Consider the following 144,179-nt stretch of genomic DNA (forward strand, 5'->3'; position numbering starts at 1 on the left):
GGTTTATGATTTGCACTGAGTATGATCCTCAGTGTTGGTGCCACAACTGAAAAGCCCCTGCTTTTTATGGGTTGACTGCCAGGGACGGTTTTGTAAACCATGTGTGCTCATGTGATACACCAGGCATCCCCAAACTGCGGCCCTCCAAATGTTTTGGCCTACAACTCCCATGATCCCTAGCTAGCAGAACCAGTGGTCGGGGAAGATGGGAATTGTAGTCCAAAACATCTGGAGGGCCAAAGTTTGGGGATGCCTGTGAAACACCATCACTGCAAAGGCTCTGGTGCATTACAAAGGTGGTATATTCAAATAAAGTGTCATTAATGTTTAGATGCAGGGAATACAACATTTTCTTTTGGTCTCACACGGTGCTCCTTTTTTTCTGGAACTCTTCAGCTGGCAGCCCCAGCAGGTGAATGAGGAGGAAACAGCAGTGAAGGGGGTGAACGGCAGGGCCCCTGAATCAGAGCACACCTTGACAGATGTCTCAATCATGTTGGTCCTAGGCATCATCCCTGGTTGGCAAGAGAATATGCAGCAGCAACTCAGATGTTGAGTGAAATGCAGGAGTGGGGTGAGGGGAAGATGGAAAGACATAGGAGAGGTGGTGGTCTTTAAGTTGCCCAGGTCCCCGAGCCACTTAGGCCCTTAAAACTAAGAACTAGCACCGGAACTGTTTCCTCCCAAGCTGTACCTGCACTGTTCTGCTCCTGAACCCAATACCTGTAGCTACAACCTGACCATTTCTCTACATCTAACTTTAATAAAAAATGAAAAAATGTGGCATATTCTGGAAACGGTTTCTTCAAGTGTCCCCTGAAAAATCTGGCAAACGCTCTAACATTGCACTTATCTAGAAAGCATGATTTATTAGTAGATTTTATGTTTTGCAAAGTCAAAGAAAATGAACTGGACAAGTTAAGCATTTGGCGCCACTGGGCCCTAGGATGCAAATGAGTTTTATATGCTGCAGATGGTGCACCATCTGTGCTTTGGGCTTAGCCTCGGGATCTGTTCTTAATGCCAGGGCTCTGAGTCCTGGAAAATGTGAAGTAATCCTAATGAAACATGCCTTTGAGCATGTGCAGAGTGTCCCCTGCTCCCCACTGCCAACAAATAACCACAGCCTTTCTCCACATGACTAGGGCTATGGACCGGGGGGGGGGGGCTTCCTTGACCCCAGGCACACCTCTCCTGTTTGAATGTAAGCACTGGTTAGAGAAGGAGGGAAGGAATTAGGCCAGCTAGTTCTATTTGTAGATCCCACTAACGACTCAGCATGTCACCTTGGTGGCAACAAGGAGGAACCAGGTTTTTGCTCCAGTGAATCAATCTATAAAAGATTTTAAAACTGTGTCTGATGCCTGTGCTGTGCTCTCAGACAGGTTTATACCTGAATGGTGCTCCTGTATGTCCAGATCTGCAATTTATTATCAAACAGCCAAAGATCAGAATTTGTTAGAGCCTGGGAGCATCTCCCATGGAAATGTAAGCATCTGCATTAATTCATTGGTGGCACACCCTCAATGTTTATTTTACTGCATTACTAAGGATAAATTTAATCATTGTGGAAGTCAATATTTGTTTTTGAGCACTGTCCCTTCCTAAGGGATGAGTTTAGGAATGATGGAGCGGAAGATACATACTGCTAGGCAAAAGCTTCAAGTGGCTGAGGGACACAGATTTAAGCTCAACCTGTTATTTTGCCCATGATTCTTGTGATTATTTGGGGGGGGGGACTCATACATCATTTGACCTCAATTTCCTCAGGACAATCGGTCCACAGCATGCTGACCTCAATTCCATCCACTGAAGTCATTTGTGTTGACTACAGACAAGCTGGCGACAATTCAGGGCGGGCTTGATTCGAGTTCATCATCTCTGACAGCATAGATGACCTGCGAAGCAAATGGCGAGAGGCACGTTGTGAAGGGAAAGGTGCTGAGAACAGGAAGGATGGTTGCAGTCTGCACAGGACTACCTGTGATTACCGAATGTGTTGATAATACACAGGATGGCTCTCTTTGCTGCCTGGGGAGGGAGGGTGCTGTTCAGTATTGGGACTCCAGCCTGCAGGGAAGAGGCTAACCCTTAACCCCCGGCACACACCCAACAGCTTATTTCTCCTTGTTCAAATAGCAGCTGTGGGTGGGAGGGAAAGCAGTATTCATTAGGACCAATAGCACATAAAAAGAAAGAGGTCTAAGAAGACCCCACCCTAGCCCTGCTTAATCCTGGGGAAGAGGAAGGAGAGATGGTGTCTTTATGTTGATGCACATTTACTTGCATCATATTAGGAGACAAAGCAACATTTTGTGGGGGAACGGAGTTTTGTTGATTATTGGTAATTGTCAAGCAGCTAAATAAATGAATAAAAGCAACAGCTGGGGGAAAAACAACAGCCTAAAACTAATGAAACATTAGCATAAAAGCCACATAGAACAGGGACTGATCTTAGGGGTTAAAACAGGCTTCCTCAACCTTGGCCCTTCAGATGTTTTTGGCCTACAACTCCCATGACCCCTAGCTACGGTAGCAGGACCAGTGGTCAGGGATGATGGGAATTGTACATCTGGAGGGCCGAGGTTGAGGAAACCTGGCTTAAAGTCTGGGCGAATGGATAAGTCTTTGCAGGATGTCTTCAGCACCTGATCCTACTTCACATATGGAGGAGGGAAGGGCATTCCATAATACAGGGGTAATGGCAGAATATGACCGTTTTTCAGGTCGTAGCTGGATAATATTCTGTAGGGGGCAGTGTCACACGTAGAACTTCCCCACAAGTAGAATGTTGGCCGAATGTTCGCAACAGACCATGGAGCTACCTAGCAAGAGGTTGGATGGAGTTGGCTCTAGGGTTGCCAGACTCAGTAGAGGACAGGACTTCTGTGCCTTTAATTGCCCTGCTCTCTTTTGAGTCTGGAAACCTTAAAGAGAAACTAGCAGACCCTTTGCTTGGAAATTAAACATGGTATAAGGCTGCTTATGTATGCAATGAGAGGGAGTGGTGGGGAAATATAACTTGATGTGGATTCTCCTTCCTTGGAGGTTTTTAAGCAGAGGTTGGATGGCCATCGGCCATGTATGATCTGGTTGAGATTGCTGCATGGCAGGGGTTGGACTAGATGACCCTCGGCGTCCCTCTACAATTCTATGATTCTATGTATTTGTTGGGGATGCAGGTGGCGTTGTGGGTTAAACCACAGAGTCTACTGAAGGAATTTTTTTATTTTGTTACACCTGAGTAGACTTGCATAGGATGGGGTCTTGCAAGGGCTGAAAAATACTTAAGTATGGATCATAAATTTAAACACTGCCATTGCAACCCTCTTGGTGGCAAGCAGGATTTACCCCCTAGCCAGGGTGCAAGCAATTTATTATGGTATTATTCTGTAGCTATAGCTTCCCCAAACCTTCTTCACTTAAAATCAAATTTGAAAAAAAACACAACTGCACTACAGTATGTTCTGTCATCTTTTGCAGAGTAAGTAAAATGTCGGGTATTTTTGTAACAGAGGATTCAAACAGTTTTGACCTCAACTTTAAAGCCAAATGCAAAAGCTACATTTTTGCAAAACAGTTTCCATTTCTTTTCTACATTCTACCCCCATACATTCATAGTGTGGCAGGTACTCAAAGGCACATTTGAATTGCACAGATGTAAATACAGTCACCACCCATTGCTAAGGATTTAATCCCTGATGTGCTCTTTTTAGACGTTCTGTGGATCACACTGGACTGCCCATTGGAGTATGTAAACAAATGCTGGCTTTCTTTAGAGGCTGCATTTGGATGTTGTAAACTACGGTTTATTTTGATGGGCTCGCATGCACTGTCCACCATTCTATAGTGCGGCCACAAGGAAGAGACTGGAAAATTTTACTTCCAGATTCAACTAGCCACAGTTTAGTGTGTAATCTCAGAGGGGCAACAAAATTGGGCTTTGTGTGCACCGTTGATGGCCCAAAGACTAGTGTTACAACACTGGAAGGAGCATGTATCTCCACACACCCCGGCCAATTGCTCAGTGGTCAGAAGACATAGCTACTTTTGCGATTTATGAAAAAGCCACCTGAAGCAGGTGCCAAAAAGGGAAGAAACACTCAGATATTGGGGATCCAGACTTGCTTTGCTAGAACCTATTTTTCCTTTTCTCTCCCCCCCCACCCCCCGCCCACCTGCTTCTCCCTTTTGGTTTTGTTCTGATTGTATTTACTTTTACTATAAATCAATAACATTTTTTTAAAAAAAACCCAAAACAAAACAAAAAACAGTTTAACATTCCATCTGAACCCTAAATTGTGGTTTGTCTTAATTGTGTTTTGTTGAAACAGGCCAGCTTCATAACCCATGGTTTGAAGTTGGCTTGTTTCAAACTATCAGTATTTAGATTAATCGCAGTTTGTTAGATTTGAAGAACACTGTAGTTAACAAGACAATGGAAGTGAAAGCTTCCAATCTCCTCCTAGAGAGGAGGAGAGCATTTGACCCCAGGTTTTGTTTCTAGAATGATAAACCATGGTTATTGTGATGCTCAAACAGGAAGACAGACACATTATTATATTTTAATAATGTGTACAACATAGATGCATCACACTGTTATCCCTCAGATTTTAGTGATTCTTTAAAATCCTGCAAAGCTGGTTTGACCAGAGATGAGGGTGACATTTAACTAACTTTTACTCATAGTAGATCCATTGAAATTGATGGACTTAACTTAGTTATGTACTGTATGTTCATTTCCCGAGGTCTACACTGAATAAAACTTTGTTGAATTCTATCCTGAGTATCGCATGGGGAAGAACGCCCGTCTTGTGTTACTTACTTTGACCTCTCAGGAATTATTGTTTGTCTCCAGTCTGAGGAGACATGCTTAGGATCGGATGGTACCCTCACTTTACTTTGAGGAAAGTACGATTGGGAATGTAGTTCTGGTGCAGAGTTAAGAACACTGCGCAAACCAGCAAGTGAAGCTTTTCTCAGCATAGAGATCAACCCAATCACTTGTCAATGCCTACAGATCAAGCTGTTTTTAAAGGCACAGCTACTGTGACTGGCTGAAAAACTGGCAAGCCAATCTCCATGCAGCTTCAAAGGAAGAGAAAGAAAACAATGTTTGCATGCCCAGTCAGATCTAGCATACCAACATCTACTGCAGTGCTCCTTAAGAAAAACAACAGCAATTTGACTTTCTTTCTTTTTTTGAACTGCCAGTAAGTTCTTGATTACTGAAACAACTTTCTGGAAGAAGGGAGGCAGGGGCACTTCAAAAAAAGGGGTGGTGGTGGAGGCTATATACGGTAGAAAGAAGAGGTACCCGGCAACTTTAACTTCAAGAAACTGGCAAATAGACAAGAAAGCAGTCTGAAGCACTAAAGATGACTCATCCAAGCTGATTGACGCCTGTTTCCCCTTGGGGCAAGTTGGGGCATGTGTCTGCTATGGTTTCAACCTGCTCTTACCTGTGGCTTCATTTGGCAGAGATCCCCTGCGAGCATGAAGGCCAGATTATCCATGGTGTAATTGGAGTAATTGCAGCAGGGCCCATGCCTGCAAGGGGTCCTTGCGTCTGAACTTTCATTATATATATATATATATGTCCCTTCCTGGAGGCAAGGTATGAATTAAAATGTGTAACCTGACAGGGGAGCAGGTTTTCCAGAAGTTGGCAAAACACTTCTAGAAGTCTGAAGGACCTTCGACCCTGATTGGCCCTGAAGTCATCGTCTCCCACTCTCATTGCCTTTTGGAGGCAAAAGGTGGCAAATATTCTGTTGCCTAGGAGGGCTTTCGAATTCAGGAGGAAAATGATGACAGAGGTCACTTCCTCCCTCACCAGGGCTTTCCCCCCCCCCAGCTGGAAATCACTGGAACTCAGTTCTGGCACTTCTCAGGTGGGCGCCATTGCCCTCCAAGTGTCCCTATTTTCCAGGGACATCCCTGATTTAGAGAAGCCGTCCCGGTTTCTGATTTGATCCCGGAATGTCCCACTTTTCCTTAGGATGTCCCTATTTTCTTTGGAGAAATGCTGGAGGGTATGGAGTTATCTGACCCCGAGCCATCTGAAGGCAATGAGGGAAGGTATATACCGGTATATATATTTAAGTTTAATATTTTATTCTGTTTTTATATATGTTGGAAGCTTCCCAGAGTGGCTTGCACAACCCAGCAAAATGTGGGGGGCATAAATAGTAAAATTATCATTATGGAATGAGACGTCCTTGTTTTCATCGGAGAAATGTTGGATGGTATGTTATAAGAGAACAAGGGAGGCATTCACAGTGTGTTCCAGAACCTCCTTTTCTAGAAAAATAGCACTTTTCGTCACCCACTCGCTTTTATGTGTTGGTTTTATGTGGCGCTGTGGATTAAACCACAGAGCCTAGGGCTTGCCAATCAGAAGGTCGGTGGCTTGAATCCCCGCGACAGGGTGAGCTCCCATTGCTCGGTCCCAGCTCCTGCCAACCTAGCAGTTTGAAAGCACATTAAAGTGCAAGTAGATAAATAGGTACCGCTACAGCGGGAAGGTAAACGGTGTTTCCGTGTGCTGCTCTGGTTTGCCAGAAGCGACTTTGTCATGCTGGCCACATGACCTGGAAGCTATACGCCGGCTCCCTCGGCCAATAATGCGAGATGAGCGCCACAACCCCATGTGACAAGCTTTGACCTTGACAGGATTGAACTATGTTAACAAAAAGGTATTCGCCTGAGTTCCAGCGGACTGTTTTGACCATCATGTGGGAAGTAAGAATAGGACTATGTCAAGATGAGACACAACAGCAAGAGTTAAAGCAACAATTCCAGATGGTGATGGCGGTATATGAATTCTTAGAGGATGAAGCCACTGAAACTGAGGAGGACGAGTGTGAGAATGACAGTGACAGTGTTTTGGAGGATTTTGACAATGACGGGGACTGTGATTTGGAACGAAAAGATGAAGACGATGACTGTGATAATATAACACAAAATGAACCTCACCACGAAAGAAAAGATGATTTTACTCTACAAAAAGTCAGGTGGAGTGCCCTTCCTTTGAGGGGGGTACGATTGGATTTACTGGAACTCCAGAATGCCCACAGGGAAGAGGAAAAAAATAATCAGAGAAGAGAAGAAACTCAGGGGTGCAGTATGGAGGCCTGGATGGCAAAATACTGTAAAAAGGGGGTGGGGTGAAGGGAGAGTGAGGTTGTGATTAATAGGATGGATTATTAGGATTAAAACTGGACTGCTGACTACGGAACTTGCTGGATTGGGGGGTTGGAGCCGGAAATTGGGGATGAAAGGTTAGATTGGGAATAGTTATAGTTTAAAAGTGAATTGATTTTGGAAAAAGGTGAAAATATGGAGGCTTATAGAGGGGGAAAAATTAGGCACGGGAAGGAAAAAATGGGAGTTTGATTTTTTAGTGAGTTAGATATTTGGTGAAAATGATAATAGTTAAGTTTTAAAGTAGTATAAGGTATAAAGGTAATTATTTTTATAGATTAAGAAACTGTTGAAGAGGATAAAAAAGGGACGAAAACCGGGGAAGGGGGGAGGTCGGCGAAGCCCACAAAATATGGTTTATTAATTATGAATGGAAAAAAGATTATTTTTGTTTTGTTTTGTTTTTCTTTTTTTGTCTTTTTTTCTTCTTCTTTTTTTTACTCTTTTTGGTATGAGAATAGATGGTTGGATGGATGCCTTCCTGCGTACTGCCCTGGTTTCCTGGAGCTCTCTGGTGGCAGGGGGGGGGGCTTTGGGTTGGCAGGGGAGGGGGAGGAGGACAGAAATCCAACCATAAAATGATCCATCTCTGACTGTTCAACTGCGTGGGATACTTCTGTGGCAGGGGAGGACCCATGGAGGGGGGTGGGAAGAAGGTGGAAAAGGTGTTTATGTATGTACCGTTTTTTGTAATTTGTAAAATCAATAAAAAATATGTTTTTTTAAAAAAAACAGAAGGTCGGTGGCTTGAATCCCCGCGACAGGGTGAGCTCCCATTGCTCGGTCCCAGCTCCTGCCAACCTAGCAGTTTGAAAGCACATTAAAGTGCAAGTAGATAAATAGGTACCGCTACAGCGGGAAGGTAAACGGTGTTTCCGTGTGCTGCTCTGGTTTGCCAGAAGCGACTTTGTCATGCTGGCCACATGACCTGGAAGCTATACGCCGGCTCCCTCGGCCAATAATGCGAGATGAGCGCGCAACCCCAGAGTCGGTCACGACTGGACCTAATGGTCAGGGGTCTCTTTACCTTTACCTTGCATACTTCCTGTGGACGAGAGTGCTTTTGAGGTAGGTGAAAGCAAACTAGAGAACTGGTATATTCCTTCCCAGTCTTGAAGATACCACAAGACTTTTCTTTGCGGTAGCTTCTTTCATGTGTTGCATTGCCCCAGGGACCCCAACCACCTGGATCTGACCTTGGTAAGTGCATGCACAAGTTCTGTTTCATGTCCCCCAACATGGTACTTTAGCAAAGTACCCATGAACAGGCCAGAGTTTTAGTATAGCCCAGTTTTATCCTTCTGGCCAGTTGCCCAGACTGGAGGACGTGAAGCTCTCCCACAAATTGTGTCCTCGGTGTTATCATCATTATTTCCCCTCCTTTTCTACAAAGGAAAACCAGCAGATGGTAACCTTCAGGGAGGTCGTTCTTCACACACAGCGGCAGTTGATGCTATCTGACGGAGCGGGCTCTGGCCCGTGGAAGATGGCAAGGGGAGAAGTCCTTTCTTGTTGGTGTTGGCACTGTTTTGACGCGAATTGGATAACGTTGGGTTTTTGGGAGGGGTAGCTATGACCCTAGGTTTGAGTAGCAATTGCTCAGCTTGTGGGGCACAGCAAAACCTGGGGGTTTCGCTAAAAAATACTACAAAACAACTGCAACAGTTTTGAGGGGGTCCAAAATTTTGGGGTTTGTAGTTAATGCTAAGTACAAACCCCGTTTTTGATGTATCAATTGCTCACTTTGTGGGGTGCTGCAAAATGTGGGGTTTCCGCTGTAAAACAACCTGCAAAACTTTTGACACAGGTTTGGAGAGGATCCCAAATGTTGGGGTTCGTAGTTAATTTTCCTGCGGATAAGCCATCTTTGGATTTGGTCTCCCTCTTAGAATTGCAGCTTTGGTTGTTTATCCGCTAAATTGGTTGGCTATTTGACCTTTTGTTGTACTTTGCCCTGATATCAGTATTAGTGGAGGCTGGGTTATCAATCTTTCAAATGAGTAAATAAAGATTGATTAAAAGATTTATATGCCGCTCTTTTCAGTCTTAACTTTCACGATCCCAAAACCACTGACCCGCTGCCAATATAAGAATGTAAATAAGAACGGCACAAATGAATTCAGCAGAGCTCTCAAATGCAAATGCTTAACCCAGCAGAAAGCAGCAAAAGCCACCGGAATTAAAACCAGGCAGGTCACATGGTGGAAGAAAAGCCTAGGCGAATTATGGCAGCGATCCTGGCAGTCAGAATGAGCCTAGTGACTCTATTTTTGCCCTTGTGCAATTGCCTCATTTCTCCCGCCTCCCTGTCTGCTTTTGTCTGATGTGTCTGCAGTAGCTGGGAATCACTTGGAGGGAGATCGAACTTCAGAGCAAAGTAGCACACACTGTGGTACTGTACCATCCCTGGAAATGGTTACGGTAAAAACAAAAACAGGACGTGCCTTGCGAGGCAGAAGAGGCACTCCCCCCCCCAAAGACCTAGCCCTCCCCCCAGCTCCAAGCCAGGCATGTGCTGAGCTCAGTGATTTTTGCTAATCTGAGGGAGGGGATGGGGGGGGGGGTCCTGCTCAAATTGCACAGCAAAAGAAGGAACCAGGAGCAGCTATTCAAAAGTGCAGGAGGTGGGACAGTCCTGGGAACTCCCGGAGGGCTGAAAGGATGCACTTAAAGGATGACTGCAAAAGCCTTCCTGCCTGCGTTTATCGAGTTCTTCCTGTGTGCCAGGAAGGGAAACTGTTAAACTCTGGTACCCATAAATCCCAGGCACCATGGCTAATGGACAGGGAGGCTGGGAGCTGAAGTCCAACAGCAACAGGAGGCGGGCCAAGTTTGCTTTATGCCTCCATGGAGCATTCTCACATTTTCCAGAAAGAGCCACTGAGGTGGGATTTTTTTGGGGGTGGGTGGGTTTACAGATGGCAATGAGACAACAGCGTCCTCCTCCTCCTCCGTATTCATGTTGCACTGCGGAGCAATGTGAACAAAAAGGCAAGTCTCCGCCCCAAGGAACTACAGATCAACAGTAGGAGGGACAAGAGGGAAGGGAGTTTGTTGTTGTCTTGTCTTGAGAGACAATGGAGTGAACCACCCAGGGTGAAGTTGAAACAGCTCCTGCTGTGGCTGCAGAGACTGGTAGCTCATAACTGCTACCGGTACCTCTCCTGCATTGCTTTTGCTATGTTAGCAGCACCAAAGTGGGGGACAAGCCTGGATAGTGTGTATGGAGGTCCAGGGCTGCCCAGGCGACAATATCCCCTCTTGGCCTCGCTGGGGTGGTCCAAAGGAAAGCAGAGCAATACGTTTTGTCACTAGCTTGGCTGCAGGAGTCGCCGGAAGGAGGCCTGCAAGGCATCACCCAACCATCTCAGGGACTCCAGATTTGTGTAGGGTTCACTGATGAGAAAATACATATAGGTTGCAGATGGCTCCCAGCGCTAGGTTTAGGGGCAGGCAACCCAGGTAACTGCCTGAAACATTAGGCCGCGAGGATGCCAGGCTTGGGCTGCATCTTCAGCTATCCTCTCAGCACCTGAGCTTGGTAGCCTATGGCCAGGGGTGGGGGTGGGGAGTTGGACCTCAGACCCAGGGGCTGATCGCAGCCTTTCACGTCCCTCTGTCCACCCCTGCTTTGCACCCTCAAATATTCTTGCCTGGCTGGAATATGTTCTTGAACTCTGATTGTGTCTTTTGCTTGTCTGGTTGGATGCTAGAGAGGGATGTGCGAGTGTGTGTAGAAACTAGCCTCCTGTACAAATGGTACATTCCAAAGGCTTCACAAGCTCCTTGCTTCTATGGCAACACACTTGTAGTTGACCAACTCTTAAGACATGTAAAGAGGATGATTAACAAGAGCAGTTCCTTCTGTTACAGACTCTTACCTGATACAAAACCTCCCTGGAGGTGACCCGAATAAATCGCCCAGATCAACCCCCCACAACCATATACAGTGTAACAATTCTAATGCAGCACAATAAAAACATGATAATGAACAAAATCAATACAACAACCATTATACAAACACACCCTAAAGCCCAGGTTGCGTTCCTGCAGCATTAATAGAATTAAATACAGTGGTACCTCGGTTTATGAACGCAATTGGTTCCAGAAGTCTGTTCATAAACTGAAGCGTTCATAAACTGAAGCAAACTTTCCCATTGAAAGTAATGGAAAGTGGATTAATCCGTTCCAGACGGTCCGCGGAGTACTTAAACTGAAGCGTTCATAAACTGAAGCGAACTTTCCCATTGAAAGTAATGGAAAGTGGATTAATCCGTTCCAGACGGGTCCGTGAAGTACTTAAACTGAAGCGTTCATAAACTGAAACATGGGTGTAATTGGTTCCGGAAGTCTGTTCATAAACTGAAGCGTTCATAAACTGAAGCGAACTTTCACATTAAAAGTAATGGAAAGTGAATTAATCCGTTCCAGATGGGTCCGCGGTGTTCATAAACCGAAAATTCATAAACCGAGGTGTTCATAAACCGAGGTTCCACTGTATGCCCACATGCCTGGGAGAATATGTCTTGTCTGACTGGCACCATCAGTAGAGGACAATGGAGCTGACGTCTGAGGCCCCACTCAGCAGAACGAGTGGGAGAGCTCTCCAATGCAGCAGGGCTGGTCTGCCACACTTTGAAGGGATGCAAAGTAATGCACATTGCCATCTGTAATGAGGATGCTGTGCATAAGACCAGTAAGCCCCAAATTGAGCCTGTATCTCGGGTCGGAGTCCATGCATAGCAGGGCCACATGGGAGAAATTGTTTCACCACTTCTTTGGGCCACAACCAGTTTTTAGGGGACATAGAGATGGTTGTACCTTCTGTGCATGCCAAAATAAGGAGGTCCGAGGGAGATTCTTCTCGTGTTTGGATTTTGCTTCCTGACTCCAGAGCAATCCTCAATAGCTCAAGGGATTGAGAGGATATCTAAAGCTGGGCTTCTTGCCAGAAGTAGCTGGTCTAGACAGAGATGGTCTCCGCTCCCCCCCCCTTCGCTTCCCCTCCTAGGTGCCAAACCGGTCTCCATGAATGCTAATTCTTCATGCACCCGGTCGACTAGCTACATAAAACAGCTTCCAGACAGCCAAGCGCGAAGGGCAAAGGGCAGTTCTCTGCTGGATTCGTTTCTAAGCTATTCCCGGTGTTGTCTAAATTGGGGGCCTTTTTTGTTGTTGGTGTGTAAGCTGCACTTATGCGTGCCATCTCATCGTCTGGGCGGTCACATTGCTGGAGCGTGAGGGTGCTGGATCATGTATCGCCTCCCAGAGAACGGAGGACGAACTGGGAAATGGAGATTAGAGACGGGGAAGGAGTTCTAAACATCCTCTGCAGCAGCCGCCTTTCCCAACCAGCAGGGCTGGGCTGGGAATTGTGGGCCGGCACATCTCGAGGCCACCGGATTGGGAAAGAGCTGCTCTGCACTGTCAGCTCCCTCTGTGCACTTGCAAAGCCAGGAGGAGAGATGCCATCAGATTAGATCAGGCCTGTACAACCTGCAATCCATCACACCCAACACAGCCCACAACTCTGCAAGGCAGGCACACCAGGAGGGGGGGGGGGCTTGATAAATCTGCCTGGAACTGCACAAAGGGGTCGTCAAGCCTCTGGCAGACCGCATGACGGATGGGCTGCCTCTGGCTCTGTGGGGCACATTTTGTGCAGGATCGTGCTCCAATTAGGTTGCACAGGGATTGGCTGTCTCCTCTTGCTTCAGAGTGGATCCGTGATTCTTCTCCTGGCTGGGGACCCCAAATGAAAATAATAAAGAGGACCCTGAAAAGCCAGAGGAGTTAAAAATAAGAGGGAGGAATGGTTGCTGCAGAGGCAACTTGCTTTTAAAACTGAAAAGCATCTTGCCTTTTCAGCAGAGCAGTGGATGGACACAGAGGATGCATTGCAATTTGGAAATGTTTCAATGATAACCTCCCACAGCGTGGATGTAATATTTTACTTTTATTTCAGTGCTGTGATCACCTATGAAGAACAAGAAAACCAGATTAGTGATCCTCACCTCTGCATAACAAAGAGTTTAAGAGCCGAATGCTACAGTACGTACACAGAAGCATCTACTCTGACTCCATCAGACTCCCACCGCTGGTTTTTGAAGCCGGGCACACGTGATGTTAGCCACAATCCATCTGCATCCTGTTGTAACTGAAGTGCAAAGTAGGCTCTCAAGAGATACTCCTAATACACCCTCAAACCAGCTTCCATCCAATATGAAAACTCAAGCCAGTTAAACTGAAGTGTGGACAGTTCTGACAGCCTTTTTTTGCACATGCCCAGATGACAGCATGTGCATAGATGACATCATCTTTGAATAGAAATTGGTTTGTGCAGCAACGTTAAAATGTGACTTGAAACATAATTGGGAGGGGGGGGACGATCTTGCAGCATTTTAAGTTGCTAATTGTGTACAGAGCCTTACTATTTTACCAGGTACTAAAATAGGCTGTTGAAGGATTTTGTTACAGGTAGGTAGCCGTGTTGGTCTGACGTAGTCGAAACAAAAAATAAAATAAAAATTCATTCCAGTAGCACCTTAGAGACCAACTAAGTTTGTCATAGGTATGAGCTTTTGTGTGCGTGCACACTTCTTCAGATACACTGAAACAGAAGTCACCATATAGTGAGAGGGTGTGGAGGGGTATTACTCAGAAGGGTGGTGGGAATGGGTGATTGGCTGATAGGAGTGGTAAACCTGTTGACGACTGTTAACGACTGCAATTGGTCTTGCAGGAAAAAGCAAGGGGTGAGATGGCTAAAGGAAGCTTTATCATGTATAATGAGATAAGAATCCAATGTCCTTATTCATACCAGGTCTCTCCATGGTTTTAAGCTTGGTAATGAGTTGCAATTCAGCAACTTCTCTTTCCAGGGTTTTGTTATTAGGCTTTCTGTCATGGGGCTATTTGCCAGATGATCGGCGGGGTAGTGAGCAGGTAGGCTCAAACTCCTGCTCATTACTTGCTCACAAGTGATCTGGAGTTAGCGGGGAGCACTGAAATGGCCAGGTTTGCTGACAACACCAAGGCAGTAAAAAAAACCAAGCCCCAAAAGGATTTCCGAATGGGATGAATGGACAATAAAATGAGAAATGCAGTTCAATGTAAGCAAGTACAAAGTGATGCGTTTGGGGCCAACTCTGCCCGCACCCCAATACATCCCAATGCATGTCTTTCATTTATTCTGCCCCCTGGTATGAAGTCCATCAGGCTGGTTGGCTCTCGCTCCACATGCAGGAGAATCTCAGCCAGTTTGCCCAGATGCTCTAAAACCGTGGAAGTTTCCTGTGCTGTGGTGACCAGTGGCAAGCGACAACATTAAGACCCTGTAGTTAAGAGCCCATTCCAGGGAGCTGCTCTTTCACTTCCTTTGCTTCTAGTACAACCAGTTCCAAAGCAGCCGCAACAAACAAGGGGCCTCTGGTTTTGCTCTTGTTCCAAGGCAATCAAAACCCTCCCACTGGTGGCTTATGTGGGAGACTGAGAACTCCTTAAGAACCTTTTTCACAACTTAAGAGAGCAGCTGAAAGGAAACCCACAAAGCTGCTGAGGCTGTTTCCCTTTCAGACCTGCTTTTAGCAGATTTTAGAGCTGCTGTTCAGCACCAGATAAGCAGGGGTGGTTTTTTTTTTTGGTCTGTTTTTATACCTAAGTTTTTTTTAAAAAAGGTGCACATTAAAAAATATAGAGTGGGCGAGACAAGCACTTTTTAAAAAGTGTTCTTTTTTCTGTGTGGTTCATTTCAAGATTACAGTGGAACCTCAGGTTGCGGATGTAATCGGTGACGGAGGCATGTCCGCAACCCGCAGCGTTCGTAACCTGCAGCGCTGCGTCTGCGCGTGACGTGATTTGGTGCTTCTGCGCATGCGCACTTAGTGCTACTTAGCGCTTCTGTGCATGCGCGAACGCTGAAACCCGGAAGTAACCCTTTCCGGTACTTCCGGGTTTCCTGCGGTCTGTAACCTGAAAACGCGTAACCCGAAGCGTTTGTAACCCGAGGTTATATGTATTACATAATACATGTACATGTATTACATAATCAACAATATAAAGTGCCTGCTAAGACAGATAAGCACCTTATCTATCTTATCTTTCTATAGACATAAAAATGTAAGGCTGCCATCATGCTGTTGTTCACAAATGGCAGCCAGGTGAGTGGGGAAGCAGTGCAGGTGGCAGGCATCCCAGAGCAGCTGTTTAATGGAGGGGGACAATTTAGCAAGCTATTGTGTCAAGCACCTCCCCCCTCCATTAAACATAGCTGCACTGAGGTTTAATGGCGGTGCTGCTTCACACAGCGGTTTAACAAACTGCTCCTTCAAATGCCTCTCTCTCCTTTAAAGGAGAGGGTGCGAGGGGAAGGGAGTGGGGCTTGGGGCAAGCTGGGGGGGAAGTAAATGAAGGGATCAGTGAGGTGTAAAAGGGGGTCATGTGTAGGGGAAGGGCAATTGGCAAGAGTAGGTAGTCCCTAGTATTTGTTTGTATATATATATATATGCGCGCGCGCACACGCACACACACACCATACCAATAACAAACTTAGTTTGTCTCTAAGGTGCTACTGAAAGGGATTTTTTCATTTTGTTTCGACTATGGCAGACCAACACGGCTACCTACCTGTAAACACACACACACACACACACACACACACAGGTTGGGAAGAAGAGACATTTCTCTGTAGCCATCACAGCAATTGAAGAGGAGAAATTGAAGCTGAAAAGGAGGGTCACACTCAGCAGGGATTCCCTATTTTTTGTTTAATCAGTGTGGCATGCATGCACTAGAATAAGCCCAAGCACGCTATGGACATGTGGTCCAGCTCCCCTCTCCTGCACATCCCAAATGCAGACCCTATTTTCTAGGGATGTTCCTGATTTAGGGAAGCCATCCTGGTTTCTGATTTGATCCCAGAATGTCCTGCTTTTCCATAGGATGTCCCTAGATTCATCTGAGAAATGCTGGAGGGTATGGAGTTATCCAACCCCCCAGCAGTCTGAAGGCAATCCTGTATAAGGAAGTTTTTTTATTTTTAATGTTTTTTTGTGTTTTATATATGTGTTGGAAGCTGCCCAGAGTGTTAGGGCAACCCGGTAAGACGTGTGGGGTATAAATAGTACAATTATCATTATAGAATGGGACGTCCCTATTTTCATTGGAGAAATGTTGGAGGGTATGCAAAGGGAAGCATTTAGTTTTGCTTTCCCTGAACCTTGGCTCGTGTCATCCACACCAAGGACCGGCATTTATAACAAGCTCCAGTCAAACCATGGTTGCTGAAGCTGATTTGTTAAACCAAGCAGTGTTTGGTATTTACTTATTATTAATTTTATAACCCACTCTTCCTCCCAAGGAGGCTCAGCATCATCCTTGGTCCAGAAGCGCAACATTCAGGGAAAGCTAAATGCTGGTTCAGTTTGATGTTTAAATGCAGCCAGTAAGACTTACACCTGCCCATCTTCCCTCAGAGAAATCAGGGGGCGAAAAGAGGACAAAAACTCTGGCATATCAAGTATCATTTACTAATAAGGCAGGTAAGGAGAAAATAGGGAAGGACAAATAGCTAAAGGCATAAAAATTCCACAAACAAGGCAATGCATACATCACAATGTGTCACAGCACAGACATTCCCCTGCATTTCCTAATGGATGTTAAGACTTCAGGTTACTTCACAATAGATTTAGCTAAATAAGGGCCTTGTGTTTAGAGTATGAGCAATGCCAGCTGCCGGAGAAACTCATGAAGCAACAGGATCAGTTATTTTCCTATGAGTATCATTTCTGTCTTCAGTTCTCTTACTGTGTTGATGCAGAAACAGTAAAAAGAAACAGAGTGAGCGTGGAATTCTCTCTCCCTGCCGCCCCCCCCGGTGGAAATTTTCTGCTTGGACCAGAGCGTTAATGATAGGTTATATTTAATGTCCAGGGCATGTCACTTCCTGGAAATTAACAACTGTGCTGAAGATTCAGAAAGCATTATGGGATTCAGTTATGAAGCTAAGCAAACATCCGATTTCCTTATTCCAGGGCAGTGCAATGGAAATCTCCACAGCCCCAGTGAGTGGCATGTTCTGTCCTTACATAACACTCAAGGTTCAACCTCAGGCACCTCCAGATCTTGAAGAGCCTTTGGCAATCAGAATATACAACAGCAGACTAGGTGGACCAATGGTAAGGACTAAGAGACAGATGGATGTCAACAACAATGCATTAAAGCTTGGGAATAGCTTGGGAATGGACTTTGAAATGATAGCTATGTCTTCACAGATGGATCAAAGCCAAGTCATTTCTCCATATCTTCTTGGAGGATGTCAGATTGCAAGTTGCATTGTTGTCCTATATTCATTGGGGACGGCCATTCCCAGCGAGATGCTACCTGTATCCTCAGGCAGTTGCAGAATCTGATGATACTTAATGCCAGATGAGAATATGATCAAATAAACCATATGCAGAGCGCAACTCTCTGTTGACATTGGCGTAGGAAATTGTTTCGCTCTCTGACTGATGTTTGCTGTCATTACAAATGTTCTAACAAGCGCTTTGTTCCATGCTGCCGCCTATAAATGTGTTTTCAAAATAAGAGAATTGTCTGAGTACTCCTCTTAAACAAACTCCAGGAATCGTTCCAGGACACAGAGTACTGAGAAATTAAAAAAACCAAAGACACCTAAGGCTGAAAGGGAATATGTGATCATCTGGTGTAATCTTCCTTAGGTCTGTTTACTAATTGATAACCTATATAGCCTAGGGACCCAGGTGGCGCTGTGGGTTAAACCACAGAGTCTAGGGCTTGCTGATCAGAAGGTCGGTGGTTCGAATCCCTGCGACGGGGTGAGCTCCCATTGCTTGGTCCCAGCTCCTGTCCACCTAGCAGTTCGAAAGCACATCAAAGTGCAAGTAGATAAATAGGGACCGCTCCGGCGGGAAGGTAAACGGCGATTCCGTGTGCTGCTCTGGTTCGCCAGAAGCAGCTTTGTCATGCTGGCCACATGACCTGGAAGCTGTCTGCGGACAAACGCAGGCTCCCTCGGCCTATAGAGCGAGATGAGCACCGCAACCCCAAAGTCGGACACGACTGGACCTGATGGTCAGGGGCCCCTTTACCTTTACCTATATAGGCAACACTAACTCCCCCCCCCCCGGTCCCATTGGTATGGATTTGTGAACATGTGTGACATGCAGAAATTAAGCAGCTGAAGGCTTTCCTATCATCACACCCTTCATGTTTCATCTCTCTAATTCCTGTACAATAGACAGTTGGTAAAGACATAGCACATTAAATAGGGGCCTTCTATTGCAGCTTCACGGGAGAAAAGCAATGACAAACCTAGACAGCATCTTAAAAAGCAGAGACATCACCTTGCAGACAAAGGTCCATATAGTTAAAGCTATGATTTTCCCAGTAGTGATGTATGGAAGTGAGAGCTGGACCATAAAGAAGGCTGATCGCTGAAGAATTGATGCTTTTGAATTATGGTGCTGGAGGAGACTCTTGAGAGTCCCATGGACTGCAAGAAGATCAAACCTATCCATTCTGAAGGAAATCAGCCCCGAGTGCTCACTGGAAGGACAGATCCTGAAGCTGAGGCTCCAATACTTTGGCCACCTCATGAGAAGAGAAGACTCCCTGGAAAAGACCCTGATGTTGGGAAAGATAGAGGGCATAAGGAGAAGGGGACGTCAGAGGACAGGATGGTTGGACAGTGTTCTCGAAGCTACCAACATGAGTTTGACCAAACTGCGGGAGGCAGTGGAAGACAGGAGGGCCTGGCGCGCTCTGGTCCATGCGGTCATGAAGAGTCGGACACGACTAAACAACAACAACATTGCAGCTTCATGGTCGAACCATTCCGTGATGTGGAGGGTGTCCCCACCCTGCCACTTTAATGCAAGGACCTATTGTAGGAGCCAAAGCTCCCTACATAAGAAAAGCCTGCAAGATCAGGCTCATCTAGGGCCGCATCCTGTTCTCAAGAGTGGCCAGCCTATGGCGAAACCAGCAAACAAGAGCACTCTCTGCTCCAGTGGCTTCCACCAACTGCTATTCAGAAGTATGATCATCTTGTCTATTATCCCCCTTCCATCAATGTTGCTGTTACCTACCACACGGCAAGCACGAATTCAGCAGGTGAAGCTATCCCCATCACTTCATCAGTTGATCTGCTCATGGGTTACCGGTGCCCTTCAAGGAGAAACAAAACAAAGCTGTTCGGAAGGGTGTGCTGCTCCTTTAGCACAGACAATGGAGCAAGTGGCCCCATTCCAGGATGCAGGAGTCCAGCACAACAAGAGATAGATGCGTGACTGAAGCCACATGATGGGGAACATGTCAGAAAATGTGCTAATTTCAGCTTTGCAAGCACACACAACAGCGCAGCAAGCCAGGTCAAAAGTACTGGCTTGCTGTACGGCTTCCTTTTGGCTCAGATCGGTAATATTTGCTGTGCCGTTTGCTCCAAGTTATTTAAGAAGCCTCCCTTCTGCTGTCTGAATCTGGAGGTGTTGGCTGGAGATTTGTTTGTACATAATTAGAGTTCATGTACAGATTGTAGCACTTTGGGAGGGAAGAGCTGCAGAAAAAAAGGCTTGAGTCAGTACAAAATGTTCCTCTGGCATCTCCTGGAAACCCTGAGAACATCACTGCACAAGGCCTTTTGTTGTATTCTCTCTGCTTGTAAACTATTTTTATGGCATGTTTGGCGTTCCACAACCCTCCCACTTCTAAGAAAGGACGATGCACTTGAGATGGTGACCTCCACCACGAGGATCGGGATGGGTCAAGGATCCAAACGTTAAATGGAAAGCATTGATTAAAATTACTTCGCAATAATCTTCCCCTTCCCTCCATTTCTCAGAATGAAAACATGTCAAGAACCACCACCACCTCTTTTTTTCTTTTTTTAAAAGGGTAAAAATGTTAATGAAGATGTTGCAGGTTTCCTTTTAGAAAACCAACATGGGTAAACAAAATTATTTCATGCCCCAACTGTGCCCCTATCTGGATAAGGACAGCCTAACTACTGTTGTCTATGCTCTGGTAACGTCCAGGTTAGATTGCTGCTAAAACACATTATACGTAGGGCTGCACCTGAAGACAGTTCAGAAACTTCAGCCGGGGCAGAATTTGGCAGCCAGGTTGCTCACTGGAGGAAGATGGTTTGAGCATATTGCATTCTGGCCTGACTGCACTGGCAGACAATTAGTTTCCAGGCCCAATTCAAAGTGCTGTTTTTGACCTATAAAGCCTTAAACACCTCAGGACCATAATACCTCAAGGACTACCTCCCTCCTTATGAACTGGCCTGGACCCCGAGATCAAAGAGTTTTAATGGGATAGATAATTTCGCAAAACTTTCCCCCTGCTTAATAAGAAGTTTGCTATATAGTCTGTGATAAAAATTGTGGAATGCAGATTGCTCACAAATTTCAGTATGTGCATGCTTAATAAAAGAGTGGTGTCAATCGGGATAAGATTTTATGAATATGGATATTGAAATGAAGATGTAGACGCTAGACCGATAAATATGGCAGAAGATAGGATAAGTTTTATTTGAATGTTTATGATTGTTTATTTGTATATTTTTTGGTTGTTGTGTATTTTTTGTTGGAATTTTGGTTGACTGTTTTGTTTTATAATTATTTTAAATTCAATAAAGGTTATTTTAATTTTTTTAAAAAAAAGAGTGATGTATTGTGCAGTTTGAGAAGTTCTAGTCGGACTATACCTTGGATAAGAATGCTTTGCCTCAAATGATCACCCACTTTCTATGAAATGAGATGTGGCTTTGTGTAAAGGATATGAGACTTTTCCGTATAGCCATTGCATGTGACACATTTCTGGACAGTTAACAATGGAGAGAGAAATGGGCAGCTTGATCAGTCATGAGATGATGGAAATGATTCACTAGTTGTCAACTTGTTGGCTGTTTGCAATTTAATATCCTTTGTTTATCATTTTTTTATGAATGCAAATGTGGAGCAGCAGTATGCTAGCATGCTACATCAACTCCATAGTATTTGTAATGCAAAATTATGACCCTCACACTATGACAAATTTGAATAATTTGTACAAAAACTAAACATGCAGACTGGAAGTCCAATCCTAATGGCCAGCCTGCAGTTGTAGGTAGCTAAAGGGATGCTCTTCAGCATTTTAAGTTTGGTAAAGGTCATGCCTGTGTGTGTCCTATTGTCTGTCTGTTGTGTTGAGGTCCTGCTTGCAGGCTTCTATGGACATCTGGTCGGCTATCGTGAGAACAAGATGTTGGACTAGATGGGCCTTTGGCCTGCCCCAGCAGCAAGGCTGTTATTCTTTGTCACTGAAGATCTGAAACTTCTCCTCAACCTGAAAGCAACAGGGCATGCATAACCTTTCATAATGCTGGGATGTTACTATAAAAAAGGAGTACAGGACTGTCTTCCAAAGACCTTAGGGACTTCTTCGCTCCTGCAGCTATCCCAGTATCAGAAGGTGCTGCGAGGACCTGGATTCCTTGCAATTCCACGTAAGCCCTGGTACACAGCAACTGTCCATACAGAGCACAAAAGGTGAGAAAGCGCCGTTTGCTGAGCCTCAGCATAATTTACTTAAAAGGAAGCGCCACAGAAATCTAGGTAACTTAGTTTAGGCTGAGAGCTGACAAATTTGATGGACTTGAACTTCTATATACGTTTCAAAACATTCCAACTCTTCATGAGAGCTAAAAACAAAGAAGATAAACTGAAATGTTTTGGTACCCTTTAAGGCTGCATAGAAGCTGCACAGGAGCTGTGTTTTTCTTACCAATCTTATACTGATTATATTAAAGCCACAGCAGACTTGTGATAAAACCTGGTGCAAAATTGCAGCAGCAACTTCTGGGACCAGCGATTTTTGGTTTTGAGCACCCACTGCTTGCGAAGTTGAGGCTGCAGTAGTACAGCAGTTCCTGCCTCCCACATATACACTGCCCGTGTAGGTGGAGAACTGCTAAAATACACAAAAACATTCCTGAATGTAATATATGACTCTGTCCTTAAAATTTGATAGAAATCAGGATACACAAAACCCAACCATAAAATGTCTTCAACAAGCAAATAAGTGCTTTGTGCTATTGTGCTTTGGCAGATACAGCAGGAGAACGCAGCCACTAGTCTCATAATCATCCTTATGAAGTAGATTTTAAAAAAGGTTTAAATATGGACAGCTGCTTTATAGAAGCTTGTGTTGGCACCAGTTGATTCCCGTTTTCCCGACTCCAGAACCCTTGAAAAGAATACAGGAGCAGCCACCATAGCAGTAGAAATAATTTAATTGCCAAGCAGACGGTTCAAGTGAATTGGAACAAAGGAGAAGACAGCCAACGCTGCTTTCAGAGGCTTGCACTGCATTTAACAGCAGTCATCTTCTGCCAATATTTCCACAGTCAGTTAAGAGAGAGAAACAGCTGACAAAACGCAGACTCAGCAAAAACCAAGGAATCTAAATGCAGGAAACAGTTAATGTTCTTCTGCCCTTCAAGTGATCCGATCCTATTGTTTTATCACATCCATCTTCAAAGGGACAGCTTAAGGCCAAAGCCTGTTGCCTTTTGACTCTGCCCTCCAGGAGTTTAACTTGAACAGTAACAAGGGTCCAATTACCCAGCCAACTTTCAGCACACATGCTCCAAGGTCAGCATAAAGGGTTGTAAGTTTAAATAGCCACCCCTTCCCTTTTGAGCAAACAGGTTCTTCTTCAAAAACCGATTGTATCTCCTTAGTTACAGCAGTCACACCCTCATGAAACAAGCTGTTGAGTGAGGCCGCTGGAAAACCGAATAAGTTTTTTCTTTAATAAAACCTTGTGTGTCTGCAGTTTACTGGCTCTGGTAAGAGGCAGTCCAGTTATGGACCGTTTTTTACTACAGTGCAGTCCAAGCAATGGAAAACAGCCAAGTGTTTTAAAAGGGAACCGTGCAAGTGATTTATCTTTCCACATCAACAAACTTTCAACCCGATGAAGGAGTGAACCCCAGCAACTGTTCTATGGGTTTGTACCGCCATTCGTCTGCCTCCAGCTCTTCAACTAAACCAGCAAGTTTTTCCATCCGAGCAACTTGCTGATCTGCAACAGAAAATTTGACTATGGTTAGCAATAAACTTTCAATTAAGCTTTTCAAATGAAACACATTAACAGCCATGAATAGTCTTTTGCGGCAGACAATTCTTTCATTGGTTACAAAAAAGTTCTCTCTCTCTCTCTCCCCCCCCCCACTTCAGCAAGTTGGTTTCAATCTGCAACAAAATTTAAGTTTTGTTTTTATTTATATTTGTATTCTAGATGTACATTCACCTGTGCCTGGAAAAAGCAGGATGAAAGGTAAGTGTGAATAAGCCCCCCTGTCTTTAGTTGTGGGAGACGCAATTCCCCAGGGGGTACAGGAAAACTCTTAATGTCTTCAAAGGGGAAAACCCTTTTACACTACTGAGCTACGGATTACAATTACAATAGCTTTCAATAAACGTAAAGAAAGGTTCTACTCCCAGGAAAAAGACACTGATAGAACTGCTTTTGCACAGTAAACATGAAGATCTGAAAGGGAACCTGACTTCAGAACAGTCATCTAATTTTTAGTCTACTTGGATTATTGCAACTGAAGGATTCTTGTCCAATCTGCTGGGCCACAGAATATGGCTGGAACAGTACATTATCTAGTTTCATACATGAAAAGTTAATCTAACCAGATAACACTTTGAACATTTTCCACAGAACTGCAGTACAAAAAATATATATGTATCTGATAGAGATCTCTTGCATCATGATGGCCCTTCAGAAATACCAACTGATCTCCAATACACCATGTGAGCCAGGAAGGAGGAGAGATCATTTTCAAACCAACTGACCCGTGGGGCAGAGAGTGTTTTTTTAACAGCAGAATTGCATCTCACAAGACTACCTAGTATGAATGCAGCATTCATACTACTCCTCTTATGCATACAACACAGCACTAAGTAATAGAGGTTTCAAAACTTATCTCCAAGAACTAGACTGCATAAATAAATATTGCTTTTGCAATTCTATTATCTGAGATAACATTGTGTCAAAAGGTTCACAAGGGATCAACTAGATTAAGATTTATTTAAAAAAACAACAACAACCCACTTGCAAACAGGGGCCCTTCTAAGTCTACAATTCTATGATTCTATGATTATGGAACTTTTACTATAGATATAGCAGTTCGAAAGCACGTCAAAATGCAAGTAGATAAATAGGAACCGCTACAGCGGGAAGGTAAACGGCGTTTCCGTGTGCTGCTCTGGTTCGCCAGAAGCGGCTTTGTCATGCTGGCCACATGACCTGGAAGCTATACGCTGGCTCCCTCGGCCAATAATGCGAGATGAGCGCGCAACCCCAGAGTTGGTCACGACTGGACCTAATGGTCAGGGGTCCCTTTACCTTTTACTATAGATATATCCATTGACGATTCTTATATAAGTTGAGAGTACTTACCATGTTTCACTTGCTTTAATGTGGATGCAACCTGGTAGCTGAAAACAGATTCACATAGGAATCGCTCTGAGCCATCTGTAAATAGAAGGGGAAGGTAATTTAGTCTATGCAGGTGGTGCTGTGGTCTAAACCACTGAGCCTAGGGCTTGCCGATCAGAAGGTCAGCAGTTCGAATCCCCGCGACAGGGTGAGCTCCTGTTGCTCGGTACCTGCTCCTGGCAATCTAGCAGTTTGAAAGCATGTCCAAGTGCAAGTAGATAAATAGGTATCGCTCCAGCAGGAAGGTAAACGGTGTTTCTGTGCACTGCTCTGGCTCGCCAGAAGCGGATTAGTCATGCTGGCCACGTGACTCGGAAGCTGTCTGCGGACAAATGCCGGCTCCCTCAGCCTATAGAGCGAGATGAGCGCCACAACTCCAGAGTCGTCCGTGACTGGACTTAACGGTCGGGGTCCCTTTACCTTTTTTATGCCTCCCTATGTACATCTAACGGTGCCACTGGAAACAACAACCATTTCTTTTTGGACCAAGGATTCAAGCCAACCTGGCTTTGGACACATGGAGTACTGAGATAGAAAATGGTTTTTGGTTTTGTTATCATTAATAGAAGAAAGGGGGGGGGAGTGACAATTAAACAACCGCCTGCAAGATTTCACAAAAACTGCCTGATAGCATCTCCAGTGAACACTGGGGAAATCTCCTGCCTGAAACGGTGGAAAGCCACTGCCAGGCAATTACACCAGAGATAAGGAATCTATGGCCCTTCAGATGTTGTTGGGCTCTAGATCCCATTAGTGCCAGGCAGCACAGCTGGGTCAGGGATGATGGGAGTTGGAGTCCAGCAGCAACTGGATGACTACTTTCCCCGGACAATACTGAGTGAGATTGACCACAGGTCTAATTCTTTATAGGCCACTTTCCTATGCTACTGTAGCCACGTTAAACAGAGACACTGGAATGCAAAATTTGAATCAGGGTGTGTCGTACAAATCGAGCAAGCCCCTCGCCCTTGTTTTTCTCATAAATGGCCCTGCTAGCTGTTAGGGACAAAAGGCATTCTACAAATATAGTAAATAAATATTGCCTAGAAACTTGGACATTCCATTAACCATCACATAGAGTTGGCTCAGTCAGTACAGCATGAAACTCTTAATCTCAGGGTCATGAGTTCGAGCCCCACATTGGGCAATATTCCTGCATTGCAGGGGGTTGGACTAGATAGCCCTTATGGTCCCTTCCAACTCTAGGATTCTATGATACATCATGGCTAAATAGCTGCTGATGGATCTACCCTCCACAGATTTCCCTTTCCAAGCCATCACTACATCTCAGGGAAACAAATCCTGCAAGTTAAGTTTTTGCATTGTGTGAAGGAGTATGCTTTTGTCTGCCCCAAGTATAATAATGCCAACCATCTCCTTGGGTGACCTAGAGCTATGAGGGGGGAGGCAGGGGCTGCTCTCTGCTTATAGGTTTTGTAAAACTCTTATCACATTTCTGAAAAATGACTAAAGAGTGTTTTGCAGATGCTTCAGCTTTTTATATATATATATCAGGACGATGCTCCCAATACCTTGATAAATTTGGTTGTTTTTTTTCTGCCCATTTCTCAGCCCATATCCTTTCTGAGATGCGGCACAATCAGGATTCCTAATGCAGTCACACCAAACTTAATATGAAGGAATTATGACCTTGGCCAGTCTATTTTCAATCCCCTTCCCAATTATCCCTAGCACATAATTTGCCCCTTTCACCATCACGGCACCCTGTGGTGATGCTCCCAGTTGCAAGGCTACCCATGTGAAGAAAAGAAGACTTAGCGCCTTAAGTGATATCTGGACTGAAAAACAGATCAACCGAAGCACACACCTCCTCCTAACATCTATGGAACTGAAGTGCAGAAAACCTGTTCTTGACTAGCCTGTATTACTATTGTTCTTTCTTTCATCCTTTCTTTTTTCTTTCTTTTAAAAAAAGGCAAATGAACTCCAATTCAATCACCTTAAAATACAAAGAGACAACGACTTTCACCCTTCAAAGAAAACAATTCTTTGGTTTTCTGGAAGTGTCACAAAGACAGTGGGATTTCAGTTATGATTCAATAGCTCTTCAAAGCAGCTACAAGACGGAGCACCATGTCAGTGCCAAAAAGCAACTGTAGGCGATTCTCAACCCTAGGCTTTAAGGAGATGGGGGGGAGCCTATTCTTCCCAGGATTTGCTAATCTCAGGAGACTATAGGTGACTCATCCACAATGGCCAAGCACACCTTGCCTACCTGAGACCAATGTAAAATGTTAGGACAATACATGTTTGAGCATCTCAAGGTGCAATCTTAGCAGTGAATGGAAACAGTGGCAAAAGCAGTCATTTTTTAGCTGGCAACTCATGCTCACATTGTAGAATGTTAATCAATATGAGCACAGGTACTTGTACCATGGCACATCACTCATTGAAAAGAGTGCATTAGCACCTCCCACCTTATGGGAACAATATTTGGAGAGTAGTTAGCACTGGATTCCTCTAACTTGGAATTGCACAAGACCGCCAGCTTCCCTGCTCAGAAAGAAAATTCACTCACCCCAGCCAACAGGGTTAGGAATGGGTTGTCAGTCATACAGAAGAGAAAAGAGGAACCACCATTTTGACTCCCCATGACCATCATGTAGACCTCAGAGATTCTACTATTGTGTTTCAAGGGAGGAAAATGTATTAAACATGCCTTTGATGGTTTGTTTAGGTGGGGGCAGGAGGGGAAATGAGTGCACTCTATATACAGTATAGATTTATGACAGAATGGAGCTAGCAGAGTAAATGGCTATAAAGCAGACCACTAAAAATTATGGTTGGAGAGAAGAAGAAAGATTCCAGCTACCAGAAGTGTGAAGTTTGCTCATAGTTTCCTCAGGAAGAGACTTCTTCCTTGTGGAAAGGGACAGGTGTTTGGGAAGGGGTAGGGCAAGTGAGATTAGGTTTGCCAGAAAGGGGAGGTTCCCCATGCCCATCTTAAACAGTGGTAGCCACAAAGAATCATAGATTAGAGTTGGAAGGCACTGCAAGGGTTGTCTAGTCCAATCCCTGCAATGCAGGAATCTTTTGCCCCACATGAGGCTCGAATTCACAACCCTGAGATTAAGAGTCTCATGCTATTGGTAAGGGTTCCAGATGATGTTGGACGATTTTGGAAATCATTTACTGCACACTGTACACTTTTAGTGTACATTTTGAAATTAACATGCATTTGCAATCTGCACTTACAGGGACTTCGGACGTAAATAAAACAATATAGTATTGTGCTTCGGTTGTGCCCAACTACAGTTCGGAATACTTTGCCCCACCATAGACATTTGTGTTTTCTCCCCTCTTCCTTGGAGGCACCCACAACTAGAACAAAGCAGGGATGTGTGGTACTTTGCCCCAAATAATTTACTGATGGGGGTACAGTTACTGGAAGGGTTTTTGCTTCATACTGGTGACCTGCTCAAATAGGGCAGTCAAGGCTTGGAGGAAATTTACACTTAGACAACACTGGTCAGTGACTGTGTGTGTAGACTGCTTCCAAAGGAGCCACCTCTGAATTCTTGGTTCTTGGTTCATTGCCCTTGCACACCCAGCTCACCCCTGCCTTGCAATTGCGGGATCTGAGAAATAATTTAGGACAGGGATTAATTACCTTAGTCTAACTCATGCCAGGGCTGGTTGTTTTAACTGGAGGAACTTCAGGTCTGTTTTGAATCCTATACATCTCTATTCTGCTGACGATTACCCAAAGAGTTTGCCTTGTAGTTTCATGAATACTTGCAAAGCATGCAAAGGAGTTTCTAAGGCTTAATATTTAACATGCTACCAGCATAGCCCCATCTGATGTGTCTGAATAGGATGTGTCAAGGGATCTGCTTTTCTCAAAGAAGACTACAGGTACAAGCAGAGGGCCTGGGGAAGCAATCAACTGCAGGAGGTACCTGGAGAGGTCCAGGAGGGCCTTGGAATAAAGAGCCTGGTCACAACATCGCATGCACAACAGTTGTCTGGTGGAGGAGAGGGAGGTTGTACTGCTTCTGTGGGGCAGCCCTCCATGATGCTCTGTACCTTGGAGAGGCAGAGCAAAGCTGCACCTCCCACATCTCATTTTGTAGATGTATTTTTGCAGGGTGGTACATCCTTCCCCATTGAGTGATAATTGTAAGTGAAAGTGAAATATCCAAATGATTGTTCTAAGTCTAAGAGATGACATGCTCTCACATACAGCTGACCTCCAGCAGCCAGCCCAAAGGAACTCAGCAACACCATGTTATGGTCGGTGTCTGAGCCAAGATAGATGATGCACTTAAAGCTGCAAAATGCACAGTCCGGCCAAAAGGACAAAAAGCCCTTTGAAGGACAAACATCTTGCTTCTGCCAGGCTGTACTTCTATAACTCATCTGAGGAAAGCTGCACAGGCACTAAAGTTTAATGATGTATTATTAGTCACCTAGGTCATTGCTGAGCACAGTCCAAGCACAGTTAAGCAGCTTTAAGTCTAATTGTTTTTGTGGGACCAGAATGTGCTTAAGTTCCTGCTGGACCAAACCCACTATCTTTTATTTGTTCTGTCATTTCTAATACAGTGGTACCTTGGTTTATGAACTTAATCCGTTCCAGAAGTCCGTTCTTAAACCAAAGTGTTCTTAAACCAAGGCACGCTTTCCTATGCAAGTGTGGCACTCAAAATGGAAGTGCACCCCCGAACGGAGTACATTCAGATTTCAAAAAAAGTTCGCTAACCAGAATGCCTTCTTCCGGTTTCGTGTTCCAAATAGTTTGTGAACTAGGCTGTTCGTAGACCGAGGTACCACTGTATAGGAGAAGTTTAAAGGTGTCAGTTAAGTGCAACTGACAAAGGCAGTACAACTTACTAGGCCAAAAAAAGCATTTTAACTCGTTAAGCCAAGAGAACCACTTGGCTGGAAAAAAAATATCAGTTTTAGTCAATCTTCTAAGATTCCTTTTCTTCTTTGAACATATTACTTCCTGGACACTACAAGCCATTTTGCAATCTATGGCATTTATGTTCGTGCAGAATGATCTGTAATGAAACTCTCTTAAAAGCTAGATTTCTCCAGATAGGAAACAACGTGGAATTTTCCACATAATGTCTAGCAGCCGCAACCAATAATCCTTCAGTCAGCCCTGAATAGAAAATTATACTTTTCAAAGAGGTAAAATTTATTATTTTAAAACTGGAGATATATACTAACTTGAAGGAGATGTGAGACGTTTGATCCAATATGCACCCACCACGGCTCAGAGGTACATTACTGACCAAGGTGGGCAAATTATGTTTATGTGTTGCAGCCTATAAACTTCTGAAGCAGTTTAGAGTCAGGGTCCAAAGAACTGGGTAGCCAGTTATGCTTTTCTAAAGGAGTGCTTTCAGCTTGTGCATCCCAAACAGCAGTTCTCCCAGTGGTTTCCAGAAACAAAGGGGAGTAGGGTGGCCAGGTGAAAAAAGATAACCAGGGCCCGGCATCTTTAATATTTAATACTGCATAGAAGAGAGAATTGCAGCTGGTGTAGCCAAGCTGAAAATGTCCTCCTTTGTGCAATTACTAAAGGTGCAGGAGCCCTGCTCTCTTTTTCCCCTGTCTTCCCTGCTGCAGGTATGAGGAAGGGTATGGGAAGCACAGACATAGTCACTGATAAACAGCAAGTACTTCGCTCATTGGCACTGCTAGCCAATACAATGCATTCTTCATCACAGAATCAGATCCAGGGCCCATCAAGCAGAACGCACAGTAACCAAAGAGATAATTCCAATGCAACTTCCTGCATGGGGTGAATATTATCTCCATAAGTGCATGTTCTCCCGAAACTGGTGAACCTCAAAACAGTGCTATCAGCAGCAAGCCTAGGAATGGGAAAGATGGTGCCTGCAAAAAATCGAACAGTACCTCTGTGGCCAACACCCTCTTTAAACTACTCACTCAACAACTCCTAATGAGCACCTAGCTGCAGCTTCTACCCATTATTTAAAGCTATTTATGCCCCACCCTTCAAAGAAACTTTCCCAGGGCAGCTATAAAAGAGCAAAACAAAAGAGAGAGGCAAAAATTATATACAACAAAAGCAATGAAAATGTATGCAATAAAAGCAACAACAATAAAATTGAAATGAGCAGATGGCTTATTTGGAAGATCTGAAAGGTGTTTTCCTGGTACCAAAATGATACTGTACTAGAGGCCAGGCAAGCTTCCTTAACTATTCCACTGGACCACTGATCAAGGAGGTGGAGCCCCCAAAACTCAGTGCTCTCCTGTCTCTCCCACCCCTAGATAACAACGGTGTGATAATAAACCAAGCAGTGTTGTTGCTATGTGGCGGGGCCAAAATGATCAACCTTTTTTTAAAAAAGGTGATAGAACAGACTGCGGAAACTATTGAGGCATCTCTTTATTAGCAAGGATCTTAGTAAACCATCTCCTAACTATACCTGAGGCTACCCTTCCTCAATCTCAAAATGGTTTTCGACCTTCTAAGGGGGACAGTGGACATAATTTTCACTCCTCAACAGCTTCAAGAAAAATGCAGAGCGCAAAACCAGCCCCTGTATATGGCATTTATTGACCTGACTAAGGCCTTCAACACTAAATCGTAATGTCCTGTGGACTGTACTTCTGAAAATTGGCTGCCCAGATAAATTTGTGAACATCCTTCAGCTCCTCCATGATAATATGACAGCAATAATCACAGGTTACAATGGTTCTCAAAGTGAACCATTCACAGTGGCATCAGGTATTAAACAGGGTTATGTTATCGCCCCAACTCTATTTATTATTTTCATTGCCATGATCCTACACATTGTCAAAGGGAAACTCCTCACCGGGGTAAAAATCATATACTGAACAGATGGAAAGCTCTTTAACCTGAGTTGGCTGAAAGCAAAGAGTACAGTTACTATAACTTCCGTCATAGAGCTTCAAAATGCTGGTGACAATGTGGTGTGTGCACACTGAGAGGGTGACCTCCAAATCATCCTAAATATCTTCACAGAAGCTTATGAAAAGCTTGGCCTATTGCTCAACTTCCAAAAAACCCAAGTGCTGCACCAACGAGCACAAAACAACCCCTCTGCAGCATCACAAATCCAACTCAGTGGTGTAACGTTGGAAAACGTTGTTCACTTCTCCTACCTGAGCAGTTATATTTCCACAAGGGCCAACATTGACACCAAAATCCAGCATCGCCTGAGCTCTGCAAGTGCAACTTTCTCCCAATTGAAGTGCAGAGTGTTTGAGGACTGGGACATTCACAGGGAAACCAAAATGCTTGTTTACAAAGCTATTGTACTACCAACCTTACTGCATGCTTGTGAAACATGGACCATTTATAAACGCCATCTCCCAACTTCTCGAAACATTCCATAAATTTTTTACAAATCACCTGGGAAGACAGGCGAACTAATGCCAGTGTACTGGAAGAAGCAAAGATCACCAGTGTTGAAGCAATGATTCTTCAACACCAACTTTGTTGGACTGGTTATGTTGTGCGGATGACTGATTATTGACTTCCAAAGCAACTACTCTATTCCAAATTTAAAAATGGAAAGTGTAATGCTGATGGCCCACAAAAGAGGTTTAAAGACTCTCGCGGGGCGTCTTCCTTCTGTGTCCATTTCCCTAACAAAATTGGATCTTTTGTGGGCTGCAGGTGGCTATATCTGGATCCCAGGGGATTATAACTTCTGTTTGGGTGCTTGGGGGAGCCCTGGAACTTGCGACTGAAGGTGTCAGTTGCTGTCTCCCTAACCTGTGAACCATGGAGCCCTTCATGTACAAGGAAGGCACTGCAGGCTCTTTCAAGCAGCATGTTTATGCACAGTGGGTGTGGGCATCTACTATGTTCCATGGTATAAGTGTGCTAACACTGCCAGGTTAGATGACTGCAATGTGTTATATGTGGGGCTGCCTCTGAAGATGGTTCAGAAACTTCAGTTGGTGCAGAATTCCGTGCCCAGGTTGCTCGCTAGGGCAACATGCTTTGAGCATATTACTCCGATCCTGGCCCAACTGCGCTGGCTGCCAATTAAGTTTCCAGGCCCAATTCAAAGTGCTGGGTTTGACCTATAAAGCCTTAAATGGCTCAGGACTGCAATACCTCAAGGACTGCCTCCCCCATATAAACTGACCCAAACCCTGTGATTGTTTTGTTTTATTTCATACCACCCATCTGATCATCATCTAAGGTCCTCCTTCGTTTGCCTCCTCCATGAGAGGTCCGGAAGGTGGCAACACAAGAACAGGCCTTTTCTGTGGTGCCTCCCTGTTTGTGAATGTTCTTCTCCAGGGAGGCTTGCCTGGCACCCATCCTTAGGCACCAGGTGAAAGCATCCTTTTGTCCCAGCCCTTTGGCTAATTAAACAATAAATGGGCTTTTAAACTCTGTGTTTAGGTCTGCAAATACGGTAGCTGATTATTTCAACCAAATGCCTGAAGGAGAGGTAGAAAACACTACCGAGAGACAAAAATTGAATCTTTGAGGGGAGGGGAGTGCTGCTAAGATACTCTAATCCATGTGGATGATCACAAGGCTAGAAATGCATATTAAAATTCATGAAAGATGATGCAGAATGCTATGGTTCTTTTGGCATTTCACCAATGCAGCCAATCTTACTGTATGCTCTTTGAAGAATTAAAATTCAGTTTCTGGTCTAGTATCCCCTCAGAAAGGTATATTACAACCTGAGACCCTTGCTTTAGGGCATGATGAGGCTGTGGTAAGAAACCTGTGTGGCCCTCCGAATGCTGTTGGACTCCAACTCCCATCAGCCTCAGCAGGCATGGTCAATGGTCAGGGATGAGGAGAATTGGAGCCCATCAATATCTGGAGGGCCAGAAGCTCCACGTCTTTGCCCAACAGGCTGCCAGACTTGGCAAATGGAAAGAACTGGCCCACCCGAATAAGAAAGCCCTGTAAGCAATTCTAGGCAAGGCTGATTTATCGTTATGCTATCAGAAAAAGATTATTAAATTATCAGAAATCTCTCCTCCAGCCACGATAATCTTTACTGTTGTAGTCATGAGACAAGAAAGGGGGTGGGGGAGGCAATTGCTGTGGAGATATTAAGCGTTCCTAATTGTGGTGGAGCCATACATTCCCCCTCCTCATATGAGCAATTTAGTATAAGTCTCACCAACTATCACCTCCCCACACACTTTCCCAGTACTATTTGCAACAAAGTAGGGGAAGGATAATGGGTGACTTTCAGTGTAGGAAGTGATTTTTTTTTTAACTTCTCTTAAATATATGTGGTGGCCAAGGAGTCTTATTTCTTCTTCCGTGAACAAAAAGCCTCACCAGACATTCTCTCCCAGGCACATGCCCAGTAACACAAAAATACTTCAATATTTTAATTGGTTCTAGGGGCTCATTAAGCTTGAGGACAAGCATTTAATCTTAATTAATCCAACAGTTTGGCATACAGATGCTAATATGTATACATATTAATTAGGGTTGTGACACAATATATAATTAGTGCAACACGGCAAGTATTCATGCAAAGAGATGGCGTGATCTACGGAGTACAATGCTCTTCCCTCCCCACACTGAACTCTGCATATAAAACGCTAATGAAACGCAACTACCTCTCAAGAAAGGAAACAGCAACTATACCCACCCATCCTACCATGTCTTATAAAGGAAGAGTTCCATCCCAACTGTCTGTTTTTTAAAAAAATAAATGCCTACCATTCTTGGATGGAGAAGCTACACTACGTGATGGCAAGTGCTTCCAAAGCTATTTTTTTTGGCGATGAGCAAGTCCCCATGCTTATGCCTTGTGTTGTTTCAATATGTTAGTTTTTAGTCTTGAAATGCCCATGGGGGAAAGATTTATTCTTTCAGCAAAAAGACCTAGGATGAGTGAGTCTGGAAATTGCCGCCAAATGCAAACCTTAAGGACACATCAAATTCAAGTCCCACAGCTGAACAGTGCATCCTATTCCTGCTGTCGGTAAGACTTGTGAGCCACCTGTTATAGGGAAGACAGCTTGTAAAAGCAGACCATGCCATATCCAGATATGGCAAATGGATAAATAAGGATATAATTTGTTCTTGCTATGCATGGGAGTAATTGTACAATTCAGTTCCATTCCTACTCCTAAAACGTAAATGTAAGGAGGATCCATCCTTTCTTGCTGTCATACTGTTAACTGTCCTGAGCTTTTGGGAGAAATGGCAAACTCTATTCTAATAAATATAATCTATACTGAAACTTTACATATACTAGCAATCTATTGCTTTCACGGATTAAGAGTCATACAGGTTAGTATAAATCTACCTAGAATTCAATATCTTGCTCTGGCAGCAGAACCCACGGCAGCTTTATTCTGCCCAGTATGTATTTGCATTGCTAAGTAGTAGCTACTACTGCCTCAGATTTTAATAAACAGGCCATCATCCATCAAGCTTGAGCAATTGTAGTGACAAGCATAGCATGCTGGCCAAGAGATCTAAGCCACTGAAATAAAGCCTGAGTTTCAGTCAAAAGGCATAGTGCCCTTACAAGAGTCTAAATACTACTTGGGACTCTGTAAAGGCGGGGGAATGAAATGCTTTTGCTTCTTCCTGCTTAACTCAAGGTTTAAGCAGGGAGAAGATGGGTAAGTGTAAGCAAGAGGAGGAGAAAAATCCAAGAACTGTCAAGGCAAAATAGGAACATATGGGGAGAGTGCTGATGCACTCCAGTCCTGCTTGTGGGCTTCCTGTAAGTGATTGGCCACTGTAAGAATAGGAAGCTGGACTAAATGGGCCTTTGACCTGATTCAGCCGTGCTCTTATGATGCCCTTAAGCATGTCTGGAGAGCTATTACTGATAGGATTGCCAGATGCTAACCTAAAAACTTTGCTTGTCTGTTTAAGTGCTTGGGGATGCTGCAGCCTCCGACTTTACCCCTTTGGCTTATCTTGCCTGCTGCAGAGCACAACTAGTCCTGTTTGATGCAGAAGGCAGGACAGAAAGAAGGGCCAAGCATTAACTGAGTAGGAGGTGTTGTGGTTGCATGCTCTCCTTTATGAGCCCAGAGGCTCTGAGACAGTCAGTCTCCTGGCTAATACCCGGCAGCTCCTAAGTATCCAAACGGGCTCTATAATTAACTGCAGTGAATCCTGAAACAAGGGTGCAAAACCTACATTGCGGACATTCCAAAACCCAATAGATCAGATCAGCAATGCAACATCAGCAGAGTGGTTGCCTGGAATCAATATAGCATTATACCTTATTGGGCGACTCCATCCAACTATGCAAGTTAAACAAATGCAAAGGGATAACAAAAGTAGCAAAAGCTCCACTAGAATGCACACTGCACAGGGCAATCCTGAGCAGGTTTACTCAGAAGTAAAGTCCCCCCAGGTTCATTGGGGCTCACTCCCTGGAAAGCAGTGTAAGTTGAGAGCCCATATGCCACACACAAAACTGTTTTACCACTACTACCTCCTGGCCTTAACCACTCTCGCCCGCACCAACAGAAAACCACTTTACGGCAAAGACCGATGGAAACCCCTGCTGCACAGGAACAAGGGTGAAATGTTTAGCAGTGATGTTTAGCAGTGCCCGTTTTACTGCCTTGACGCAAAAGGAGAAGATATGCAGAGCAGTTACCTTCTAACATTTCGCCAGCTCCTTTGGGGTACGTAAAGAGAGCTTTTCTTGGTGTGGCAAGGTCCGAGACGCTGAACCCAGACCCAGTTACGGAACTTCCACTAACTCCACCGGCTGAAGAGGAAGAAGAAGAGGCAGCCATTTTGCTCAGTCTGAACCTAAAGGCAAGAGAAAAGACGACATGAAAACCAAGTTCTTCAAGTTTATGTACCATCTTGATTGCTTTCTTCTTGTGCTGCTGTTTGCATTATGTGAGGCTATCAGTGGAGGGAGTGTAGCAGCACACTGTTGAGTTAACTGGGGAAAAACAGCATTTTGTTCATACATAGATAATTGGGGAATATATTCAAATTAATGGGGGACATGGCTTGAGGTAATGTTGTTTGTTTTAGCAAGGGAAGTGTGTAACTCAAATGGCCAGTCTAGTACCAGGTTCTGGTCAAAAGGTTAAGCCCTGCTTCCCAGGCTGGAAAGGAAGGTCAACGTATTTATTCCAGACCCATGTCTCAAATTAAATTGCAAACCTGCTTCCAAGCAAACCCACAAAATCTAGGTGCCTGTGATTATGAGAGCAGTGCCAGAAAAACAAATTTCAGAGACTGCCATTCCAACCTAAAACAAATCTTCTTAAACATATCGTGTGTACATGCACACGAAAGCTTATACCCAGAACAAACATATCGTGTGTACATGCACACGAAAGCTTATACCCAGAACAAACTTAGTTGGTCTCTAGGGTGCTACTGGACTATTTTTTAATTTTTTATTTCTTCTTAAACACAGTAATCTCTATCATTATTGATGGGGCCTGCTTCTAAGTCTGTGTATTTAGGATTGCAAGCGTAGAAAACAGATCACACAATCACAATATAGCTGTGTGCCTTTGAGCTAGAATTGGCAACTTTTTAATTCCCCCACCAGACCATACTATCAAAACATATCAAGATTCAAAGGGAGCGCAGTGTAAATCCGCCCCCCACAATTTAGGTAGTTTACATAACTCAATAGATCAAAGCTGGAGGCTGTGCTACACATCTTCTGTGACCCAGCACGAAGTCTGAGCTAAGACTGCAGTATGATTTGAATTCACCTGCTGAAAGCTTAATTTATACTAATTACACTCAACATAGCTAATGCCGATTGTTAACTATAAAGGATAACAGAGAGGCATGGCAGCTTACATATCAGCTGCATCAATCCACACAATTTCAGACACCACAGAGACCTTTGTACCAGGAAAGGTTTTAACCAAAGTTATGTCCCTGATAGCCAGATTCCATGTAGCTTAGGTAGTGATGCAAATTCCTTCCAATCTGATGGGACACCATGCCGAAAGAAAGGATTATTCTCCGCAATGCAGGCTGTGGCCTAACATTCCAAGGATGAGACTCTGAGAACAGGTTAAAGCACCATTCATTCAAAGAAATAGTAGTTTTATTGAAGTGCTGCAGGGCTTTAAAACCCAGATAGTTCTCATCAAGTCAGGTATTCAGAGCAAAACATGATTGCATGTTCCACACCACCCACCTCCACCCAGCAACATACTGTGGCTCCAGGGAGAAGTGCAACTGCTGGACCTCTCGATAGAAGATGTGGGCAAGCCTGTCATCAAAGAAAATGGTGGACATGCTGCAGTGTGACACTATGTACACTTAACTAAAGGCTGGCAAGGAGAAAAGGGCTCAATTATATGTGGTGTGTGTGTGTGTGTGTGTGTGTGTGTGTAAATGGGATTGCTGCAGAATTTTGAAAATCAAATAGATTTGTCTTACAAACACTGTCAATTAGAAATATATCCAGCTGGGCATTCTGCTTTTCTTTTTCTAAAAAAGAGAGAGTCTACAGAAATCAAACAGCTTAACCTTGGGACCCAGGTTCCTTTACACCCATTAGGAATTAAGAGGTAGAAGATGAATACTGTATATAAAACTTGAGTCTGTGTCTCCAGGACAAACAAAAAAAGCTACAGATGCTCTTGTTCTCAGGAATGCATAAGAACCGTATTTGGACCACAAGCAGCCACAGCACCATCCACAACTTTCAAGTTTTGACTCTTCTTCACCTTTTGCCACAATACCTACTGCTCCATTTGCTCGCAACCTGCTTGCTCTTAGAAACAAAATGCAATACAGTACAAACCTTCACCACTGGGTGGCAGCCAGAATGCAGAAACCCAAACTTTGGAGTTCTGCAGCACCTCAAAGGCCAAGGTCAATTTTATACATTTCATTATATTATTTGCATTTATTTATTTAATAAAATGCATAAACTGCTTGAATGCAGGAAAAAACCTCAAAGCAGTTTACAAAGCCCAGAGAAACTTCCATGAATCTCCCAGGGGTCCAGGACGCATTGATTTACATGCTCTTAACTTCACTGTTAGCAGATTAGGTGCTCCTAGACAGGAACTTGGTATTGTGATCAAGAACAGATTGAAATCATTATAAAAGGTCACAAATAATGAGCTTTAACGTGCAAAACACACCTGGGTCAAGTGCTCACAGCTTTTCCAGCTGCCGCTTGGGTGTGTTTTGAGGGAAAAAGCTGTGCATTATATAGGTGGGTGCCTTTTTTTAGAGATGCCATGCACATTTATTTTGCATTCCAGATACCAGTTCTCAGGTGCAGAAAGTAACAAAAGAACTGGCCCTAAGATGCCACAGGATTCTTTTCACTATCAGAGGCTAACAAAGATGGGTAATGTTCTGAATTGGTTACCAAACGCCTTGTGGAATCAGATAGCAGGAAGAGGAACTGGATATGACAAGTTAAATGTCATGCAGTGGACTTCTCCCACTGCTTCTTTCCTTTTGGGTCACCCACCTATTCAAGGACAGAAGCAATGATAAGGACACCATCTCACTTCCAGAATGAATGTTATTAGAATATGCAAAAGAAAAACCAGAAAAGAGCCATTTTTACTTATAATGGAGAAAGCCTAGTCAACACAAACTCTTCATACAGCCTAGAAATACAGTAAGTGTAAAACCCAATCTAAGCATTGCTCATGAATAAATGAAACATTTTTTTCAGACCCCCTCTCCCTAACAAAAACACTATTCGATCTACAATGCCACCTCCTCACATTTCCTGTATTAACATGGGCTGGAGAGGTCTTAAAGCTATTTCAATTACCCTCCCCAGTTGAAGTTCTTTATGTTACAGTATATGGGACCCAGGCGCTGTGGGCTAAACCACTGAGCCTAGGGCTTGCTGATCAGAAGGTCGGCAGTTCGAATCCCTGTGACGGGGTGAGCTCCCGTTGCTTGGTCCCAGCTCCTGCCAACCTAGCAGTTCGAAAGCACATCAAAATGCAAGTAGATAAATAGGAACCACTATAGCGGGAAGGTAAACGGCGTTTCCATGTGCTGCTCTGGTTTGCCAGAAGCGGCTTTGTCATGCTGGCCACATGACCTGGAAGCTATACGCCGGCTCCCTCGGCCAATAATGCGAGATGAGCACGCAACCCCAGAGTCGGTCACGACTGGACCTAATGGTCAGGGGTCCCTTTACCTTTTTATGTTACAGTATATAAAATCTTTTAAAAGTAAGATACAAAACCTTTAGGTTGTTTTGTGGAGCTGGCTATCTTACAGTATTAACTACTCCCACAACCTAAAGAAAATGCTCTTTTAAGCTGTTAATGTAGATAATTTAAAAAAACATAGCCCTACAACACACACAAGACAGTTAAAGCAATTGCTGTCTGTTTAGTCACTGAATACCTACTGTTTTTATTATCCATTCCAGATCTACCACAATTATGTACAGCATCTTCCTTCCTCTTTTATGAGCCATGCAGCCCATTTCACATTTGTAAATCGCCATACTCCAATGACTACCTGATCAATGGCTCAGCATAGTACCGAAGCATTTGCTGGAGGAAATACATCTTCCAAAAGCTGGCCACAGTGGGAGCAGTAAATTAATCCAATCAAGGATGGCTTTTTGTGAGCTTGTATTTTCCTTGTGTTGTCCTAGCTAGTATAAGCCAACAAAGCTATCAATTCTGAGGTACACAGGAGTCACTGGATGGCCTTTAAAGCCAGACAGGGCTATTATAGCCTTCTTTTTAAAAGACTTCAGTTTCTCCTCTGGAACAGGATAGAAAATATTGGGAAAACTGGTTCACTGATTTTGAAATAAACAAAGGAAAGGAATCTAGTAAAACTAGAATCTCTCTAAGTAGTAAGCATGAAGATTCAAGTAGCTGTCCTTTGGACTGTAAATGTATGCTCTCTCTCTCTGAAAGGTCCTGGGCATTTCAAGTATTCCTCTGCTGCTATGCAAACCCATCAACATACCCCAAACCTCTTTCTATCCCATATGCTGACAGACACAGGTTAATAACTTAAAATGTGCATGCATCAATGATGTTCCGGTTAGAATCACAGCTAGTGAAGATTCATAAAATACACTTTTGGGGGTCTTTATGAAAGCAAGTTCAAAAAGAATAGTGATGCACTGTAGTGTTAGTCTGTTGTGAAAAAGAAAAAGAAAAACCACACACCTCAAGGTGTTTTGCAACACCCTAAAGACTAATGAATGTATTGTGACACAAACCATGCAAACCTATGCACATCTGCTAGAAGGAAATTCCCATTAAAATCAGCAGGACTTACTTCCAATTAATGATGCACAGAATTGTACTGTTAATCTCCTTACCTCTGTAAGGCAACAAGTGGTTTCATGCAATTTGTAGTCAGAGAAATCCCACAAAATACAAGAGGCTATGTAATATAATACAGTGGTACCTCGGTTTATGAACACAATTGGTTCCGGAAGTCTGTTCATAAACTGAAGCGTTCATAAACTGAAGCGAACTTTCCCATTGAAAGTAATGGAAAGTGAATTAATCCGTTCCAGACGGTCCGCAGAGTAAGCGTTCATAAACTGAAGCAAACTTTCCCATTGAAAGTAATGGAAAGTGGATTAATCCGTTCCAGACGGGTCCGCGGAGTACTTAAACTGAAGCGTTCATAAACTGAAGCATGGGTGTAATTGGTTCCGGAAGTCTGTTCATAAACTGAAGCAAACTTTCCCATTGAAAGTAATGGAAAATGAATTAATCCGTTCCAGATGGGTCCGCAGTGTTCATAAACCGAAAATTCATAAACCGAGGTGTTCATAAACCGAGGTTCCACTGTAATGTAATGAAGCCATGCACAGCAAGTCCTGAACTTGGGGTGGAAACTCAGTTCATGGGCGCCACTGCCACACTCTGAGCAAACGAAGGAACTGCAGGGAAACCAACCAGGAAGCTACAAGTGCATCCAAGTGAATCATGCGGCACTTCGCAACCTATAAAAATGCCCCAGTCAGACTTGCTGTCTCACCTAAGCCACTGGAAGGCTCTTGCTGCTGCTCTCTGCCCTTCAAGTAAACATGGTCAGAAGGAAATCAAATAATCTACAGGAGAGAGACATTAGAACGGGAAGAAATGGAAAAGAATCAATAGGTTAAAAATAGATGTGACATTATGCATGCCTTTAGCCTTGTGTGGGGGTGTATGGGGTATTAGGGGAGGAGCAGCACCTCTGGTGGGGGACACACTGTGCTCCTGCTGGGGCAGTATGTCCTTCTTTGGTCCCCACCTTGCACTCAGCTCTCATCTGTGGCTCCTAGAAGCTGTCAGCATGCGACAGCGGCCACACCCCCATCTAGCTCTTCCTCACATTGACTATTTTTTAAAAAACCAACCAGACATGTAAGGGCTAAAAACATGAAAAATGTCACATCTAGTTTGGCCCTTTGAGTGATATCTCATTGCTTATATGAGATATGAAATAAATGGCTGTAATATGAGGCATTTCCCAGAAACAGAACCAACATCGGAATAGTTGGAGGGGTGTGTCCCTACAAATATCTTGCTAAAGTTCTCAGACTACCAGCTACCTTCATACTGTACCTCTTCAGTCTTTGAGCAAACCTCCTCATAGTCTCAACCGGGGCTTCAGTGTCCACCAGAGATAGCATAACATGTCTGAAGCTAGTAGGGCCGGCCATCAGTGTTTCCCCATATCACTGAGCCAGGCATAGATATACAGGCACCTTTGTGGGGTCACAATTGGGAGAGGACCACTCATCATGCTACGTAGTTGTAGGCCAGTGAGCAAGGCCTATTACTAGGTTGATTCATTCCACTGTGTAGTAACTACTTTCTGTTAGTGGATGTAGATAGCAAATAGTCTCACAAATTTTGAGCTAGGTGTCAGCAGGTTTAAAGAACAGATTTAAAGACACAAACCTAACCAATTTTTGCATCCTATTGTTAAAAATAGGACAGATCGTGAAGCTGAGGCTCCAATACTTTGGCCATCTCATGAGAAGAGAAGACTCCCTGGAAAAGACCCTGATGTTGGGAAAGATTGAGGGCACTAGGAGAAGGGGACGACAGAGGACGAGATGGTTGGACAGTGTTCTCGAAGCTACGAACATGAGTTTGACCAAACTGTGGGAGGCAGTGGAAGACAGGAGTGCCTGGCGTGCTATGGTCCATGGGGTCACGAAGAGTCGGACATGACTAAACGACTAAACAACAACAATTGTTAAAAAAGAGATTGCTTCTCCTGCCCCAGCCCCACAAAACACACTTTCCCCTTACTTTGCGGCCAAGGGCTCAAAACCACTGGAAGAGATCAACAATGGCTTGGCTTGCATGTTATCAAACTATGGCCTAGTGGGACCCCACAGGTATGTGGGCTCAGGGAGAGGACCCCACAGCCACTCTGCTCATCTTTGGTCTTTGGTTACAGCTTGTGGTTCATGAAAAGAGAGCTTAAACATGAGCCACAGTCTGGATGTGAGCAAAATGGCTTTCCAAGAGCCCATAAACCTGTTTCCTCTAAGCCATAGTTTGGCACAAAATGATGTGCAAATCAGGTCAGTTTAATGAAATAATGAGGGAGGGTACCATCTAAAAGAGGCAAGGAGGGTGCAAGATACAGAATGAAATCTGTATCTTTAAATTGTGTCCTGACATGGAACTGCAGGACATTTTGCAGAGAACTTTTAACTCAACGTTAGTGGCTACCGTGGGGGAAAGAAGTTTTCAGAAAGTGAAACAAAAATCACTTTAGCTCTGTTTAGGTGTCCAGCTGTACAAAATAGGTAGACATCACTAGGCCATCCCCAACACACCTGCATGCACCAGCCCCCCACTCTCCACTCCCAACCATGCTACATTCAGCACAAAAGTCTGAAGGGAGTTCCTAAGCATATTCAACTTAACATACGTAAAAACCTCTCCACAATCAGGAATTCTGATAACACAGGTTTTTGTTTCAAACACAGGTTATGACCACAAGGAGGATGCATTCAACTCAACATGCATACAGTGGCAGGGGTGGGTGCTAATGCAGACGGGTGGATGGGTTGAGTTTGCACCCCCAGGCATTCAGCTGAATAGAACTTTTCTGAACACAATTTCCTTGTCACCTGATTACACGCATGGGTGTTGCTAAGGGGGGGGGGAGCAGCTGCCCCCCTGAAATCAAGTAAATCAATAAAAATACTTAACTAACTGAGGTTCTGCCCTCTAATATAAAGCCTGCCCCCCAACATAAATCCTGGGCTGGCTATGTCCATGACATGTGCCATATTGAGACCACAAGGTCAGCAAGTGGAAGAGGTGCTGTACTATTGGAATAACCCAACCAACTGAATTCTTGTGCCTTCAGGAATGACTTCCATTGAAACTCATTGGGGAATTCATCTTTTTAAAAGCGCTCTACATTTTTTAGTACTATCTTGAGGGTTTTCTTCTCAACCATGCACTGACACACTTGTACTGAAACAGTTTCCAGGTGCCCACGTAGACATGATAAGCTACCAAAAGACAGTCATGTGGCTACCTTTAGGCTGCAGTGGTATCTCTGCTGGTTTGCAAGAAAAAAGCCACCCACTTGCACAAGCACTTATTACATATGGACAAACAGTGGTTCACTTCTTGACATGACAGATACAAGCACAGACATTGTTTTAGCTAGTTTGCTAATTGAACTATGTTATGTATAGAATGTGACCTTCTCAGAACTACTGCAAGAATAAATCAATATCTATGTACATCCTTTGGTTTGCCTGGCTGACTGATCACAGCCCCAGTGAATTCTTTTTACTCTCAGTTGGGCTAGCTTCCCAGTTGCCTTGTCGCTGTTGTTTGCGATTATAATCACCTCTTATCATGAGGGCAATAAAGCAGGATAGACATTTTATTTACTATATTCTGGGTCACTGCAAGTGTCAACTGTAAGCCACTAATATATTTTCTATTTGAATACAAAATGCTGGAAGGTGAGGAGAGGGAGGTGATGGAACCACGGCCAGCTATGTAACAAGTGTTTCTGCTAAGCTTTAAGCCAGGGGTCAGCAAAGATTTTCAACAGGGGGCCGGTCCACTTTCCCTCAGACCTTGTGGGGGGGGGGCAGACTATATTTTGAAAAATATATATGAGTGAATTCCTATGCCCCACAAATAACCCAGAGATGCATTTTAAATAAATGAACACATTCTACTCATGTAAAAACATGCTGATTCCCGGACCGTCTGCAGGCCGGATTTAGAAGGTGATTTGGCCGTATCCGGCCCCCGGGCCTTAGTTTGGGGACCCCTGCTTTAAGCAGCCTTTTCCCCTTTATTTTCCAAAAATCTACAAACTTGGTCCAGTGCATTGACTTCAAGAAGTAAAATTAGCCCAGCTTTTTATACACTCCTGTAAAACGTCTGCTGCCCCGCAGATCTGGCAACCAAACATTTCCCCTCTTAATTCGAGCAGCAGGATCCTATGCCTGCCTACTCAGAAGGGAACCCTCGCTATGTTCAATTTAAGTGCGACGCGACTAAGGCCCACTAAGCTCGGAGGACCGTTTCCCCAAGTAAATTTTCCCCATGCACGGAAAACAGGGGTGGCAACATGTCCAGAAAGCAATGTGGGAACCGCGGAACTCACCGCGGCATTACATCTCTCCGACTTGACTTTCAAATGCCCAGTGCGCTTGCGCCGTGGCGGGCAACTGAATCGAAAGACGCATGCGCGCAGCCACGCCGCCAATGGGAGGTAGATACTAGGCCGAACAACGGCGGCTTTTAGTTACTCGCCCGTTGGTCTTCCGGTGACCAGCCGCGGCCGCTTTAGTGGGCCTCACGGCACGCCCCCCCCGGTAAGTAACACGGCAGAATCTCCCCTCCTTTACTTATCTCGACCTTACCTCGCTTCCTCTCAGCCGCTTTCAACCTCACTTACGAGAGTCCTACCGGGATAACGTCAGCGAGCAAGACGTGCGCGCGCCTGGGAGACTTGCGGGCACGAGCACGCCCTGAACACGTCGCTTGCGAAGGCGGGGGCCTCTTCCTCCTCCCTCTGGCCATTGGGTGCCATGGCAACGGGAAGAGGACCAGGGAGAGCGCTGAAGCCTCGAAGGCAGGCCGCAGCCTCCCAGAAGTTTATGAAATGAAATTAAAAGGGGGGGGGGGAATTACGGAAATATTATTTGAATCCAATCTTTAAAAAAAGAAAGAAAAAAGTTCGTTGTTTCGCATTGAGATGCAGGTTAAAAAAACAAACAAACTAGTATTAGAGGCATTAACCCATTTCAGCATCTGCCACTTGACTTCCACCTTTTGGACACTTTTGCCCAAGAGGCTGAAACTCAACCAGTAAAGCCTCCCGCTTTGTTAGGATTCCTTGTTGGGGGAACGCTCAACCAGTTGCATGTGGGGCTGTCATGTCACAGCAAGAGCTCTGCAAGAAAAAAAAGGCAACACTGCCTAGCAAAAATGATAACGTTTTCCGACCTACAACGCCCCGCTAAATACGGGGGATGGATCATGTGGCCAGATTTTGATTCTTGGTACTGCTACCATTGTGAATTTATGTATATATGGGTTTATAATTGTATTTGATTTATATCAATGTTCCTTGCACCTATATCACATGGTGGTGGGTGCCGTTAAAATATTTTAAACAAGTCTCTCCAAGACATTTGCACATGGTATGACAGAATGGTGGCAAATTGCACCGTCATTGACTCAGCAGAGAAGTGAGGAACGCAAGATCAGGAAACACTGTCCAGTTGATTTGTTTAGAACAGTGGTTCCCAACCTTTTTTTGACCATGCCCCACCTAAGCATCTCTAAAATCCTGATGCCCCCCTGTGACATATTATTATTATTATTATTATTATTATTATTATTATTATTATTATTGAAAACGTGACCTGTTCACATGGAGGAAGTCTAAAAAGCCATTCACTGTTAATAACTCATTCTTGAATTGCCCCCCTGTGGGGCGTATGCCCACGTTGGGAACCACGGGTTTAGAAGATCTTTGTCCCACATTTTAATCAAGGCTGCTTGGAATAGATGCTAATAATATGCACACAAACATGCCTTAGCCCCCTGAACCTCTGCAAACCCTTAAGTTTAAACAAGCCCTGGGAAGTACAGGAACTATTAGGAGTGACAGTAAGTTACAGTATGCTGTTGCTTTTTGCGTGGCAGCTCTGCTCCTTTCCCTCTGTGTGGACAGGGCATCCTGAGCGCAGTGCAAGTTTTTGCATCTCAGCCATGAGAAGGACCACAAAAGATCTGTGCCGGGTTATGTATAAGAGCACAAACTTTGTATGTGATTGAATGAACATACCTGAAATCAACATACACAAGTAAATGGAGCACCCATAATGGATGTACCCTAACAAAAAAGCACGAATGTGAAACCTGTGGTCCTCCAAATGTTGTTGGAGTTCTAAATCCCATCAACCCCAGCCAGCATGGCCAGTGGTCAGGCATAATGGGAGTTGTAGTCTAACAACATCTGGAGGTTCTTTCCCTGTCAAAATGGATGGGACAGAGAACATCTTAGCATAAGCCTTTGTGTAACTTGCCCTTTCCCCTGTGTGGAGAACCAGCTCATATATATAGTGTAAGACTTCTTTCTCTCCATAAATTTACTATCCCTGTGGTACAACATTCTGTTTACAGCACAGTGGCCAGTGAAATGTTTGTGGAATCTTAAAAGTAGAGTATGCCCCTGGTTTTTTTTCCCCCAGCGCATAGTATTTTCAAGTTTGCCTTGCCTTGTTGACGCAGCTGGCGCTGTGGTCTAAACCACAGAGCCTAGGGCTTGCCGATCAGAAGGTCGGTGGTTCGAATCCCTGCAACGGGGTGAGCTCCCGTTGCTTGGTCCCTGCTCCTGCTAACCTAGCAGTTTGAAAGCACACCATAGTGCAAGTAGACAAATAGGTACCACTGCGGAGGGAAGGTAAACGGCGTTTCCGTGCGCTGCTCTGGTTTGCCAGAAGCGGCTTTGTCATGCTGGCCACATGACCCAGAAGCTGTACGCCGGCTCCCTTGGCCAGCAAAGCAAGATGAGCGCTGTAACCCCAGAGTCGTCTGCGACTGGACCTAACGGTCAGGGGTCCCTTTACCTTTACCTTGCCTTGTTTAATGGGAGGTTTGGTTTAGATATCATAGTGAAGGCTGCAGTCCTAATCATGTTAACACGGGAGTAAGTCCCATTGGGCACAGTTGGATTTACTCCCAAGTAAGCATGTATAGAATTGCGCTGTTGTACTAGTGTACATGCAGGAGGCAGTGGAAGACAGGAGTGCCTGGTGTGCTCTGGTCCATGGGGTCACGAAGAGTCGGACACGACTAAATGACTAAACAACAACAAAACAACAACTAGTGTACAGTTCTAACAACATCTACTCAGAAATTAGTCCTGTTGAATTCCATTTAGTCTTTCAGCAAAGGGAAAGCAAAATGGAAGTTCTGCGGCCACCACTGATAAGAATTGGAGGACGTGTTTACAGGAAAAAACATAATCGAGAACAGCCACACCAGCATGAAGAGGAAGAGGATTCCTATGCAGGTATGATAAGAATCCACAGAGTTCCATTTCACGAGACTATGATATGAAACTGATCTTGGCATTAGAACTTGGACAGAAGTACTGAATATGGAACATGATTCTCATAAAAATACCAACACCGATGCTGTCTGTATGGACTCAGTACAATAAAGAAACAGACACTCAAGATGACAGAGAGCGGGTCTCAAAATTCTTAACCTGTTTCTTTAATACCGGTGAGAGAATGTATGAAATATATGGATTAGAGGACAATATTATACTTAGAGTAATGTAGAGATGTGAGGGTAAGTATCAGGAATCAGGTATCTCCAGTTAACAGAGCTGGATAGCAGGGCTGCCCGTGACTTGCTGCACAAGTCAATGCAGACTAGGGATGGGGAATCTATGGGGCTCCAGATGTTTTTGGACTCCCATCAGCCCCAGTCACCATGGAATGATTGGAGATTTAATCCAACAGTTTTGAGAGCCACAGATTCCCCATGTGTGGAGCTGACCATACTAGGCCTGGGGAGACTATTGATATGTCTTGGTACAAGGGGACTTCATCTCTAGCTAGTCCATTTTATTCATAGGAAACACAGAGCTCTCTGTGATTATTTGTTCCTTTAACTTTGAAAGCAAGAGCTTGCCTCTGCTTTTCTGGAAGTGTATGCAATTAGTCAGACTTTTACCAAAAGGCAATTGTCACCATTGATATCACAGTCTTAACTCACAGTTTGGAGTGGAATTCAGCACACTGCTGAAAAATGCCAACATTAGTAAGTTGTGTTGAATTGCTAAATATTTCACATTCTGTTATGGAGTGGGAGTTAAAGCTCTATTGTCAAGAGGCAACACTTGTTTTTGTGCCGAAGTTTGCTTGTATTTGAAACTACTGTTGTAGTCACCTTAAGGGAAGCACCAGATGGGCTTCTGAGGAGCCGTCCTGCCCTGAAGGGTGGGTGGGCAGAATAAGAAGCTTAGGCATGAATTCATGAGCAGAAAGCATAAGGAGAAGAGAAACAGCAGAAAAGGAAAAAAAAGGGGGAAGAGGGTGGTAAATAGGCTAGGTCAGAAGAAGAATGGATGCGGTGCACACCTGATCCTTATAATGTGTACACTTGGATCACGAATGGATATTCCCATGCACCTAGGCAACTGAACCAGCTGCTATCATACTTTTTGCATCTTGCTTCCCAATCCCTTTTCCTTGTGTTTCATGTTGTGTTCTTTAGAGGATAACCCCTTAGCACAGGCATCCCCAAACTTCGGCCCTCCAGATGTTTTGGACTACAATTCCCATCTTCCCCGACCACTGGTCCTGTTAGCTAGGGATCATGGGAGTTGTAGGCCAAAACATCTGGAGGGCCGCAGTTTGGGGGTGCCTGCCTTAGCACAAGGACTGTCTGAGGCAGGTAGTGGTAACGAGATTAAATTCCAGGCCTAATAGAAAAAATAAAAAGTGACAAATTGCTGGGTCTGGGTGGCATTCACCTGAGAGTTCTCAAAGAACTCAAATGTGAAGTTGTAGATCTTCTATCCCTTAGACCAGCCTCCACACCTGAGGTCTGGAAAGCAGCCAATGTAACACCAATTTTTTTAAAGGAATCTGGCAGGGGAGGAGGATCCTAAAAAGTACAAGCCATTGGTGGCAAGTATTGTCAAAGAAAAAATAGCTTGGCATATAGAATAATAAGCCTTGCTGAACAGAGTCAGAATTCTCACCTTTTAGAGTTCTTTGAGAGTGTCAACATGCATATAGATTGGTGTGATCCATTTGACATAGTGTCTGTCGTTGGACTTTCAAAAAGCTTCCAACAAGGTACTTCACAGAAGACTCCTGAGTAAGTTTATGAGTTATGGAGTAAGAGGAAAGGTCCACTTATAGGAATTGGTTAAGTAGCAGGAAGCAGAGTATACATGTGCATGCAGAGCTATCTGAAATGTCTATGTGTGTATTGCACTATGAGTATGCAAATGTCACTGTGCACATGTATGCAACACTGCACGTGCACAGACACACATTTCAGGCTGTATATTTTGGTTTGTTATAAACAATCAGTTTATAATACATTTGCCTCATTCTTCCCAGTGGCCTGCATCTTGAACACCCTTTCAGCAAATCAAGAACTAAAGCCTTAGCTATAGTTCTTTCTTTGACAAACCACATTGTTTATCAAATCAGTAACATACTAGAAATTAAATTTAAGGCGCTTTAAAATGCTGCTTCGTGCAATGAAATTTTATTCCACCTTAACAAATCCGATGATGGTGAGAGTGGGATAACACAGAGGTTTGTGACATCTTTTGAAATTATATTTCTGGTTAGCTGGAAAATAGTTGCAGTGTTTTCTTACTGAGCTAAAAATATCCCATTTTCCAACATATTACAGTCACTGCTGTTGAGAGTAGAAGTCAATATCACTTTGCCTCAATTTTCAGCTTTTGGGTCCTGCATCTGTATCCACTGCTGTTCAGTGTTTTCTGAAATAAGCATTTGTATGAGGCCAAAAATTCAACACCTAGGAAAAAAATTTCTCCTACATCTCGGAGAAAAATAGATTTCCACAGGACTATTCTGTAGATTATTTTCAATGAGAATATAAAAGAAGAAAGAAAGAAAGCCCTCCCGTTGACTTCAACAGCTGCTTTCTGACGATGTCAGGAAGACTTAAAAGTTAGCATAATGGGTGGAAGCCATTGTAGTGTGAGTGGACCTCTGCTTGTGTAATTGGATTTAACTTCCTTTCCTCCTCCTGCCAGCCCCCTCATAGGCCCCCAGATCTAGAGGATCCCAAAACCTTGGGTTTGTGAGGCACTATAGGGTGGTGGTGAAGTCACATTTTGCAAACAGAAGTATGTTTGTTATTTACCCTTTAGATCAGGCATCCCCAAATTTGGCCCTCCATATGTTTTTGGGACTACAACTCCCATCATCCCTAGCTAACAGGACCAGTGGTCAGGGATGATGGGAGTTGTAGTCCCAAAACATCTGGAGGGCCGAGTTTGGGGATGCCTGCTTTAGATGAATAGTTTCTAATCACGCCACACCTTGCAGGTCCTGAGGATTGTGCAGATGAACCCTGTGATGCCTTTGTGGTGGAAGAGACAGAAAGAGGCTACCAATGTGCTGTGGACATTCCCAGCCCACTATACAAGTAAGTCTGTGTGTGCATATTCAGAATTGCTAATCATGCAGTCACTGGCTAGAACAACAGAGGGGAATGCCAGGTGTTCTCAGTCTTTATTATTGATTTTATAATTAGCTTTTGACAACTACTAATGGGAAATTAGGGATAAATTCGTTGCCGTAGCCTCACATCGTGGGGACTGTCCTATGCCTTGATCACCAGGAAACTGGTTGCTTGTATTAGCATTTAGGATTCCAAAATGGGTAGGATGTTTAAGCTGTTAAATTTTTTTTTAAAAAAGAAATGATTAAGTAGTTCCAAACATTATCACTGATTCCCTTTTCTGTTTTCCCACTGTATGCTTATATAGATATATAATAGGCAAAAAAGGAGAAACAAAGAAGAAAATAGAAACAGAAACCCGAACCTCTATCATTATTCCTAAGCCTGGAGTTGAAGGAGAAATTGGTGAGTTCTGGGTTTTGTAAAAATTAAAAGGCCTTTAATTTTTATGTACAGGTCTGACATGGTGTGAAACTTAGAGGCGATAAAGGCATCCTGGTACTACTTGGAAAATAAATGTAAAAACTGCCATCGAATGAAACTAGCTGCCTCTATAATACTGAATTCAGTATAGGAAAGGTAATATGATGTCTTCAGTATTACTGTTTTGGTGTTGACTTGAAGACTTTCAGTAAGTGAATCTTCACTGCAGTTGGCCCACCTACTGTCATTTTGGCTGAAAATAAGGAATGTAGAAGCACAGTGTGAACACATTTTAAACAGACTGAAGAGGGTCAAATTCTTTAATTCCACTTATGGTATGGCCAAAAAGTAACCTTGTGGATCTAATGTTAAGGCTATCATTGTTGGGTGCATCCTGTTATTCAAAAAGAGGGAACTGCATTTTTCTCTTCATATTTATGCTTTGCATAATTGTGTAAAGTCAGGTACCATGGTTAGCATGGCATTTTTTTTAAAGAACCAGACATGATTGAATGCTTGCTATCCACTTATTTATTCCCCTCCCCTTAATTATACTTTCTGCATGTAACATTAAATATTTATTTTCCACACAGTACACTTCATTCATAAAGTGTATGGACTCCTTTTACACAAATCATTGCACAGTAATAACAAAAAAACACACAAAAATCTCTGTGTCTAAAACGAGTGACAAAACTCTGCAGTGCACCCATACTGTGAAGTGAAAACCTCAAATGTTTCCAGAGGAAGTAGAATCAGTTATTATAACAAATAGACTCAAAAATAGTCTACAGTACTTTGATAAGAGAGAAAGTCCCGGCAATATCAATAGGTATACATAAATAAATACAAACCTGTATCAGGAGAAATAAAAATTGTATGAACTAAAGGACAGAAAATTTTAATGATACAGTATTAATGTATTAAAACTAGGGAGCTTCATCTCACACTTTGAAATCACTAGTTTGATAGTAACACTGACCTGTGTATTCAGTTAAGATAGCTCTCACCTTGTTAGGAACTGGCTTTCTGGTACAGTGGAAAATCTTGTTATTATTTCTAAACTTTTGTGAGCACATGTAGCAAGCTGTCATAAATCCTGTCTTATGTTTTGCTTGTTTCCAGTGATCACAGGACAACACCGGAATGGTATTATTTCAGCTCGAACACGAATTGATGTTCTTGTGGAGAGCTTCCGCAAGAAACAACCCTTCACACACTTTCTGTCATTTGCACTCAACCAACTTGCAATCCAGGAAAAGTTTCTACAGTTCAAAGAGGAAGTGTTGGAGAAGTGCTCAAATGTAAGTTGCCATGATAATACTCATAAATAATTGGAGTTTGAAAAATAAGTAGAAAATGTTGCAAAATGCTACATGAGCTTGTCTAGATCAGGAGACACATTAAAAATATGTCATTAGTAACAACACTATTACCTGAGATGATATACTCAATGTTAGCAATATGGTGGGATAAGAAGTATGATGATAAGCCATGAGAGATCATAGAAATACAATTTGTATTTTGTCCCTGAAATTAGCACATTATAAAGCTAAAATCCAGGATTTTCCCATTGAAGCAGCCCACATCTTTTAGTGATAAAGAGGAAGTGAAAGATGTTTCCCTTACGAAAGCAAGTATTTCCCCAGCACCAGCACCTTGCTACTCCCAGGACCTCCAAGCTAAGTTCTGTGGCCTGTGTGTGCAGAAGGGGTCAGAAGTGTGTCCAGTTTACATGGAATCACTTTCAGAAGCTATGTAGATGTTCCTCAAATGTTGTTATTCCTGGAAAAACAGAATTATACTCTACATATGACTAAATTTTAAGAAAATCCCTAAAAGTTACAGACAAACCAGTCTCCACCCCCATCATTCTGCCCGGACACTGATGTCGAGGGCCTTCTGGCAGTTCCCTCATTGTGAGAAGCCACGTTACAGGGAACCAGGCAGAGGGCCTTCTCAGTAGTGGCACCCGCCCTGTGGAACGCCCTCCCAGCAGATGTCAAAGAGAAAAACAACTACCAGACTTTTAGAAGACATCTGAAGGCAGCCTTGTTTAGGGAAGCTTTTAATGTTTAATAGATTATTGTATTTTAATATTCTGTTGGAAGCCCCCCAGAGTGGCTGGGGAAACCCAGCCAGATGGGTGGGGTATAAATAATAAATTATTATTATTATTATTATTATCATCATTATCATTATTATCATTATCTATCTATCTGGAGATCAATAAGTCTCACAATATATTTATGGTACACTATTTTCATTTCATGTTGAATGGTATTGATACCTTTCTGGTGAAATTCTGTGTGCAGCCAAATAAAAAACAACTTCAAACTACTGATACTCTAGTCTGAGAAAATAATTTGATAGTGCATCTGAATGTGTGACTCCAGTATTTTATGAGGGTTTAATTGGATTCCTTTAAAACTGACAACATTTGTCAAAATTCACAGTCCTCACAATTTTTAAACATAGAATTAAGTCACTGCAAGAGAGACTGGAGTCTATGAGGCACATTATTTTTTCCACACTTTTCTCTAAACTCTGTTGTATAAAATACACAGCTGCTAGTTAGTCGGGGGGAAAACATACTGCTTTCGCATATGTCTCTCAGTCATTTCATGGTCAGTTATCCTACTCTTCTGTCACTTTATCTCACAGTGGTATGTGCCAGAAAGCAATATTTGCAAACCTATGCTTTGTAGCACGATATGAAAGTATATACAGCTGTGCAAAGCAGGGGGTGAGCTTTTAGGATGCTTAGAACCTGAATATGGTGCTAGTTATGGAAGCTGTATGTGTTTGTTGTTACTGCTTTTTTCAGCTTCAAAATAGAGCAGTCAGTTAATGATGTCTCTATTCAAATGAGGCTGATTAACAGCCATGTTATTTTAAAAATGGAATAATATCAGGTGTTGAGATTAGCATTTCTGCTGGTTGTTGAGCAATGGTACGGAATCTTTCCCTCTCACTATAATAGTTACCATGGCAACCGAACATCCATCATTTATATTGCTGTAGTCTCATGCGCCTGTATATGCTGCAGATAACTCTTCCTCTTTTTTGCTTCATCAGAAAATTAAGGGTGTATTAAAATGTGAAAATTAATAAGCATTGTCCCTCTAAGCTTTTACACTGAGCAGACAACTTGCACTGAAGGTCAAGGAACATTTATATTTATTATAAGTTATTTTTATACAAACCACAGGTTTCTTTCTCAGAGGAAAGCTATGGTTGCCTTAACAACATCAGAATAACGGCAATTATAATCAAAATTCATAAAAAAATATCATGCCAGATAACATGGAAAATAAATCTAACACAAATAAGTTGAAATCAAGTTGCCTGCTTGAACAGAAAATAAATAGCTTGCCTTCTGAAAGAATAAAAGTTTGAATACAAGTGTACAAGTTTAATTTGCCCTGGCAGATGTCTCAGGGGACTAAGTTTTCTCATCAAAGCATCACAGCAAAAAAGGGCCCTGCCCTTACTGATTTTATTTCTCAAGTAGCTTCTGCTACTTGCAGCTTGTGGGTTTGTCCCTTTGTTAGTGCCAGTATTTTTATATAGTACAATCAGAGTGCCTAACACTTTAGAGAACAGATGAGCTTACAATATAAAGTTCAGTGGAAGACAGGGCAGGAGAAATAGGGGTGGACAAGGAGGCAATGTGTGATTGTGTTGGTTTCACACGTTTACTGGTAAGTTAAGTTGCAGGCTGATTTCCGTTAGGGTCCTCAAACTGTTAAAGCAGGGAGAACAAAACATGTTTTAGGCAACTGAGAACTAATGGAAGTTGCTGTGAACAAAGGAGCATATAATTCTAGTAGCATATAAATCAAAAGCAGTGAGTGTAATGATATATGCCCAAATAAAGTCAGAAAGATGGAAAGCGCAATTTGATCAAGGCTTTAATTAGTGAGTAAATCAAGTACTTGTATTATATCCTCAAATAAAATTTCCAAATTAGAACAAACAAAGCCATGACCAGCTTTAGTCCCTTGAAAAAGACGATCAATTCCATTGATCGTATTGCAACATTTGATTATTGCCTTCTGAAATGTTTCTGACATATGACAATAACAAATTGTCATATGTAAACTTCTGTGAAAAGACTGGTTAATGGTTGGGGAATGAATATTGAAGTTCTGGTGCTCAAAGAAGGCAATAAATCTGATTGGAACAATTGCTGTCCAATTAGCCTGTTAGACAGAAAACAGCTCTCAAGACTCCACCAGTTTCTTTACCAGTAAGTTGCAAGATTGGGCCAATTTAAACAACATAATTTCAAAAGAGCCGGTGGTGTTCAGGAAAGAGAATGATCAGTGTTTAGTACTAAATCACCCAAGTAGCAGATATACTAAATATACAAAAACACACAATCATTTGTAGCTTTTCATGATGTGCCTCCGCCGCTTGTCAGGATCAACTGAAATAAACTGTTGTTGAAATTATGGAACAGAAACACAGAGGTTGTTGTTGGCCTCCATTACAAAAATCATACAGATACTGCAAATGCCATATAATCAGATTTGGGGATACGTATCACAAATGGTTATTTGATGGGTGTCATCAAATTAGGTCACAGCTTTAATTATTTGGAGGTTGAATTTTCAGAAAGAGGTACCTACAATTAAGTAAGGGGTGGGTATTCAGTAGGGAGTGCCTTCTAAATAAGGCACTCTCAGTTCCTCAGTGAAGTCTCCCTTGTCACATATTAGAACTCACATTCTGCCGCCATTATTTGCACCAAGATCTCCATCCTCCCCTTTCTGCTTTTAGGAAAGGGTAACGGGTAAAGAGGAGCAGAGGCAGTTTATGGTAGTGTGACTTATGTAGTTGCACTGGGCACCACAATGCAGGGAGCGCCACAACAATGCTGTAGAAGCCAGAGGCAGGGGGCACCGAATTTTAGTGTCACATGGGGCACCGCTGAAATCTGAGAACCCAAAGTCTGCCACTGAAGGGGAGTGGTGGCATTGCTTGCCTGTTTAAGTGTTCTATCAAGTACTGTATTCCCCTTTGAGACTGTTAAAAATGCCTTGAAACCTTCACACGTTATCCTTGCTTTTGTAAAAAGTAAAGGAAAATCTCATCCGTTGAAGTATATATGAGGAAGCTAAGATCTGGGGTTTGATGGTGATAGAAGAACTGGAAGTAATCTTGGCCACAATTTTCAAACGTTCTGTACTTAGTACTCTCCTGATACATTGGATAGAGACAGGATTTATGCCTGAAGTTTTTGTAATGCCATTTTTTAATGCATCGCTGTAGATTTTGAAATGGATAAAAGCACATTACCAAGAAAATATTTCCTGGGGGGGAGGGGAGAATAAATCTGGAAATAGCTGTAGATCCAAGTACAAACCTAAAATGCAGATATTTAATATTGGTTCCCAGAATCTATGCAAATGGAGCCCAGACCAAGCCAAATAAAATAAAATAAAATAGGCAGAAGGATCATTGATTTAAAAAAGCCGTAGATTCTATGTAACACTGCCCCATGGTTTATTTAGCACTATGTGAATGGTCAGAAGTGAGTGTTGGGCTTGTGACCTACTCCACCCCTCTTTCGTCAGTGCAGTTGTGAGGAAGACCTTGGTATCCACTTACTGGTTTAAACTAATAGGAGTCTTTCATTTTATCTGAAATCAGAACTCTAGTTAGTTTAAACTCTGGTTCAATGAAACAAGCCATCATCCCAAACTGGTTTGAAAGTGTCTTGCTGCAATTAATAAACCATAGTTTAAACTCACAGCAGTTAGTAATTTGGGGCCATACATAACAACAAACTGTGGTTAGTTTAAATTAGATGTTTCCAATCTTCTCGCTGCCTCTGGAGAAATCACCTTTTAAAATGAGTTTATTGAGACAGGGTTTCCTTTATACTGTATACAATAGATGAGCTTACTGTGCACATGGGGTTAGGTTTGAAATACTAAGTACTGTTTGTGGTAGATGGCATCTGACAGTTACTAAGTTGCATGAGACTGCCATAAGTGAAAGTAGGTCCTGTTATAGATTGTTAACAGATTGTAAAAATGGCACTTCCAACTGGCTGGCTGGGTGGAAGTTCTTGGTGGCTTGTTGGATGGAAAGGGTGGTCTTCTTGGCATCTCTCCCTCTTTCAAGGGCTTATGGGCCTTGCTCAATGGAGGAGGCTGTGGAACGGAGGGCTGAGGATGGAAGGGGGACCCCAAAATCAGCAGAGGTACCTTCCATGCCATAGATTACATAAGCTACTATGATGATAAAGTTACTATGGTCTCCCGAGTTCTTTTAAATCATGAGTGAGGAATTGGTGGTTCTCCAGATTTGGTTGGACTACTGTACAACTATCACCATCCCTGGTGATATTTTGGCAGTTTTAAATGTAACTTCCATGTTGAAATAAGAATGTCCATGAAACTAACATTTTTATTTGTAGTTGTTTTTTCCTGTAATGTAAGTATGAAGAAAACATTGTCAGCAGCCTTTTACTCAATTTCCTCTTTCCTTCAGATTTTAATTTCCTTCATCTGTTTGTAAGCCTTCAATCTTTATTATTTCCCACTACTTTTTTGGAACAATGGTGGTTGTTGGGTTACAAAGGCTTGCCATTACTTTGTGTCCAGCAGAGGGCAGTGCTAGGAAGGCAGCAGTACCTGGTAGTGAATATCTGAAACACAGTATTTTAAGAGTCTGATGCATGACACCTAAACATGAATGTGAAACAAATGATATTGGTTTAAATGGAATGTGCTTCCATTAAAAAAGTTTCATGGATGTTATATTTGAATTTGAATATACTGCCCTTACCAGCCTATCCAGGGAGTTCCTCAACAGCTTTAGGGAGGGAAAATGTGAGACTTAAGTGGCTCGACAATAATTGGCTACCCAGACTTGCATGAGCAAAAATGCTTTCTGCTGTTGTTGGATGCAACCCATCAGCACACGGTGTCACTTCTCAGTGCATTTACTTAGCTCCATAGTTCTGATGAAGTTTTAGGCTGACTTTGATTCTGGGACATTTCTCGTGATTCTGGGGAAATTATTCCTTAGCTAACATGAGTAGTTATCCCACATCAAAAATAAATAATTGAACTTAAAACTGAGTAGGAAATGGCTTGTGGGTAGGAAGGAAATAAACAACTATTTGACTTTAAAGAAGAGATCTGAAGGCAGCCCTGTTTAGGGAAGTTTTTAATGTTTGATGTTTTATCACTTTATTTATTTTTATTTTTATTATTATTCTGTTGGGAGCTGCCTAGAGTGGCTGGGGAAACCCAGCCAGATGAGCAGGATATAAATAGATTATTATTATAGTTAAGAGGTTTCTTTTTCAGAGCAGCCAAGTATCTAAGCCGAATTGTAAGGGCTGTGAAAGCTAGAGCATCTTTCTAGCTTCTAGTGGAGTTCTAAATTCAATTTAGTATTTTAAGTGTGAGCCCCAGAGTACAACTCATCCTACAACAATATAAAAACTGTGACCCTAAGTACACACATTGAGAAGAATGCTCTGGACTACTGGGTATTTCATACTTTAGTAATTTGATTGTACTTAGGGATACATTGTGTTCTGTTTCTACCATATGTGCAGACCTATTAAAGACAATTGCTTTTTAAATGAAATCTAACCACTATTTGCATAGATAATAATATCTAATTACATTGTCCTTCTGTTACATAAAGCAAGCTGAGTTTGCACCAATGTGTCCAGTTGAAATGAATTTTCGTCTTCTCTGAGGCATTAATAATAAGAGTAATAGTATGGTACCAACATACACATTACACATTGCATTTTATGGAATACAAGAGGACCACTTTAACTGTTTGGTGGCCATCAAAGATTTCATTGGGTTTATGCACACACAAGGCACAATCCCATAGATAGTAATAGAAAGTCATTGTCTGAACCATTCCAATCACTTTATATCCCTTTGCTGCTTTATCACAATATAACTGATGCATTTACTGCTAGAAACTTATATCTAAGAAAGCTTAGAAGAAAATTGTGACAAGTATCTGAGAAGTAATCTAGTGTTAATGGTAGCTTTCCATTATTATAATGTGGAGGCTCCAAATTAGTTTGTCTCAAGTTAAATGCTGAAAGAAAATAGAATTTAGATATACAGCTTGTAAGTCTGGTTTAGTCCAGATTTATGTGAGCGAACTTTGTTCCCTAGCTTTGCTTTACTTAAGAGTTGTTCTAGATATGCTTCTGACTCACTGTTGTTTTTTTAATTATTGTTTCTGCTGCTATTAGGATGCTCAAGTACAACAGGGGTTGTTTGAAGATATTGCTGGGTGCAGATGTAAAGGAAAAATCAATGCAATTCAGTGGTACTGCATTGATTACTAAATAGTAAATTATGAACTGGGGGTTTGGACAAGTAATTTAAAGGCTCTTTGTCTTAGAGCAGGCAAGCATCTAAGCAAAAAGGCAAGCTAGAGCAGCCTATTGCAACTTTGCTGCAGGCTTTTCATTGGGAAAAGTCCACTCAGAAGCGTCATGGGGTTAAATTGTTAAGATTAAAACACATTTGCAGAACAATCATAACCCCCAACCTCCACTGCTGGGATGCGTTTAGGGTATGGGGAGGATTTTCCTTCTGTCTGTCTCTGACCATGAACAATGTGAGTTGTTGACATGCTATGGCTAGTGGTGTTCCCATTGGTGGTAGTCAGTTGAAGGGCGCAATATAGGGTGGAATGGCAGTGGAGTGAAGTTGGACCAGGCCATGAATTTGCTGGATCCTGAATTGGTCCAGCAGCTAGAGAGGGACTTGATCCAGGTCTCTCTGCTGTTGTCACATGAAGCTGGCACAGCATAAATTAGGTGAAGTACTCCTTCCCTTTCCTCCCTGGCCAGTGTGAGCAGCAGAGCTTCAGATGTGGTGGCAGCCCTCCTTCTCTGTTCAGCCTGCTGTTCTTTTGCCAGGAATTAAGATTGCTCCTTTAGGTAAGGAGTAAGGTCCATTGAACTCAATAGGTCTTACTTCTGAGTAAACCTACTTAGGATTGTTCTGTTTAGACCAGGCATAGGCAAACTCGGCTCTCCAGATGTTTTGGGACTACAACTCCCATCATCCCTAGCTATCAGGCCCAGTGGTCAGGGATGGTGGGAGTTGTAGTCCCCAAACACCTGGAGGGCTGAGTTTGCCTATGCCTGGTTTAGACCACTATCACTAGAGCTTTGAAAATGTAGTAAAAGATGAGAAGCAATAGGTTTGATATTTGCAGATAATTTATAGGAAGGAGTTATGGATCTTCTCTGCTATTAATGGGGCTTCCTCCTGCAAAGCTAATCCAGGTGTTTCCTAGTGATGCGCAGCATCAGAATAGGAAGCAGTCAGAGCATGTAAGATGCCACTGATTCCTGGAAAGCTGTAGAGGAGACTTTCAGCTGATTAGGTTGCTGGTAATTATAACATGAAATCTCCTTTCCCCTCCTCCATGCAATTAGATTGAATATGCCTCTTTTCCTAAATGCTGCTTATTTATTGTGTCAATATATTTTGTGCACATCATATCTGTGAGCATTACAGAAATTAAAATGAACTGCTGTCAACAGTTGGAACATAACAAACCTTCCCCCTGCTGCCTCCCCAGCTTCTGAGGCTCCCTGTGTTCATTATGGACTAAATGGCTTCTGGGGCTTGTCCCATATTTGAATAGAAAGCTCATAAGTACAACCACTTTGTCTTTGCAGTATATCCTAAATAAGCTTTCATGCAGAAGAGAATGAGGACCTTTTTCAGCTTTGTTTTTGAACCAGTTGGCAGAATGGAAAGAACGGGAGAGAGAGCTTTTGTTCTCAGCTGCTTTGAGCATTCCCGTTGAAAGGTGGAATTGACATTAACTTAATTGAATTGAATATTATCATTTTGGCCTCCTTTGTCTGTGAGGGCCTGGAAGGTAGCGGTGACGGTAGTAACGCTTTCCCAATAACATGGGCAGCATGGATAAAGGATTCCTAGCTCTGTCTGCAGGTTATTGCCCATGTTCAGTGAGTCTTGGTGTCTGCAGGATCATAACTGGAGTCATAAGATATGGAACAATACAATGGCTTGTTTAAAGCAGTCTTTGCCAACCTGGTTCTCTTCAGATGTTTTGGACTGTAACTCCCACCAGGCCTGTCCATCATCGCCTTGCTGTCTGAGGTTGATGGGAATTATAGTTCAAAACATCTTGGGGGCACCAGGTTGGCATAGACTACTGTGGAACTTTCTGTTTCTGGGAGATTTCAGCGAATGATTTAAAAGTTTCTGTGTATAAAGGTGGCTGGCGAAAACCTCAAATCGGAGCAGTCTTTCTAAAAGCTTAGAAACAAGAAAAAGCCTTTGTCAACTATTATTCAGAGATCAAGACCCCTGTGTTCCTCATACTTGGATCTATTTTTACATTGAATAGATATCCTATAGTGATCCCTGACTCTTGGAGGGTGTAGGGCCCTAAATCAATTTTCTTGGTCTTTCTTCCAGTTGGTATATTTTTTATCCATGGCACAGTTCATTCACTGTTGAAAATTCATTTCCCAGTGTAGGTAGTGTTTAAAGCCCTAAACAACTTAGGCCCAAAATAGCTGAAAGACTGCTTCCTTCTCTATAGACCCTCTCAGGTGTTAAGATCAGGAGGGTGGGGCTGGTAATTCTGCCACCCTCAGAGATTCAGGGGGCAGTGGCCTGGGAATCTGCATTCTCTGTGGCAACCCCTAAGATGTGGAATTCCCTCTCCACAGAGATACATCTGGTGACTCCACTATGCAGCTTTCAGTGAATGTTGATGACACACCAATTTACCCCAGCCTTTGGCACCTGAAATGTGTGTTTCCACCCTATTCTGTTACTATTATTTGTTTTTAACATTTTTAATACCGAATTTTAAATTGTTACTGTCATGGGACCTGCTGATGAAGGGTTGGTAATACATTTAGTCATAATAATTCCAGGGTCCTTGTGTGGCAGAGCCCCCTGCTACTCCAACACTTCCTGCGTCACCCAATGTCTCCTGCCATGCACTGTCATCTGACACACATGCATCCCAGCCTTGCTGGTGCCACTCCTAGCCACAGCATGTAGCTATTTCAGTGTGACACATATTGCCAGCAGCTCCCATGTGTGCAATGCATAGGATTAGGCAGGCATCAAGCAAGATGAGAGTGAGGGTGTTGACTCTACAGTCTGCATCACTGTATATATGTGGCCAGGGAGTAGCAAATGATCTGCCACTTTGCTCCTTCAAATAAGACTTGCATAAGAAACGAAGTCGTTAGCTGGCCCCCTGCTGTGCAGCATCACTTGGGTTTCTGAAATGTAAAAATTAACAATGTGGTTGAATGGAGACAAGACAATTACCTGTAGGGAATTTTTTTTTAATTTTCTAAAGCAGCTATGAAGATAAGAGCCAACTGATTTTAAAATGCAGCAGCCAGCAAACTGTAGGAAATTAAGTTATGTAATTTGAATACGTTTATCTGGGCATTTTAGTTTGCTGTTTTTTAAAAATAATATTTCCTATTTGTTGCTATTGCCATGTTATTATATGACTTTCATTTTGCATGTCACCCATTTGGAATTCTGATCATCAGATGTTCTACTTCAAAAATCCAGAGTTGGCTAATACCTTTCTTAGGAGTAAGCAAAATGTCACAAAATAGTGGAAAGTTACTGAGTTCTTGAGAATTCTTCAGTTAGGCAAGATGTTACACAAAATAGGGGATTGGGAGAGAAGGAAAAAGAAGTAAAGTAAAATAATTGGGCTGGATGTTTAGCTATGAGGTTACCTTGAAGACTCAGTTGCAAGATGGAGATAGCAGTTGAATAAGTCTCCCCAGATGCTACATGTAGCTGGTTACAAATCTTTGAGATTGGAATAAAGAACCAATAGCTGCTCCACATTTTTTAGAACATAAAGCCTGGCTTGTAATAGAGATCTGCTCTATAGCTTAAAAGAGACACAGATTCCTGGATATGCAAAAGTAAAGAGAAACATGAATTTCTGATGTCACTCAAGCATGGTGTAGTGGTTAAGAACTGTGGACTTGTAATCTGGTGAACTGGGTTCGCTTCCCTGCTCCTCCACATGCACCTGCTGGGTGACCTTGGGCTAGTCACACTTCTCTGAAGTCTCTCAGCCTCACTCACCTCACAGAGTGTTTGTTGTGGGAGAGGAAGGGAAAGGAGATTGTTAGCCGCTTTGAGACTCCTTAAGGGGAGTGAAAGGCAGGATATCAAGTCCAAACTCCTCCTCCTCCTCCTCCTCCTCCTCCTCCTCCTCCTCCTCCTCCTCCTCCTCCTCCTCCTCAATGAATTTCTCAATGTTTCTACAGGACTATGGTGTCAGTAGTAGCCTGTTCCAGAACCCTGCCAAGCTGCATCTGACTATTGGGACGCTGGTACTCCTGAATGAACAGGAAATCCAGAAGGCCCAGGAACTCCTGCAGAGGTGTAAAGAAGACTTTATTGAGTGAGTAAATTCAAAACACTTGGGATGCCGTAAACCAGCTACAGCACTCAAAAAGAAGCATTGGTTCTAGGACCAGGGTAACTTAGAGGGGTGTGGGGTGTCCCAGATTGGAGCAATCCAGCAAGCCATTATTAGGAGTAAATGAGAAGCCTACACAAAACAATTCAAGGACCGAATTGCACTTTTTTCTTGATATAAACCTTTTAGGAGCATCTCTTTGCTTGCAATCTTATTATAACCTAGCATTTCTATCTCTCTTACAGTAGCTGGTTTTATTTGTACATGAACAAAGATTGATTCTCCCCTCCTGGAAGTGCATGAAAAATGTGATTGCCTTGGCACTTTTTCACTAGCAGAGTCTTTGGCAAATAGCTCCCCCCGCCCAATGGTTGTATATCCCTGAGATTAATTACCTAAACAAGTCGAAGGTGGAGAGTATTGAAGCCACATGAACTGTATTTTAAAAATAAACTCTAATACAGTAGATCAATGATTCTACAGTGCAGGAGTTGTCATAATCTACTACAAAAACCATACTCTTTGAGCTGTGAAACTATGAACCCCCCCCCCAAAAAAAAATATTTTTTTCACTTCTAATATTTTTGTAAGGACTTTCTAGCAGAATGATCCCTAGCTTGCAGGTTGAGACCCACAGATGAGCTTGCGAATGATGAGCATATTTTTTTTACCAGGTAAGCACATTGGTGGCAAATGCAAAGTGAGTTATGGCCAGGGGCTTGTCTTTGACCTTGCTTTGGGCTTCAGAGGCACTTGAAATTAGCGAGGTGCTCAGAAGTGGCAAGAAGCCTTACTGTGCCCCTGAAGCCCAAAGCAAGGTCAAAGATGAGCCCCTGCCCATCTCTTATTTTTCATTACTTTGGTGACTGCAGGCTTGAGCCTCCCACCACTCTTTCCTAAGGAAAAGGGGGTGGATGGAGAGGGCTTGGCCCTGCTTTGCTGAGCTTCGGAGTCACTCTAATGCAGCAAAATTTCTCACTGCTCAGTGCCTCCAGAGTGCAATGGCATAGATTTTATCCATAGCAGGAGGATTGGTGGCAGTCACAAAAGTGAACTGGCTTATTGAGGCCAGCTTAAAGTTGAGGACTTCTGGACCCAGTTTTGCATTGCAGAACGCTTGTGTGTGTCACCAAGTTGACATTAGTGGGTAATGAGGACTTGGCAGCACAATGAACAACGTGCTTTTCTAGATTGTTTGTTTGTTTAAATTGTCAGAGAAAAGGCCTTTGTCTGCATTATTCAGGGAGCAGCTAGCTGCATGGATTCTGATACTATGCACAGAAATAGATAAAATTCTCATCCTTTGCTTTAATATTTGAAGGTATTGGCAGTTTATTATGTATGGAAAAAATGCTACAGTTGTTCGTACTCTTTAACAGTTAAATATTACTAGCACTGTGCTGTATAGTATCTAGAAGTTGCTGCCTGTAAAGCTTGCAATCTACATTAATAATGACAGGATTTAATTTTCCTCTATCTCAGTGAACCCCTGTGATGACCTCATATGAACTGACCCTCATATGATCATACAACATTCCATTTGATGGGACCATTAATACAGCCTGTGACACTCTATGTGGCAAAATAATCTGAACATCATTATAAGTTTCACAATGAGACATAAATCTGTCGGGGCTTAGGAGGCCTGGAGACATTGCTCTGTATGATTCAATGTTCTATAGCGTAAAATTGTTGTGAGTTGCATCCATTGGGTTGTAGTCGACTAACGTGCTCAGAGCAGACACATTGAAATTAATGGAACTAAGTTAGGTTTATATGATAAATATGCATCAAATTACTGAAATAACAGCCACACTAAAATATAAAAATTTAATTGTAGTATTCTATAAACCTATATTAAAAAGTGGGGGAGAAGCTGTGTTGGTGAATTGGTGTAGCCTAGTGCAGCTGAACAAGTGAATTATGTAGTTGCCAAATCTTAAATATGAACTGTGTTTGGTGATTCCCCCCTCTTTCAAACAGCTCAATTGCTGGAGGCAAACCACTAACTGTAGAAGTAGCAGGTGTAGAGTACATGAATGATGATCCTGCCATGATGGATGTTCTCTATGCAAAAGTTCATATGAAGGATGGCTCTAACAAGTAAGTTTCCCCCTGCTTTTTTAATTTTAAAAAATCATTTTAATTCCACAAATAGATTATATATGAATTTTCAAAAGTAATATAATGACTCTTGAGAAGGCTCTCAACCTCTGAATTTGATTGTTTCTGCCAGAAAATATACCACAAGTTATCCAGGAGATAAGGTTATTGCAACCTCTTTGTAGGTAAAGAAGGGCCTGTAATGAGTTTGCCCTTGGGCTGATAACAAGTTGTGTTACTGAGAGAGATAATTATGGAGTATCCACCTGTGCAGTTTCTGCTTAATGTTGGTACTTCTGAAAACTAGAAACTGTTTCCACTCTCGTTAGTTCTAATTTAAAGATGTGGTTGAAATTCTGACCACTGCTAGCTGGTGGCTGCGTTCACACATATGTGGGTGACCCTGAGAGTGCCCAAACAGAGCATCAAGCTTGTGCGCCCCCCCTCCCATCTTCTCTTTTCATGCAGTCAGGAGCAAGACGACTTCAGCAGACTTTTGTTTCACTTTTAAAGCATTAGGTTTGAACCACAGATTCTGATTTAAAACACACCTTGGTTTGTTTTAAAACCCACTTTCATAACCCATGGTTTGGAGTTTGTTTGCTATGTGGCTAGCCATTAAAAAAAAAACACGATCTCTGATGCACATGTTGGTGCTGAGCCAGGATTCTTTAAAAGTGAAACTAAATGCTGCTGAAGTCCTGGCCCCATGGAAGGCAGAGAGGGAAAGGGGAGCATGCAAGCTGAAGACTTTGCTTGGACCCATTCAGACTTGTCTATATGGCTAAACTGCGAGAATGTGGCCCCTGTCTTTGCAACTGACTGCTAAGTCACATTGTTATCACAATTTTGTAATGCTCTTCACTTTGCCTACTTGCAAAGTATGAATGTTCATTTATTTTGTATTCCGTGTTGTCACTACCTTCCCTAAGAAACCAGAGTTTAAATATAGACCAGGCCATTCCTTTTGTTTTGTTTTCAAATGTATATTGAATGTTTCAATTTATTTATTTCTTCCCTTTGAAATGTATCTGTGGTTTTCTGAAAAGAAGCATCAGAGTAAATAGTTACAGCAAAATTAAATAAACAAGATTTTAATGTATCATTTCAAATTAATCTCCAGCTTTTGTTAAATAAGGGCTACCATGTTTTTATTTGCTTCAGCTTTCTGCCCATAGCTGTCAAGTTCTCCCTTTTTAAAAGGGAAATTCCCTTATGCTTAATAGGCTTCCTTGCGAGAAAAGGGAAAACTTGACAGCTATGTTTCTGCCTTACAAGGAATCTGATCAGTAGGATCAGTGGTAGAGACAGATCCTAATTACATTGGGATTTTACAGTTTCCATTGCTTCATAGCTCTCTCACTACCGATTAACTGGATTCTGTGCTACCAGGACATACATACTTGGGTTGATATGAAAGCTAAGGCACTTGGATTTAATAGATATACTCAGTAGATTCCATGAGTTTAGTAACTAATAGTAACATATTAGTTACTATGATACCTTAAGAAAAGGAACTGACTCTTTCAACACTAAGGATTAAAAAATAAGTTCTTGAACCGTCCTTTATATGGCAATGTGAGAAGCAAATAACCTTTTTTATTATTAAAGGTTTTCTTAGTTTACAAAGATATGTGCAGTGTCTCTCATAACAGTTTTACAAATCAGTTTCATTTGTTGAGACATTGGGAAGAAAAGGGGAAAAGAGGTAGATGGGGTGGGGCGTGGGGGTGGGGTCGGGTGACGATGTTTCTATTTGCTATATATGTGTGGGGGTTTTTGTCAGCGTTGCTTGTGTAGGTTCTCTGCTGTTCATTTGTGTTCCTTTGGTGGTGAGAGATGTTGGGGTTGGCCTAGGATATGGTTGTTCATTTGTGGTTGGCTGTGATGGTCTTTGTTTTGTGTGTGAGTGGGGTGGGTGAGCGTTTTGAGTCAGGTTAACCATATTGATTCATATGCTGTTGGTGGATTTTTGTCATTGTCTTGTTGGGCTGTGTATGTGATAAAGGGGAGTCATACCGGGGTAGCAAATAACCTTTCTGATTTTTGTTTGCTTCTGAATAGTTGATTTCCCAAAGCATAAGAGTTCCCATTTCCCTCCTTTGTCTTGGTGATGCTGGAGACTGTGTTTAGACTGTGGGTGAGGTGGGATGGGGGAGAGACAATGAAATAAGGTTATGCTCTGATGGTTCCCATGTAGCAAAGACTTTGTAATTCATTTTAATTTGTCTCATTTCTTTGATTAATTTTATAACATAATAAAGCACCATTTTCACTTGAGCTATTTTGTTAATTTGTTTTAGTATCATCTGTGATGGTACTTCTTTCATTTGTCATCGCTAATTTTAAAAGTCACTGATGTATCACCAGAAATAAAATGATGAGGGGCAAAACATAAGATTAAATCAGTAAGACTAGAAATTGGCCAGTAACTGCTTCAAAGGGACAGCTCAAAGCTAGCAGGCTGTAGCGTTAGCTCATCAAGGATTGTCAAGCAAATGGTGACCAGAGAGGGAGAGGGAATAACCTTATTACTGTTCCATCTCTCAGTAAGACCTAAAGGGCCAAGGTGGCAACTTATAGCTGGAAAGGGATGAGCTATCTGGCAAATTATGTTGCTAATGGACTTAGTGACAAGATTGTATAAGACTTCCCATTTGTGTGATGATCTCCCATTTTAATGAGCAGGAATGTTTGGTTTTAATGAATGTTCTCTGTCCATGGTGCTATGAATCTTGCTCAGTCCTTTGAAGGAAGAAAACATACAGAAGAGCTACGGGGCTTTAGAAATGTGTTCATCCCCTAGTGCATACATTTAGCTTGCAGTTAGCACAAATATGAATCATCACACTTTTGTGTGGGGAGATTACTTCTATGTTCTAGCAGTGACAAGTTTCTGTACGCTTAACAAACTTCCTCATTCCCATATTTGACCTTTCAGAAATGTTCAGTTGTAATCAGAACTGGAATTAAACTGTTGCCTTTAAGATGATGTAGAACCAGTGCTTTACTTTTGGGGGGGAATGGGGGAACTCGCCACTAAGTTTGTTTGTTTGTTTGTTTATTGCGGGCCCAGTCACAGTGCTACCGCTCCCACGGGCAGTGGCTAAATGTAATATGTAATTAATAAACTCAAGCAGACAATGATTTGGATTAGAAATGGCCACAACTTTATTGCTTACAGATATAGGTGGATTTTTGGCTCAGGGATTGGGTATATATCTGTTCCAGTCCCCCTGCCATATATATATATATATATGTATATAAAAATGTAAACTGGGTATGTTCCTTCGTCTCCCTACCTTGAAGAAATGGCAGGCTGCAAATGCAACATCTGTTGTTAAAGTAACAACTATTTTATGTGTTTTTCTTTGCAGGGTTATGAACATACAATTATGTATCCCATTACAGTAATGAAGAAAATGTTGTTTTCCTTACTTCCTTTCCCTTTCCATAGGCTCCAGCTCATAGCGGATAGACTGACAGATCGGTTTGTGAACTCTGGACTAATGATGAAAGAGTGGGATCGGGTGAAACTCCATGCCACAGTCATGAACACAATCTTCCGGAAAGATCCTAGTGGTGAGCATTTGTTAAGGTCTCCTTGAGGAAATATAGCTACCACTTTGATCTCTGAGATTGCTATATGGTTCCTGTGTTTGGTGTTGCTCATTTGTTATTTTTTTGTGACCTTTAGGCAAAAGATAATTGGCCCATGACCCTCAAAAGGAGTTGGGTTCCTTCATTAAGGTTACACAGTACAGAGCAGAGAATAAAGCTTTTGCTAAAACATTAAACGTTTATATCTGACAGAAAATGGTTCCTTCTTCCCCTTATGTCTGATGAAAGTTAGGATATTGTATTGCTTTTTAGACAAGACTGTTACTGTCTTCATTCTTATTTCTAATATCTAAAAAATGTACTTCCAGGCTCCTGTAGTGTGTGTGTGTGTGTGTGTGTGTGTGTGTTGTTCTTTTTTTGTGAGAATGACTATATCAGTAAATAGAATAGTAACTGAGTACCGGTAACTATTTAACTGAACCCTGAAAATGCCTTGCACTAATTCTAACATACTACTTACAGCAAACTGTTGTGTGTGGCTATGACAAGGACATTTCCTTAAGTCACTCTGTGCATTGCATATTTTAAGGCCATAAGAACTACCATGCTAAGTTCAGCCAACTAACTGTATATCAAGATTTTGTATTTGATTTTGGCTGATGGAACAAATAGGACACTTAATAGATGTGTTTGTGTGATGTCTGCACCAGAAAATTCAGACTTTCTATCAGAGAATCCACAAAATCTCAAATCCTGGGCCTGGGCTGTAAATTAAAATTATAAAAATATTAGTTCACCACGGTTTTTACTATCCTTCCTGGAAGCAGTTCTGACAGGTGAACAGGTAGCTTGCTGCTTACAAGCCTGAATTATGAATTACTGCTCTCATGTTTATTTTTAACAAATAGACAACTTCCAAAAGTCATATTTTCAGATAGCTGGTTCGCACCACATAGTAAGCCAAAGTATGGCTTAGTGAGATCGACTGAAGTTTTTTATTGATTGTAGCTTGTGGTTAGTGAGGAGAAACCACTGTTTCTGGTTCTGATGATATGCTAAGCTAAACCTTGACTTAGCTCAGTTCAATGCAACAGTTTGTTCCTTGCTATCATAAGGGCTAGAATTTTGAGGTTGTTTTTTTAATGAAACATAAACATCTCAGAAATCATATTGGTGGTTATATGCTTGTGAGGAGAATATGCAGATTGCAGAGTAACAGAATCCTAGCTAAGGAGTAATTCATCTTCTTGAGTTTGTTCTCAGATACTGGCATTGAGACATTAGAGACACCTTGTGAACAAGGATGCATTGCCCAAGTGCCTACTTTTCCTCATTGGTTTTAAATATATACTATGCAGAGTGATCAGATATTTGATGCTGGACTTGGTAATTCAAGAGATGAGAGAATGCTTTATTGCTGAAACGTGCTTTGACAGAGTACTGAATATTACACTCTAGTTTCCCCTTGGATGGTTCTATTACACTGAGCTGTCAGCCCTGCATAATCCTTGCAACAATATTGATGACTGTAGGAATTTTGACATGATACTTTGGGAAATAATTTGCAGCTTTTCTTTCTTGTATAAAAGGTGAGTGCAGAGTTTTATTCCATGTGTGAAAAAACCCTTTTAGGATGAGCTGTAATTTAATATATTTATTTTGCAGCTGAAGAGCAAAGTAATAGATCTGCAGGCAAATTTTTCAAGGAAAGGGAGTCATTTGATGGACGAAATATATTGAAGGTCAGTGTGAAGTACGCTTGTTTAGCTTATGTTAAATGACATTCCAAGTGAAATTAAAAATAAATTGCAAACTTGCATCTGTATATTGTATCTGTTGTTGTTGTTGTTTAGTCATTTAGTCGTGTCCGACTCTTCATGACCCCATAGACCAGAGCACGCCAGGCACTCCTGTCTTCCACTGCCTCCCGCAGTTTGGTCAGACTCATGTTGGTAGCTTCGAGAACACTGTCCAACCATCTCATCCTCTGTCATCCCCTCCTCCCTGTGCCCTCCATCTTTCCCAACATCAGGGACTTTTCCAGGGAGTCTTCTCTTCTCATGAGGTGGCCAAAGTATTGGAAGGTGGCCACCATATTGTATCTATGATATCCTAATTGGCGGGAGAGATGATGGACTATTGTATGTACTATGTATGTATGTACTTAAAAAGAATGTATGTACTAAAAAGAAAGGAATTCAAATTGGCATGTCTAACATTTGCAAAATGTATAAATGACACTGACATATGGAGGCACATTGACTGGACTCAGTGAGATTCTAATATAGCTATTAGAACTTGCCTGTAGAGGTGGCAACCATTTTAGGCACAGCCAGTTGACATATGATTGCCATTGCATGGGTCCTTTTGGACCCAGAAGAAGGTGGAATGGGGGCGTAACGGGGTGGGGCACACATATAAAGATATTGAAACTGTAGTCCAAAGCAGGTAGCCATAGTTTACCAGTGGGAGCAAATTGGGAAACTCTGTTTAGTTAGAAATGCCTGCATTTCATTCAAGCATGCAATGAGAAAAGTGGCAATAAATTGCTGTCTATGCAGCCAAAAGAGTTGTTCATATCTTGGCATGTCAAACCCAGATAGTACCGTATTATCCAAGTACTGTATAGTAGTAATTTTGTGTGTGTGTGTGTGTGTGTGTGTGTAAGACAGACAAAGACATACAATAATAAATACTTAATTGCAACACAGCAGAAAAGAACATAAGCAGTCATTAGGTCTACCTTAAGCTACTTTTGAGTCCTTCATTCCTTGAACGTTTCCCAAATACTTAGATTTTTAAAAGAAGCATACAATCAGGTAGTGTATTCATCTCCCACCTGTCCCATCTTCCTGCTTGGCAACAAGTTAAAGATTGTGTCATTTGCACTTCTGTATCTTGACTTGGCATGCTGATGTATGGAGTTTCTAAGTGGAAAAAATACATTAAATTTAATCATCCATGTCTATTATTCATACCACAGCTCTGTGAAATGTGAGACAGACCTTTTAAAAAAAGAAGAAGCATTAATTCTGGGGTTTTAAAATATATACATTTTTACTGTTCCAGCCAATAGAACCATTGGCTGTTTGATGCATGAAAGAATGCTGCTAATTTCCCCCAAGCACGCCTTCTTTTAAGAAACACCATCTTTCTCCAGCACCCCCGCATTCTTTCGCCACTCATTTGGCATTTCCCTCCTCGTTGCCAACTGCCCAGAGGAACACCCACTGGCACTAATTAAGTATGACTCATAACTGGCAGTAGAGCCCTGACAGCCTGACCATTGATCAGTGATGCATTCTTTTGAATTTTGCTCTGATAGGCACGCTTGCCCCTGCCATTTTATATTAGTTACATTCTTCTGCTAATCCTCCTTGCAAAGTTCTTTCCTTAGGTTTAGAGACAGAAGCCCAAATGTCAGGTTGGTTACGAATGCAGCTGCAGCGACTGTCGCAGCATACCAGCTGCATCCTGCCATCCAAATGTAATGTGTTTTACGAACTCACCCATTCTCCCTTACTCCTTAAATTGTAGTCTTTCGTTGTTTTTTTACTTCCAGTCCAGATCATGTCTTGTTGACTCGTTCTTAGCTTTGTGGATGCTTATGCAACCAGCTCAGTGATTGGGGTTAATTCTCCCAGTCGGGTAACTTTCAGATCAGTTTGATAACCAAAAATGAGAGCATGCCAAGTAAGAGCAAGCCCCTTTTTATAGAGCATAACCAAAAGAGGTCGAGCAGTAGTATAAAGAAATTTCATTTGGAATTAGTAATTAAAGTATCAAGTGGGAACAGCCAAAAGAAAGTGCACACCTAAGGGAGTGGGGTGAATGGAAAAGGGATCTACAGTGGTACCTCTAATTACGAATTTAATGTGTTCCGAACACACATTTGTAAGTAGAAAAAAATTGTAAGTCGAATCCCATAGGAATGCATTGGGAGAAAAATTTGTAAGTCGAAGCAACCCTATCTAAAAATTCGTAAGTAGAAAAAATCCTATCTAAACCACATCCAAGATGGCGGACGGAGCTCCATTTGTAAGTAGAAAAATTTGTAAGTAGAGTTATTTGTAAGTAGAGGTACCACTGTATGTTTAAAGGCTGTCTAAAATGGTGTTGAAACTGGTGCATGGATTTTGGATTTTGCTGGAAGGGATGTGCTGGGAACAGGGGGGGAGAGCTCAAGTTAGAAAGAAAAGATATAATATGGAATGAGAAGATAAGATATAGAATTCATAAAATTATGAAAGTTCTTGCAGAAAATTTAGGCAAGGGGAGAAAAGTAGATTAGCATTTTTTCCCTTTTTTAGATTAGAACTGAGATTATTCGTATAACTAAAAGAGTGATCTGGAAGGGATAGCTGGGTGCTGTACCCTCCCCTGCGGGTCATCTTCGTTCTGGGGCTCCTTGGTGGCAGGGGGGGGGCTGCTGGAGTGGAGGGAACGGGGGGAGGGGGGGACTCAGCTGGAAAAGGACCGTCCCCTGCTTGTCTTTTGCATCCTGGAGGCTCTCAGTGGCAGGGAGAGTTCTGGGGTGCGGGGGTAAGGAGGGAATGGAAGGAGATATGTAACTATAAAAAGTAATAGATGATTTAAGTAAATAGCTAAATAGAATAAGTTTAAAATGAGATTATATGGTTTGCAAAAATGAGAACTGTAAAAGTTGATTTGGCAAATGAAAATCAATAAAGGGGGGGGGGGTCTGGGGAAGCCCAAGGGATAATGTTCAGAAAAAAAGATAAGGTTAAAAATGTTGTTGTTTTTTGATGTGGTGTGTTTTGTTTTTATTTTTATTGTCCTTTTTTTCTTTTTTTCTTTTGATATGTAAGCTTAGACAGATAGGGGGGGATACCCGCCTGCCTCTCTCCTTGTCATCCTGGAGCTTCTTGGTGGCAGGGGGAGGCTCTGGGGGAGGGAAGGAGGGGGAAGGGAAACCCAACTATAAAATGGGCCACCCTCGATTGCCCACTCTTCATGGGATCCTCTTGTGGGAGGAGGGGGCCCCTGGAGGGGGGTGGGAGAGGGTGGAAATTATGTTCTCTATGTGTATGTTCTTTATATTATGAAAAACCAATAAAATTTACTTTAAAAAAGAAAGAAAGTGCACACCTCAGGCACAAGCTGATGAACTTTCTGCAGAAAGTTAGACACAGGCCTATTTTAAAACTCTTTTTTGTTTTTGTTCTGCTGTGATACTGGACGGGCAACGTATCAACCACCAATGATAATATGGAGAATCAGTGCACCTCCAGTGGCATTTTCTCCCAAAATATGCCACTGCAGATAGCCTTTCCAATAACCTTTTCTGTTATAAATGTAGATTTTTTTTATTTTGTAGTCATTACATACCAGTGTAGATATTTGAGAACTATTAACTCACCTTGAATTAATTTCATCCACATCAGCACATCTGCCAGTGTCTTCCAACAATTATTTAATGCTTCATAATAAGCAATATGCACATTAAAAACAAACCTTAGGCTTCTGTGCATCCAGACGTTTTCCAGCAACAACCCTGTTGGACAGACAGAAGATCCATTACTGCGCAATCCTATGCATATTTACTCAAAATTAATCCACGTGAATCACAGAGAAATCTTGACAATGACTGGACAGCCGAGGGGCATGAATGAATGGGGTGGCCACCGCTGCATCCACAGTCTTGCTACTTAACATTGCCGGGGGCAGATAAAACCCTATTCTAGGCATGTCCAACAGGTCGATCGTATGATATACAGTACTGGTCTTTCACGGGGGTGCCGCTGGTCGATTGCGGGACTAAAGGTCACTCCCCCCTAAAAAAAAGCTCGACAACTCTTGGCAATGACAATGGGTAGATCACTGCCAGTTTTTTTTATACTGGGAGTAGATTGCAGTCACTTGGGAGTTGGACGTGCCTGCCCTATTCCAGCCTGGATCAGGCCTGATACCATCAAGTGACTGCAGTGGGGTTAGTTTGGGATTCAGTGAATCCAATGCAACCTCCCCCAGCATGCCCCATTTGGGGGCTTTCTGTGAGTTCCTGCTAGTGATACTTCCTGCTAGTGTCCATGGAGGCACAGGTCAACTCCGTGTCCAGGGCAGCTGTTTATCAGCTCCATCTGGTACGCAGGCTGAGTCCCTACCTGCCCACTGACTGTCTCTCCAGAGTGGTGCATGCTCTAGTTATCTCTCGCTTGGACTACTGCAATGCGCTCTACGTGGGGCTACCTTTGAAGGTGACCCGGAAACTACAACTAATCCAGAATGCGGCAGCTAGACTGGTGACTGGGAGCGGCCGCCGAGATCACATAACACCGGTCCTAAAAGACCTACATTGGCTCCCAGTACGTTTCCGAGCACAATTCAAAGTGTTGGTGTTGACCTTTAAAGCCCTAAACGGCCTCGGTCCGGTATACCTGAAGGAGCGTCTCCACCCCCATCGTTCTGCCCGGACACTGAGGTCCAGCTCCGAGGGCCTTCTGGCGGTTCCCTCATTACGAGAAGCCAAGTTACAGGGAACCAGGCAGAGGGCCTTCTCGGTAGTGGCACCCACCCTGTGGAATGCCCTCCCACTAGAGGTCAAAGAGAACAATTACCAGACCTTTAGAAGGCATCTCAAGGCAGCCCTGTTTAGGGAAGCTTTTAATGTTTGATGGATTTCTGTATTTTAGAATTTCTGTTTTTTTGGAAGCCGCCCAGAGTGGCTGGGGGAACCCGGCCAGATGGGCGGGGTATAAATAATAAATTATTATTATTATTATTATTATTATTATTCCACCCCAACCTACACTTTCAGTGGGCAGAACAAGGAGCTCTATGCTACAGGAATGAGGCTCGCAGAGCTCTGAGGAGAGGCTGTAACAGATTGGGGAGTTGGATTGCAGCTTTAAGTGTGCTGTGCCAAGTATGTTTAGGATTACTGCCACACTTTGATCAGTCATTTTGCTCTTGTTAATGTACTAGGTAGGGCAGGGTTTCTCAATCTTGGGAACGTTTAAAAACGTTCGAAAACTGAAGCATTTACTTCCAGAAGCATTTACATACGGAAAACTCAATACGGAAGCCATGTGGCATGTTTGACTTCCGAAAAGCGTTTGAAAACCGAAGCAGTTACTTGGGTTTTTTGTCATTCGAAAACAAAAACATTCGACTTCCGAGACGTTTGAAAAACGAAGTACCACTGTATTGTCTATACTGACAGGGTTTCAGACATTCCCAGCCCTACCTGCCAGAGAATGAGGTGGGACCTTCTGCATGCAAAGCAGATGCTCTCCCACTGAGCTGTAAGCCCCTTTTCCATAATAAAAAAAAGCCTTCATCATAGATCATATCACCTGAAAAGCAATGCCGGAGAAGGCCTGAGTAAAAAGGACAGAGTAGTAGGCTTGTCCAATCATCAAGGAGACAGAAAACTGGTACAATCATGCTGAAGGCTCTGTTGCCAGTTGAATGCATGAAACAGCGAGCAAGGCCTCATCATGCATTTCCTTAACAATTCTTTGCACTGCACTGGCCCACTCAGGTTTCCCTTTCATCCTATGGCCTAAACCTCACACTTACTTCACTTCCAATCCACTAGAATGTTCAGGCCTTGAGGTACTCTGCTCCTGTAATGAAACAAAAATCATTTGGTGTCTTTGCATCTCTGTGTGTTTGGGAAAAGTAAGGGAGATTTAGCAAAAGATAATAAAGTGATAATGGGGTGTGATCTGTGAGTACTTGTCTATGGTTTGTAATCCTCATGTCAGTAAATGGATATAACCTAGTTGCAGGACACAGATTTTTAGTATGACACTTATCTTTGTAATGTCATATATTTAAAGTGAAATAGAGGGGAAACTGCCCGGATTTTTTTTTTTAAAAAAATAGCCTAGAGTAACAGCTGCCTACATGATGCTGAGCAGAGTTAATTACATCCTGACAGAGAAGGGTTTTATGGCATTCCACAACAGCCATTATTGAGAAACTGACAGAGCTTAACTTTCTTAATAATGACCCTCCCAGGCTACAGCCCCATCTCCACTAGTGCTGAACACTGAAAATCAGTTTGGTTATTTTCTTTAATTACAATATGAGAAAGAAGTGCGAAGGCATTGTTGAGTTTGTACAGGCCATATTGAGGGGGCTCTGGTTGCACGCTGTGTGACTTGGATAAACCCACAATCATATTCTTATAAAAGCTAGCTCCTGGATTCTCTTGTTTTGCCACACAAAATGAGAGACTAGTCCATGTGGGATGCAAAGGGTTAAGTGCAGTCAAGTCACAACAATCCCTAGATAGTCCACTTGGAGGACTGAGGAGGAGGATATGACTAAGCGTAGTTTCCTCTTCCTTCACATGCAAATGAGTTGAGGAAGTGGCAGATAAATCCTGAAGGAAACAGCCATTTTCCCTCTCTTGGACCAGACCTCTTGGACTACACACATCTTAGTGAGTCTCTCCCTCAAGGCCTCCAGCCTAGAGAGAGAGATGAGATGGAGTCTCACTTCTTATAAGTGAACTTCACAATGTATATATTACCTTTTAACTAAGCAAGTCTACCTCTTGAGTGTGCTGTACCTCGAGATGCTTGTAAGTAAACATCTTTTATACTTTTAAGAGCATTGTGTTGTGTCTTTTCTTTTAAGAGGGAAAAAGGGGAAATACCAGGAAAATACACTTTATTTTAGTGGCTTAAATCAAGCCTGCGCAAACGTTCTTCTGCTGTGTATTTTGCAAAAGGGGAATGTTTTACTCTGCTAAAGTTTTGTGCTTGCTAGCGCAAGCGGGGATAGGATATATTAAACAATATCTCCTCATCCACATTCCTGAACATTCCCACAAAGGGTTATTGCGGCCCAGAGTTGCGTATTTTGTGTATTTTTGAAGGATTGATTTGGATTGTGATTTTGAACTCTGTAGGATTTTTCCAGTTAGGATTTCCTGGTTGAGCACATGGTCTCTTTGTTCTGCAGTGTGCTTGGGGGATTAACTACCCCTCCCCTCCCTCAGAGTTTACAGCACTGAGAAAGCTCAGAGGTAGTGAAGATATTTTTGAGATTTTGAATTTGATTTTTGAAAGATTTTTGAATTTTGGAAATTTTTGAAGTTTTAAGATGGCAAGCTCCAGTTTTGATAGTGAGGCAAGACCAAGTTTTATGCTGCTGGATGACAATAATTTTGTGCAGTGGAAGCAGCGCGTTTTAGTTTATCTTGCTGCTAGGCGTGTTCTGCAGGCCATTAAGGAAGAAAAGCCTACAGGAACCGATGCAGAAGCTTTAGCTAAGATAGAAGCTTGGAGTATTAAAAATGATGAAGCCAAGCACATAATTTTGAGCAGTTTGAGGAATGAGCATCTATCAATGATAAATTTTGAAGATGATGCATCTAAGATCCTAGAGGACATTGAACGCATTTATGCACAATCTACAGAGAGTTCCTATAGATACTTGTTGGATAAGTTACTCAAGTTGAAGATGAATTCTAGAGAAGAGTTTACAGAGCATTTTAAGAATTTTTCTGAGATTGTTCAAAGAATTGCCCTTACTCCCAGAGCCTTTGATGATGTGACTAAAGTAACGTTTATGCTTGCATCATTGGGACCTACGTTTGCTCCATTTAAAAGTATAATGGATCACACAAAGGATTTAACTTTTAATGAGCTTATCAACCATTTAAGAGAGGAATGCAGAGATAGCCTTGATTCTCAAGAAAGGAATCCAAGGAGGAAGGATAGCAGCTATGCATCCAAGCATTTTGGAAAGTCCAGACAGACATCTAGAGAAATAATTTGTTTTAAATGCAATGGGAAAAACCACATAGCAAGGAACTGCAAGAGTCAAAATGGGGATAAAGTTGAATCCCACCCCTCAAAACCACAAGGTGTTAAGAAGGGGAGTCATGAGCAAACCATGTTGATGCAGGAGAGGAGTTTAGCTGTCCAGGATTGTGAAAATAAGCGCAATAAGTGGATTCTTGACAGTGGAGCGAGTTCTCATTTCTGTTATGAAAAGGAGTATTTTAATGAGATTAATGGGGATGAAACCTCTGAAATTGAGATTGCTGATGGCAACATTGTAAAGGCAATTGGTTCAGGAACTGTGAATTTGAAATTCAACGTAGATCATGAAACAATTAATACTAAGATAACTGAAGTTAAGTTTGCACCAAAGCTTAATTGCAACTTACTCAGCGTGTCCAGTTTGGACAGGAAAGGTTTTAAAATTACATTTGAAAAAGGACAATGTATTGTGACTAAGCATGATGAAGTTTATGTTCAAGGCACACTAAAGGATGGTGTATATGAGCTTAATGTTTCAGAGAACCAGCAGAACCAGTCTGCAAAGGTGGCGCAACCAAGTCAAAAGGACGAAGGAAGTCTGGAACTCTGGCACAAGAGACTTGGACACAGAGACACCAACGTTATTCTGGAACTACAGAAAGGTGATCTTGTGAGAGGTCTGCAGGTAAAGCAAAGCAACACAAATACACCAACATCAAAATGTATAACTTGTGTTAGTGAGAAAGCAACTAAACCTTCTTTCCCACGTTGTGCAGAGAAGAGAAGCACTAAAGTATTGGACATTGTCCATACAGATCTATGTGGACCAATGAATGTGTCTTCTCTAGGAGGTAATAAATATATTTTGATATTTTTGGACGATTTCTCGAGATTCTGCGTAGCCTACTTTATCAAGGAGAAGAGTGAGACAGTGGAATTGTTCAGGGACTATCTTAACATGGTCAAGAACAAGTTCCAGCGAGCCCCTTCCATTTTAATGTCCGATAATGATGGGGAATTTTGTTCACATGAGATGCAGGCCGTCATGGCTAGAGAAGGCATATCACACGTGACCACAGTTGCCTACACACCCCAACAAAACTCAATTGCAGAGAGGAAATTTAGATCCATTTTGGAAATGACAAGGTGCATGCTAAAGGAAGCTAACTTGTCACACAGGCTGTGGGGTGAAGCGGCTCGTTGCTCAGTCTATCTTCAGAACAGACTGCCCACAAAAGGCGCAGAGCGCACACCATTTGAACTTTGGCATGGAAAAGCCCCAAATTTGTCACATATACGTGTATTTGGAAGTTTGTGCTACTATCATGTGCCCAAGGAGCACAGACACAAACTTGATTCCAGAGCGAAGGCAGGGATCCTAGTTGGGTACGCTTCTGGAGGAAAAGGATATAGAGTCTTGGATCCGCAAACTGGCAAGACAAGTTCGCAGCATGTAATTTACTTCGATGAGCAAGGCAAAGTTGATACAAAGGACACTGCCATTGATTGTTCCAAGGAGCCACAGGATGAGGAATTTGTGATTTTTCCTTTTGAACCAATACAAAGTACTAATCCAACTTCTAGTGTCGTAGCACCCCCTATAGGTGACACCCGAGAAGACGTGGAGGTCCAGGCCCCTGGCAGCACCAGAGACGAAGATGATGACGAGCAGCTGTATGGGGATATGCCACTGCTGGAGGAGGATGAGGAAGCTGATGCGGTCGAAAGACCAGAGGTCAGACGCTCATCCAGAACCAACAGAGGTGTTCCACCATTACGGCTGTCCTACCTTACAAGGTCGGCGTCTCCACAGGAACCTTCCAAATGGGAAGAGATAGAGAGGATGCCACCAGATGAAGCCAGTCTCTGGAGGAAAGCTGCTCAGGAGGAGATAGATGCACTTCATCGGAACAGGACCTGGACACTCACAGAACTACCTCCTGGTAAGGAAGCAATTGGAAGTAAATGGGTGTTCAAGGTTAAAAAGGGTTCAGAAGGGGAGGTGCAACGCTACAAAGCTAGGCTTGTGGCACAAGGTTTTTCCCAGAAGTATGGAGAGGATTACGATCAAGTGTTTGCACCGACAGTTCGATACAGCAGTGTCAGACTACTTTTAAGTATTGCAGCATCTAAGCAAATGTCAGTTTACCATATTGACATTGCGACAGCCTTTCTTCACGGCGAAATTTCTGAGCAGATTTATATGAAGCAGCCCAAAGGTTTCATTAAACCAAATGAGGCACATCTAGTGTGCAAGCTGCAGAAAGGACTTTATGGTTTGAAGCAAGCAGCGAGGGCTTGGAACCAGAAACTCCATGAGATGCTGGTGCAGCTTGGGTACAAGCAAGGGACTGCTGATAAGTGCTTGTACACCAAACAAAGGAATGGACAGTTTTCGTACATTTTAGCCTTTGTTGACGACCTTTTAATTTCTACGTCAAATGAGAAAGACTATAAAGACATAGTCAAACACCTCAACAGGGAAGTAGAGGTCAAGGAACTTGGAAAAGTGAAATACTACTTGGGAATTCAAGTTGAGAGAGAAGAGGATGGATCGTTCTTACTCAGCCAAAGGCAAAAGATAACTGAACTGATTGAAAGCATGCAGATGCAGGACGCACACCCAGTTGCGACACCGATGGCCACAGACTTCTTGAAGAATCAACAAGGTTCGAAGTTGCTGCCAAACAACACGCAATACAGGTCAGCGGTCGGCAAACTTTTGTATTTGGTTACCACATGCAGACCTGACCTGGCAAGTGCAGTGGGGATCCTAAGTAGGAAAGTAAGTTGTCCCACTGAGCATGATTGGGCTGGAGTTAAGAGGGTTGTTCGTTATCTAAAGGGAACCATGGACTGTAAATTAAAACTGCCAGCTGTCAGAGACCCTAAACTGCTTGGGTACACTGATGCGGATTGGGCTGGGGACAATAAGGATTATAAATCCACAAGTGGCTATGTTTTTATGTATGGGGACGGAGCTATTGCATGGGGCAGCTATAAACAGAAATGTGTAGCTTTATCGTCCACAGAATCTGAGTACATTGCGGCTTCGGAAGCTTGCAGAGAGATCCCCTGGCTGGATCAGCTCCTGAAGGACTTTGGCGTGCCAAGAACGGGACCTGTCAGCTTGATGGAGGACAATCAGAGCAGTATGAAGCTGACACAAAGTGAAAAGTTCCTTGCACGCACCAAACACATTGGGGTCAGGTACCACTACATACGCCAGGTGATCGAGGATGGACTTGTTGAAATGTGTTACTGCAACACTGACCAGATGACTGCAGATGTCCTAACAAAGCCCCTGCCAAGAGAGAAGTTCCAGGATCTTCGTGGCAAGCTGGGACTCTTGGGTGGTTGATTAAAGTTATTTATGTATGTTTTTGTGTATGTTGTGAATTGCCTGAGAAGGGGTTTGTGGGATGCAAAGGGTTAAGTGCAGTCAAGTCACAACAATCCCTAGATAGTCCACTTGGAGGACTGAGGAGGAGGATATGACTAAGCGTAGTTTCCTCTTCCTTCACATGCAAATGAGTTGAGGAAGTGGCAGATAAATCCTGAAGGAAACAGCCATTTTCCCTCTCTTGGACCAGACCTCTTGGACTACACACATCTTAGTGAGTCTCTCCCTCAAGGCCTCCAGCCTAGAGAGAGAGATGAGATGGAGTCTCACTTCTTATAAGTGAACTTCACAATGTATATATTACCTTTTAACTAAGCAAGTCTACCTCTTGAGTGTGCTGTACCTCGAGATGCTTGTAAGTAAACATCTTTTATACTTTTAAGAGCATTGTGTTGTGTCTTTTCTTTTAAGAGGGAAAAAGGGGAAATACCAGGAAAATACACTTTATTTTAGTGGCTTAAATCAAGCCTGCGCAAACGTTCTTCTGCTGTGTATTTTGCAAAAGGGGAATGTTTTACTCTGCTAAAGTTTTGTGCTTGCTAGCGCAAGCGGGGATAGGATATATTAAACAATATCTCCTCATCCACATTCCTGAACATTCCCACAGTCCAGGAGTTCCCAAACTAAGGCCCGGGGGCCGGATGCAGCCCAATTGCTTTCTAAATCCCGCGGACAGTCTTGGAATCAGCATGTTTTTACATGAGTAGAATGTGTCCTTTTATTTAAAATGCATCTCTGGGTTATTTGTGGGGCATAGGAATTCGTTCATATTTTTTTCAAAATATAGTCCGGCCCCCCACAAGGTCTAAGGGACAGTGGACCGGCCCCTTGCTGAAAAAGTTTGCTAACCCCTGGACTAGTCTGTAAAGCCAAGGGTGGGGAATGGACTTAGTTCTTAAAGGCTTCCATAGAGTCTTATTGGGTAAAGTAAGCTAAGATGCAAACTGGGGCTGGATTGCAGGGGACTAGGAAAATCTACCTGGGCTCATGAGTGTATCCTGGTGCAGCTCATTGGCTATGAGTCAGTAGCTTCCCGTGACAAAGAAATGAATTGAAAGATGGTGTGTCAGTAGGGATGGGAGTGGAACATGTCTTGGTATTTCAGCTACTTGGGTCACTTGGTGCAGGAGTGGGTTCAGCTCTCATCCCAGCAGTGTCTCCACTTGCATCTTTTTATTTTAAAATGAGTAGCTGCTGTCTGGTCTTATAGGTAAAAGTACTGTACTTGGGTACACTGTTCTGGTAGGAACAAAGCCTGCTTCTTTCTTCCGAAATTAGGAGATCCAGTCTCAACTGACAACGTTGCATGCTAAATGTACACCAGTTGGAGAGACTTTTTTAGTCAAGCTGTTTATAAAGTTTCTAAATAAATAATATTATACTCACACCTGTGAGTCCCCGTAATATATATGCTCTCCTTCTACCCTTCATAATGACAGGCATTTCACAAGTAAATTAATAAAAGCAAGATGACTAGAACACACCACTGGCATGCTTCGTAAACACCAGAAGATAAAACTAAGAAGCTGATGACAGAAAACAAATATTCTATTTTTGGATAGAATATTCGGTTAAGAGTGGTTTTTTAATATTGCAGTGGCTAGGTAGAAAAATTGAAAGGAGAACTGGAAACACATAATGCCACTTTGCACATTGCAGAACATTGCATCTATTTCTGATCCCTGCATTATTAAAGGATTCTGATATACTAGAGAAAATTCAAGAACACACAATTAGAATGATGCTGTGGTAGGAGACCGCAGGGCTAAAGAGAGATTCAAAATCAACTTTTGCATTGTCTGGAGAAAGGAAGATTAAAGGGGCTGGATGACTGTATAAATACATTAATAGAAATCTAATATTTGAGGGAGAAAGGCTTTTTTACATCCTCTGAATATGGGCAATCCTTAAGCTAGTGATCTAAGAGAGAATATGAGAACAATCAGAAGAGTGACTGGGAAGAAAATTTATTTTGTTGGAGTAACTCAAATACAGAAAAGAAAAGAAAAGAAAAGAAAAGGCAGCCCACTGGAGGAAAAATTCTAGGAAGAAGTGATTAAGACACTCAGTGGAAATGTAATATAGGGAATGTGTGATATTTTTGTATCTTTCCCTTTCCCTCATACTCCTTTCCATGGGCATTCCTTTCAATCTTAGGTTCTCTTCAATCAGCATAGCAGCAATTAGCTCTGCCTCTTTTCTAGTAGGTGAGTTGATTGATTTACAGTGGCCAGTAGATCAATGCATCAATGTATCTTACAAGACAGAAGCTTTATGGGAGAAAGTATGTGATTGATCTTGGACATTCTTTATCCACTTTATGTTAGACTTTCCAGAGTATGTGTGCAATTCCAAACACAGTTACAAGGCGATAAGTATCATTGAGCACAGTCTCACACCTATACAATCAAATTTCTCTATTGGGAGAGCTATCCATTTATTACAGCTCCTGCTTCCTGTTCTTTAACCAGTGCCTGATCCATAAGAGGACCTGTCCTCTTATCCCAGGCATAGGCAACCTTGGCTCTCCAGATGTTTTGGAACTACAACTCCCATGATCCTAGCTAACAGGGCCAGTGGTCAGGGATCATGGGAGTTGTAGTTCCAAAACATCTGGAAAGCCAAGATTGCCTATGCCTGTCTTATCCCATGACTGCCCGCTAACTCTATGCTCTCCCTTAAAACAAAGCACTCCAGTTTGCATTCCACAATATACTGGGAGTTGGGTATTGTTGTCATCTGTAAGTACTAACTTACTTGATTATTCTCTGCTACTGACCTTGAGTAACCTTTCCAAAAAGCATGGGAAAGATGCCAAGAGGCAAGCATATGTATAGAAAGAGATGTTCCAGTCTCAACCTCTAGGTTTATTTTAAGAGTAATTCAGATGTTTTTGCCTGAGAACAGACTTTTGGGGGACCTACTTGTGGCATATTAGTATGTATGAATCTTTGGTATAGCCCTAAGGAGGAAATAGATCTTGATCTAGAGACGAATGTCTAGATTCCTTACACTCAGTGTGAACATCTCAGTGTTCAATCCTTCCCTCAGCAAAACACAAACGGAGGGATGGGACACACAAATTGGTTGCCAAAGAATGTGATAGTTCTGCTTAAGGTAGTAGAAAGGGGTCATATAACAGTAAGATACTGCTTCACAGGAAGTAGCACTGCTACCAAGACAACAGGGTCTGCTGAAGGTGTGAATGGAATATTGTGACATGCCCAAGTTTTGCAATATGGAGAGACATAGTGGAATGCTTGCTTCTGTTTTGAGTAGTCTTTCTTTAGCTGCAAGGCTACTTGGGAAGCAACCAGTAAGGCCCATTTTGCAGCCTAACTACTTCTAAAGCCATCAATACCTCATTAACACATTAGACTCTCAGAGGCCTACATGGCTTCATTCAAAGTGCATTAAAGTTAATGGGGCATCACTAAAATGTGCCGGAGAGCTCTGTGCAGATGTATCTTTAATTCATTATTTTTCAGCAGGTGCCATTACTGCTTGCTTAACTCTCTTGTAACACTGATTAAAGGAGAGGGAACTCTGTATGTGCTTGTCTCTCTGTGCAGCTAGTTACCCAAGAGTTATCTGTTACTAATTTGAGTGCGGTTCTGCGGGTGGGCGAGTAGTTTGTTAGCAGTGGGTATTGAAAATAATGGAGCATAAAATGCAGCAAATGTGGATATTTCCAGGTATTGTAATTAGGTCTTGTACCAAGAGTGACTCTATTGCATGATCATTTAAGTATAACAGGCCTTTGGCTAATTAAACAATCTATGGCCTTTTAAACTGTTTTAGGGAGGTATTGTTTTTGTTTGTTACTGTGGTATGTATTTTTGTATTTTTATATTGTAAACCACTCTGTGATGCTCGGATGAAGGGAAGAACAGTACAGCAGTCTCCCTCGGGAGGTGATGGACTCTCCTTCCTTGGAGATTTTCAAGCAGAGGTTCGATGGCCATCTGTCATGGAAGCTTTAGTTGAAATTCCGGCATTGCAGAGGTTGGACTAGATGAACTGTGGGGTCCCTTCCAACTCTACAATTCTATGATTCTATGAATTGCCTTCATAATTCAAACGCTATCTAATTTTGTTCTCAAATCTTGTGTTGTTTTTTTTAACCCTAGCATGAGACTTTTTAATAAGCTTCATTATATTAAAGTTCTTGTGGGAACAGTTAATCAAAATGAGAACTGAACAAAAAGAATATTGAGCTTGCTGATAAAACAGGCTTCTATAAATTGCTTGACATGTTAGTTTTGCAGAATAAGCCACAATGTTTGGGGAGCTTTAAAGGTGTTTTTATGGAATCCTAAGGAGACCCCATTAATGCTTTATAATCCCACATCTCCAGATCATAGCTCTTTAAAAGATTAATTCAATACAGAAGACATTTTTAAGAAAAGAATGGGAAGAGAAGTTGACTGGATAGACCACTTCATTCTTGAAGGCAGAGTCCTTCATAAGACCTTATCCAGATCAATAGTCTCCTCCAATGTTCATGGAAGACTTTTCATGCATGCTCGCATATGGAAGAACCACTGTCTTGTTATTTAGTGGAACAATCTGTTTGAGCCAAGCCAAATGCTGCAGTAGGAGGAAAAAATGTCGCTGGATAGCTAGCCTGTTGGATCAGGAGAAAAAAAAAACTGGTAGCCTCTTGAGGATGAAGCACAACCTATTCAAATAAAAGGCATTCTTATCACAGCATCATCCCAGTCAGCATTCTCAATGTGACAACCTGTCTTGCTCCAGAAGTGCAGGAGAAAGCTAGGATTTCCCAGCCTGGCCCTGGGAAGGCTTCTGTACCTTTTGTTTCATATAAGGGAGAATTTCGGCAAGTTTTGTAGTGACTGGAGATGCAATTGGACCCAGAAAAAACATACAAGATTGAGGGTGGGGGGGGGGAGAGAAAAGCTGAATGCAACAGATTCTTAGTAGTACACCAGATTTTAAAGAAAAAGAATTAAATACTCTTACAAATTATTCCTTTGGGATGATGACATTATTGGCTCCCTTTGCTATTCTAGGGAGACTATTCCTGAAATCTGTCAAGCTGTATTTTCAAGGTGGAAGGCCTTGATAAACCGGTAGGTTGTTTTGGAAGCCCTGCTATGGGAAGTAAGGAAAGAATGCCAGGCCTTCATTTTCTTCTTTTCATTTTGCCCCCCCCCCCAATGCTTTTTGTGAAACTCTGCAGCACATCCTAATCACAAAGCACCTGTGCCATAGCAGAAGTTTGTGTTCTTCATCTGGCTAGCATGCCTTTAAAAAGCCATTAGAAAGGAGCAGCAGGCTCATTTTGACAGAAGGTAGCGTTCATTTCGCTCTGGAGCAGAAGGTAGGGTCTTTTGCTCTGGAGAAGCACCAGCCTACCTGCTCTTTCAATGGTTGTAGTGCTGGAAAGCTTCTAGGTGCCATTAAATGGTGTAAGGTAATTACTAGGGTTGCAAAGTCTGGAGCCGCACACAGTCGGATACATGCTTTTTGTGCAATACCTAAGTGTTATTGAAAACATATTTCAAATGTGGAATGAAAAAATCTGAATCAACTAATTAACCCTCTATATTTGTTCCTTCGTCGTGATGGTTAGTTGTACTGTATGCAAACTTCTGTCTCCTGAGCCAGTAAAAGATCTGACTCAAGAAGCGTATCTTAAGAATTCCACTGAATGTTTGCATCCCAGTTAATATGGTTGTCTTTTATCTTAGTTGGGTAGTCGCCACAACTTGCCGCCTGAAGCATGGGCGTAGCCAGGATTCATGTTAGGTGGGGTCAGGCTTTATGTTGGGGGGGGGCAGAACCTCAATTAGTTAAGTATTTTTATTGATTTTTATTGACGCCCATGACCTGAAGCAGGCTTTGCTTTGGAAATATAGCAAAGAGGCCCTTTTGTTAGAAATAGTTGAATGATCTTGGAACATAAATCACTGAAGTGCTGCAAGTTTGTGGTTCTTGTTACCTTATAGAGACGGAAATACATTTTTCATATTATTTTTCATCTGTGTAATGTGGGAATGGTCAGGCTCTTTTCTGAAGTGTGTTTGGAATGCTATTGATTAGATTCATATCTGATCATTTCAAAACTATAACAACATGCACTTTTAGACATTTTCTGGCCATTTTTAACCCTTTTTTATCATTAGTATTTTTATAATACAGTACTAATGTGCTGTTGGGGGGGGAGGTGGCAACAGGTTCATTAACTCATTGTTTTACTAAATGTTCATTGACTGTATGTGGATGTCTTATTCCTTCCTGTTTCCTGTTTGGTGAAGCATTGCAATCTGGATCACCTGTGCAAATCAGTGTGTGCGCGAGAGAGAAAGCAAGCATGATGATGTGTAGAGGATCTTACCTTAAGGCTGGATTTAGGTGATTTTTAGATTCCTTCCACCTTCATGCCTTCTAGGAACTAAAATATCAGATTCATTCCATGTCGCAACGGAGGTTCATTAACAAGAGTTGTGTGGGACAGATGGCCAAAGCATACTGCGTCCATAGTTCCCATCTGCGTGCTAGCCAACTGAGATCCATTCCACATATTCATGAACTGTGAAATTCACTCCATTTATATCAATCAGTCTCCTTTGTTCTATCAATCACTTTGATTTATTTCCTACCTCTACAAGCATTCCCCCCCTTTCTTTCTCCCACAGTATCAATACCTGCCATCTCAGGATAGCATGTGTTTCTAAATCCATGTGGTTCCCAGAGGACTGCAGTAGAGGTTCTTTATTTATACTTGCAGTCTCCTCTTTGGTTTTAAACCAATCTTCTCCTTGCCAGAGACCTTGTAGTAGATACTCATTTCTGCCAAAAAAAGACTGAACAAGAGCTGCAGGCCAATACAACAAACATTGTCTTCTTTGATAAATTATCGTATGCTTGATGGGTGAGCTACTTACAGCTTATTTCCCTCTAGCTTGTGCTGGTATTAAGGTTCTGATTTAGTCAAAGTCTGAAAGATTATAATAATTTGCACTTTAAGTAATATTTTCCACAAAGACAGGCTATAAAGAGCATGGGTTTAACTAGATAGTTCTTCTAAGCCATGGGACCAATTTATTTCCAATTTAGGTCATTTTATACTTGTTTAGGGTAGGATTATTAATTTTTTTGTGGATAATTTCAAGAGAAGCTGTCTGAGGGCTTGGTACTCTCCTGTATTTTGTGATTCAGGCTAGGCACTTGAGTAGATAAAAGTTTGTGAAGCCAAGGGCTCCAGAATGCCTGTTATAAAGTGTATACTGTATTTAGTGGTTGTCACTGAAAATTTCAAAGTCTCCAGGTAGAAAACTAGGGAGAGTTATGATACGTCAGACAAGAACTGAGCAAAGTTACTTTCTAATATTATCTGCATGATAGATGCAGAGCATGTATTGCTCTTTAAGACTGTAGTCAAATAATGTAATCCTGAGTGTAATCCCAAACTCTCTACCAGTCTGTACCTGTTTGAATGTAGCTGAAGTCAAGCCTTCCCACTTCTTCATCATTGCAGCTGAGAGCGAATTAATATGTGTACAGTATGGTGAATTTGCCCCATTTTAAGCATACACTTGGAATCATAGAGTTGGAAGAGACCACAAGGGCCATCCAGTCCAACCCCCTGCCAAGCAGGAAACACCATCAAAGCATTCTTGACATATGGCTGTCAAGCCTCTGCTTAAAGACCTCAAAGAAGGAGACTCCACCACACTCCTTGGCAGCAAATTCCACTGCCGAACAGCTCTTACTGTCAGGAAGTTCTTCCTAATGTTTAGGTGGAATCTTCTTTCTTGTAGTTTGAATCCATTGCTCCGAGTCCACTTCTCTGGAGCAGCAGAAAACAACCTTTCTCCCTCCTCTATATGACATCCTTTTATATATTTGAACATGGCTATCATATCACCCCTTAACCTTCTCTTCTCCAGGCTAAACATACCCAGCTTCCTAAGCCGTTCCTCATAAGGCATCGTTTCCAGGCCTGGCTTTGACCAATTTGGTTGCTCTCCTCTGGACACATTTGTGGGGGAGAGAGATGGTAGGCGACCTCTTTCCCTGCTAAAAATGATGTCGTGAACTTCGCTGCTCCGAAATAAGTGTGAATTTTGTCTTCAGAGAGGAGTGGACGTGGAAACAATCCCAATGGAATCCTTTGGTAGGGATTTTTTATCTCCTCTGGGGAAAACTGGGTGCTGCAGATGTGATAAAGGAAAAGGCAGTCACCACAAACATTTCCTGTTGATGGAGTGCCCTTAGAACTCCATCCTTGGAGTGCCCTTAGAACTCCATCCTTGGAGTTAAGCTGAGATAATCATATGTTTAGGTCCTTTTCTGTGGGCGGGTCAGGATGGGACCAGTTTAGGCAGCTTGGCTTGCCTGAGAAGGAAACTGAGGGGGTGGGTATGGGTGTGTCGTCTCTGCTCCACCAGCACCAGAAGTCTGACTATGTCCCTGGTTGCTCTTACTGTATATCCTATCTGACCTTGTATCCAAGGCTAAGAACTATCAACCTCAGGGGTATATTTAGATTTGGGGCTGATACCACACAACGTAGCTGCTTTGTATCACCTGCAACAGGAGTCAGCAAACTTTTTCAGCAGCGGGCCGGTCCACTGTCGCTCAGACCTTGTGGGGGGCTGGACTATATTTTGAAAAAAATATATGAATGAATTCCTATACCCTACAAATAACCCAGAGATGCATTTTAAATAAAAGGACACATTCTACTCATGTAAAAACATGTTGATTCCCGGACAGTCCGTGGGCCAGATTTAGAAGGCAATTGGGCCGCATCCGGCCCCCGGGCCTTAGTTTGGGAACCCCTGACCTACAAGGCATCTGATTCCTTTAACAGCTCTTTCCCCCCCCCATCTTCTGATGCTTAAAACATTCTTCCCTTCAGGCTGAGTCCTTAGCCTCCCACAAGGTGGCTGGGAGTATCTGGTTATGTCAATAAACTGTACGGGCGGCTAAGGACCTGTTATTTCTCTTGCCAGCCTACTTGTGCGGATTCACAAAGGACAGTTTTGTACCATTAATCTCCTTATCCTTAGGCGGTGCGTTATATCAGGGGTGGCCAACTTCCAAGAGACAGCGATCTACTCACAGAGTTAAAAACTGGAAGTGATCTACCCTCCTTTTTGGGGTTCAGGTCAAAGTTGTTGAGCTTTTTTTTTAAGAAGGAAAGCCCTGTTTTGTTGTTGAGCTTCTGTAGGGAAGAAAGCGATTGTGAGCTTTTTTATTTGGAAGGAAAGCCCTGTTTTTTGTGGTTCAGGTCATTTTAGGGGTGCAGGGCAAAGATGTTGAGCTTTTTTTAGGGCAGCCAAAGTTTTCTAGCTTCTTTGGGGGGAGCCACTGATCTACCGGTAATCTACCACAGACGTCCAGTGATCTACCGGTAGATCACGATCTACCTGTTGGACATGCCTGCTTTATATGGTTGATATTTTTCAGTGAATGGATTCCCTACAGACTGACTGCACGTGTGTATTCATTTCCGGGTGAATGTGTGCGTCTCATCCTCTGATACTGCTTCTCTTTGTTGGTAGATTTTTAACGGCAGAGCATTGCAGTGAGTTGTTCCCATGGTATTGAAGTATTGAAATTCTCTGCAGAACTGCTAGGTTTTCCTTTCCTTTCCTTTTTTAATTAATTCCAAATGGTCCTTTTGGCCTTGCCACTTGAGGCAAGAGCAAAGCTTTTGGAACTGATCAATACCTGTGACAGTAACAGTGAAATCCAGGCCAGGCTGCCCAAAGCGCAGAGCAGAGAGATTACGTGAAGGAGGTTTTAAATACAGTCCCTCTGCTTCCCCTTCCTCTCTTCTGGCTGTATTTGTCATCCTGCTGCCCAGCACCTTTTCAGCCAAATCTATTAATGTTTCTCATGCTTGCTGTGTTCATGACAGGTGATTTAAAAGCAGTAGTTTGTGCTGGCATGTCCAGGTTTTCATAAATGGAGCTGCAGTGCTGCTCTGCTGGTAGCCTGGTGTATATTAGCCCTGTGATTGATTGTAGCTATTCCCAGGTTTGGAAACAGAAGTGGTGCATCGCATTTTGGGGGAAAGTAGCCGAAAGGAAACTGCAGGAACCGAGCAGACGAAAAAGGGGGTGTTTCACTCATTCTGCCCAAAGCAAAATATACCGAGCACGTTTATGGAAGCCTCACTTTAAAGTATTCTTAAAACTATAGTTAAAATATATTTGAAAATTTTAATTTTATTAATCCTGTTTATAACCCACACAAGACCATGGGTTCAGGGTGGCCTACAGCAGTTTCATCTCTGTCTTCAAAAGGCCTACAATCATAAGTAAAGTTTGGGTGGCTTGAGAATACAAAGGAGGGCAAACGAAAGATCATCCAGTTTGCTAACGTTTTTACTTGCTGGGTCCCTTTACCTTTACTAACTCCCCTTAATCTGAAATAATGTAAGCAAAACCAGGACAGGTGTGGCACCTTTCGAAAACTAATTGATTATGTCATAGGTTTCCATGGCCCAGAGTCAACTTCATCAGATGTGAAGTAGAAGGCGGCTCTATTAAACCTAAGCTCAGGGGGCAGGGTGACGGGACCCCTTTTTCAAAGCAAGAAATTAACATTGCAATATCAGAGACCTTTTGCTACCATCTGTGCTCTCAAGAGCCTCTTTCCTAGCTGTGCTTTGAGAGGGACCTTATGCCCTTTGGACTACGCTATTGCCCTCATCTGCCTACTCTTGGTCTCCAGCGGCTGCAGTCACTTGAGGCCTGAGGGAATAAAGTGAGGTAATAAAAGTAGGAGGCTTGATGTGAAAGCGGGAAGAGAAAAGGCTATGACTGTTCCTTAAATATTGCACTATGCTCATGATTAATGTACAGCTAGTACCTTTCCAGAAAAATCAATTGTTCTAGTAAAGTTCACTGTGGGAAAGTGCTATTTTCTGTCCCTTTTTTAAAAAACATGTTGAAGTAGCACCCCACTTTGGGAACAGGTGGCTATTTTAAATAAGTGTATCCTTTTTGTTGTTGTTGTCTTACCGGTGCATTATTGCCGCAAGCCACATGTTTCCCCTTACCCTTTCTTGAGCGATAGGGCTGCTGTGGGGCTTTTTAGTTTAGACAAAAGGTGACATGATAGAAGTTTATAAAATCATAGCATGGCATGGAGGAAGTGGATCATAATATTAGAAATTGCAGGCACCAGTGAAGCTTAGTGAAACTAGGGAATTCAGTTCCACATGAGGCAGTGATGGCTACCAACTTGGATGGCTTTGAAAGAGGGTTTGACAGATTCATGGACGATAGGACTTTCAGTGGTTCCTACGGTAGCCACAATGGCTATTTCCTGTCTCCATTGTCAAAGGCAATATGCTTCTGAATACCAGTTGCTGGAAACCACGAGGGGGGGGGGATGCTCTTGCACTTAGTTTCTCTCTCTCTCTCTCTCTCTCTCTGTGTGTGTGTGTGTGTGTGCACAAAGTGTGTTTGTTTGTGTGTGTATGTGTGTATACATATATACAGTGCTTTTTTCTAGAAAAATAGGTGCTGGTACTCAACATGAAGTTGTTACAGTAAGTGCTACACTTTTTAACAACAAAAAGAGGTGCAGGTACTGCGTATTCTTGAGTACCCCTTGAAAAGAGTGTGTGTGCATGAGCTTATTTTCAAATAAAAACTGCCTATATGGTAAGAGAGAGCTTGCTTTTGTTATCTCAAATAGATACTTGCAATATCCTGTATATGCATTTTGCTTCCTGTGCTAGCTTGTCTTGAGGCACATAATCCCCTTAGAAGTTAAAGCTTCAACATTCCGCCCCCGCCACTGCAAATAAATACTTCAATATTCCTCACTTTCAAAACATCTTCAGGCTCACAAACAATCTGACAGTAACAATTTCCTGTTGTGTAGGCAGTGCAGGGAGCATCCTGTTTGCTGAGTAAGCAAAAAGGTAGGATTATGAGGACATGTGGGAGCTACTTATTGAAAATATATGGAAAATAAAAAACAGGTGTAGTCTTAAAATCCCACTTCTGGCCACTGAACTCAAAGCCTATGCCCTGTCAAAATTGCTGTAGTCTTCAAAAAATATTCTCTTAATATTGTGCTCTGTCAAACTGGATTTTAATTTAAAAACAAACCCCCAACACACACCATTATTAGTTCTTATATATGAGAAATGTATATCTTGATTGCAGAAACATAAGATTTTGGAGCCTCATTATAGATTCATGTTTATAATTGCATAGGGCTTTTCAATTCTCCTTTTTTACCCTGTGCTTTAAACATGAAATCAAAACTTATTTTTAAAGTTTTCGATAAAACGTATTCTTGCTAGGCTTAACAAGAAGTGATAAAAGGATAAGTCTCATTATCCAAATATTGATTTTCCTAGAATCTTGATTATTTCAAAGTAATTTTTGGCCTCCTCCTGTGTAGTTAGTTGCATGTCCTTTTTAAAACGTAACTCCACTTCCAGCAGTTGTTGTGGCAATCTTATAGCAATTCAGGTTTTCAGGACCAGCTCCCAGACCAAAGGCGGAGGACACTGAGGGCCACAATCCCTTCTTGGCATGCTTCAAGGGCCCACATGCCAATGTTGGGCGGGGCCAGAACCAAAATAGTGTGTAGCAACAAATGTAAATTCTACTCTTTACGCAGTAGGTGACTTTCTACACTGACACTCAACTCTGTCCTCCATCCAGGCAACCAGAAAAAGAGTCAAGGAGGGGCCAAAGTAGGGACAGTGGGGTTTATTGCAATTCTCATTTGCTACTTTGTTCTCTAAAGTTCTTGGGTGGAAGAAGTATCTGAAAATAAAAGCTAGATTTATAGTTTAAGAACCTTTGGTTTGTTTCCAAGACTCCATACTTAGAGACTCAAGATTTTGAAATTCCTTCTGCCTACCACCCTATTAGATCCCGCAATGTATTCTGCCCGGCCAACCAGATCAATTTAAGTCCCTGTCTTTGCTTCTGCCCATCCCCATCCATATATTTGCAGCGAGATTGACAGTACAGCAGGGGGGCCAGTCAGTTGCAGCTTGCCTTGAAGTGTCTTCATCTTTGAGCAGTACAGTACTGTACTGTATATGTCTCTCCCTCAAGCTCCCCTAGCAAAGTCTTATGGTGTCAGATGCCCCACCCACTTGAGCAAATCCTGATTTACATAAGAGGGTCATGGAACATAAAATAAATGGCCAACATCAGTGAAGAAGTGGTTTAAGATAAACCGTACCAGGGAGAGTTCAGTACATTTCTGGAAAGAAGTGAAATATATTACATTATGCCTGCCAAGTAAATTTTTGAATTTCAGTGCTTTCACACAGAAGAATCAATGCATTGTCAGCTCGGGGTGAGCAGGGCTTAATGAAGCTGTAGATTTTTTCAAAGCCCTTGGGAGTCTTTAATGGCCAGAAGAGTTGTATGTGCCCATGTTGAGCTGAGGTCTGTAGGGACAGATATAAAATGCAGAAGAAGTCAGATGGAGTGTGGGTTTTTAAGGCCTCCATGATGGGGGAGCTAAGCTACTCAGCCCTTGTTGACCCTTGGCACAGCAGCATTAAACCGAATTTGAAATTAGTGTATATGTTGAAAAGGTTTTCCATAGGCATTTTAAGGCAGAGCAATTTCCTGCTTCTTAATGGAATGGAGAAAAGCACTTGAATGTGATGTTTCTTCAAAGCAATATTACTGGCTTCCCTTTGTAATATATTCTGATGTAATTTCATCTGTCTCCTGTATAGTGTTAATCATGGGAGCAGCTTTCTCCTGAACTAGGTTGCAGGAGTGGTGTGTGTGTGTGTGTGTGTGTGTGTTTAAGTGCCCTTGAAAGACTTCATTGAAGGAATTGGGTCAAAGAGCCTTTTGTTCCGGTTCACTCTTCTTATCTTGGAACAAAAGCGCCGAGGGTGTCTCCTTTCAGTATGCAGTTTGATAACCTGCATTAATTAAATGAACTCAGTTTATTTATCATGGACGTTACAAAGTAGCTCTCACCAAAGAAAGCCTCGTTTAACCTAGTTCATGAACTACTGGCGATGACCATTTTACGTGGGGCTGTTGTTTCTCCACCCAGCATTCCACGCTCTATTACGCCCCAGCCCACCCCTGTTCTGCCTTCTTCCAGGTCCAAAAGGACCTGCACATCGGCAATCACATGTCAATTAGATGCACCTAAAATGGTCACCGCCTGTATTATATTCAGGCCTAACTGAAGAATGAAGACTAAGGGTTAAACTATAATTACACCTCTTCCTTCCATATCTTCTGTGATACCACTATATACCAACAAAGAGAGGCAGTAACATCTTTTTATGAAATTTACTGGGAACTTGGTCATTGAGCTCATATTGGGTGATGAAGGAGCAGCGCTCACATTCCAATCTGTGGGGAGCCCAGGGAAGCAAGCAAAAGTTTGTCTGAAGGGCTGATTCCACTTTTATGTTTCCCTTTGTGTTTTACTGAGGCAAGTGTAAACAAGGTTTGTGAAATGTCAGGAACAGAGATGGCCAACTGTTGGGCCAGAGGCCAGATACAATCTGTGATGCTATTATATCTGGCTTCTTACTGTCCTGCAAAAAAATCAAAGTTTTTCAAAAATATCGTTTGTAGTTTCACTCATAAGAAATATGACCACTCGCTTCTAGGGATCTTTCATGGTTTCCATCTCGTTTCTTTCAGCTCTTTGAGAACTTCTGCTTCGGAGAAGTGCAGCTGAATTCAGTTTACCTCTCTCAGAGATTCTCCACAGATAGCTCTGGTTACTATGCAACATCTGGGCAGTTAAATTTCTCCTGAAGTAGAGACCAATGCCCCAACAGAATCACATCAGAACTGCACAATGAAGAAGAAGAAGAAGAAGAAGAAGAAGAAGAAGAAGAAGAAGAAGAAGAAGAAGAAGAAGAAGAAGAATTAAATGGATCCTGTTGATGGGCCAGGATCATTCTGTCCTCCCTAATAAGATATTTTGGTTGGTTGGTTCTTTTATTGAAGAATAGGTGCTGGTTACAGATGAAATAATACCTTCTGCATGTAACAGGCTTTCAGTTAGTTGTAAATAAATTAATCAAGGTTACCAATCCTTTTTTTGTTTACTAGCTTACCTTTGAACACATAGCTAATGGTAGTTATTACTCATGGATTGCCCTAAGAATCGATGGTTTCAGTTTACAAAAGCTCCCATCTTCAGTTGCCTAGAAGGGGTTCTTACTGCATGTCCGGGTGGGCTGCAAGTAACTCTTTTCATCTCTGAAATGGTCACTGTAATTCAGAGAGCACAATCGATGCAAAGCGACATTTTTTCCGTACGAGGGGCCAGCTTTTACCACGTGGACAACACCCTGGATGATTCTGCTTACATGGTGGTGAAAAATCACACCCAGCAGCATGATAATGCTTGCTTATTTCCTTGTGTTGGCCACCAAGGGCAGTAGGCATGATGTGTTTGCTTGTGTGCAGCTCTTAAAAACATTTACAAGCTGTTGTGTATGAGTTCTAGAGTTATTTCATCTCATAACAAAAGGAAGGGAACAAGAGGATATAAGGAGCAACAGTGAGAAGTGAAACGGTAGATGGAAGGGAAGGCAAAAGCAAATACAAGCATCCTAGTAATATCTGAAATATTATTCCCCATATTACTGAATGCTTGGAGTAAATTTTGGAAGATCTAACCCAGTCTTAATGACTGATAGCCATACACTGGGCAAAAGATGCATTGCAGGGAGTTGGACTAGATGCCTCTCGTGGTCCCTTCCAACTCTACAATTCTGTTTTTTTATTTGGTTGACAGTAATTGATTTGGGACTGAATCATGCTGCTTATTTTTGTACTGGCAAGAAATGTCCAATTAGACTCCGTATCCCTGCCCTGTGAATGTTACAAAACAGTTTTCTAGAAATTCTGCTAAAGAGAATAAATGTACGCCTGCCAATTTTTAGAATGCAGGAGATATGGCATACATTTTCCTGTTTGTCACTTGGGGGAATCATCCTCACTGTCCACATCCAGTCATACTAGCAGCACAATCGTTTTCTGAGGGTGGGCTGGGCTTTGTTGTTGACCAACCCAACCAAGACCTGTTTCCTTGCATTAGCATCTCAGGATGTCCTATTGTGGCTTTTTTAAAAAAACAAACAAACACCCAGTGGCATATGGGAACACAGATAGGCTGTCAGTCTGTCTAAGTATTATCTTCTCTCACTGTCAGTGGCTCTTCAGTATCTAGCAATGTAGGAAGCTGCCTTAGAGTCCTACCACTGGTCCATCGACACCGGCTGGTGGTGGCTTTTCATGATTTCAGACAGGATTCTCTTCCAGCCCTGCCTGAAGCTGCCGCGGATTGAAGCTGGGACCTTCCGCAGGTAAAGCAGACCTACGGACTATTCTCAAAGATTCCTTCCATCCCTACCTGCAGATGGAGATTGAAGCTAGGATCTTTTGCATGCATTATGGCCCTTCTCCCAACAGCAGGCAGAGTGAAACTCTTTTTGTGGCATATGAATAACTACGAACCATTTTAATGATTACTCTTAAAATATGCAACTCCTGCGTTCCCTATTCACTCCTTGGCTGCCTGATGTCATCGCTTTCGTTCTTCAGCTATCAAGAATCTCTTCTGAGGCTCTTAAGACTTGACTTTGCCAGTCACCTCGAAGAGCACAGGTAGTTCATTGGAGGTCTGATCCTGAGTGCTCTTCTCCTCCACACAGCAATTTTCAGCACCTTTTGAGAGGTACTCTGCTTGCCCAAATACAGGCCCCTTTGCTTCTTCCTTTACCCAGAACAAAAGCAGAGGGAGGTGGGGTTGGGGTTTTTTTTTTTGTTCCACTCGCTCACAAAAGCCAGACATCTCTTCTGCAGCAGAAAGAAAAGAAGTACATCTGAAAGCTTCTTGACATATTCTTATTTTTAACAACAGTAACCAAGAAGCTGTTTATGCACTTAGCAATACACTTCATGCTGAATATTAGAGCCCGAAAAAGGAGACGAGTACTATTTTTATTCTTTGTCTGCAGTTCCCTCCTAGAAGCTTTTCCAATAAATTTTCTTTCCTGACCAGTTTTGTCCTTTATCGTCTAACATTGATTTCCCCCCTAGCTGCTTGTTGGTTATTGAGGTTGACATTAATATGGCTGGGTTTGATTATGCAGGGCCAGATTCTGCCATTCTCATTGTTCATGAGAGTAGTTCTTTCTGGGTACTACCAACAGTACCAAATGGGCCAGCCTGAAGCTTGACAAATCTTTTTCAGTGCTACAGATTAAGTAGTATAGCACTGAATTTCGGTGCAAACCCACTATAATATAGTTAATTACTTAGGAGGTCAAGGCCTAAACTCGGAGAACACAATTTATTTTAAATGAGATTGGAAAGGGTTTCTTTGTATGTACTTTTTCTTTTTTTGAATATATATATATATATTTAATAAGTTTGTTCCTTTATAATGTATGAAGTATAATTAATTCAGCAACACTGGATTAAGTTGGTACATAAAATTCACAGCAGAGAGAAGCAGATCTGGAATTAATTTCTATGAAGCTGAGTAGTAGTCATGTGGACCTGTTTAAGGGCAAGCTGATTGATGAATATATTTTTTAGTTTTGTAGCGAGTTATTTTAGATACATCTGTTTTGAAAGCTGTCCTCAGCAGAACCTTGGCAGTTAGCTAATGCAATACACACAGCTTATAAATGCTTAGCACTGGGGATACCTGAGGTGCCTCATCACAAGTCCTATCAAAATTCTTACATTGCAGGTAGGTGTTCTAATACAAACGTTTGGACTCAGCACATCACAAAGATAATGACTATGTACCAGCATCGCTTGAGACCTCTTTCTGAAGACGACTGGGAAGTCTATCCAAATAGCCATCTAACTCTAACCCACCTCGAATAAATGGACATACAATCTATTCCAGCCTTCCTTCCAGCTGTGTTGGCTGGGAATAATTGGTGCAGCACTGCAGTAGTCCAACACATCTGGGGCACCAAGTTGAGCAACGCTGGTCTATGCTGTTGGTGAAGGCAAATTGTGATCACAAGAGCTGGTGGCAGAGCATCGTCAGTGTTCAATGACTACAGAAGCTTGTGTTTCTTGACGCTGGCTTAAGTCTTAAGATTTGGGAAAGGTTTCTCTCCCCCCCCCCCCGCCCCCAATCTGCTGGTTAGTACAGTATGCAAACCTACACGTAGGGTGTGTATTATTGCAGTGAGAGAGAAGTGGCTTACATTTTGCAACGAACACAAGTCCTTGCATTTCTACTGGATTGACTATGCTTTTGTTAAATGTTTGAAGGACATTCACATGTTTCAAAGCAAGGAGTGACTATACCGCTGGGAACTTTGGCCAATTGTGGTAGCTGGGAAATCGTCGGCCACATGTTTACAGATGTAAGCATCCTTTAAAAATTGTGAGCTGCAAAAATGAGGATCTGTCTTGAGTGTTGAAACGTGTAACAGCACTGAAAGAAACACAAGCACAAAGTCCAGTCTTATTTGAGCTTAATGGAGCTGGTGCACAATAGACACTTTTAAGAGCCTTTTAAAATTAAAATTACTAAAAATGTGAGGTTTTGGACATTAGCACACCTCAAATAGGTGCTGGCAAGGGGTTGCAAGGCATCCCAAAGGGAGGAAGGGGTGGAGAGAGAAGAGAACCCTGTGTCAAAGATGTCTAAGCAAGGTGACCTCACAAGGTATACCACCAAAAGCCCTGAATAACAGGATCAAGACAGACAGCAACATGGAATGTGCACCTCCATTTGCCTCTGTCAAACTTTAAACTGTAAGCCCAGTTGAGCAGGGGCATGTCCTCTTATGCAAAGTGCCATACACATTGAAGATGCTACATTAATGTATATTTTTAGTCGGAGCACACAGTACAGATGTATCGGGGTACAGAAGTATAGGAGCCTTAATTACGAAACCTTTCTGGCAGCCACAGGGTTTTGTGAGACACTGCACCAAAATCTACAAGGAGCAAGCGAATCAAAACATTGCTCTGTTAACCACTGGATCTGCTGCCCAAGGCAAGTTTAAAAACCTCTGCGTTGTGTTCTAAGCAGTCCTTATTTCTGAGTCATTGTGTTGAGCACTGTAGCATTAGCTGACTGAAGCCATTGATTTGTGCCCTGCACAAAAGACAAGCCCAGCTGACGGGGTCAACACTTCAGAAACATTAAGAACTGGGCTCATCGGGCTGCAGTCGCATAGCCACTTGACATCTGACAAGTTGCTCCATGCAGGCAATCTAAGCACACCTCTGCCTCTCTCTGCTTGCAACTGGCTCTGGCTGAAATTTCTGAGCACAGCATTTTGACTTGGGAATTTTCTCTCCCCCCCCCCCCCCCGCCCTGCCGCCCCTTGACAGACAGCTTGGCACTGCGCTTTGACAAAGCACCATCATTCGCAGAGCAATACAGCCGAATTGATTCTGCTGCTCATGTTGCCCTGCTTTATCCATCCCTTGTGATTCTAGCTGGAAATTACAGGGTTATTCTTACCGTAAAGCCTTTCATCTTGATGGCCACTTTGAAATTGCATCCCTTACTTGAAAATGATACCGTGTGTGCCCGAGATTGCATATATTTTTTTTGCATCTCAGATCCCAAACATCCAGGACCTGCTCGTGAATAATGCCTTCTGCGTACTTTTTCTATCTCTTTCTCCCTATCTGGAATAGAAGGAAGCTTTGCCAACAATGGTGTCTGAGCTGGAGATAAATACTGCTTGAATTTTCTGGTTTTATTTTATCTTTGCTTTTGGCTACATTCTCAAAACACAAACAAAAGCTATGTGCATGAACTGTGTCTAGATGGCTCTTCCTTGCTGCATAGACCTGGAGCCTTCTGAATCCTGTTGCCATCTGAGTTCCTATCTGTAATATGCGTTGCTTAAAAGAAGGTTACATGATGTGCCATCTGCACACAGACCATAAATAAGATAGATGGAGCAGTTTAGGATGGGCTGTGTTTGATCAGATTATGTGTGGCTTTTAGTAGATCAAGTCTCTGTATGCCTCATAGAACAAATATGACTGGCAAATGGAAAAGACATGTGACCAGCGGTGGCTGAGTTTCCAAATACAAAGGCAGCTCTCAGGATTTTAGGAGCGCCTTTTTGCATTCATCAACAAAATGCTCTCTGACTGTAATCGTGGCACAAATACCTAGGATTGCAAGAAACCAGGATTTCTTTATTACGTTTATATTCTGCCTTTCCTCCAAGGAGCTCAAGGCAGCATACACACATCTCCCATGCCATTCTATCTTTACAACAACCCTGTGAGGTAGGCTAGGTTGAGAGAGAGTGATTGGCCCAAGGTCACCCAGGGAGCTTTTTGGCTAAATGGTGATTTGAACTTAGTTCTTCAGTCTAACACTCATAGTCACTATATGGCACTGAATCTTTTGTATCTTTAAGGGCATCCTGGCCCTTTACATGCATAGCCTGATGTTATGTATGATTACTTATTTTTGAAACAAAGTAAACAAAATTCCTTACAGCAGCACCTTAAAGACCAACTAAGTTTTTTATTTTGGTATGAGCTTTCGTGTGCATGCACACTTCTTCAGATACACTGAAATAGAAGTCCCCAGACGCTTAAATGTAGAGAAAGAGTAGGGAGGGGGTATCACTCAGAAGGGTGGGAAATGGGTGATTGACTGACTGATAGCTGTTGACGACAGTAAACGACTGCAAATGGTCTTGCATGAAAAAGCAAGGGGCGAGAAGGCTGAAGATCGCTTTATCATGTATAATGAGATAAGAATCCAACGTCTCTGTTCAAACCAGGTCTTTCCATGGTTTTAAGCATGGTGATAAGTTGTAATTTGTTGTTGTTTAGTCGTTTAGTCGTGTCCGACTCTTCGTGACCCCATGAACCATAGCACGCCAGGCACTCCAGTCTTCCACTGCCTCCCGCAGTTTGGTCAGACTCATGTTCGTAGCTTCGAGAACACTGTCCAACCATCTCATCCTCTGTCGTCCCCTTCTCCTTGCCCTCCATCTTTCCCAACATCAGGGTCTTTTCCAGGGAGTCTTCTCTTCTCATGCCAAAGTATTGGAGCCTCAGCTTCACGATCTGTCCTTCCAGTGAGCACTCAGGGCTGATTTCCTTCAGAATGGATAGGTTTGATCTTCTTGCAGTCCATGGGACTCTTGTAATTACCTACTTATTTTTGGTGAGTTAAATGGGTCTTCCTTCTAAGTTAGTCTGCATGGGGTTTTATCTCTATTTCCCCCAGAAAGCACCCTCCTGTCTGTCTGTTTCTCTCCCTCCCTCTCCCTCCCTCTCCCTCCCTCTCCCTCTCTCTCTCTCTCTCTCTCTCTCTCTCTCTCTCTCTCTCTCTCTCTCTCTCTCACACACACACACACACACACACACACAGAGAGAGAGAGAGAGAGAGAGATTTTTTGCCTCCTCACCTGCATAATTAAAGTTTTGTGTGCAAACAACTGCAAGTTATGGCTGTAATGAACGGATGGTGTGAAATAGTTCAGATCACATCACTGCATTTATTGGCTTCAACAGAAAACCGTTCTTTTCTAGTTCATAATCCTGCATATTTGCACGTCAGAGCGTGGTGCCCGGTTTATAGATTATGACTTTGGAGCCAACAAGCTTTGGCTCCATTTAAGACCCTCAGCAGTCCACTCTGTGTAAATAGCAGCATCTTAAACCAAGTTAAGTTGCACGGCTAGCAATGTGTCACATGATACTTAATCGTGCCTCTCTTGCCAGCGGAACAGATGGCTGATGCATTTCTGTAATGAACGTGGTGCCGCAAAGGCATTGTCTGCAAACTTATAGCCACATGTGGCTTATTCATAAATCAGGCAACCTAGGTTGAATCCACTAAGGTACTAATTCTGCACTTCATTTACTAATTTAATAGGTCTAGTACTCACTGAGGTGCTAAACCTCTGTCTGGGCTGCACTACTCCAGACAGGGACTCCTATGATGGAGTGCTTTCCATTTAAATCTCTTCCTAGATTTTTTATTTTTTTTAAAAAAGGGATGGAGACTGTGGGGTGGGCTGGAAAATAAGACTTAACACTTACAAGCTACTTTACATTTGGTATATAACACTGAAAAGGCTAGTCAACTGAGTTCAAGAAATAAGGATCTCTTACTTATGTGTGAGTAGATCAGCTATGACGTAGACATCTTTGGGGAATGAGCATTTAGCACTATCTCTGACTTAGCTCACTGGAAGGACAGATCGTGAAGCTGAGGCTCCAATACTTTGGCCACCTCATGAGAAGAGAAGAATCCTTGGAAAATACCCTGATGTGGGGAAAGATTGAGGGCACTAGGAGAAGGGGACGACAGAGGACGAGATGGTTGGACAGTGTTCGCGAAGCTGCGAACATGAGTTTGACCAAACTGCGGGAGGCAGTGCAAGACAGGAGTGCCTGGCGTGCTCTGGTCCATGGGGTCACGAAGAGTCGGACACGACTAAACGACTAAACAACAACAACTGACTTAGCACAATTGGTGCAACTAGAACCATCATTTTCTCTGTTGTCTTGAAGACTCCCCTCTAACCTGCAATGACAGTTTCTTCTTAAATGTGTTATACTAGTGACAGGCAGGAAGGAAATAGCTGAGACCCCCCAGATATAGGTATAAGTTCAACCAATACAACAACAACAACAACAACAACAATTTGGAAACTTTGTCCTGCTATATATTTACAGTATTGGGCTGGGATTTTTTTCTATAATTTTTAATTATCTGAAAAACAGGGATAACATGGTAGATTGCCTAGGACAGGGGTGGACTCAACACCCCATGCTATTTGTCATGTTGCCTGGGCCTGATAGGAGTACTCCCCCCAACCCCACCCCGGCTAGGGAGACAGCCATACAAGAACTTTTTAATGGTCTCTGATTATTTCCATATATCAATAATAGGATTTCTAAATTTCAGCTTCCCCTATCACATTTTGGAATGACTCTTCATCTGATCCATGGAAATAATCACATATCTCTTATGTCCTGGCTGCTGCTTCTTTGGATGATAACTCACGTGATGTAAAAACACACTCTCTAGTTTTTGTTTAATGTCTGTTCGGTTATACCCACCTGTACTCTTCATGTGCAATGTTCACAGATATAGATAGATAGATAGATAGATAGATAGATAGATAGATAGGGTGGCCCACTGTGGCTTATACTGTAGTTTCCAGCAGTTGGTTATCAGCAGGTCAAGACAGTGAAAAGCATGTGCGTCAACACTTGAAATGGTTTCAACATCCCTGCATAGTCCAATGATTAAATGCCCTACTGATATTCCTTGAAGCTCTCTATCAAAAATGATTGGCCAGGAAAAGGTATGGGAGAGCTCATTTGTATCCTGTTCTTGGAGGGTTTTCTGAAAAGAGAAACCATAGCTCTTTGTCTGCTTTCCCAATTTAGAGTGGACGAATCCTTGACTATGGGCTTGGAGGTTCTTGAGGGGGGTGGGTTTGGGTAGAAGAGCTGGAAAGATACTGTCTTAAGCATGCACAGCGTTAGAAGATTGAAGTGTTGGCTCCCTCCCCCCCCTTACTCCTATGCATGCTTACTGGGAAGTAATTCCAACCGTGTTCAATGGTGTTTATTTCCAGATAGGCGTGCACAGGGTTGCAGCATGAGTCTGTCAAGACTGTAAAATCCCTGCACAGGAAGAACCGGGACTGATTGGCTTCGTTGCTGCAAAAGTAAGGAAGTCTCACTGTAGACTTGCAACATCAAATTCTGCTAAGTGGTTGAACCCGTAAGTGATACGCTAGACAGTGCACTTAATTGCCCAGTATAGTAGCAGCATAGAACGGGGAGGGTGGACATCTGGTGAGGTAGAGGGTAGTTTTTATCGCTATTGTTTCAATTGACAGGTTCTACAACTATTCAGGTCAGCAAGAGTAGCTGCATTTAATAATCTGAGTACAGTATGCATTTTGGAAGTGAGGGGAGTCAATGTTGTGGACATGATCCTGCCGCAGTTAAGCACTTTCAGTTCCCACTTCTTATTTCAGAAAGAAAGTCCAGGACTTGCATAACTCTCTCCTGTCAAGAACAATGGCCTACCAAATGGGTGCCCCCTCCCCACTTTTAAAATGTGTCCAGATATTCTGATAAGGTGTTTGGTATAGGCCGGATCCTTTGTATGATCTCACTGTTGCTACATTGGTTGCTTGGGTGAGAGCAAATAGGTTAGGATCCCTCAAGACACCAGATTGTACGGAATCCAGCAGTTTCCAGTTGGGGAACAGGGGTTTGAAGTAAAAGCAGTCGGGCTTGAAATGTTTAGTTATCACATTTGGCCAAGTCGTTACAAACAGCTGCAATCCTGCGGTATCATATAGCTAGGAAGTAGGGGAAAACATGGGTGTGGGAGAAACATTATCTGATGTGACCTGAGGGGTTAAAAGCCTTTCCTGTAAAGCCACTCTAGCTGCAGGGAGCCTTTTTGGGGGGAGTTAAATTAAGGTGTAAAGTGTGAATGCAACAAACAGCTATATCAAGTGATGCCATCTGGGCAGCGCCCCCAAACACAGTGGGGTTGGCTTAGTACATATTGCAGGAAGTGGAAATAATACACATTACTAACGGTCCCAATATGGCCATGAAGTCCAAAAGCTAATATTACCTACGGGCATCACTGTGTGTGTCCCTTTGGGTACACTTGAGCTCGCTACAGCTCCCTGTTGAGTGCCAAGCCTATGGCAGGCCAATACATTTTGTGTGACACAACCCCTTAAGGGATGGAGAGACTCCCCTACGAAGAAAGGCTGCAGCATTGGGGACTTTTTAGGCAAGTAAGAGGCAACATGACACAAGTTTATAAAACTATGCACAGGACACAGGAAAAAAAGCACTTTCTCTCTCTCAATGCCAGCACTGGTGGTGGGCATTCAGTGAAGCTGAATGATGGAAGATGCAGGGCAGATAAAGGAAACTGCTTCCTAATGCAGCGCATAGCTAATCTATGAAACTCAGTTCCTCAGGAAGTAGTGGTAACCAACAACCTACATGGCTTTCAAAGAGGAGTGGACAAATTCACAGAGGGGAGAGCAATCGATGGCTGCTAGCCGTGATGCGAAGCTCTGTCTCCACAGCTGGAAGCAGTATGATGTTTTGGAAAACCAGTTGCTGGAAACCACAGGTTCTTGTGCTTGGGTTCTGGTGGGCCGCTGTGACAACAGGATGTTGGCCTAGAGGGGGTATTGGCCTGATCCAGCAGCATCTTCTGATGTTCTTACCTGTCCTATAGCTTTAAAAGAAACTGCTGTCTGTCTGCCCAACCTGCTCAGAGTTCTGTATAACCCTGAAGGCTTAGATGCCTTCGATCACAATAAGCTCCTCTTTCGTGTATATTTCTTATCCCTCTGGGACATGGGCGTAGCTTGGGGGGGGAGAAGGGCAGTGCCCCCCCAATCAAGTAAATAAATAAAAATGCTTAACTAAAAGTAGAGATTGTGAAAAGATTTTGACAGGTTTTTCTGAGCACTTGGTGTCAAAAGAAAGCAATTTAAAACAACGGTTGTGGAGACATTTCTTCTTCTTTTTTAATAAATATTTTTATTAGGTTTTTGCATACATTCCATGCGTCATTTAACATTCCTTCACATCTTATATAATCTTTTTGGACTTTCCTCAGCCACGTCTAAAGATTTCCAATCATCCTAACTTCTTCTTGTACTCCATAATTCACTATTACTTTAAAAAACAATGACCAATTTTACTTTCTTATGTTCGGTTGTGGAGACATTTCATTCCCCATCTGCTAGACAGAGCCAGACAGAGAATGATGACAGGTGGGTCTACCCCACCCGGCCAACATAAATCTTGGCTACGCCCAAATTGGCCACAGCTACGGAACCAAAAAGCTGTGGGGTCCCTGCTCATAAAAATAATCTAGGACCCCCCCTCCCAAGGTCTTTCTTGTGCTATGCACTGTCATTATTAGTCAATGGCCACACTGTGTTGCCCTTTACAAATTAGGCAGAAGTCGAAGAGACCGGTGCATTCCGAGTCCATACTTCCCCCCCCTCCCCTCCCGGTTCTCTCCAACCCCCTTCCGTCGGGGGTGGGCTTCTTTTAACAGGTATGATGATGTCAAATGTGATGCTGATGCTCCAGTGACTTAAGCCTGCCTCTTTTGGCGCAGACTCCGTAATCCTCCCGGTGGCTCCCAGGCAGCGCCGGGCTTCGCAGAAGTAGTGCATCTCCTAACCGGGTCACATTTCAGCGGGGATCCAGCCGCCCTTCTCTCCCTCCGAGCCGGGAGAGAGATCAGAGGAGGAAGAGGAAGAAGGAGACTCACTAATCGCTTTGCGGCGAGCGAGGGAGCCACCGCCTCGCAGGCAAGATGAGAGCCCCAGGCTGTTGTCTGGTGCCGCTGCTGCTGGCCCTCGCCTTGGCGGAAGGGGACGGCAAGGCGGGCAAAGAAGGCGACAATCCCGGCAATTTCATGGAGGACGAGCAATGGCTGTCTTCCATCTCCCAGTACAGCGGCAAGATCAAGCACTGGAACCGCTTCCGAGACGTGAGTCCGGATGGAGAGCCCATGCATGATTTATTTTATTTTATTTTTTACCTCGTAGCATACAAATTCCTCCGCCCCTCTAGCATCCAGGGCAACCCGGGAGTGGGGAAGGGAGGGAACCCGGGGGTGCATGTGCAACGGAGCGATTGGCAGCCTGCAACAATTGCTGCTGCTGCCGCTGTCGAGGATGTAGGTGCAGGCATGGCGTGGAGGAGGCGGTGGCGGGTTGAGGCGGCTCCTCTTGCAGCGCCAACCCGCGTGCAGGTGGCGCGCCGGGAGCCGCCAAGAGCAATCGCCAGTTGCAGCAGCAGCTGTACGCGGAGCAACCGTTGCAAAGGCTTGGGGGGCTCCCAGTGGCTGGTGCACTTGGAGCAGGAAAGCTGGGTGGGTAGGTGGGGAATCTGCACCCGATTCTTTGCACAGCGGCTGTCGAGCAAAAAAGCGGGGTTGCCTGGGAGAGCTGAAGTTGCACTGTAGGTCTCGATTCTTTATTTTAAAACGATCGGGTTAGAGCAAGTGGGATTTGGATGCCCGGCTGTAGCTTTTGCAGCCTTGGGGTTTAATTCCTGTTACGCGCACAAACACACACCCTCGAGTTTGCTTGGGCGCAGAGCCCCGTCGGAACTCCAGTTTCTTTCAGACGCGGCCAGGCGGAGACCCGCCCTTGCGAACTCCGACGAGCCTTGTGGCGGAGGAGCCGTTTGCTGCAAGGCACGCCACGCAGCGTGTGTTTGTTCCAGCCTGGCACCTCGTCTTCTCGCTTCCTGCTCAGTTTGCCACCTTGTGCAAAATTTCTTTGCTATATATTTAAGGTCCTGGAACAGTAAACGCAGGGTGGAGTTGGGACGGGGCGGGTGGATCGGTTGGTCTTTCTAGTTACTGCAGTGTTGGAGCGGGCACACTTCACTCGCCGCTCCCCCCCTTCTTTTTTTTTACGGCTGACGCCGGCGAAATCGGACATCAACGAAAGGACAGAGAAAATTGAGGGAGGGGGAATAGTAGATGCAAAGGGAAACGGAGCCACATTATACAGGTGTGCAAACTAAGCAGAAGAGGGAAATCTGCCTGGCGGTGCAATCCTGACTAGTCTACTCGGAAGCAAGCCGCCTTGAGCTCAATAGGACTTACTCCTAGGTCATTTGGGTGTGTAGGATTGCAACCCCAGCCTCCCTTGTTCTACCACAACTACCGGTACCCACACATAGAAGATTTCTGAGAAATAAATGTGCCTAGTGACTGTTTATGATGGCCACTAGGGAACAGAGAAGCTTCATCTTAAACCCAGATGGCAGATACAGGTCCTCCTTTTTCCAGAGTAAGGGGGGGTGAGGTTCTGGGGTGCTGCTGCTACTGAGGTTGCTCATCTGGCACCAGCTATCAGCAAGAGAGAACAAGGAATGAGTTGGCTTACAAGGAATGAGTTGGCCAAAACTGAGAGGGATTCATTTTCTACAGATTCTTGGGATCCAATACAGGTCAAGGCTCATGTGCTTTTTTAAAAAAATAGGCACATAGAGAGAATTTTGGCAGGTGCAGCTTTTCCTATCTCCAAGCAGCACCGTAGCGGCAAGCCACACCTGCCGGAACTGCTGCATCCTGCCTGGAAAAAAGGGGGAGATTTTGGAGCTTGGACTTCCATTGGCAACGGAAAGTGTGTTTCTGCCCATGTCCAGAGCTTCCGTCTTCTTACTAGGTTGCTGACTTCCATGGCGGGTTGTTGTGAACCCAGACTGGGTTTGGATCAAGCTGCCTTCTATCGGAGAGAATTAAATCTGGATAAATGGACTCAGGCTCACAAACGCTGAGTTTGGTGAGGTTTGCTCCCAACTAAGCCTATGTAGGATTTGGACTGACGGCTGCTTTTGCTGAGCAGGCTCATGCAGCAAGCTCTCTGGAGTATGTGGCTGTAGATTTCCTTTTGAAAGCCCCTTCGTCTGTTCTCTGCTGTTGGGACAATGGGTGGATAAAGCTCTAGTTTTTGCTCATCATGCAACCAGATGGGCAAGTCTCCCCCTGCCCGCCCTGCTCTTTTAAGATTTATTCTGTGAGGTCCACACTAAATAAAAGTCGAAAGAGAGGAGATCCCCAGGGAGACCAATATTTGTGGGGTGGGAGGAAAGGGGGTTCATTTATATAGTTCTCCTTTTTAAAATCAATTGACCAGAAGATCACACCACAGCCACTCATGTGCTCTCCACCCCTCCCTGTTTGAATAGATCTGCTTTTGGTTTAGTCCTCCCTGTGCCTCATCAGTAAAACGGTGCCAGTTTTCATGGGGACTAGGCAACCGTACCAATGAAACAAAGGATAAATGAAATAGACTGATGTCTAGGCTTACAATTGTTTTTAACTGCTGTGCCTTTTAAGGGTGGCCCCCACCTGCAGAATTTTACCAGGTGACACTACCTGCTATTTGCTTGCTTGCCAGGTAAAGCTTTTGCTGCTTGCTTTGTGCATGCCCAGGCAGGTGATAAAGAGGAAGAAGCAGGTCCAGTCAAGAAAAGAAATAATGCTACTGTAGTCTCACTGCTGACTCCCCCCCCCTATTTTGCAGCGTAAAGTTTAAATCCTGCATTTAGAAAGGGAAAAATAAACACATTTCCATGGGCAAGGTACAACAAGAGCACTTAATTCGGACGAGTTTGCCCTCAAAACATTTGTTAAAAAACCTTAGTTTTATTCACCATCGGGTGGTAAAATGATGGTTTCCCCCTCCTCCAAGAGCCACACATATGACCTCTAGTAGCAGAGGTTGCAAGCACTTGTGGAGTGCAAGGGGGTGGAAAAAGAACTCTTTGCACCCTGCTTGTGGTCTTGGTTGAACATGGTAGAAACAAGAACTACTGTAACTAACACCACACTGGGACATGCAGGCCTTTCATCTGGTTCACACATGCACAATTCATGCTTGTGAGTGGGGTTCTCTGAGGGGAACCTGCAGAATGGCTTCTTACACTTCCACAAACCTCTGCTTCCCCTCTCCTCCCGCAGACATTCTGATTCCCCTCGCTTCTTTCTCAGCGGCCCCCATTATGGCTAAAATTATTTCGGCACTCGCTAGCTGAGCTTGCCATTGGAGGGATGCTAGTGATTCTAGGGAGTGCTAGTTAATTCCGGGTTAATTGTTCCCAGGGAAAAGTCTTGCGAGCTCGCCAACGTGGGCACATGCTTTTCCGACATAGCCCCTCCGACATCTGGTTTGGTCTACAGTATTTCAAAAACCCACCAAGGAGGCTGGGAAGATGTCTGGTCAGCTGATGGGAAGGGAGGTTTTGGAAGCAGCTACGGTTTCATCTAATGGCTGTTCCATCAGAAGGAAAAGCAATTTGATTAAGCAATAAAACTCAGAAAGCCTGGCTTTTGCCCTCTTGACATCTTCTGAAGAGCCACTTACAGTTCTTCCCACTACCCCCCTGGAAGATTTACTAGCAAAGGCTAGTAAATACTGTAAAGGGTAGGATTGACACACACGCGCACACACACACACACACACACACACACACACACACACGCTCTATCTCCACAAAGACATGCTGCAATCTGAGCAGATTGGCTTTGGCCAGGAACAATGCATTTGCAAAGGATTATGAACGCACGTCCCCTCCGCCCCCTGCCAGATTGTCTTTGAGTCAGTAAATGCACAGCCAGCCTCCCATTCTGCGGGTCTGTGCCTATAAAACATAGAACACTAGAAACTTGGGGGTCACTCAATGACATTGATTGGCAGCTGATTCCGGATGGGCAAAAGAAAGTGTTTCTTCTTCTTCTTCATATAAACTGTGCTTAATTGATGGGCTGTGCGCCGACACAGGTTGTGACGATGGAGGCTGGCTTGGATGCTTTTAAAAGAAATAAGACAAATTTATGGAGCAGGGTGCTATCAAGGGCTATTAGCCACTGCTCAAAGATCGAGTCTCTTGTGTTCAGAGGCCGTATGGCTCTTGAGTACTGCTTGCTAGGAGTGGGGGCAACAGCATGAAAAAAATTGTTTTCCAGCCTTCCTGGTGGGCTTCGGCCTAGCAATTATTGGTAACAAGATGCTGGGCTAGTTGGACCTTTGCTTGGTCTGATCCAATGAGGCTTTTTTAATGTGTTTTTATGTTACACAGCAAACATACTTTGGCATAGTAAGGAATTGGGCAAGGGCACTTTTGTCCTGGCTGTTTTTGTATCCTTTCTTTGAAAGGTAGAGAGAGACAGGAAAAAACCCCCACATACAGTAATTATATGTGGAGACCTACTATAATGTAACAGTGTGATCCTTTACATGTCTACTACTCAGAAGCAAGTGTCACTGAGTTCAATGGAGCTTACTCCCAGGTAAGTGGGTCTAGGTTTGCAGATGTGAACCGGGTCCAATCAAAGCTCGCTGCTGCCAATAACTCTCTGACAGCCCACTCTCCCTGTTGCATCTGCAGTAGAAGGATAATCATTCTGACCCACCTTACAGGACCGTTGTGTCCAAAGGTTTATGAAAATAATACATGCAAAATGCCTTGAAAACCTGTAATGCTACATATTGTGATTTTATTGCAAAACACCACAATGTGTAAGGTGCATAAGTGAAAATACAGGGAGCTCGTTTGAAGTCTTGGTCGGCTTAACTTTGCATTATAGCAACTTGTTACATATCACCCTTGGTTTGAATATCTTGTCCGTCGTGTCTCCCTTTTGCATACATATTTTTTTTTACTGTTCATTAACTTGGAAACTTCACTTTAATGTGGGCCCACTCGTGAGTCCAGTGTCATTTTAGCAAAACCTCCTGATAACCATATTTAAAACTTTTGGAAGCTAGAGAAGGAAAACATGTTGTGCCTCTCCTAAAGAAAAAAAGAGCATAAGAAAATTAAGCTGATTCAGTAATTACTGAAGCCTGTGGTTTGATGCATATCAGTTTGGGGGTGATTTTCAATGATGCCAGGGAAAGTCAGCACATACATATGTATATATGCACAAGCATTCCTGATAACAGGGGATGTTACAGATGCTTTGGAAGTCAATTGGCTCTCAGCTTAGAAAATACTGTAATATCTGGTGCCTTGGCAACCCCACCCGATGTTTCCTCTAAGGAATGCAAAAGGAAATTACTCCCTCTTCCCCATCCTTTTAAAAACAACAAACCTGTCTAATGTGGCTGCATGTAGGATTGCAACAGCAGTGTATGCTGCGATGCAAAATAAAATCACTCTTCTCTCCCCACCCGACTCACGCAGACCCTTTAAATAGAGCACCTGCCTTTCAGCCAGCCCTATGTGCACTGTGCAGGATTGCAGCCACGGTGCATGCTGGTCTTTTTGAAGCAGCGCCTCGTTCCTCCATCCCACCGGTCTCACAGAGTTGTGAAATAGACACTATGCAGCTGCTCTGCATAGGACAGTCTATACTCTTTACCAATGCCATGTGTTGCAGCTCCTGAGGTATGCTAGGTTCCCAGGGATCCTTCTAAAATAGAAACAGGGCGGGAAATGTTTCCATGTTTGCGTGCCAACAAGGTGGGCCAAAGAAATAGTTTGGGGATACTCTGCCTTGTTATGGAATTTGGCGGGTTTGACATGAACGAGTGTGAAATGGGAGAACAGCGGGAGAGGTTTTGTTGGCAGTGGGACGAGTAATGCCTGTGCTACGTTCCACAAGACTGACACTCTCTCTCTCTCTCTCTCTCTCTCTCTCTCTCTCTCTCTGTGTGTGTGTGTGTGATGAATTAATTCATTAAAAGCACAGTTCCCAGCAGCCTTTAAAGGACCTGCCCATCAAGGACTTTGAGTCTTGGAACATGATTTATTGCTCTGCCTGAGCATGATAGGGCGGGTATTAATTAGGCCATAGCCAACAATTCAGTCACTCTGTTTTGATGCAGAGACTGCAGCCTTCTCCACTCTCAGAAGGGGTTGCACCTCTGTGTGAGTTCCTCTGGAGCAGAAGAAGCCACCTTCCACCGAGTCAGACCAGTGGTCTGCGTTGCTCAATATCGTCCTCTGGGGGCAGCTCATCTGTGTTTCTGGCAAGTGTCTCCCCCAGCCTTAGTTGTAGATGCCAAGGCTGAACCTGGCGCTTTCTAGTTGCAACGCCATGTGCTCTACCTGTCAGGAGACATGCTCAGAACAGTGACTCCAGCAGAGGTGAACAGGTTGTTTTTTACTGTTTCGCAATGTACATGTGTACAAATTTCTGGAGTGAATGGTGCCTCCAGTTTTAATTCACGGGGGGGGGGGGTGCCTCAGCTCTCAGACATTGGAGAAACAACGGCCTAGAATTAATAGGATGGTTCTATCTAACTCTAGATAAAGAAGAAAGTCATAATGGGCCTAACAAGCTTGTCCTCACCCTTTTAATTCCCCAATGGCTACCCATTAGGGTTGGGCCAATATATATCGTCCAAAACTATTTTAAAGTCCACATTGTGATATTAGTTTCATAATTTTTGACCTGGCAATATATCATGAATCATGATGTGTGTTAGGGCTGGGCGATAGATCGTCCAAAACCAGATTGAAGTCATTGCGATAGTGGTTTCATAATTTTTGATCCGGCAATATATCACAAATGTATGTGTGTGCTATGGAAAAAATCATGATGTTGGAAAAACTGTGAAGCCAGCCAGTGCCTCTACATAGCTCCATCCTTATTTCAGACATTGTGGTATATCGGTATATTGCGATGTTTAGCTGGTGATAGATATACTGTATCACGATGTTGAAAACCAGATATCGCCCAGCCCCATTGCCCATCATGTTCAAGCATTGTTGAAGGGACTGTCACTTGCATGCTGGTCTTCACAGCCCTAGTTGCATTCATGCGATGTGATTCACTCTCAACATCTTCTTCAGTCATACTGAAAATAGGCAGTTGACCTTTGGTTAAAAGAAGTAGCCTTGCCAAACTTGCTTGCACTCCAATCTGACAACATCCATGATCCTGATGCTGACAAGGAATGTGGATTGATCTGATTTCTAACCTTCCCCTGACCCCTGTGGGTTGGGACACAGAGTGGCTGGTGCTTCAAGCTTCTTAGGCAACGTCGGTGGCTCAGCTAGCAAGCATAGGGCTAGTTAGTTTATGAAAGGGTTAAGACAATAGAGCTGTGTTTCCTAGGCTGAGGTCACGCCTCCTCTTCCCTCTGCCCCCATGAGGGAGGATGTGAATATTTTTCTTCCTCTCTTTCTCTCCATACCATGGAACTGACCCAAGGAAGACGTGCCTAAGCAAGTGCCAAGCTTAGAGCACATGTTCGGAACTATCTTTCTGTATTTTCTACCCAAGAGTATTCTGCCTTGCTGCTGCTTGGATAAATGCATGAATGTGACCTTTGGAATGTTTTGTAAGTAAATTGTTTTAAATTTACTTAACTGTGTGGCCTGTTCATTGGAAGATGGGGAGAAAGAGAGGAGCGCTGTTTGCAAGCAGACTAAATGGGATAAAAGGGTCTAACAACCTCCTAACTCTATGCAGGCAGCTACCATTTTCCGTGTATCCAACTGACATGCAACCTCCGACGCGCGGGTCCTTTTGGACCCAGGAGAGGGCAGGGGGGTGTATGATGGACCTTCTGGTATGACCCTTCGTCCTTCATACTGTATAACTGAGTTTCATCATACAGTAATGGCCATTGTCTAAACCAGTTAATAAAATATGACAGACGGTACAGTGTATTGTAAGGATGAGGAACCTTTGCAGGGGCGTACCCAGGATCAAAACTAGGGGGGGGCAAGGGGTGGGCCCAAGGCATGGGAGGGGAGGGGCAAGGGGCGGGGCCAAGGCACAGGAGGGGAGGTGCCACAAAGTGGGGACGTGGGTGGGGCTACAGAGCCCAGGTGAAACTGACTCCAGCCTAATAACACCAAAAGGGGGGAAATCCAGGGAAATAATAAGGAGGATCAGAGAAAGGTCAGGACAAGCAGCTATAAAAAGGGACATTCTCAATGAGCCTGCTGAGGACCAGCTGTGGTTACGCAAGAGCAAGGACAAGGCATATCCCATACTACGCACATGGGCACTCATATTATGAATGAACAGCATCCTTTGACAGCCTGGCACCTTCCACGTGCTTTGGACCACAACTGCGCTGCCAGAGGCAGATGGGAGTTGTAGTCCAAAGCACACGGAGGGGAATCAGCTTAGCAAAGAAATAAATTAAAGTTTGCCTGCTTTTGCCTTATCCCATCTTTTGCCTTATCCCATTCTGGGCTGCATCAATAGGAGTATAGCATCTAGATCAAGGGAAGTAATAGTACCACTGTATTCTGCCCTGGTCAGACCTCACCTGGAGTACTGTGATTCTATGATTATATGAAAAGTATTGAGGGAATGGAGGAGGGGGGGCAAACTGCAAGTTTTAATATTGTTCCATGCCACCCCAATATCCACAACAGTGAGATTCCAGGGGCCCAGGCACTTACCCAGGGTTCATATTTCCACAGTGGAGATAGCGGTGTCTTTATGATGTATTGCTTATTTACACATATTTATAAGCTGAGCCTACAATACAGGCGCTACATAATTATACTTTGTCCATAATAATTTTCACACAACCATCTTAAGAAATCAATCTATGCCTAGGTAAGCCTGTATAGGATAGCAGCCTGAAGCACAGAAACTATCTACAGCCGCTCCTTTCACTTGAACCCCTCACAGAAATCCTGTAGAGCTGGCCTGAAAGGGACCCCCAGGGTCATCTAGTCCAACCCCCCCCCCCGGTAATGCAGGAATCCTGCCCACAGCAAGACCGACCCCTTTCATACGTCCGGATTCCTGTAAGCCTAGCAAGCTGAATACACCAAGGTCCGGACTCTTCTGCCCTGCGAAATGCAACCCAATTGTCTGAATGGTGGACAATGTCAGCAAAACAAATAGGCAAGTTTGAAGACATGGCAAACAGTGGCAAAGTTCATTATGAGAAGGAGATGGAAAGTTATATCCCTCCTAAAGGAGAGAAGAAGAAGTTAAAGGACTCCAATTCCCCCAAAAGTCCACCACCTGCTTTCTTCCTGTTTTGTTCTGAGCATCGCCCAAAGATAAAAAGCGACTGTTAGGGCAAAATTCTGGGTGCGAGAATGCTCAGCCACCCAGCTCATCAGGCAAGGGCCTGTGGTCGTTGCAGAGTATAAAAGGAAGGAGTCCAGCCACGATCCGGAGCAAACAGCAAGGTTTATTACTGCGCAGCAGGTTCAATGCCAGACTGAACACCATGAACAGGGCTGCAAGAACTTTTAAAAGTTCCCACCACCATCCCATAATGTACATCGAAAGCATCATACATACATCACTTGTGACAGGGTAAAACGTCAGAAAAGGGGAAGGGGCAAGGGGCATTAGCATACAGGTAAACAGGAGGTAAACAGGATTAACATACGGTAACAATGCACGATGTCCCAGAACATTGTTAAGCAAGTACCAGTAAGTATCTGGGAGGGGATCCTTGAGTACCTGGCCGGGGGGGGGGGGGGACAATGGGTCCAGGTGTGAGTATTGCCTCTGGCTTCGGAGGGTTGGGAATGGCAGGAGATGGTACCTGAATGGATTATGGATATGCAGAGGAGCACCACCCTGGCTACCTGACCTCTTGCTTAAAGGATTATGGCTGTTCCCTGCATCCCTGAGAGCCCTTGGCCAGAGTAGCAAAAGGGGGTTTCATTTAGAAATAAAGATACACTGTATTCATTCATAAAGAAATATGGTTACATAGTCTCAGGCAACAGAGAAAGGGTAGGAAAGGGAGCCTTTATTACACAGGGCTTGATCTTGAGGGGGTTTGTGTTGGTGCGATACTAGAGTGGTGTTGTAGGATCAAATGGGGTCCCCTTGAGGGCATTTGTGCCAATCTTGATTCCCAAATGAAGCCTCGTTTGGGTGCCCCCCCATAAAATTCCCTAACAGTGACCACCCAGGTTTTTCTATTGGTGAGACAGCAAAGAAACTAAAAACCGTAATACATAACAACATAAAAAATATCTGTTGTCAATGCCAACATACCATCGCTTCCAATGAAGCTACATGCAGACTCTTTATAGCAGGGGTGGCCAACTTCCAAGAGTTAAAAACTGGCAGTGATTGATCTACCCCCTTTGGGGGGTTCAGGTTGAGATTGTTGAGCTTTTTTTTAGGAAGGAAAGCCATCCATGTTTTAGCGGGTTCAGGTCAAGGTTTAGCTTTATTTAGGAAGGAAAGCCCTGTTTTGGGGGCTTCAGGGCAAAGATGTAGAGCTTTTTTTAGGGGAGCCAAAGTTGCTGAGCTTCTTTGGGGGGAGCCAGTGATCTACCACAGACGTCCAGTGATCTATTAGTAGATCATGATCTACCTGTTGGACATGCCTGCTTTATAGCAATAAAGGGGTGCTGGCCCTTTAAGGCTGAAAGAGAAAACTGAGACATCCATGCCCACCCTTTCTAACACACATGTTTTAAGATCACATCACACAGTGGCTGCCCAAACAGCTTGGATGATAAAAGACACAAAGGAGGGAGGACAATTGGGAAAGATATAACACCATTGCATTCCCATGCCTTCCAAGCCTCCTTATGCAAAACCACCCAGTTAAAACGGAACTCCTTTCACACCTCATTATCGCTGGAGGTTTCATTAAACTGATAAAGATCCCCCCTCCCCAAGGACAAGAGTAAAAGCTGTGGTGCCGACCATTTGCTACCTGAAACAAGGAAACAAATTGTATCTTAAATACTGGCACAGGAGCTTTGGAAGGCTCGCCCTGTCCAGCCTCCTCTCTTTGTGCGCGCGCGCGAGAGAGAGACTTCAATCCTTCAGCAGCCAGCTTCAAGTTCTCTCTCTCTCTCTCTCTCTCTCTCTCTCTCTCTCTCTCTCTCTCTCTCTCTCTCTCTCTCTCTCTCTCTCTTCCCCCCTCCCTCCCACCGTGATCCCTGGGAGGAACATCAGAGTGAGTGTGGTGTTTTACGTACAGTGTTTTAATCCACACCCCAGCTCTTCCAATTCTGGTTCTCCATTCCCCCCTCCTTGTTTGCTCTAGTAAGAGCAGCAGCAGAATGAGCTGAACGAGCGAAGGCTGTGGGGAGGCAGCCCGGGCGAGCTCCAGCAGGAGTGTGTTGCGCTCTCTCCCCTTTTGCTTCTAGAGAGGGGCAGCTGCCAGCTGGCTTCTAGAGTAGGGCAGCTGCCCTAACTTGCCCCATGGTGGGTACGCCCTTGAACCTTTGGTCTTCCCAGTGTTGGACTACAGCTCCAATCATCCCTGACCATTGGCTATGCTTGCTGGAGCTGATGGGAGTTAGAGTCCACCAACATCAGAGGGCTGGATCTTTCCCACCCCTGGTGTATTTGATGCAGATAAGGAAATAAGGGCACAACCAGCTGAATGTTCTTGCTGTTTGCAAGCTTTGCCCCTTGCTATCCTATCCTAGCTCTTTACACACTTCTTCTCATGCACATTTGTAGGTGGGGTGGAGGAATTAGATATGGGGGTCATGATATATCTGGGCTTCCAGGATCATGAAGTAGCTGGCTTGAATTATGCTTTACTTTGTTGATTTTGGGGGAGAAATAGATGGTGTTTCTAGGCCCTTGGCTGTACTGAAGATGTCCCCTCCTCCCCCGATAGTTAATCACTTGTTCTTGGGGATCCAGATTGTTTTCTTTCAAACCCTTCTGTTGCAAGGATATCACATTTTCCCAGCACTCAAAACTGCAATATTTTGTTATGTGGGAGAAGATACTCTTTATTGAGCCAATGCATAATTTGTAAAAATGGAATATGATTGCATGAGTATCCCAAGCACCTATAGATACCGAGTGTGTCTTATGAATAAGCTGGCATTCCATGGTGAGATAAAGGCTATGACCCTATGCATGTGATATCAAGCAAGTAAGCTCCACCCAAGGTGGTGAGGTTTCTTCTGAGAAAGCATGCTTCGAATTGAGCTGCCCCTTGCATTGCAGCCCATCCGTTGACCTAGGTTTCAGCCCTCCCTCCCTAAATATTGTCATTTGATTGATTGATTCATAAATATAATAACCTTTCTGCTGAAAAGGTTGCCAAAGCTGTAGCCCAAGGGTAGCTTCTCTGTCTATACCTCAGGATTCTCCCCAGGCCATATCCCTTCATCAGCTCTACTGTGGATCCTCCTTGAATATTCCTTTGAACTCCCGATAGTGCCTATAGTTTGTCCAGATGGAGGATAAAGAGTAAAACCAGCCTACTATACAAAAGGAAGATTTGCATTTGTTGCTCTGCCAGTTTTGCCTCTGGCCCCATGTACTACTGGCATGTGGCCCTTGAAAGGTTGCCCAGAAGGGAAGTGTGGCCCTCAGTCTGGAAAAGGTTCCCCACCCCCTGCTTTAGATGATTAATCATAGCTTAAAAAGTAAAAGTGAAAAACACAATAAAATGACCACTCCTATAAGAAATACAGACAGTAGGAGAATTAATTACCAGTTAGAAGCTAGAAACCAATGGGGATTTCACTCTGCACCTGTATTCTGATGGATGAAAGTTGCTTGTTTAACATCACACCAGACATTTAAAGCAGGTTTAATGCACATGGCTTCCCCCAAAGCTTCTTGGGAGCTGTAGTTCGTTAAGGGAGCTGGGTGTTGAAGCTCTGTGAGGGGTAGATTAGAGTTCTCAGGTTTCTTTAGGGGACGTTGCGTGCTTTAAATGTGCAGACCACAACTACAGCTCCCAGAATTGACATTCCTGGGGTATACAGAAATTTCCGACAGAAGAAGCTGCTGGTGTGTTTCTGATATTTGCACCGGGACAGCAATCGCTGACAGTTACTGAATTTTATCTGCAGATCATTTTTTGGGACTTAAATTAGATCTATTCAGTGTTCTCCTCCAACTTAATTTATCCCCCCTGCAGCTTTAATTTTGAAAGCTTTAAAAGAAAGTACTAGCCTCCCGCCTCACATTAGATTGGTTCAAAATTTAAGTCCAAGGGCGCAAACACTTGGATGCACAAATAAAGCATATCTGCGATTAACATTCCGCTCTCATATCTGCTTCACTCCAGACACCATCATGATCGGTCCAAGCTCAGCCGCTCCTAACCCTTATATGGCATATCTAGGATTTGAACACTGGTCTCCCAAGTTCCATATTTAGTACTGTGTCATCCGCAGCATGCCAGTTCACATTACGAACCGTGCTATTTACATGACCCTCCAGAAAATGGGCTAAAATATATAAATCAAAATCAAATGTAGGCTGGAGGTGTAATCAAGGGGAAGGAACGATGTACCACATGTGGTGGGGTTGTGATGAAATTAAAAAATTCTGGAACACTATGACGAATTAAGAAAAATGTTTAGACAAACATTTGGGAAGAAACCTGAAGCCTTTCTTCTGGGCATTATGACGATTGATATACCCAATGACAAAAAAAAGGTGTTTCTATATGTTACAATCGCAGCAAGAATGTCAATTGCTAGGAATTGGAAGGGGGACAAAGGAAGAATGGCAAATCAAATTGTGTGAATATTTGGGATTAGCAAAAATGACAGAGCCAATTAGGAACCAACCAAACCAAAAATTTTAAAGAGAGTGGGAATGTGTGAAAGACTATTTAGGAAAACATTGTTCTCAAATAAAACCCTTATTATGTTTTGAATAAATTTTGCAAAGTTCAGAACAAATAGGTAAGTTATACAGTGGTACCTCGCAAGACGAAATTAATTCGTTCCACGAGTCGTTTGGTGTTGCGTTAATTTCGTCTTGCGAAGTGCGGTTTCCCATAGGAATGCATTGAAATTTAATCAATGCATTCCTATGGGGGGAAAAAAGTGCAAAAAAAGGCGCCGACTCACCCGCCATGGCCGCTCCGGACGTTTTTAAGGCTCTGGGGAGGGGGAAGCAGGAGGAGAGCCAGGGAGAGGCTCCCTCCCTCCTTCCCCAGCAGCCGGACCCTTGTGCCCAACCAGACAGACAGCCCGTTCACACGCAGGCGGAAGCGCGAGGTGGCCGGGCTCTGGGCGATGGCAGGTGGTGGAAGCGCAAGGCGGCCAGGCGATGGCAGCGCGAGGTGGCCGGGCTCCGGATGATGGTGGCGGCGGAAGCGCGAGGTGGCCGGTGTTCCGGGCGATGGCGGCAGCGGAAGCGCGAGGCGGCCGGGCTCTCGGTCTGACTTTCTCCTCGCGGCGCCCTGCTTCTCGCGAAGTTTTCTATGGCACGGCCATAGAAAACTTCGTCTTCTGAGTCTGCCCAAAAAAATATCGCAAAACGTTGTCTTGCGATTTTTTCGAGCCGCGAGGCGTTCGCCTAGCGAGGTACCACTGTATTATGTAATAGAAAGGTAATAAAGACAAACAACACAGTCGAAAAGAGAAAGACGATAGAAGAAGCTACAATGAGGTGTTGGGAAGACACTTGTGAAGAAATATTGATATTGCCTGGGGGGGTGTATATGTGAGGGGGGAAAGGATTGGAATATGTATATGAATAACCAGTTAAAAAATTAATAAAAAGCATTTTAAAAAACCCACAAACCCTGCTATTCTACCTGTTAATCTGCATAAACGCTACAAGGCAGTTAAATTTCATGCAGCAGCACATCTTCAGAATATGTGACCTAGCTTGTGTGTGTTAGTTCTTTTCCTCATTGTCCTATGGGGCTGTGGTGAACCATGGAGAGACACATCCATAGGACGTTGCATTAAGAACCGCCCTGTGGCTTGCTTGTTTTTTGCTGGATTTATTGCTTTTTTATATATAAAAAAATCTCACACCACCCTATGGAGAGACCCTTGGTTTGGCAATTAAAACTCTACTGTTGCATTTGTCCTCTGTGACCTGCAAGCACATGAAAGGATCAGGTCTGCAGCAGGAGGCCTACTTTGAAGTTCCCACTGTAGCTGCTTTGCAGGGCCGGCCCACCCATGAGGCAAGGCGAGGCGACTGCCTCGGGTGGCAGGATCCACAGCAGCAGCAGATTTGTCCTTCAAGGAATGCATTGCCTGCTGCTGCCGCCACCACAGTGGTGCCATTGAAGGCTGGATCTGTTACCTCTTGGGCAGCCCACCACGGCACCTCTACAGGGGCTTTTTGGTGAACAGGATACGCTGCTGGTCTCCTCCCACCCCTAGGGGGCTCCCCTCTGGAGTCTCCTGGGCTCTGTAACCACCCAGCATTTTTCAGAGCAGGCCCCTTGTCATGACGGTCTTTGATTCCCGCTTCACCCCTTCTTCCTTGGCGCAGAGGGGAGGGTGCCATTTTGTGGTTCGCCTCAGGTGCCAAAATGCCTTGGGCCTGCCCTGCTGTTTTGCATTATTTGAAGAGGCAAGCTGCTCAAAACGTGGAACTGAGAAATGTATTGCCTCTTCAGCATGTGATGAAAACTTCAGCAGTACACTTGGCTTTCCTCTTTCCCTCCCTTTGTTGTTCTTTTGTTTGGTATTGAGGACCACCTGAAAGTGGACTACTGGTGGCCTTTGGGCTACAGTTTAAGACAGGTATGGGGAAAACCTGTGGCCCTCCAGATCTTGTTGGGACTACAACTCCCATCATCCATGGCTATTGGCTATGCTGGCTGGGGCCTTTTGGGACTCCCAACAACATCTGGAGAACTACAGGTTCCTCAGGCCTAACTTAAGAGATGCTCAGAGCCCAGAGCTGTTGGAACACTATCACAGGGCAAGTGTCCATGGATGTGTATCTACTTTCCAATAATACATTTAGCATTTGGAACTGTTAGCAGTCTTACTATTCCGCTCGAGGCACCCACACTAGTCCGGATTTTCCTCCTCCGAAGAAGAAGAGGGGAAGGCCACGAAGCCGTAACAAAGCCCCTCGATGCCACCCTTTCCTGAAATATCTGTCCTGACAGCCAGCAAGGCTAGAGCTGAACTGTGCATTCATGAATATGGATCAGAGCTCTCACTGTGCTGGTGAGGGTGGGCTGTAATTCTCTGTGTTAAATAAACCAATTAGTTTAATAGATAAAGGGTAAGGATAAAAGAGGGATGGGAGGTTCCCCTGTTAAATGCTTCCCACTGGGGGCCCGTTATGACAACCGCATAATGTGGGATTAGCAAATCCTGTTTGCGATAGAACTGGATCCTCTGTAGGGTTTCGGATGTTTACTGTCATCTTTGTTGGTTGGGGCTGTACCAAGGAGGAGAGGGCCCGGTTCCTGCAATAACTCTGCAGAAGAACATGGCCTAGGACAAGTCTTCCTCCCGTATCACTCATCTTGGCTTTACATACTCCTGGCTTCTCCTCTACAATGTACAAGTCCATTCAGAGTTCTCTCCTGCTCTGTAGAGGAAGTTGTCACTCTCTCTGGTAGAACATGAAAAACAGGGGGTCAGTCCTTACTCTAGTTACACATTTCAGGAGTAAAAGGGGGATCTAGGCTTGCCGTCCTTTTTACCAAGGATTGAAGGAGTTATGCAGAAGTTTTTCCCCCCAACGCCTTATCTCCATGCCATTAAAATCTTTTAGTGGCCAACTGCTATTAAAGTCATAAGGAGGACTATTTTAAAAACCGATCACCCCGATTCCTTGTACTCCTACCCCTCTCACAGCAATGGCTTGCCCTTCAAGATTCCCCCTCCCCCACCTAAAGTTTCATTGTTGAATGAAATTGACTAGTCCAGCAAGGGCTGGGCCATTTGGTCTAATCAATTGCCCAACCAGCTTGAATCACGTGAGCAGCAGCTGTAATTGAGAATAAGGAAAATGGAGCAAGCAGGCTTTGTTATTCTGAAGCAAGGCGCCTTTTCGCCTTCGTTACATTGCTACAGTTCTGAGGATGGTGCTGGGTGTATAAATGTAGTATAAACACTGACAACTGGGAAACACTGGCCTGCGAGCACTCCAGTTGGAGAACAGCCTTTACCAAAGGTGTCATGGGTTTTGAAGACACTCAATCTCAGGACGCAAGGGAGAAACGTGCTAAGAGAAAGGCGCGCTTGGCAAATCCACACAGTGATCAACTCCCGCCCGGAAACCAATGTCCCCACTGTGGAAGGACGTGTGGATCCAGAATTGGCCTCCACAGTCACTTACGGACCCATTGTTAAAACTGTGTTTATGGAAGACAATCTTACTCGGCTACGAGTGATCGCCAAACAAGAAGAGAAGAAGAAGCTGGGTGAGGGCTGATGTCACAGTGGTGGGAAGCAGGAAGATGCTTCCGTCAAAAGAAGCATTTGCGCACACCCAGAAGATGCTGCAGAGGTGGAGAACCTGTGGCCCTTTAGCTGTTGTTGCACTCCTACTCCCATCAGCCCCAGCCATCATTGCCAACCACCGGGAATGATGGTAGTTGTAGTCCGAGAGCCACAGTTTCCCCATCCCTGGCACGCATTCTGTGACCCTGTTCTTTTAACAGATTGCAATTGGCCCTTCTGCTTTTTGTTCCTCCTCTGGCAACATTCGCAGCACTCTGCGGCTTTTCCAATGTACTTGTACTTGACAAGCCGACAGGGGGAAGTTAAATGCTGTACTAGTATGTATGTGTGTACATTGTAGGTGTGATGTTGATTTCTTTTCTTCCCTTTTTTCCCGTAAACAGCCATCTGCGCTGTTTGCTGTTCTGACACTCCAAACAGCCTCTAAGGGGGGACGGGGACCCGCCTGGTTTTGCATCTCTCTTACGGGCACACATGATTGAAAGCCCGTGTCTGTGCACCCAAGGGGAGCATGAGCATTTCATGTGTCCTTTCTGCGCTCAACGCAGCAGTTTTGCCTCCCGGAGTCCTGCTGCAACGCAAGGGCCTAAACGTAGCCCCAGAAGCTCTCCCAGTAATGCGGGATTAATAAAACAAGTCTCTCGGAACAGGCCCCTCTGCTGAGATGTATGCTGTGCTCGGTGAGTCACGATTAGCTTGTGTCACTGCGTGTTACCGAGAGCCACTTATGTGCCATAAAAAAAATAAAATCTCAGCTTAAGCTGGCTGGTGCACTGTACTCTTGTCCTCTGCAGGGCAGGATGATGCGAAAGAGGCAAGGAGCTGGGGATGGAGCCCAAGGAAGAGATGCAGCAGTGCCAAATCTTTCTCCCTCCCCCTTCGGCACGCTGCTTCAACACACACTCTATTGTTCCTACAATTGCTTGGGAGAAACATTTGTGCGGGTTTTCTCAGGCTCTCTTTGATAGCCTGCCGTTCGTTTCCCTCTCTGAAAGCTCCCCCCTCCCTAGATTTCCAGTGCAAACCTGTTAGGATTGTGTTCAGTGGGATTGACTCCTGGGTCAATTTCACATGAGTTTGTTTGATTCTGGTTTTTGCATCTATCTGTGGTTATTGTTTGGTTTGGTTTTTTTTTAAAAAAAAGGCTGTATGAGAATTCATAAAAGCACATACTTTAAAACATATTGAAATAACACTTCATCTGAATCTGGATTTAAATGCCTGCCTTATCTCAACAAACACATTCCTAAACCCATTTTATCCCCAAATTCGTAATTCAGTCTGGGAGGTGCAGATTATATCTGTTTGCTTAAAAATGCAGACAGGACAAAATCCTCCTTCATCCTTAGGTAAGGATAAGATTGTAGCCTCCCCCCTTTCAAAAATTGCCTGTGCATCTGCAGAAAGGAACACGCCACCACGATGTTGCCAAATGCAGCGCTATTAATAATTGGTCTATCTGAGGATGGGCAGTATTATTGGAAATGGCGTCCTGTCTTGTTAGCCACAACCAGGCAGATCTGGCCGTTATAGAGTTCCAGTCTCTCAACTGACTTAGGCCATGATACAGAAATGCTTGCCAGCTGGTCTCCTGGTGCTGAAGTTACCCTGTTGGCCTCCTGGACTTCAGTGGGGCTGAATCGGCTGAAGCACGTGGGTTTCACATACTGGAGATGTATGTTGTGGAGGGCAAGGGTCTTGCACACATAACAGGTGTGTGCGAGGGGATTTCAGTAGGTCTAACTCTACTTCCTACTCTTCTTCCCACTGCATGCCAAACTGCGCCTGCCAGAATGCTGCCTTTTGAACAGCCGTGAAATGTGGAAGTGTTCTGACCTCCTTTGCAAAGGGCCACCATTGTAGAGAGCTGAGCTTGTGTTTCCCAACGTGGCACTTGAGAACTCCACGGTGCCCTCAGACATCCTCTTTGGTGCCCTTTGCTCTCCCCGTTTTTTTAAAAAAATATTTTCCCCCTTCTCTTTTGCTTGTTTGATTGGGCCCGGGGCTTGGTTGGATTGGTTTTGGAGAAGGGGGGGGGTGTTGCTTGCCTTTCCCCTTTTTGGAGTTTGTGCTCTATTTGTTTCGGGGCGGGTGCAGACATTTCACAATGCTTGGTAGAGGGATTTCTGAACGTCACCAATTTTTCTTCTGTTGAAATGGGTCCATGGCACCCCCTGGTGCCCAGATAGGTCAGGTCAACTTGTCACTCTCCCAGTGTTGCTGGACTACAAATCCCATCAGTCTGGGGGCTGATGGGAGTCGTCTAGCAACTGAAGTGATAGCTCAGTCGGTAGAGCATGAGACTCTTAATCACAGGGTCATGGGTTCGAGGAGATGACGCTCAGGGTCCCTTCCAACTCTATGATTCTATGCCATTTGTTCAAATATTGTAGGAACGGAGATTCTTCGGGGGGGGGGGGGAGGGAGGAATGGAGGCATGTTTCTCTGGTAACAACCGGTGCACGAATTAGCCAAGCTTGACTGTGGTTTTAAAAAAGACTAATTCCATTGTATTAACAACAAGAGCATCATTCGAAAACCCAGAAGGCTGAACTCCACTTAGCACAGCATGACCTCATTTGGAGAACTGCGTTTAGCACTGGGCACTACAGTTTCAGGAGGATGCTGGCGAGCTGAAAGGTTTTAGAGTGGAGCTTTGAGCATGATCGATGCTCTAGCAGGGGAGTGTGTTTGCGTTGTGGGTAGAATAATATTGCCGGATTTGCAGTACCCTGCCTGTCTCCATCTTGCCTGTTAGATTTGCAATGCCTTACCCGTTTGGCTTAAGAACGAGAGATTGTGAAGTGCCAATCTGGGCTTTTGTGCTGTCTTGCCTTCCATCTATATTATCAAGGGATCTGGGGGTGGTGGATTGGTTGAGTTGCCCTGATGTCAGAGAGGGTAGTGGGATTTTTGAGTGCTGTTGGCTGAGCTTCTTGGGTCAGGAAGGAGAGCAGAGCAGGGACCTAGGGAAGGAAGAGACCAGGGTAGAGGTTCCTGGGAAAGCAGAAGCCCAAGGAAAGTGATGGAGGGGAGATGAGAAAGAGTTGGGAAGGACAACTCCCATCATTCCTAACAAATGGCCATGCTCCCTTGGGCTGGTGGGAGTTAGGGTCCCACACTTGGAGGGCAGAAGTTCTTCATTTCCAAGAAAGGAGGTCTATGATCTCCCTGCCCAATTTGTTCCCACTGGTCTTCTAAAAATAGGAGGTGCTTTCCGAACTCCTCAATGAATATAATCAAAGTAGCCACAGCCCATACCATTTGGGGTTTCCTTACAAAAGGGACTTGAATAGGAAGAAGTGTTGTACATTTTGCACTTTGTGGGCTTTCTGGTCTAATGACACAAGATCCTGGGTGTGGAATCTACACAAACGCAGAAGCTTTGCAAGCCACTTCAAAATATGCATGCCAATGGCTGCATCTCCTTCACAATCCTGATCACGTGTATCTTTGATCTCTCCCTATTCACTCACCCAGCTTTCCTTCCCATCCCACTTCTTTTCCTTCTGTTCCTATGGGGTGCTCCCTTTCGGCCATACCTGGAGGGCCACAAGTTCCCCACCCTTGATTTATTTCTAAAGGAGTCAGTTGGAAAGCCCACTCTCGAGAACACTGTAGGCACTAGAAATCCAGTCTTGGAGCAGGCTGCTACCCTCGAAAAACACACCGTTGAAAACATCTGTCTTCTGTTTGTATAGATGTGTTGCTGTTTAGATTTCTATTGCTTGTGTTCCCATCATTGGTTTTAGCACTCCTATTTGTGTCTAAGCCTCTTGGAGCCATTTCCATGAGCAAAGTGACAGTAGTAATAATGACAACAACATCTAGAGACATTTGACAAATTTAGACGTCCACATTCTGCACTAGCGAGCACCAGTGAGTTGGTTGCACATTATGGGCAGTAGACAATGTGGGGAAATCACCCAGTAGAAGAAGAAGAAGGGGTCTTCTTATGAAGAAGGGATAAGGGGAGGTGGCACATGCTTGTTTTCGTTTAGATGAAGTGGAGACATGATAGAGGTCTTCAAGTCTCTGAGCCATGTTGAGGCTGGATGGACACCCCAACTCTCCATTATACTAGAACAGGCATAGGCAAACTCGGCCCTCCAGATGTTTTGGGACTACGACTCCCATCATCCCTAGCTAACAGGACCAGTGGTCAGGGATGATGGGAATTGTAGTCCCAAAACATCTGGAGGGCCGAGTTTGCCTATGCCTGTACTAGAACTTTGACAGCATGGCCCTGGTGTTCCACTTCTGCTCATTGGGAGAGCTTGAAGATGCTTTGCCAGCAGCTTAGGAGGACGAGCCATTATCAAAGGCCCTCGTCGGTGCAGATGTTGACACTGAAGTTAGGGGACTGCCAGGATGGTATCGGGACCATCAGAGTGCAAGACGAAATTAATTCGTTCCACGAGTCGTTTTGTGTTGTGATCATTTCGTCTTGCGAAGTGCGGTTTCCGATAGGAATGCATTGAAATTTTATTCATGTGTTCCTATGGGGGGGGGGAGAGCGCAAAAAAGGACCCGACTCACCCGCCATGGCCAGAAGTTTTTCAGGGGGAAGCAGGAAGAGGGCCAGGGAGAGGCTCCCTCCCTCCTTCCCCAGCAGCCGGACCCTTGTGCCCAACCAGACAGACAGCCCGTTCGCACGCAGGCAGGCTTAAGATGAGTGAGGGGGGGATCTGGCTGCTGCGGAAGCCGGGCGATGGTGGTGGCGGAAGCGCGAGGCGGACGGGCTCTCGGTCTGACGTTCTCCTCGCGGTGCCCTGCTTCGTCTTGCGAAGTTTTCTATGGCATGGCCATAGAAAACTTCGTCTTGCGAGTCTGCCAAAAAATCGCAAAATGTTTTCGTTTTGCGATTTTTTTCGTGCCGCAAGGTATTCGTCTAGCGAGGTACTATTGTATGTTCCATAGCTAAAACAGATGTGCTTCAAACCATTCGGAATTAACTTAGCACAACATTCGCAACCACAATATGGGGCAATGGCCACTGACTGGGAGTTGAGCGGCTTTGAAAGGTCAATTGGGTGGATTCATAGAAGAGAGGGACGCACCATGCTGTGGTTTAAACCACTGATTCTACCTGTTCCCTGCCACCCCCGAACAAAAGAGCCAAAATGGAGCTGAACTGTAGCAGAACGTGCCTTTCCCTTTGATGCAGTTCTGGCGACCTGAAGTTAGGTATCAGCTGGTGGCTGAAAGGAGAGATGTCAGCAGGAATGAGTGTCTGTTTCTCTGCGCTGAGGAATACAGGCTCTTAATATGTTTTCCCTCTCCAATGTAATTTAAGCAGCCAGACATGAAAGAGCTGGGTCCCTCTGCCTGTCTCTTATCAGCACATTCCTGCCGTAAATTGAAATTCTTCAAAGGAAAGGGGGCAAATGCCCCTTGCATCTTTTTCGGTTCTTTTCAAATTATCCCCATCTTCCTCGCGCATGTCAGTAACTAAGGGAGTGTCCAAAGCTTTGGTAGAAAGCTCAGTGGGCTCAAAGCAGGCCAGCAATGTCTAAAGCCTCCCAATGGAGCAACATGGGAAGTTAGGTCTACTCATTGTTGCTCCAGTATTATTTATTAAATTTAGATCACAGGGCAGTGGACTCTATAGACTGATGAATTAATCTGATGAAGTGCACTGTAGTCCACAAAATCTTTTGCCCTAATAGGTTTGATCATTTTTAAGGAACCACAAGACGCGGTTGTCATTTTTTTGCAATTTGCACTCACTTCAGAGTGTCAAAAGGTTACTTATATAAAAAAAAGTACTTACATGCAGATTGCTTTCAATTTAGCCACTTGCTAAAAAACAAACAAAACACAGGTGATGGAGCAGCTAAAAATAGATAGCCGCAGTATCTGGGTTTTAAAAAAACCGATTTCATCATTTTAGGTTGGATTTTTGTAAGCCAACTGAAGGTTGAGAGGAAGCAGATTATCAATAAATAATATTGCAGTTTTTATCATTTTCCTAGTCATGGGCATAAACCACTTCTGGAATATGCCATGAAATAAGCCATTTTAAGGTGCTGAAATACTTGTTGGGTGTCTCTTTGCTAATTCCCCACCAGTGGCCTGTGTTTTTTTTAGAGACACTTGTTATTCTCTCAAACAAACCACAAGACAACAGCCCCCTCTTGTCCTTACTCTTGTTCCTAGTCCCTCCCAGCCTACAAATCTAATTAGTACATACTGGCTTACTCTCCCTTGCTCAGCCATTAACCATGATGCAAAGAACAGACATACACCTAACCTCCCTGCCCATCTTTTCCACGCTTCCATAATTCAGAACATCCTCCTGTTTGTTGTTGCCATTAACCTTTGTTCATAACCTCTTCGGCCTGTGCAAGCTTGTATTTTTATTTTTTTAAGATGAACTTTACAGTCAGGAGGGAGGTTCTTCAGAGACTGGAGGACAAGAGGAAATTGTCTTATGGGGTAGTTTGGAAGAATGTTTGGAGCAAGATGGTGATTTCAACTTGGGCTGAAGATGGACACACACGAGTTCAAGAGGGATTGGGTGTGATTCTTCATCTTGCTTTCCCCTGTGGCCAAGCAAGTTTGGCAGGGTGTTTTGTATGGTTTCAAAAACCTTATCAACCTTTTTGACCGGAGGTGACAGTGGGACGAAAGAATTGTGTGTTTTAAAACATTAACTCTGCCTCCAATGTAAGGAAACAAAAAGCACTTTGCAAGAGTATGCTCAGAATAGCAGCCATTCTCCCCACCCCACCCCCTGCCATTTGAAAAACTAGGCTAGAAATCACTCCATCTTTGGGGCAGGGTGTTTGTGGCTTCCCAGATGTCCTGTCCTGGTTGAGACCTCTGTTGAAAGATTCTGTTTGGTTTTGCACAGGAGCCAACGTGTGGCAGGTGGCTGCAACAAATCTTCGATTCAGAGAAGCTCATAAAAGCTCGGAAGACGTGCTGATGTGCCGAGATTTATAATCAGAATCGTTCTGTGTGTCTGTTGCTTGCCCCTTGGCACTGCCCTCAATACGGGGGAATCTCTTAATGTTTGTTTTTGCTTCCCAGCTACACCATCCTGCAAATAAACACTCAAGGAATCGTGCCCTCCCATCAGATGTCAAGGAAATACACAACTTTTAGAATACATCTGAAGGCAGCCCTGTTCAGGGAAGTTTTTAATGTTTGAACTTTTATTCTGTTTTAGTGTTCTGTTGGGAACCGCCCAGAGTGGTTGGAGAAACCGCGCCATATGGGCGGGGTAGAAATAAAACAACAACAGCAATTCCTGATCCTTTTTTCTGATACCTGTCTAGGCCTGGCAGTGAGGCTAAACAGCCGCCATAGTTCTGCTGTGTCTTTGCTGCGGCAGAGTAATGTGTTGGGAGTTACTTTCCCTTCATTGCACACTTTCGTCCTTGGTGCTCCTGGGTCACGAGAGCACTATTTGTGCAGCTTCCATAGCACTGGCCAGTATTAAAACACGGGGCAGTGCTTTGGCAGCTGCGCATGGTACATATGAGCCAAAAGGGTCTGAACAAGGTGATGCAGTGGAGACTCTCTTTGTCTCCCTTCTAGTCTTCCAGCTGCAAGCTGGGAGAGAGAACAAGAGAGAGCCAAAGGGTAGAGCTGTCCTAGCCCAGCCCTTCGTCAACGCTCTGGTGGCTGCACATGCCGCCGAGTCCCTTTTAACAGGACGGAATGCGCCTCTTTGCCCATTGTTTCTCGCCGTGGACATGAAAGACAAATGCAACAGCCCAGGCTAGCTTTATTTAGTCTGACTTGGAGCCGCAGGCAATGCCATGCCTTACCTTGCTTGACGCTCGACTCTAATGGCAGCATCTACTCTGACAGTCTTTCCAGGCAAGCTAACGAGAGAGTGAGCAATGGATAGAATGGGGTGTGCTTCTTTTCAGAGAAGTGTCGCCTTCACCAGCTGGAGGCTCTGCCCAAACTTGAGCGAGAGTCTCTTTTCCATCAAGCTTGTACAGTAACATCAAAAGGCTCCTAAAGAAAAGATGGCATGTTTAAATGACTGCTCAGAAAGAATTATTGAACAAAGAGATGCGAATTGAGAGATTTGGTTCTTAGGCTTCATATGCATAGCTGTTTTCTGATGAGTCAAAATATGGATGGTTGATCACTGGCGTGAAGGTCTGTTGGGGGCGGCGTGTATACAACTGGGTTGCAATCCTGCGTGCACTTAACCTATTAGTAAGTTCCATTGATTGCAGTGGGGTGTAGTTCACAGTAACCATCATTAGGAATGTGCTGCAACCATCCAACCACGTCACTGGCTAACAGTTGATCTTTCCATAAGGCTGCTCTCTAGATACAAATCTTCTTTGCTACATGGATATGCGTAGCTTAACACTGTCTAAGCCAGGCACCCCCAACCTTCGGCCCTCCAGATGTTTTGGACTACAATTCCCATCATCCCTGACCACTGGTCCTGTTAGCTAGGGATCATGAGAGTTGTAGGCTAAAACATCTGGAGGGCCACAGTTTGGGGATGCCTGGTCTAAGCATTCTGCTTTGAACATCTCATTGCATCGCTAAGCCTTACCTAGACCATGATTTGCATTTCTATGAGAACCAGAGGGTTTATTCATGTTATTTCTGGAGCCCTCAGTAATATTGAGAATCTGAAGGCACATGAGGCCTTCTGAGGCTAAGCAGCTCAGATCCCTTCAGTGCTGGAGGGGTGCCTGACCAGGAACTACATGTATGGTGCCTTTGGTACCATGACAGAAAGGGGAAGAGATAGGAATGCCCACCGCATGGCTCAGCTTCAGCATACTAGTTTCCCCACCCCGTTCATCATCAACAAATGACTTGTTCTTGGGCAGGGACTTGAAGTATGTTGAAGCAGCATCCCTTAGTATTGGATAGAGAAACGTTTTTCTTGCTTGTAAGACTAAAACTCGTGGAAGAACAGGATTTGGGTCAGGGCAAATCTGTTACAGTTAAGAGAGTGAGCTGTGAGATGTCAGGTGCTATAGGGTTTATGGAAGTAATAACACGTATGTTTTTATTGATAATTGATACCTATGAGTGGTGCTTTGCATACAAAGTTGGCATATAAAGAAACGAATAAATGTTAGACAGACTAACAGAGAATCAACAGTTATTAGTGATGATCCATAACATGCGGGATCCTAGGTGCTGGGGGTATATAACACCACCACTGTTTTTTTGGATGAAGTGATTTCAGAGGATGAATTGACGGGCAAAAATATTTTTAGAAAGTGAAACATCAGAACTTGTTATTAAAACACATAGTGCAAGATAAATACAAGCCTGGATATTTCTATTAAAAAGTGTATTCCACCCACTCTGCCATAGTTGCATCTCTCACCGCATGGATACACATTCAAAATAACAAATACATTTGCGAGGATCAAATTGATTTTTGCGTCCAAAGTAGCTATTATTACAAAGTCCATCTTTGATAGCATTGGAAAGTTTCGGTCAGAAAAAATGTCATATTTCAGGTATCAGTTTGAGAATAGAAATTTTGTGGTATAGATACGCCATGTATCAAATTTGGACACAACACCACATTCCACAATGGGGAGTGTTCTTAGCAACATAAGGTATACAAATAAGGTATACACTAGGGTCACACCTGCGCAAGGTAAAAGCCCCTTTTTGGGACCTCAAAACTCAGCCAGCAGACCCTGCAGGGCATGCTGGGAAAAGAACCTACCATACAGGAGAGGTAGCAAAACATCGGCCTCTAGCGGCGTCTATACTGTTACTGCAGCTAAAAAAAGCTTCCTTGTGTGTTTGATGACCCTATATAATGTTGTATATATGTGACTCTAAAGCTTGGGTTCAATCTGCTTACAGTGACTTCAAAAATGGTCAAAAAACTGATAAATAAAATTTTTTAAAATCATTTTGTGCATGAGGTTTTTTTTTTAATCAAATCTCTTTGAAAGTAAGATTTTATCTAATCTTTAATGAAAGCTCATCAAATTATGATACAGGGAAATGAGGTTGTAAAAAAAGTCATCACCCTAGTGCCCAGTCCTTGCCCACTACTGTAGCTGGAGTGACCCATTGGGATAATAAATGCTCGCTCTTTCTGAAAGGCAGGTCCACAGCCAGCAATGTTAAGGCTTCCTCCAAGGGAATTTGGGTGCTGCGACTCGTCTTCATGCCCCATTGTTCAAGGCACAGAGAGAGAGAGAAAGGGACCCTCATTTTTAAAAGCCATCACTGTCATTCCTCCTTCATTTGGGAGATGGCTCCTGTGCTCAGGAAGCGCACTGTGATATTTAATGTAGGTTGCCGGCCTTATCAGCATCCCCACCCTGCTCCGGTTGCCATTTCAGCTTCTCTTCCCTTCATTAACGGGAGCGCTGGGGAGGGGGAAGTTCCTCTGGAGATGTGTGTCTGGGGACCAGTGAGTAATGAGGCTGTGCTGTGCACCTTGCCTGTCTCTCCCCCTCTCCCTCTCTCTCTCTCAAAGTCAATGTATTCATGTTTCCTCTAATGTGCCTGGCAGAGCGTGGCTGTAATGGATATGCAGAGTGGAATGACCTCACTCCAAGCAGAGCACACAGCCTGGGATAGATGCAGCTCCTGCAACAGGGTTAATTGCTTTCCCTGAACTGCGAATGTCTGCTGCAAGTTAATGCAAGGAGCTTTGGGTGCCCTTGCTTTTGGGCTCTCTGCCTCTCTCTCCTTCCACTCTGAATCCCCCAAGATTTTGAGTATTACCCACCTGCCGCTGGGAGTTTTTGTGTGTGGGATCAGGGACTGTGCTGTCAGGCTCCAAAGAGTCCATTCGCCCCACCTTTGGGCAAGGCCTCCGGTTTAGCAACAATATGTGTTGTCAATACGCGGGGGCAATGCGCTCCAGTCCCCTGTTTAATCAGAAAAAGGTTATTGGGTGTTAGTTTCCCCATGTCATACATTCTCATCCCAGGCTTCCTCTCCCACATCTGTTGCAAACCATGATTTGGTGAGCCAGCCGTGAAAGTCCTGTGTCGCTCAGCTAATGGCGCGATTACTTCCCCTTGTGAAATAGCAACCCATTTTACAACATTTGTAATTACAGGCTTATACAGAACTTGCCGCTTCGCTCTGGGTGTTTCGCTCTCATTTTGTTCCCAGAGCACCTAAGAGAAACGAGATTAAGCCCTTACTCCGTTCCGATTTCTAGAGCGCCTTCAAGCAACTAGGCATTGTGTAGTAAACAAACCAAACACAGGTCTCTGCCCTCGGATTGAATAGCAAATCAATATTTGGATTGAATAGCAAATAGCTTGGCCCCTGCTTTGCGGATCGTTGGCCTTCCTGTGCAGATTTGGTGGCCCAGTGGTCTTCTGCTTTCGTGGAACCAGGGAGCTTTGGAGAAGATTCTGTTCCAGCTGGGACTGGCGAGAGGTGTGATCTAAAAGTTCTGGAGGGCACCAGGTTGGGGAAGGCTGGTCCAGGACACAGTTTGCGCAGTGCTCTGGCCGGGCCACTTGCTCCTCGCTGCTCCCCTTGTTGAACTGAGTCTGGACACTAGAACACACCAGATGTTGTATCCTGTGCTAATACATTCTCGGGGGCAATTGATCCTAGTGCTTAACCTTCTTCTCCCACCACTCTCCAAAATGATGGCTCCTCTCCAGTATAAACTTTAGATTGCAAACTCAGAGCTTTAAAATGCTTGTCCTTTCTTGTGTTCCTTTTTTCAACATTCCTGTATTTTTTACTATTATTTATTTTCACTTTAACAGCTTGGATGTTCCCATTATTCATTTTTTACATTCTCTTTTAGATCGTTGCCATATATATATATTTTCTCTCATACCCCTTGCTCTCCGTATACTACCCCTTGTCACTCTGCTGGAATCTGCTCCTTTAAGAAAGAGCGCCCTGTCAGAATGACCTAATAAGCCATCAGCTCCCTCCTGCACTGGAGTTGAAGGCATTTTCCTCCCCGAAAATGCCAGCGGGATGTTGCCCCACCAAGCTTTTCTGATGCCGTGCTTGGCGATGCGATCTAGTGGTGGTCCTTAGCCTTTGCTGCCGTGTCTGCGGGATGTTTTACAAGGAACTGCAGAAGTGTGCAGCTCCTAAAGAGATGCAAGCATAGAGACAGAAGAAGTGGCCTGCTGGGTTATACTGGCTTCCATCCAGCCCAGTGGTTCTGTCTCCAGTGGTTCTGTCTCTCAGAACCCTCATGCCAGAACAGGGCTTGTGGGTCTGAGATGAGCCAGAAGCCAGAGCTTAGGAGCAAGCCGGAAGTTAGAACCGAAGGCCAAACTAGGAAGGCAGGGTTCCGAAGGAAGCCAGAAGCCAGGACCAAGGATGCAAGAACAGATTTCAAAGTAGGAAGACTGTGTCACTCAAGGCTCCTCCAGGACCTGAAGTCCTTCCTGCCCAGGAGAATGCAGTGGCAAACCTGATTGGGGATAGCCAATCCAAAGCCTGAATATAATTCGTTGCCAACACTTGCACTTGTCCTAGAAAGCATGGGTCCAAGTTTTTTTCTGCTTGTCCCGCAGTTTCTAGGCATGGATCCAAGCAGTTTTGCCTTTGCCCTGCTACTTTCCTCCAGTTTAGCATTCCATTGGAACCAAACAGCAATCCATGGAAAGCCTGGTTGCTGTTGGCTCAGATCGGCTTTTGGAATTCACCAGGCGCATTTTGCACCTGGTTATCGGCCACTTGCGACCAAGTGAAGGTGCCTGGGTGCCAGGATGGCATCTGATGTCTCTGACATCAGGAGGTGCGTGCCTGGGGATCCTTGGATCTGGACTGTTTTTACGAACCAGCAACACATCTTGTAGAATTCTATCCAGTTATATTTTATCTGCACAATCCAAATGAATTTCAGGATCCCAAAAGTTGTATTGAAAAATATGGCTTTTGAGCCATCTGCCCCTCTCCCCCCAATGGAAACTAGGCATTCTGTTTTGGCAACTTTAACCTTGGTTTAAGGAGCCATTTCTAACACTGGTTCTGATTCAGTGCTAAACTGCAGGTTTTCCTGGGAGAAAGCAGCAAGGTTAAACAATAGCATGGGTGAACCCTAAGAAGGTATCACCTGCAGTACAGTTTTCACTCTAGATCAGGCTTCCTCAACCTCGGCCCCCCCAGATGTTTTTGGCCTACAACTCCCATGATCCCTTGCTAGCAGGACCAGTGGTCAGGGATGATGGGAATTGTAGTCTCAAAACACCTGGAGGGCCAAGGTTGAGGAAGCCTGCTCTAGATGTTCGGAAGCATAGACTTGGCACCTTTTGCTCTCCTCTAGTTCGTGTTAATCAGAGGAATATGGGCTCGGAAGATAGTTTCATTCACCTATTGTGGCTCATATCAGTTGATGAGCCCATTCCCCATGAATTTGTCTATTCCTTTACATAAGCATCCTGTGGCCATAATCACATGCTATGGCAGCAAATGCTTCAGTTACTGACAATACGCCGAGAGCGGTAGCAGCCAGGCTGTGACACCAGCCAAGTACAAACTTAATTTAGATTTACTAGCAGTAAAAGGGTAACTGCTGCAAGCTAAAAGTGATCTGACCAGAAAAGCCTCCCTCTGTGTTTTTTTAAGATAGCTGGCCACAAATGAGAGAGCATGTTAGAAGAGTGTGGCTGCTTAGCTGAAATATGGACCAGGCTTTTGCCTGCATAGGCAGCTGCTTTGCAAGAGACATGATTAATTCAGGAAGGCTCTAATTAACCATAGTTTCATCCAAACCAGTAAACTATACCAGCATCAGGGGGGAAACCAGGATCGTAGGCTACAGGTGGAAGTTGGTTTAAGATCCTAACTTGTTCCAAAGCTGGTAACCCTAGTTTTGTGGTTTGGACAAAACAGGAGCAGTGAAAGAGGGGAGATTTCCCCCACCCACCGGCGAGCCAGATCTTTCTGACGGAGACAAGTTGCTTGTTTCCTTGTACCTTTTAACATTATATGGCATCTTCGGAAAGAAAGATAATAAGCCTGACTTTTCAAAGAGCAGAACTCATCAGTGCTTTGCCGAGACTGCACAAAACGTCAACATTATGGTTAAATGCGCCGAAGATCCGGTTTTCTTTTTTTTCCTTTTGGCTTCTTTCAAAAATCAATCACACTAATGGGAGGTAAAAGTCTCTTTCTCTCTCTTTCTCCCTTTGCTGTCATTAGAACGTTTGGGCGGAAGAACGCCTATTCCCACTGGCACTTTTTAGGGCCATCCTTTTAGTAGCACATATAATGGAATTGACTTCTTATTCCAAGGGCCCCCAACGTTTTGGCAAGTGTGCTGTGTGTCTGGTCCAAGGTGTCTGGTCCTGCAGCAGGACACCACAGTTAAAGAGTTTGCTGTGCCTTCGAATAGTGTTTCCTCCATGCTACTGAGCTGGAGAGCATGAGAGCTGGAAGAATATGGACAGGTAATGTGGGAAATCTCAGGACAGGTTAAATAAAGCGCTTCTTTGCACATGCCATGGAATCTGCTATTTGGAGATGGCCACCAGCTTGGATGGCTTTCAAAGAGGATTAGGCAAATTCATGGAAGACATCAATGGCTACTAGCCACAATGGTTGTGTTCTACCTCTGCTGAATACAAGTGGAATCACTTCTAGGCACTTCTGCATTCAGGACCTTCTCGTGGTCTTCCTATGGGCATCCGGCTGGCTACTGTGAGAATAGGAGGCTGGACTAGATGGGCCACTGGCCTGTTCTAGCCGGGCTCGTCTTACGCAGGAGCGCAGCACTGGGGAAGTAGAGCAGGCCTGGCTTTGTTGCAAAAATAAAAAATAAAAATGGCCCACAGCCCTTGTGGTACTGGCAGAGTGAGGGAAGGCCCCAAATTTATGATGCCAGCGCCATGTCTTTCACTCATGTGCTACTCCCTGGTTGAGTCTGTTGATTTAATGGGCAATTGGTGCTCATACAATACAGCCACCAATGGCATTATGGAGTCCTTCCTTGCTGTGCACAAACCAGCTTGGCGAGGCAACCGTGCCACTGCAGGCAGGTGTGAACTGAGTCTTTCCCCAGAGCTTGCACGCTTGCGATTTTCAGTTGCCACGGGTAGGTAGGTACATTATTAATTTGAAGAAGGCTGGAGTTTTCTGCCCTAGTGGCCCTCCCTTTAAAAGCACACCGATATCGTATCAGTTTTGGGATGATTAAGTCTATATGGTTAACGTTGGGATCAGTTTCCTGTATGGAAGCCGCCCCTCTCTTTTTGTGAATGTGCTGTATGCGTGAACACAGCAGCGGCAGGATTTAGCAGCTGGTCCCTCTGCAGTCTTATTCAGCATTGCAAGAAATGAACCTTTCGATTTCGACTCGGAATGCAAATGTTGCCTCCCAGATCTAGACTGTTTATCTTGGCGGGGATTGGGATTAGCTCCTTGCTGTTCTGCACAATATTAGGATGAAAAATAATAGCAATGAGAGGGCATATATATATATATCTCCATGGGTATATGAAGGCCAGCGTCGCTAAGGAAGTGACTGAAAACACTCCTGCATTCTCCTGTCACTTATCCATTCATCAGATGCCCAACTGTGCGGCTTCTGCCGAATAGAATGTTGCAGCTGGGAGCTGCAACATAGCATTGCAGTGTGGAGTGCTGCTCTTCAGGATTCCAGACACTCCATTTCACCTGCAACCCTGTTTGCTGCGTCCCCCGCTCCCCCAAACAGTCTTTCCGCATTCTGTGTCTTCTCAGTATCCCTAGTCAACATTAGGCTGTTTTTAAGATTGCCCAACCGCGGCTCCCTCGGCCAATAATGCGAGATGAGCGCGCAACCCCAGAGTCGGTCACGACTGGACCTAATGGTCAGGGGTCCCTTTACCTTTACCTTTTTAACCCCCTGCTTAGGGTTTTTGATATTTTTTATTTCACTTCTGCAAACCCTGGGGTTTCCCCAAGCTTGCTGATATCCTCTTATGTCTGCATGGAGGGTGCCGTAAGGGAGCTGGGACTAAGTGACCAGCCAAGGCCTCTCCCTGCTCTATGGTCAGTGGGTCTTGGAAAAACACACGGCTAAATCGTGGGGGGAAGACACTATGGTCTTTGTGGGAGATGGGAGACCATTTTCATATTTTGCTTCATGTGCCAGTATGACCCGAGACTGTCTTTAAGATCCCCCACACTTTCATCTTTGTCTATAACTCCTATCACATACAGTGGTGCCTCGACGTACAAATTTAATCCGTTCCGAAGGCACCTTCGTAGGTCGAAAAATTTGTAAGTCGAAAAGCGCCATTGGAAACGCGATTTCCCATAGGAATGCATTGGAAACGGAAAAATTCGTAAGTAGAAGCAACCCCATCTAAAAATCCGCAAGTTGAAAAAACCCTATCTAAAACTGCCGCGGTTTCCATTCGGATGTCGAGATATTCATAAGCGTGCGGCCATTTGCCCCACTCGTAAGTCGAAAAATTCGGTTGTCGAGTCGTTCGTAAGTCGAGGTACCACTGTATTGTTTTTGCTGCAGCAGACATACGTTTCAACCAGGTGCAAATAGACATTCCATGAAATATTTTATGGCCCTTTTGTTCTGCAAGAGCAATGGAAGTTCCAGGTTATTTTGTGTGAAAATATGGGCAGTGGGGTTTTTGCTATGATTTATGCCTGTGCGGTTTTGGCTACTGGTGCAACAAAGCGAGGGAATGGACAGGGCAGGGGTTCTTGAAAAACAACAAACCTTTAGCTTGGGAGCCAGCTGCCCAGGAAGAACAAGAACAACTTGGGGATGAGGCTGGATTGAGGAGAGAATCATGGCTGCAGTGAGCTGACCTGGAAATAAAGTGTGACCTCTGGGGATAAGAGTGATCATAGAATTGTAGAGTTGGAAGAGACCCCAAGGGTCATTTAGTCCAAGCCCCTGCAATGCAGGTGGCACTCTGTGCATCCTCAAAGGTTAGCACCAACACTTAGAACTGTGCTCGGAAATATACCGGGGGCCCATGTAGATCTTTTAGGACCGGTGTTACGTGCTTCCAGCAGAGTTCCTTTGTATGGAGTTCGCCCATCTAGGGCAATATTGCCTACTCTGAACAGGAGTGGCACCCCAGGGTCTCAGGCAGAGGTCTATTCCGATTGCAAAACATGCACCTTGCCAATGAGCTATGCTCCCTCCCCTATTTGATTCTGGACCAGGGTCTTTACCTTAGCTCCCTCCGCCTCACATGGTTCATAAAGAACCCATGTTCTCTCTGAAAAGTAGCTAATGGCCTGTGATAAAAGTATAAGATTTTATTCTCTGCTGCTTTCCCCCACCCCCTGCTGCATATATCTGAAATACGCAGTAGCCGCCTGCTTGAAGAGTGGTGGGAACCATCATTTTGCCTTCTTCTTGTCATTAAAATTTTATACACTCTTTTTTGGGGGGGGGGGGTTAGCTGCGTGTAAAATGGAAGCTGTGGCCTGGCAACCCCAGGGAGCTGCTGTGTCGTGCGCGTGAGTCTTTGTACGATGTAAATGTGTTCTGGAAAAGGCGTTTTTGGCCACCACTGATCTGCTGTGGGTTTGAATTGGCGGCAGAGAGATGAAAGGTTCCTTGGCAGCATGATACTGTCTCTCTCTTCTCTCTCTTCCTCTCCCCCC

General features: G+C 43.7%; 3 protein-coding genes across 5 annotated transcripts; 2 read left to right on the plus strand and 1 right to left on the minus strand.

The window, feature by feature from the left end:
- Nucleotides 1-22,485: 22,485 nt before the first annotated feature.
- ANAPC16 (anaphase promoting complex subunit 16) lies at nt 22,486-45,608 on the minus strand. 3 transcript variants are annotated; one of them, XM_035137638.2, is made up of 5 exons: nt 45,522-45,608; nt 41,651-41,723; nt 36,315-36,472; nt 24,682-24,756; nt 22,486-23,295 (listed from the first exon to the last, which is right to left on the minus strand). In XM_035137638.2, exons 3-5 carry the CDS (start codon nt 36,454-36,456, stop codon nt 23,180-23,182), a joined length of 333 nt encoding a protein of 110 aa, XP_034993529.1. In that variant the 5' UTR covers nt 36,457-36,472; nt 41,651-41,723; nt 45,522-45,608; the 3' UTR covers nt 22,486-23,179. The 3 variants fall into 3 exon arrangements, with proteins under 3 accessions (XP_034993529.1, XP_034993527.1, XP_034993526.1); XM_035137636.2 differs by lacking the exon at nt 41,651-41,723 and having other exon boundaries at nt 45,522-45,606; XM_035137635.2 differs by lacking the exons at nt 41,651-41,723; nt 45,522-45,608 and adding an exon at nt 45,263-45,374.
- On the plus strand, nt 45,354-101,051 carry ASCC1 (activating signal cointegrator 1 complex subunit 1). Its single transcript, XM_035137633.2, has 10 exons — nt 45,354-45,473; nt 48,053-48,184; nt 51,222-51,321; nt 51,665-51,762; nt 52,906-53,084; nt 64,094-64,230; nt 66,232-66,351; nt 69,809-69,933; nt 71,578-71,654; nt 97,704-101,051. The coding sequence occupies exons 2-10, from the start codon at nt 48,076-48,078 to the stop codon at nt 97,818-97,820; spliced, it is 1,062 nt and encodes a 353-aa protein (XP_034993524.1). The 5' UTR covers nt 45,354-45,473; nt 48,053-48,075; the 3' UTR covers nt 97,821-101,051.
- A 7,409-nt stretch (nt 101,052-108,460) lies between these two features.
- Nucleotides 108,461-110,274, plus strand: LOC132592167 (uncharacterized). The gene has a single exon (XM_060274897.1). The coding sequence runs from the start codon at nt 109,378-109,380 to the stop codon at nt 110,029-110,031; it is 654 nt and encodes a 217-aa protein (XP_060130880.1). The 5' UTR covers nt 108,461-109,377; the 3' UTR covers nt 110,032-110,274.
- The last annotated feature ends 33,905 nt before the right edge of the window (nt 110,275-144,179 follow it).

This window comes from Zootoca vivipara, chromosome 5 (genome assembly GCF_963506605.1).
Source record: "Zootoca vivipara chromosome 5, rZooViv1.1, whole genome shotgun sequence".
Classification (NCBI taxonomy): Eukaryota; Metazoa; Chordata; class Lepidosauria; order Squamata; family Lacertidae; genus Zootoca; species Zootoca vivipara.

Coding starts and splice junctions, on each gene's coding strand:
- ASCC1 (XM_035137633.2), top strand. CDS start 48,076: ATGGAAGTTCTGCGGCCACCACTGATAAGAATTGGAGGACGTGTTTAC. Junction 66,352..69,808: donor ATGAAGGATGGCTCTAACAA/GTAAGTTTCCCC, acceptor CCCTTTCCATAG/GCTCCAGCTCATAGCGGATA. Junction 71,655..97,703: donor ATGGACGAAATATATTGAAG/GTCAGTGTGAAG, acceptor CGTTTCTTTCAG/CTCTTTGAGAACTTCTGCTT.
- LOC132592167 (XM_060274897.1), top strand. CDS start 109,378: ATGAGAGCCCCAGGCTGTTGTCTGGTGCCGCTGCTGCTGGCCCTCGCC.
- ANAPC16 (XM_035137635.2), bottom strand. Junction 24,757..36,314: donor AGCTGGCGAAATGTTAGAAG/GTAACTGCTCTG, acceptor TTCTATTTACAG/ATGGCTCAGAGCGATTCCTA. Junction 23,296..24,681: donor ATTAAAGCAAGTGAAACATG/GTAAGTACTCTC, acceptor TTTCTGTTGCAG/ATCAGCAAGTTGCTCGGATG.